The 144,179-nt window shown below is 38.9% G+C and overlaps 2 protein-coding genes across 4 annotated transcripts; one reads left to right on the forward strand and one right to left on the reverse strand.

The window, feature by feature from the left end:
• Positions 1-5,595: 5,595 nt before the first annotated feature.
• On the forward strand, positions 5,596-48,055 carry GOPC (golgi associated PDZ and coiled-coil motif containing). 2 transcript variants are annotated; one of them, XM_058566390.1, is made up of 8 exons: positions 5,600-6,093; positions 27,725-27,889; positions 32,579-32,754; positions 33,799-33,964; positions 36,358-36,453; positions 37,754-37,918; positions 40,056-40,236; positions 43,713-45,952. In XM_058566390.1, exons 1-8 carry the CDS (start codon positions 5,806-5,808, stop codon positions 43,841-43,843), a joined length of 1,368 nt encoding a protein of 455 aa, XP_058422373.1. In that variant the 5' UTR covers positions 5,600-5,805; the 3' UTR covers positions 43,844-45,952. The 2 variants fall into 2 exon arrangements, with proteins under 2 accessions (XP_058422374.1, XP_058422373.1); XM_058566391.1 differs by lacking the exons at positions 40,056-40,236; positions 43,713-45,952 and adding an exon at positions 47,925-48,055 and having other exon boundaries at positions 5,596-6,093.
• Positions 48,056-56,976: 8,921 nt separating this feature from the next.
• DCBLD1 (discoidin, CUB and LCCL domain containing 1) lies at positions 56,977-118,225 on the reverse strand. Of its 2 annotated transcripts, XM_058566392.1 has the most exons (15): positions 117,975-118,225; positions 97,905-98,117; positions 83,367-83,501; positions 81,972-82,023; positions 78,189-78,261; positions 71,985-72,118; positions 67,008-67,048; positions 65,577-65,792; positions 65,047-65,171; positions 64,636-64,783; positions 64,428-64,535; positions 61,831-61,915; positions 61,548-61,597; positions 60,549-60,668; positions 56,977-59,022 (listed from the first exon to the last, which is right to left on the reverse strand). In XM_058566392.1, exons 1-15 carry the CDS (start codon positions 118,084-118,086, stop codon positions 58,493-58,495), a joined length of 2,142 nt encoding a protein of 713 aa, XP_058422375.1. In that variant the 5' UTR covers positions 118,087-118,225; the 3' UTR covers positions 56,977-58,492. The 2 variants fall into 2 exon arrangements, with proteins under 2 accessions (XP_058422375.1, XP_058422376.1); XM_058566393.1 differs by lacking the exon at positions 61,831-61,915 and having other exon boundaries at positions 58,942-59,022; positions 117,975-118,224.
• Between the last annotated feature and the right edge of the window lie 25,954 nt (positions 118,226-144,179).

Raw genomic sequence — 144,179 nt, forward strand, 5'->3', positions numbered from 1 at the left:
TCTTTTTTAACTTGTTTGCTTCTTCTGGAGAATGTTGCAAAAAGAGCATAAGTTTAAAGTAAAACAAAAAAATAAATTTTTCTACTCCTCAACCTCTCCTAATCTCAATTTTTTCTTCTATAGAATGAAGATAAAATGGGGGAAATAATTTCCATGTTACAGACGGAAACAGATGAAACGAACTAAGGCATGTCAAGTCCATGGGCAAAAAGAGGATTTCTATAAATGATAATCGTATCAGTTTAGGTTATTGCTTGCAAGCAATGGAAACAAACTCTGGCTGATTTAAGCAGAAAAGGAATTATTGAAAGAAAATCGGGTAGCACACAGAATTGTAGGAAAGCCTGGAGAACCAGATTTGGAAATGGACAAGAATAAAGGAAGGCTATATAACCAGAATCACAGGCAAAATCACACTTCAGTCTAGTGTCACTGCAGAGCACAGATGCCCTGGCCTCCACCACTGAACCAGAAATTGGATACCATTGCTGGCACTGCTGCTACTGGAAAAGGATGCTGCTACCCCACTCCTATCTCTACTCCTACCAAGAAGAATTCTCACAATTCCTGCCTCACTATCTCCATGTTAAAAATTTCAGGTGGAGGGGCCGGCCCGGTGGCGCGGGCGGTTGAGTGCGCGCGTTCCGCTGCGGCGGCCCGGGGTTCGCTGGTTCGGATCCCGGGCGCGCACTGACGCACTGCTTGGTGGGCCATGCTGTGGCGGCGTCCCATATAAAGTGGAGGAAGATGGGCACCGATGTTGGCCCAGGGCCGTCTTCCTCAGCAAAAAAAAAAAAAAAAAAAAAGGAGGAGGATTGGCGGATGTTAGCTCAGGGCTGATCTCCTCACAAAAAAAAAAAAAAAAAAAAAAAAAAAAAAAAAATTTCAGGTGGATGATTTTGGTTAGCCAAGCCTAGGTCACATGCCTAGGCAGAGCTGGGAAAGCGATTATTTGAACTTTTTAGTTCAATACGGGAGAAGGACTCAATATTCAAGTCACATAAGGTAAGGAATTCCTTAAGCAGGGGAAGGGGGTTCAAATATGGACAGTCTCTCATTTGCAGCGACAAATGTCCACTATAGAAATCTTTTCACTCTCAGTCTTTCTGTTCATCATGACCACAAAAGCCAAATGAGCTTTGAGTGAGTTACAATGAACTGGGGACAAAACAAATTCTATTTCCAACAACTGTTATGACATGGCTTTTGTTTGTTTCACCCTACTTTTCTGATTTGTTCATTTGGAAGACTATAAGAATTCTAAGGAGATCATTTAAAGTATTATACTTTTTAATATAAGTTCAAAGAAAAGATAATTAATGTTAAAGGGTGTTCGGAATGCAATTGTTTTGGGCCCCTTATAAAACTCATCTATAAGAAATATAAATAACAGAGGCTGATGTGGGGGAGTCTACGTTTGATCTGTAAAGTCTGACAATCTGAGAAATAAACAGTGACTTGACAGTGGATGAAAGAGGAAGAATCGATGATTAGTAAACTCGGATACCACTGTTGATAAATGGTGGTTTTAGATAATGCTGACCCAAACCTGGAGCTGTGGGAAAGAGTAAATGAAGAATGCAGATCAGGTGACAGTGGAAAAGCAGTTATAGTCAGTCTTAGAGAGTGTCAGGGAATAAAAATATAGTATTAGGAATTTCTAAAATTGTTTTTTATTATGTTTTGTTTTTAGGTTTGGGTACATGATACAAAACATAGTTATCTCATAAATTTTAACTATGGACTAGGTAAAATAATTCTCAAAGCCTAAATTATATTGGAGTTATTAGTGAAATCAACCAGATTATTGTTAAATGAACCTTTCTTTTTAAGTTGGGAAAAATATTCTTTGGAATTTAAAGGAATAAGTATTTTATAGATATTCCTAACCCCTGAGCCAATATAAAAATATGTTCAGCTATGCTCTCTAGCAGGTATCAAAGGCATACCTTGGAAAGTGACTGCTTTTAGAATCTCTTACATAGAGTGTTGTAACATCTTAATTATTGAACTGACCACACAAATATTTTCAGCATTCCTACTATAGCCCAGGTCTTGTGTTAGGACTTGGTATTCAAAGATAGCAAGATACAGTTATTGCTGCCAAGGAGCTCACAGTTTAAGGGGCTCCAAAAAACATATGATAAGTGCTATAGCAGGTATTTGCAGGAAACTAAACAGCAATGGAGTCCATAGCTCCACATGAGGAGAAAAAAGGAAGGCTTCCTGGAAGAGGTGTCTGAGCTAAACCTAAATCACTGCAACAAAATTCTCAAGTTTTAAGAACAAGAGAGCAAACAGTTGTTCCGTAAGGGTATATAAAAGGAATAATCAGGAGAATGAGGCTAATAAATCTCTTTGGAATGCCCAAACTTACTTCTTTAGCATGTCTATCACAAAATTTCAAATTGTTAGTAAATATCAATAAATATAAATAATACACATGCATATGATATTCCAAGACTTTTCCCACATTGCTCCAGTAAAATGGTAGTGGGTTTTCCTTGGCTTTCTTTATTCATCATACAACTGTTCATAGCGACCAACAGCAATTACTACCTTTTCCTTTTCCTGGTTGGATTACTGGAGAGTAAATGAAATGTGTGAAGCTTAGTACAGGACCTGGTACACAGTAGAGTACAATAAATGGCAGTATCGTTCTCCATTCCAAGGTAGATCTTCTATGGCCATTCACCTCGGTGTCTTTGCAATTAATGTTTGAACTCTACACTAACCTCACAGCTAAATACCAGTACCTACCAGAGAAATCTTTAGCATGTTCCCTTTTTCCCCAGTTTCCTCAGTCTCTCCCCTATTTATTCTTAGTAATACCTTGTGGTAAAACTCTAGGGATAAGTTCCTAAAACAGGACTGTCACATTTAAGTTATAGTAGAAATGTTTAATCATGTAAGCATGATTCATGAAACAGCAACATTGCACTTATGCCAATGCAATTGCAAATAGAAGTATCATGATTTTATTATCTCTAGAAAAATAAACTCCACAAGTATTGAGATTACATACAATTCCAAATTCCAGAGTAAGTCAAGATAAGGCAGTAAATGTAATAGAGCTTGCTGACAGCAGATGGCAGCACTTGAACATCAAACTCGGCTCTTCACTTCCGTGTTGGTCTGTGACTTGCAGAAATGCAAAACCCCAATCAAAGTGGGCAAATGAGAATGTCCACATAGAGGGCACCTCATGAGTATTTGAAATAGTCACATAGAACCAAGATAGCAAGCACATAGGGATGTGGCAGCTGGTACATGGTGTGATAACGAGAAGAGACAATATGAGATGAAAGTATTTAGAGGCACAGAGGGTGTGATTTGTTGGAGTTGTAAAGATCACAAACAGAAATGGAGGTGGGTTCTACAATCCTGGAAATGGAGATCTTCAAAAAGGATCAGAGCACTCAAAACATATAAATACTTAAAATGCATTTCAGTTGAACCCACACAATACAGCAAGAAGTGGAATGACATTTTTTTAAAGAAACGAAATTTATTTTCAAGTGTAGTATAAACTAAAGAGAGTGATAAGTAATAGTGAGTATTACAATTACTTTTTTTTAAGGAACATTTCTTATATATTAATAGATTTGCATACGGCTTATAATTAGGAAGAAATTACTTTTTTGAAAAAACTTTTGGCCTGATTTGCCAATTTATTATACTGGTAATTTATACAAGAAGAAATGGATTCCCTCCTCCTTATATAACCCATGGTTAACAGCTAAGACTTTGGAGAAAAAGACATCTAAATTGAAATCTCACCTCAGTCGATTTTTAGCTGTGTGACCTTACCAAGATACTTAAGCTCTCTGTGGCTCATCTATAAAAAAGTGATAATAGCTTCCTCACAGGATTTTGTGAGGGTCAAAGAACTGAAGCAAATAGCACAATGCTTAATACACAGTATGTACTCAACAACTGAAAGCTATTCCTATTATTGTGATTCCATGTATGTGCCCTCCCTCCAATTTTACATTATTTACTTCAAATTCCTGAAAACGCATTGCTAACTATATTATGTATAGAGAAAGTGGCTGGCAACTTGGTAGCTGTACTGATGTTCTTGCAAATACTGAAATATTGAAATATAAAGTTAATTTGAAAAGGAATGGGGAAAGATGCAAATTTTAGTTTTACATTATTTTTTTGTGTATTAAAACCTGTATGAAGGTGCCTATTTAAGCTCAAGGCCAGGATCTCACCCTTAGTTTTGCTTAGCTAAGTCTGCTTAAGTCAAAGGACTTTATTGACCCATGTTAACCAGTCGGCCCTGCAGTCTCCAGACAGCAAACCAAACCTATGATTTCTTATTCCTCACTGGCCTTGCGTTGGCGAGGGGCACAAAGTGCTGGCTTTGGTGGTGATTAACTGGAAGAGTCTGTCCTATGAACAGATCATAAAAGAGTCTGTAGTCGGCCAGGAAAATATTCCCCTAGGCAATGCAGGAGAGACAGTTTCTACCAGCCTTCTCTAATCAGACTGGTTTCTCCGTCCTTTTCCAAGACCGGGCTACTCTTGAGTAGAAGAGGGTTAAAAGTGAGTAGGTGGAATGGTAAAGAGCAGTTGCTAAACACTCCCAAGGGTACTGCAAAATTCAAATTAAGTTGTAGCTATGCAGGTTAGACTCACTAGCCTGTGAGCTCTGCTTGACTAAGGGTCATGTCTCATTTATTTTTGTGTCCCCAATGCCTCAACAGGGCTCTGCATTCAATATATTTATGAATATGTGAGTCTTCATAATTGTGTTTTTCTGAAATGTCACATGTGGGTACACTGTACCAGTTTTTGAAATAAGTACACCTTTTGAAGTAGTTGCTTTGGAAATGCATGACCTGCGGTGTAATAAGGAATAGCAAGTGCCAAGCACTGAAGCTAAGCATTTGACCTCATTACTGAGCGTAGCAAATTTTGGAAACTGAGGCTTCGAGATTAAAGACTACAATGAAGACGGCACAGCTAATATGTGGCAGGGTTTAATACTTGAACCCAAGCCTGCCTCTTAATTACAAGACAAAATGTATTGTATTAATTCAGCAAAACCTGGGCAGCCGCTGTCCTTCAACGTGCAGCTCTAGGCAGTTTCCACCCAGAATTTAGGGCCTGGTTTACCAAGAAGAGCCAGTTTGTCCATCCACCCCACCCACCTTACCCGCCTCACCCTGAACAGGAAGTGGAATGGAAAAGGTAAAACGTGGCCATTGCGCATGCTCAGACCGCCCTTCCTCACTTTCCCTTCCCTGCCCCTGGACGACACCGCAGAAACTTTCCCGGACGACTTATAACGTCCTCTGCCCACTGTGAAGTCAGACGGGCGGAAGTCGTTCCTCTCTGCGACGTGGATGCCCTTCTCTTCCTCGAGCCGTTTCAACTTGGAAGCCGATATCAAGCGCCTCTGTTTCTCGAGTATTCAAACTGCAGTTTGCCAGTAGTCAATATGGCCGCTGACGGGCGGGTCCCAAGCAGAGGCTTTTCATAGGCCAAGGTCGCATCCTAGCCCCGCCCATTTCGCCCCACCAGGCTGCGTCCGTCTGGGTCTTCGCTACGCATGCGCAGCGGGGGCGGGTCGTGAGGTGGGACGGCCCGCGTCTTCCGTGTGCCGCCGCCGCCGCCTCAGTGTGGCTGCTGCTGCCGCTCTGGGGCTGCCTTGCCAGCCTTAGCCGCGCGAGGGGAAGGGAGGGGACCCAGGGAACGTGCGTGCGCGGGGGTCCCCGCAGTCCCATCAGTTCCTCTCGCGCGGGGTGGGCGGGGGGGGGTCAGCAGCAGTTGGGGGAGGCCCTGGACAGCGCCATGTCGGCGGGCGGCCCGTGCCCGGCAGGAGCCGGAGGGGGCCCCGGGGGCGCCTCCTGCGCCGTGGGGGTCACCCCCGGCGGGGTATCCATGTTCCGATGGCTGGAGGTGCTGGAGAAGGAGTTCGACAAGGCCTTCGTGGATGTGGATCTGCTCCTGGGCGAGATCGATCCGGACCAGGCGGACATCACTTATGAGGGGCGACAGAAGATGACCAGCCTGAGCTCCTGCTTTGCGCAGCTTTGCCACAAAGCCCAGACTGTGTCCCAAATCAACCACAAGCTAGAGGTGAGCTGCGGGCGCTGGAGGGGGTGGCATTCAACCCCGGTCGTCAGATTCTATTTAACGCACCAGGGAAGCGACCCTAGAAAACTGCCCACTAGGGCACCTGGGCTTCAAATGTGACGGGGGAGTGTGTGTGTATATGTGTGAAGGAAAGGAGTGAGGTGAAGTTGGAATAGAAAAAGGGGTGTAGATCGACGTGTGGGTCTCCCCGTGTCATCCACCTTCCTAGTATCTCTATGAGGAGGAAACAGGAACTAATTACACCAGCCTACTTGTACATATTACATTAACAAACCTAAGATTAAGCTCAAAGCTTCTCTGTCATAAGAATACCTTAGCCCACTCTTTAACATTTGGGTTTTTAGATCTCACATTGATAAACGAGGTATTTATGTCACCAGACAGATACACTCCTGATTATTTTTAACCATTTCAGGTCAAGGTCTGTTGTTGCACACAGACATACTCTTACCAGCATGCATGAACTAGTTAGGGGAATTTGATCAATGCTGTTAGGAAGATTTAGTGGGATAAACACTAAATAGTATCAGTATCCTTCTTGGTTTACAGTTGGTCTTTAAATTACAGGCGTATACCTCCAGAGCTCCCTACAATTATTTAAATGACTTCTAACATTGAGGTTTTGTTTATGCTTTACTATATTTCCCAAAATCTGAATTTATTTTTTAGAGTATGTGAAGAATGGTCATTTGCTTAAGTCTCTAATCTTGGTTGTGGGTGTGGGTGGATGGTGATGGTTCCAAAAAAGCAAAAAAACTTACCATATTGTGCACCAAATTAAATTAGTACATTATTACAGTATTTAGAAATCATGATAGATTAACATTATTACATAAAGAGCATTTTCTAACTAGATAATTTAAATAAGAGAATGGGTCTTCATTTTAAATAGATATAAATAGGATAATCAGTGATGTACAAAGTCCTTTGAACGTTAGATTTACTAAGAAATCATCATTGCTATCAGTTGTAATGCTTGAAAGTGCCCATTGGATCCAAATCAATATGAGTATCAGATATGCATCGTCTCCTTGCTTGTGGTTAGCATTCTTTCTCTTTCCTGTCAGTTAGCCATGAAAAAGGTGGGATAATTCATCTTTGATTAGCATAGAATTGCGTATCAGAGATTTTGTGACTCTTCTCCCCTGAAAGGACTGTTCATTTCTTCCATCCTTTTTGAAAAGGTTGAAGTGGGAGTGCCAGTAGGAAGCTAAACACTTCTTATGAAAATGTCTCTTGATTTCTTGATTAGGGGTAATTTCTAAAAGATATTTATTTTTCTCAGTTAGTGAAATTGCATTTGTTGGTTTTTAGAAATAGTACTTTAGGTTTAAGTAACAGAGCAAGAGTGGCTTTTACCACATGAGAACTTCCGTATCATTTACAACTGCAAGTATCTACTGAGAATAAACAGCTTTTAAAAAGTGAAACAATATCTAATTCATTTCTTTAATGACTTAAGGAAACTTGAAAGAGTGATATTTTGATGTCAGATATAAAATCTAATTTTGGAGAAAGGATCATTCTGTGAGTAGGAGGTGGTGCTCAATTTTTTTCATCTTTAAATATTTTAGATAAATATTCAGAGCTATAATAAATTATGCATGTTCTTTTTTTTCAGAAATTATAGTTACATATTCTGGCTCCATGCCTGGCTTAGGAGGTGGTGTTATTTCTCAAAATAAGAAATGCTAACCTATCACAATGTGAGCATATTTTTTCAACATGCCTGAAACCCTTGATTTAAAGATCTTAGAAAATGGGGAGGGGAGAGACTAATGTGATTTTTTTGTTGTTGTTTGTGTATTTTTTCAGTTACAGTTGACTTATCAAGTCTGTGGGGTTAATCCTTCTACATGTAGCAATTTCCACAGTTTTCATGGAATCAGTTGTGTATTGCTAAAGAGTGAGGTTCATTGTCAGTAGTGCCTTTGAAAGTAGATCTGCTGCTGTATCATCTACAGAATTTCAGAGGTTGCTCCGTATACTGTTATCAGTCGTCTGAGATCTTGAAATCTTTGAAAAAATTTCCATACTTTTTGCCCTATTTTATTTTATTTCTTGAATTCTATTTTTTTAAGGATATGGAAATTAAAACATAATATTTGAGACCACTTATGGTTTGGTATAACAAATGTGCACCAAAGTTTAGTGGTTTTAGAGACTAATACCTTAAGCCATATTACCATAATAAAATATCTTTATAATCAAGACACAGATACCTCCAGTATGGGTAGCTTATATTTAAATTGGTCTTAAATATCCTTCCAGATTACTCCTTCTTCTCTCCAGTTATTGTGTCTTTAGGTAACACCACATTTAATATTAATATAGTAGTTAGGAAAACAATTTTGATGCAAAAAAGTCATAGGTTACATTTTAAAATTAAATATGAATGACATCTATGTGACTGCTTCTTGCTGTAAGTTATATTTGGGGAGAGGGCTATCTATAAGGGAATGGGGAGGGCAGAGAATATCAGAATATTTTGAGAGAGTGCCATTGCAGTTTACTCACATCTCTCTTATGCTTCCCACTTGCTTGAGAATTCCTGCTGTGGTGAGCCACTGGGTGACGGCTGTGCTGGAGTCCCACGTACTGATGGGGGATAGTAGTAGTAGTCCTGGTAGTAGTAGCAGTAGTAGGTGTGTTGGAGTAGAACAAAGTTTGAGAACCAATACTTTAGAACAACTCACCTCTCTGCCTTGAAATACAGTTTTCTGCCTGTTTACCTTTTTAAAAAAATAATAGCAAAACAATGCATCTTCTATCACATCCTCTTTTCCCTCAGCAATGCTGAATCAGTATCTCTTTTTAAAGTGATTTTAGGGCCGGCCCCGTGGCTTAGCGGTTTAGTGCGTGCGCGCCGCTGCTGGCGGCCCGGGTTCGGATCCCGGGTGGGCACCGACGCACCGCTTCTCCGGCCATGCTGAGGCCGTGTCCCACATACAGCAACTAGAAGGATGTGCAGCTATGACGTACAACCATCTACCGGGGCTTTGGGGGAAAAAAAAAAAAAATAAAGTGATTTTACTATTCACAACCATCAGTGGAGAAACTTTTAACTTTGGTTTAGAGCCATGTTGATAATGAACTAATGATGTGCTATCCTTTTACTACTTTAAAGCTGTCCTATTTTTAAACAAGCAGTGAGGCTGTTTTGCATTGAACTTGAAATTTAACATTGATCCAGTATGTATCTACCGAGCACTAATTATGTGCCAGATGCTGTATTGGGCAATCGGGATACAACAGAGAGCAAAAACAGATATAGTCATTGCTGTTATGGAGCTTGGATCCTATTAGGGGAATTTGTTGGGATAATTATCACATAAATGTGAAATTCCAACTTTGATAAATGCTATGAAAGGTACATAAGAGTAATGAGAGCCTATTGTAGGGTATCAAAGAAGGCTTCCTTGAGGAAGTGACTATTGAGGTAAGACATAAAAGATGAGTAGGAATTAGGCCAAGAGAAATAGGACTATCGTTCAACATTCCAGTAGAGAGAACAGGAAGTGGAAAGCACCTGTGGTGGGCAAGCACATAATGCATTCGAAGAATTGAAAAAGGGTTGGTAGGGCCGGCCCCTTGGCTTAGCGGTTGGGTGCGCGCGCTCCGCTGCTGGCGACCCGGGTTCGGATCCCGGGCGCGCACCGACGCACTGCTTCTCCGGCCATGCTGAGGCCACGTCCCACATACAGCAACTAGAAGGATGTGCAACTGTGACGTACAACTATCTACTGGGGCTTTGGGGAAGAAGAAGGAGGAGGATCGGCAATAGATGTTAGCTCAGAGCTGGTCTTCCTCAGCAAAAAGAGGAGGATTAGCATGGATGTTAGCTCAGGGCTGATCTTCCTCACAAAAAAAAAAAAAGAAAGAAAAAGAGTGGTATGTGTTATTAGAGCAGAGAGCAAAAGTGAGATGCAAGATAAGTTTGAACAGCTAGGTAGGGACCGTATCTACATGATTTTATAGGTCATGCAGTCGATTTGGGGGCTTTATCATCACAATGGGAAATGTTTTAACTAGGTGGTAACCTCAGATACGAGGTTAGAATAGCTCACTTGGGCCATGGTAAAGAGAGAGTTTGGGAGAATGACAAGAATGAATGCAGGAAATCATTTAGGAGGTTCTTATTCTGATCCATGTGAGATGATGATAGTGCAGAGTAGGATAGTGGAGACGGAGGAAAGTGTTCAGAACAAGAGAGACTTGAGAGGTAACAATAAATAATATCTAGGGATGGATTAGAATGGAGGGATGAAGGAATTCAGGATGACTTCAGGATGTCAGTTGGCTAGATAGATGGATGTGAGATATTATTAGCAATAGCTGTATTGCTGACCTTATTGATCAGTTAGTATGGGCCAGGCTCTGTCCTAAGGTTTTACATATATTGATTCATCTGCTTCTCACAGCAGTCCTGTGGGGTAGCTTTAGTATTGTTATTCCTATTTCACAGGGATTGATAAGTAAGGGGCCCACGGCTACAGAACTAGAGAAACCAATCTCTCCAAAAACATGCATTTTTGCCTGGGAACAGGAGGAGAGGAGGAGGTGGAGAGAAAAGTACGCAGAAAGAGTGAGTGTAATTAGATAGATAGCTGGAGGGGTAGTGTGAGGTGCAAAGGAGGTATTGTTTTCAAATGAAAAAATAACTTAGAACATGTTTATAAGGCAATGAAAAGCATCTAGTTGAGGGGAAAGCTGAATTCTAGAGAAAGAGAGGGATAATTAGTATTTGTAAGGTTTCTGAATGAAGATGAGATCCAAAATACATGTAGAGAGAATGGCCTTATATTGAAAGGACAGCTATTATATTTAGAAGAAAGAAGAGGTGATGAGAGCAGAAAGTGGGAGGTTGAGGGAGTTTTTGTGGGATGTCTTCTTTATTCTCTATAAAATAGGAGCCCAGGACAACTGCTGAAAGTGGGTGAAAGTAAGAGCTCGAGGAGAGTGAAGAGATTTGAAAGACTTATGAAAGAGTGGGAAAGCCAGTTGGCCAGGGAAATAGAAGGACTGCCAGGCAATGTTGAGGACTTATTTGGAGTTAGTTATCATAAATTCATGGTACAACCAGTGTGTCCTGTTGTGTGGCTTCCTCCAGCAGTACTTGTTTAGTAACAGGCACAGTAATGAGAGTAATAATTGAGTTCGTCTTGTGCTGTAGCAAGGAGTTTGCTATGTAGACAAGTGTGTTACTGAAATGAAAATGGTAATGGAGATGAAGAAAAGGAGATAATTTTTAGTAAAGAAGTAGAAATAGGATTTGATAATTATGTAGATACAGAGGATGAGGAGGAGGAAGGGTTAAAGATGACACCACATTTCTGTTTGGAAAATGTATTGGTTGATACCTGTAGTGGGTTGAATAGTGTCCCCCCAAAATTCATGTCTACCCAGAACCTCAGAATGTGACCTCATTTGGAAATAGGGTCTTTGTAGATGTAATTAATGTGAGGATGGATGTAAGATCCTAGCAAATTAGAATGGGCCCTAAATCCAATGAGAGAGTCCTCAGAGGACACACAGAGACACAGAGAAACTATGTGAAGATGGAATGAGTGGTTGGAGTGACATGGCTACAAGCCAAGAAATGCTAAGGATTGCTGGCAACCACCAAAAGCTAGGAGACAGGCATGGGACAGTTTGTCCTTCAAGGTTTCCAGAAGGAACCAACATTGCCAACACCTTGATTTTGGCCTCCTGACCTGTGAGAATAAATTTTTATTCTTTTAAGCCACTAAGTTTGTGGTAATTTGTTATGACAGCCCTAGGAGACTTATACCATTCACTGAAGTTAGGAATCCAGAAGGAGCAGTTCTGGCAGGAAAGATAATGAGTTGAGTTTAAGATTGTGCATAGTTCAGATCCTTATCCTTTGTTGCGTATTCCTAACAGAGTCTCCTAATTGCTTCTTACCTCCTCCAAACTATCCTTTCGTTGAAATCATTCTAAAATGTTTTATTTTAATGGTTCATATCAAAAAAGGCAACTCTGATTCTGTCACTCTTGTTTTTATACCCTCCTATTACTTATTGGCTAAAATTCAAACTGTAGCATGGTGATCAGTGCCCAGTCTCTGTGTCCTTATCTCTTGTCACCCCTTCTTTCTGCTTTTGCCTCAATAAAACTGGTCAATTTGTAGTTCTCTAAATAGGCCTTGCTCTTTCATGGCATCTCTACTTTGTCATAGGGTTTTGTGTATAATGCCTTCTCTGTCCTCTTTGTCTACAGTATCAAACACGCACTCATCTTTCAAGATAACAGTTACATCACCATCTCTGGGAAGGCTCTCCTCACCCCATTCCTCTCTGCTTTCTATAGGCAGAGGCTGTCATCACACCTTGAACTCACTTGGACTGTTAGATTTGTTAGTTTGTACTGTAATTAGTGGTTGCCACATCTCTCTACTTCTAGAAGGTCAGCTCTTTGAGGGTCAGGACTATGTCTTAGGTGAAATAATCTGAACTATCAAATGCTTTGGGAATGCTGACTTTAGGGGGTGACATTATCTCTTTGTGAACCCATTTTGGTTTCTAGAATTGGTTGGTGGTTTTTTCTCTGTAGAGCTCCCAAACTTTATTGAGTAGTGAGTATGAATATCAAGTTGACTTATATGTGGATTACAGAATTGGTGTTTGGCCCCTTTTTCAAAGTGGAAATTTGGAACTCACACGTTAGACACCAACCTTTGTGACCTACTTACATCCCTATCTCAGCTGCTAGGGGTTTTTATGTCTCAGACTTTTCCCTTTCTCTACTCCGTGTATTAGCTGATCTCCATTCAACCCTCGGGTAAACTTTTCCTCCTTTCAGACTGACCCCCTTCACTTCTTTTTGAATTGGTACATCCCACATGCCCCAGTAGTAGTGCTTATGACACTCTGCATCATAACGGGAAATGTATTTTTATCTCTTTCTACCAGGCAATGAAATTCTTAAGGGCAGAATTCATGTCTTGTTCATCTTTTTGTCCCCAGATCCTGGCACACAGTGTAAACTCAATAAATGTTTATTTGAATTCATAAATTATTTGAAACACCTCTAGTGTTCTGCTGTGAATCCTCAAAGATTACCAATAATCATTCTGTAATACAAGTTTCATGAGAGCTGGGATGGTGTCTGTCTTGTTGACTCTGTATTCATAGTGTCTAACATAGTGCCTGCCACATTATTGAATGACTGAATCTTCAGGTTTATTTTTCCCCTTGTATGTAATTCACAAGAATATGATTTGTGAGGTAACGTTTCATGATATTCCATTTTAAGACGAATTTGAAACTATAACTAAAAATAACTAAACATCATTATATGAGTATTGAGTATGGATTTAGTGTACTTGTAACATTTCTAAAATATTGGGTAGGTTGATTCTCCTCACCCCCACCTCCAGTTTGATCAGAGAGCAACTGAGTTCTTTAACATTAACATGGAAACAGGAAATATTTTGTATATCTTTTGGAACTTCATTTTGAGGTTTACATCAAAGTACTTTAACTTTCAAAAATACATCACAGATTTATCTACTTGTCTCCATTTCAGATCCCCCAACCCTAGTTTATTCACGTTGTCTCCCGTATTACACACAACTGTCTTTTTTAAGACATAAATTTGATCATGTCATTCTGCTTAAAATTCCTCACTTGTACTTTGAATAACATTCGAAGTTCTTATTATGGCTGACAAGCTCTGTATCATCAGACCTCTGGCTGTCTCTCCAATGGCATATCTTACCATTGTTATTCTATATAGTCCAGCCACATGGGCCTCCTTTCAGAAACTCTTAAGACAACAGTTCTCAAACTTTTTGGTCTCAGGACCCCTTCACACTCTACAAATTATGAGATCCCCAAAGAGCTCTTCTTTTGTGTGGGTTATATCTACTGGTATTTACTGTATTAGAAATTAAAACTGAGAAAACTTTAGATATTTATTACATCAGTTAAAAATAGCAGCAATAAGCCTTACATGTTAATATAAATATTTTTAATGAAAAAATAACTATTTGCAAAAAAAATTAAAGGTAGCATTGTTTTACATTAAAAATTTTTTTTTAAATATCTGGCTTAATGGAAGACAGCTGGATTCTCACGTCTGCTTCTGCATTCAGCCAGTTGTGATTTATGGTTTTGGTTATAGTAGAGGAAGAAAATTTGACTCTACAGAGATATGTAGTTGGATAAGGGAGGAGTATTTTAATAGCCTTTTCAGATAATGGTGAATATTCTTTTTTGATAGTAAAAAGGTAGTTTCTTAAAGATTAGTTACCATGTGGAATCTGAAACTCTATCAATGAACTTTTTGTACGTCGTTACGTTAAAATACATTGGTCTATCCGTGTAGTCTTTGAATGGGTCTTTTTACCGAGGCAAGATTTTAACATTACGCATTGGTCATTTTGAAAATATTAGTTTGTTGAGTTATACAGATCTTCCAAATGTGGGCACATCTCATTATACAATATCAAAAAATCACATTTATTAATATTACCAATCTCATCAGAAAAATCTTGAAGTGTTGGGAAGCTGTCAAGCTCGTGGTGATGGATTCAAGTTTTCTAAAATTCTAATTTTCACTTGAAAGCACAAATTTTTATCATTGGCAACAAATGCTGTCAGTTGTTTTCCTTGAAATAACAGATTCACTTGATTTATTCTCAAGAACATGTCTGTCTGCCAAATATATTAATCTTAATAACCACAGTTTGTCCTTTGAAATAAAAATGGTGTTCCATGAAAAAAAATGTTCAGTTTTGCAATGCAAGCAATTGCCTAAGTGCTTTTCCTTGAGACGACATGGTTTGATGTGCAGCAGACTTCCTATTTCATCACAAAGAATGTTAAAAAGGCATGAACTCAAGGGTCTAGATTTTTAAACATTAATAATTTTTACTGCTTCATCAAGGACATTCTTAAATGAACTTTTTTTTTAGCTATGCAAGTGGCATAGTAGTGAAGAGTACAGAGACTACTGGTACAGTTTGGTGCCACTGCGTTGACTTGTACTAAAATGCCAGCATTTTACTCACCGTTGCTTTTCTACCTTCAATACAAATGTCAACAGGGTGAAAAAGGCAAATAATGTTTTATTGTTATAAAAATAGTTTTGGCCTTGTTAATGTCCTGAAAAGTTCCCACAGACCTGTGAGAACTCTCCTCTGATAGTAACTGAACCACTTCCCAGGATAGCCATACACTCCCACCCCACTAATTCTCTTCTTTTGGTTTCTTTCATACAGCTTATTATAGTTTATAATTACACATATTACTAGCTTTGTAATGACCTTGGACAAGTTACCTAACTTGTGCTTCAATTTCCTTCTCTGTACAAAAAATATGTCTCTCAAAGGATTATTGTGAGGGTTAAGACAAAATATGAATAGGTTCAAAACAGTGCCCGGCACATAGTTGATGCTATTATTATACATGCCATTCATTTTCTTTACGAGCTGCCTCCTGCACAAGGCCACTCTCAGCTTTGCAGGGCAGGACCCACAGTTGTTTTGTCTACCAATGTATCCCCAGAACCCAGCCCAGTGCTTGGCATACAGTTGGTGTTTAATAAATACTTTTTGAATGAATGTGTGATGGTGTGGAAGACTAAAAGAGAATATGTTTGCTTGTCTTAAACTGCAGTACAGTTTGGGGAGAAATAACGACAGATGAAGTTAGTGGTCGTTATGCTTGGATAGGGGAAGTTGGAGTGAATTGGTGGAGTTTTTTCACAGAACTTTCATGAGCCAAATGAGCAGACTGTTTCAAGAGCTGACTTGTAATAATTATAGAGGAATATTATTTCCTATCTTGAGGGATGGCAGAGGTATTCATATTTGACCTTTGAATGTATTTTCTGTTTGGTCACAGTCTTTGTTTTAGAATAGGACTCACTGCCTTCTATAATCTTGGATAGTAGGAGCAACGCTAACCACCTCAGGCCCAGGTTGGAAAGAGAAAATAGAGGAAGATTCTTTCTAAAAGGAGTGGGTTCAATTAAATGAGCTCTCAGACTTTGTTCTGCTATTTTGAAGGAGTAGAAGGAAACAAAGTGATGGATCAAAATGCTTTCATATGTTACATTATTTCTTTGACTTTTGTCACAGGAGAAAAGGCCGTGTGAAGAATGGTTCTGCCTCTGCTGTCGGTCAGGTAGTTTTGGATCCTTTATCTAAGAATCTCTATGATACATTCTTTTTTTTTTTTTAGTAAAACCTATTTTTTTTTAATATCAATTTTGAACCAGATTCTAGGTAATAAGACATGGACAAAACTTGAAGAAATAGAGAATACTTGGTTTTTGAGTACTATTCCCCTAAAATTGCTAAGTTCTGCTTATCAATGCCATTTAATTTGCACTCGTATATAAATGTGTGAAGGTACCGGGATAAAAATGAATTTGGCATGGCTGTAGGTTTAGAAGTTTGAAGTGTCTGTTTACTCCAGCATTTCCTAAGAAAGTATGATTTTATTATGCAAAAAGCCATGTTTTACACTTGACTCTTGCTGCCTTAATGACTGACATCCCTGCAGTAATTTGGACTGTTAAAGAAGAGGGGCTGGTTCATAAAGATAACGTAAAACGATATAGACTTGGATTTCCCTTTTTTTTTTTCTTTTTGTGAGGAAGATCAGCCCTGAACTAACATCCACGCCAATCCTCCTCCTTTTTGCTGAGGAAGACCGGCTCTGAGCTAACATCCACTGTCAATCCTCCTCCCTTTTTTTCCCCCCAAAGCCCCAGTAGACAGTTATATGTCATAGCTGCACATCCTTCTAGTTGCTGTATGTGAGATGCGGCCTCAGCATGGCCGGAGAAGCGGTGTGTCGGTGCACGCCCGGGATCCGAACCCAGGCCGCCAGGGGCGGAGCGCGCGCACTTAACCGCTAAGCCATGGGGCCAGACTTGGATTTCTTTTCTTCCTCCAGGACAATATATGATACAGTGTTTTAAAAGTTTAGTTCCAGGAAAAAAAGACAGTCTCACCAGATAAAATGGCACTGCTTCTCTTAATGAGAAAAGGAGAATTATATAATCTGTAAAGTTTTCCTATTAATAGGAAACTCAGTATTAAATTTAATACTCAATAAACTGTAAAATGATGATATTTTTTATAGTGATATCCTGCCATCTCTGATTTTTATTTTTTGCATTTGTTTTATTGACCTTATGAGCTTTAAAGCCTTGGAAGTAGGTGCGTGTAGATGATAAATTTTAGATATTGGCATTAAATGGTATAATTGCTAGAGATTTAAATTCCAGTCTGTACTTTTCATCCTAAATTGCATTTTTAAGCATAAAAAACATCCAGACATTTAAAGGCATAATTGTTTCTTTTTAGTGAAGTGATTACCTTTTATATGTACTTTAAAACAAAAGGTGTAGAAGCATTTATAGGTAAATGTGAGATAATATTTACATCTTTATCAGCAGCTTTCTATACTATGGTTCATTACAGTTAAACTGCTATTGAGAGTCAACTGTTTTCTTTGTAATTCTTAAACAGCTTGAGGAATGTGTGCTTTTGTGTGCAGGTGTGTTGATGCCTGCATGTGTGTCTGTGTATGTTCATGCTTCTGCATGCACACAAATTCCGGTGTGTGTGTGTGTGCCTGTGTGTGGGTAGGGGGGCTGGCCAGATGGGGGGTGTTCAAAGTTTCTTGGTTAGAGCCCTATTCCTGAGATTTGGGGATGTGATCTCATTTGGGGCTTATGAACTCCTTCCTCACCAGTTTTCCTATTACTGCCAGAAATTACAAGGGATGTCAGGAGGTCTGAGTTTTAATCTCATGCAATTTGTGATTTGGGACAACTGACCTAATCTCTTTGGGCCTCAGTTTCTTCATGTGCAAAATAAAGATGTTTAACCAGATTTTTTTAGGTTCTTAGCTTGGACCTTCTCAAATGTTGTCAAAAGAACTGTATGATGTGCTAAAACTAATGCGCTGGATCCAAGTTCCTTGCTGGACAATTTGATATTTGCAAATTGCTTGTCTTAGTTTGATCTTCCCCCAAAACAAGTTTTTGAGGAGTGCTTAAGGTAAGGTAATTGGCATTTTTATTTGTAAGACAGTTAAAGAAATAAAAACTAGACTACATTTAGAAAGAAGAAAGTGCAGCTGTTGTGAATTTTTAGAAGATTATTATATAGACAGAGGATTAAGGTCTAGACAAAGTGGAATAATAGGAAACTGAATAAAAAAATTACTTTGATTTTGGTGCCAGGGTGGTATCTAGTAGTTAAGAATTATGTTAGAAAGGAATTATCTTGATGGAAAAGTTTGGATGTTTTGAAAAGAGTATGAGATGAGAAATAGAATAGTAATGACTACATTACATATAAATAAATGGTGATGATAATCCTATCATGTTATTTTGATAAACTGCCTTGCTGTCTGTCTTTTTCATTCCTGGGAATATTTCATTCCTACTTTGCACAATATGCCCTGAATTTTCATCTGTCTCCTGACTCTATTCCAGCTGATAGTGGTGATCCGAGGACCACGTTTTGAGCATCACTGCTTTAGAAAATCTCACCAGTGGTTGATTTAATGGCTTGGTTGAAGCGAAGGCCATGGTCTTAAAACCCGGAGACCTTCCTAGAATGAGATCATTTTATCCTGAATGAGTTTTCTAGGGAAAGAATGTCTTGATGGTCAGTTTTATTTTATTTTTTTTGTAAATGAATCTTCAAGATCAAATGTAGGAAGGTGAAAAGATTGTATCCCAAATAAAGTCTGTATCTAATATAGTCTTTAACCATTTTTGGTTTTGCTTTTTAAGACATTTTTTGTATATCACTTGAAAATTTAAGTAAGAGTTGAAGGTTGAAATCAGCTGTTTCTTTTTAACATTCACTCTTTACTTTGTTGCAGTGTGGCCAAGGTAAGACAGTGAGGTGAAAGATGTTCAGGCTCTTTCTATGGTCAAGCTGGTTTTGAGTCTATTACTAGCTGTGTGATCTTGGGAAAATTCCTTAAACGCTGACTTCCAGTTTTCTTAACTATTAAAAAAAGTTGAGGAATATGATAAGAATTACAATGATGTTTGGTGTGTATGTCTGCCATATGGTAGGTAGATGCTTGCCTTGTAGCTGTGAATATTGTTAGTAAGTTAAACATATATGTGTATTGTCGCTAGAGACACCCATTTTTCCTTATGGTTAACTGCTTGATAACACTTCCACTACCTTGCCCTGGGAGTAAGAATTGGGTTTAAAGTGCTGTTTTGCCACTGACCAGTTGGGTAGCCTTAGAAATAAAAACAACCTTGATGGGTCTCAGTTTCATTATCTAAATATTGTCATAATCATAGTCTTTATGTTCTCTAAGATCTCTTTGAATTCTAAAGTTCTGTGATATTAGGAGGGTGACCTTTAAGTAAAATACGGAAATCTCTAATCTTAACATAAAATTTACCAATGACTAACTTTTCATAGCAGCTAAAGTGCTTATATCATAGACAAAAAAAGTTAATTAAATATTACTAAATTTAGAGTAAATTTGAAACACTTGTTCCAAAAAAATAAAATTGGGCTTTGAATTTTGATACTTGCATCCTCTCATTGTAAAAATTCTTTTATTTATTTTTTTTTAAAGTTGAGCAACTTTTTGAGAAATTATTTCACTTAATGAAGTGTCCATGTTTATAATAGGCCATTTTCAAAAGACCTGCGTACTACCCTGATTTCCTTGCCCTTTTAGAATACAGTCATTTCTAATTTGAATGTTAGCCTGCCAAATTAATTAATGAATACCACTTATGCCTCTTTAACTTGTTTCTTAAATCCAGAAGTTTTACTCAGTTATTAATAAACCGTGAGATTTTTTGTTTGAAAGATAAATCATAGTAGGACAACCAGACAATATATGCCGGTTGAAATATTCAGTATACTTCTTGCCACAAAGATTTGAGTAAATCTAATTAAACCTTTAGATTTAACTTCCAGTTTATAGGAAATATAAGGAATAGAGAAATATATTAGACATCACCACAAAGAAACAAGACTGATATAGAATCAAAGTCAATGTAATGAAAAAAGAGGTAAGGGTTGTTATAGATTAAATGGCTTATTTTAAACTATTTCTGGGTAGGTTCACTTTAGCATAAGCTACATATTGCTCGGAAAGAGTACATATTATTCAAATATTTATTTTCCTTTTGTGATTATTTTGTTTCAATGACCATAAAACCCTATAGGTGTTTTTCTTGATCAAGAAGGACTTTCTAGACCTATTTGTACTTTAAAGGAGCAAGGTGAACTGACCATTGTCTAGTAATAGGTGATTTTAAATGTTTATAATTTTTTTTTTTTGGTGGGCAATTTGGTAGTTAAATGGATGAAAGTCTGTAAGACATTGTTATACATGTAAGTTTTTTTCTCTCTCAATTTTTTTGGTAAGGAGTATTTGTAAAAGATTGTGTAAAAACTGTTAACTTATATACTCTTTTAGAGGGCAATGAAAATGATTTTCTGCTTTAAGTCTCTTGTACTTGTTTATTATACTTAAAGAACAGAGTCAACTACTAGTATTACTATTTCTTTTAGCATTTAATCCTAATGAAATTTGTTACTGCTTCAGATTCATAATAAAAGGGCTAGATGTTTACTGTCCAGAATAGTAGCTACTAGCCTGATGTGGCTTTTGAGTACTCGAAATGTGGCTGGTCCAAATTGAGATGTGCTGTAAGTGTAATATACACGACAGGTTTTGAAGACTTACTATGAAAAAAAGAATGTAATATTTTAATAATTGTTTTATATTATTATATGTTGAATGATATTTTAGATATTTTGAGTAAAGTAGAATATATTATAAAAATTTATTTCACCTGTTTATTTTTACTTTTTTTAATGTGACTACTAGACAATTTTAAATTACCTATGTAGCTCATATTATATTCTATTGGGTAGTGCTGGGCTAGAATATCACAGCTTTCCTACTACAATGAAAACGTGTGAGGTGAGGATTTCAGATCTTTGAAAGATCACAATGAATGCGTAGTTTTAAATTAAAAAGAAATCTTTTTGTAAAAATAAAACTAGAATCTCAAAAGAAAAAAGCCAATGGCAGCCTCTTCAGCAAACCTAGATGAGGAGGTATCCTCACAAACCCCAGAATATGGGTAGGTTGGAGTAGCAGGACCCACACACATTGCATGTGGAAGAACACTTGTGTGGCAGAAGGAATAGAAGGGGGAGCCCAGACACACAGAAATCACCAACGGATCCCAAAAGGAAAAGATATCACTTTGGTTGGGAAACTTGAGCAAGTGTCTGAGAACAACTGGCAAAACTGCCTCCAGTTGCAGGGGAATGCAGAACAGACCATGGGGACACACTGAGAAGCTGCGGGAAGATTAGAAGATACTGGGATGAATTTTAAGAATCTCAGAAATTTCTAACAAAAACTGCTTTTGAGAGAGTCGAGTTCTGAAGAAATGCTACCAGAAATAGAATCCAAATTGAGCAGGGCAGAAACATGAAGTTTGAAGGGAAGAGAAAGTTATATTCAAGCTAGGGGAGGGCTACATAGCAGCTCGATTTCAAAACGGTGGGTATGGCTGCACAGAGAGACCATGGCTTTAAATAGTTCACTTTAAGGCCAGGGCAGGGAGCTTGCAAGCCATGAAGCTCGGAAAGCTACCTGTGCTCACTTCAGCGCCTATATGGAAGTCTCCTCCTGACTGCGTGTGAAAACCCATTTCATTTAGACACGAGTGACAGAAAACGATTTCATTTAAACCCCCTAAAATGTACTGTAATAAAAAAAGATATAAATTAATAGAATTAATATAACAACAGAAAGCAAAAGCATATCAGAAAAATATGGCCACAAAGCAGATGAAAACTATAAACTATGTTATAAAATAAACACAGTAATACTATTATTCAATAGAAATACTATTATAGTAATACTATTATTCAACTATGAATAAAAGCATAATTCAGAAATAGGAAAACTCAAAGTAATAAATAAAAAGAATACTTACACAGCTCTGGAAAAAATTATTTCACAATAGAGACTAAATTAGAAGGAACATGAAAAATAGACAATACAGTAAGTACAGCAAGAAAAAGAGAATATATAAGAGAAAAACAACAAATTTGAGAGGAAGTTACAAATGTAAAAAGATAGGAAGAGAGCAAATATAAAAAGATAGGAAGAGAGTAATTAATATTAGTATAATTGGAGTCCGTGAAGAAGCATGAAACAAAAGAAATATTTGAAACAGATATCAACAAACCCTCTTTTATTGCTGGTAGGAATGTAAAGTGGTTCAGCCACTGTGGAAAACAGTTTGACAGTTCTTTAAAAAGTTAAATATAGAATTATCATATGACCCAGCAATTCCACTCCTAGACATATACCCAAAAGAATTGAAAATAGGTACTGAAACAAATATATGTACACGCATGTTCATAGCAGCACTGTGCATAATCACCCAAAGGTGGAAACAGCCCATGTGTCCATCAACAGATGAATGGATAAACAAGTGGTATATACATACAGTGGAATATTATTCAGCTATAAAAAGGAATGAAGTGCTGATACATGCTGTAACATGGATGAATCTTTGAAAACATGCCAAATGAAAGAAGCCAGACACAAAAGATCACACATTGTATGCTTCCATTTGTATGAAGTATCTGGAATAAATGAATACAGAGACAAAATGCAGATTAGTGGTCCCCGGAAGCTGGGGACAGGGAGAATGGAGAGCAACTGCTTAACAGGCATGACTCTTTCTTTTGAGGTGATGAAAATGTTTTGAAACTAGATACAGGTGGTGGTTGTACAACATTATGATTATAATAAATGCCACTGAATTGTTCACTTAAAATGGTTAATTTGATGTTATATGAATTTTCCCTTAATAAAAAACAAATTACCAACCAATTCACTCTTAACAAAAAAACTATCAACAAAATTTTCCTGAAATAACACAGGATTGAATCTGCATATTGAAAGGGTACACATGGACCTAGAATGATTAATACCAAGCTATGTTTTAGTAAGGTACTGGGCTTTAAAAATAGGTCAAACAATGGGGGCCGGCCCAATGCCATAGTGGTTAAGTTTGTGTGCTCTGCTTCGGCAGCCCGGGGTTCCTGGGTTTGGATCCCTGGTGTGGACCCCCACACGGCTTGTCAAGCCATGCTGTGGCGGCATCCCACATACAAAATAGAGGAAGATTGGCAATTTTCCTCAAGCAAAAAGAGGAAGATTGGCAACAGATGTTAGCTCAGGCCAATCTTCCTCACCAAAAAAAAATAATAATAAATAAATAAAAGCTATTAGAAAAAACAAAATAAAGCAGACAAAAGACCAAATCGCTTATAAGAGAAAGAAAAGATTAGGATTAGATATCTCAATGGCAGCATTTTATACCAGAAGGTATATTTAAAATACTCAAGGAAAGAAAATATGAGCCAGAGATTTTATATCCAGCCAAAGTGACTTCAAGTGTAAAGACTACAAATAAATAGTCATGAACATACCAGAAATCTGGGAATATTGTTGTGAGACCTTTCTGAGAAATCTATTAGACTAGAGAATGAGCTGAAGTCATAGGAGCAGCTTTGGTAAAAAGTCTGGTGGTGAGCATAGAATATGTTTACTAGTAGAACTAAGACGACTGGAGTTACAGATGATAAAATAATATTTAAATGTTATATGCTGTATGCTCTGCAATATAAATACAGTGCAACTATCAAAAATGGGAGAAAAAGAGTATTTTGAAAGTAGTGTAAGCTTGATGATTGTTCATAGTTATTAGCTGGAAATAGAGAGATAACACATTATTAAATGCTGGAGAAGAGTAAGGGAAGGGGGGAGAAAATGTTACTAGTTAATTTCATGACTGTTCATAGTAGGGACAATATCGTAAATACAATCTAAAGAGGAAATTAAGGATATTATCTAAAAGTAATTACTAGAACAAAGATACAAAGCTTCCAGAATAGTAAAATATATATATTTTAAAATCTAGCAAAGAGCAGTGAAGATTTTACATGTGTATGTGCTATATACAACTGTAACTTGAAAAATATGATGAAAGGTTAAAAATAAACAGACAAAATTATACCAGGTAAATGCAAATAAAATGAAAGCAGAGGTTGCAAACTTAATAACAGATAAGATAGAATTCAGGCCAAAAAGTATTTAATATGAGGTAGGAAACTATTGATGTACTGAGCTACATTAAAATTAAGCACTCTGTTCATCAAAAGACACTGTTAAGAAAGTTCTCCCATCAAATGGGAGAAAGTATTTGTAATCATACCCACTAAAGGAGTTCATAATAATATGTGTGTATGTCTGTGTGTGTGTGTGGAGAGAGACAACTCCTATAAATCAATAGGAAAAAAATAGACAACCCTGTAGAAAAATAGCCAAGAGACTTGAACAGACACTTCACAAGAGAATATCCAAATGGTCGATAAACATATGAAAAAGTGGTCAATCTTATTAGTGATCAAGAGGTTTAATTAAAACAACAACAAAATGCCACTACAGACAATACTCAACTTACGGCGGTTTGAATATATACTTAACAGAACTGTATTCAATATGTACCAAAAGACAGGTTCATAGCAACATCAGTTGAATAGTCAAAAACTGGAAACAGCACAAATGTCCATCAAAAGTAGAATGAAACTGATAAATTGTAGTATATTAACTTAGTGAATACTACATAGCAGTGAAAATGCATGAACTGCAGCTACACAAAACAACACAAATGAATTTCATAAACATAATCTTGAGGTAAAAGCCGGACACAAATGATTGCATACTCTATGATTCCATTTATATAACGTTCAAAAACAGGCAAAACTCTCTATGGTATTAGAATTGACTGTATGACTGAAGGTTTCCTTTGTGGATGGAAGTAGTGATTTTGTGGATAGAGGTAGTGATTGGGAGGAGGTCACAAGGAGAGTCCTGGGGGGCTAGTAGGGCCCTATTTCTTTTTTGGGGTGTTAGTTGAATGGATATGTTTATTTTCTGTAATTCGTTATATGTCTTCTTCTCTGATGTAAGTTATACATGAATAAAAAAGTTATGAAAAAGGAATGAAGAAGTTCTTTTGATATGGAGTGATCTCCAGGAAGTAAAAAAAGCAAGATGCAGGGCAGTGTTTGTATTATGAAACATTTAAGTTTGGTTTATAGCACGCCACTTCATTTCTTGTCCCTCTCAGGCCATGCCTGACTGGTTATTATACCCAACCCACAGTCCTTGGCCATCTGTTCTCCCTTAAACTAGGTCTTGGGATATTCACGTCTCTGTGCTCCTAGTCCCAACCCTAGTCCCAGTTTATCACTTGTTTATTTCCAACATTCTATGGGATAGTTTCTGTTGAATATATCATAGTTGACACAAAAATCAGCATGTCTAAAACTTAAACTCATCTTCTCTCTTGCTCGTGTCTAAATTAGCTACCATTCTAATCTTACTATTTCCCTCCATGGCTTTACTGTTCTCCAAACTTGAAATGTGAGTTATTGTTGACCTAATCTTCTGCTGGACATCCAGTCTGTAAGTGTTGCTGACAGTTTCCTTTCAGCATTGTAAAATGCTTTATTTCCATTTACAAAGTTACCATGGATAACGTGTCATTTATAAAGCTACAATAGGGTGTTGCTGGTGTCCCTGTCTTCACCTCCTTACCTGTAAATACTGTGTTGCTAAAATGTCATTGAGAGAATATGTTGCAAAGTTATACAGGGATGATGCTTGCACAACTCTATAAATATGCTAAAAACCACTAAATTGTACACTTTAAAAGAGTGAATTTTAGGGCCTGCCGGCGCGGTGGTTAAGAGCGTGCACTCCGTTTCAGCGGCCTGGGGTTCACAGGTTCGGATCCCGGGCGCGCACCGACGCACTGCTTGTCTAAGCCATGCTGTGGTGGCATCCCATATAAAGTAGAGGAAGATGGGCACAGATGTTAGCCCAGGGCCAATCTTCTTCGGCAAAAAGAGGAGAATTGGCATTGGATGTTAGCTCAGGGCTGATCTTCCTCACCAAAAAACAAAAAAAGGGGGTGAATTTTATGGTATGTGAATTATATCTCAATAAAGCTGTTATTAAAAACAAAAACGTCATTGAGAGCATGTGGTGATTTCCTGTCAGATTAAGTCTCAGTTTTGGTTTATGATCCAAAACCATTCATTGTATCCATTCTCTTTCCTACCCAGTCTTGTCCAGTCTATCAATGTACAGTTCCTCTAGGTAGTCTAATCTCCTTGATAATAACATCTGCATGTTCTAGTAAGTGTTTCATATGTAAGATTAATAATCTTAGAATAGTCAAAGCCATGGATATTATCCCTATTTTAAAAGTGGGGAAACTTGAGTGGAGACAGAATGATTTATCTGGAATCACAGGGTTAGTATTAGAATTCATTTCATCTTTAAGATATCTATTGAGCATCTTTTATGTTACAGGCACTGGTTGGTGCAGTCGGAATATATATATTCCAATCATCTGATCCCTATATTCAAAGAATTTACCTAAGATGCTTCTAGTCTCTCTCTGTTTCTGCTAGTCTTCTTCCCATGTCTAGACTGCTTTACTGCTTCTGTTTTGTCCTTGTTGTCATTTAATTTTAAAGCCCTTCTAAACTCTGTTTTCCTCACTAACCCTCTTTAAACCTTCCTTTACTTCGAATTCCTTGGGACCATGCGAATTCTATATATATCTGTAACTTGCCACGTTTGTCTTTAGTTGGTTCACATGCATATTTATCACCTCAGTTGATATGCAAGTTCTCAAGGGCATATATAATTATCATCCATAATTTTAAATGTATTTTCCACAATTTTTTTCTCATTGTGCTGGCATAGGTCTGGGCCTCTAGATGGTTAGTAAAATTATGTTGAATTAAATAGAACACTAAGGCCTTGTCTTGATCTGTAATCTACTGGCTGGTTGGGAAGACCAAACACACACAAGGGACACATCCTGTGCACAATTGTAAAACAGTGTATCAATTGTGAAAAATGAAAAACTTCAAATTAAATGGTTAAGTGGCTCTGATCTGTTGTTCTGCTACACTGTAACTGTTAACTGTATCTTAAAGTTAACTCCCATCTTTAGGCCCATTGTAGCCTCAGTAGCTCATACCTTAGCGCCTAAAATAACTTTACTAGATAGTGGTTAGGCTGATTTGGGCTAGTATTCTCTGGCATGAAAACAGAGCACCACTTATTGGCCTCTCCTCTAATATACTGTTAATGTTAGTGGACCACTATAGCACATATTGTCTCTACAAGATGATGAACTATCCCATACTTGTGTATTTTCATGAACTTTCTAGATAAAGGTGAAACAGAAAAGTCTTAAAGTAAGCAAAGTAAAATGGAAGTAGCATTCTGTGTTATTAGATGTTTATCGTCGAGTTCTCTTGCCACTCAAATATCTTACTCATACTCTTGATTTTGTGTCGGTTTGGATGGATATCCTATAACTCAGATAGTGGTCCTCTAGTGTTCATCTGTTCATTTCAAAGATAGTCTCCCTATGTCATGCTTGAATAATAATTATTAGAGTCAAAATAAAGAAAATTAAGCATAGTAACTGTATTTTATTGTTGTTTTATAAGGCACAGTTAGTGGATCTGAAATCTGAACTGACAGAGACCCAAGCAGAGAAAGTCGTACTGGAGAAAGAAGTTCACAATCAGCTTTTGCAGTTGCACTCCATTCAGCTTCAGCTTCATGCTAAAACGGGTCAGAGTGTTGACTCTGGTACCATTAAGGCAAAATTGGTAAGTGATTTAGAGGGTGACATATACTTACACGTATTTTAGAAGATGAAGAGGACAATTTTTAATGACGCTTTTTAATTATAAAAGGTAATATGTGCGCATTGGGGGAAATTTAGAAAATACAAGAAATGTAAAGATTAACGTGACCATCCACAGTCTCATCCCCTAGAGGTGATCAGTGATAATATCAATAAACAACTGATACTTAGAATAGGATTTTTCCTATTTAAAAGTATAGGTATAAATATATTTAAAAGATATGTATAACAACATATAAACAGTCTTTTCCCTACTGTGTAGTTAGGATTAAGTTCAGCTGCATTTAACAGAAATCCCAACTAACATTGGGATTATTTTTGAATAGTACAAATTATTTTCTCTCATTTTTCTTTCTTCTCTTAAAGAAGCCCTGAGACAGGCAGTCCAGAGCTGATATGGCAGCTCCACAGGTATCAGGGATCCAGGTTCCTTTTGTTGTGCTCTACCATTTTTAGCCCATGGTTTCTATCCTCAGGGTTTCTTCATGTCTGCATTCTAGGCAGGAAGAAGGAAAAATCTAAGGGAAGGGCAAAATGATGCTTCCCAGCTGCATTAGCCTTCTTTAAATAACTTTTCGTAAAATCCTCCTTAACAATTTTTGCCAACCAATTTAGCCATCTCATTGGCTATCCCAGCTGCATGTCAATCTCTTAGTTGGTCACATGGCCTCCTCCAGTAAAATTGGAGTTCTCTTAATAAGGAAGAAGGGGAAAATGGAATTGGGTGCCAACCAGTGGCACATTTTTTCTTTTGCTCTTAATATACTATAAGCATTTTCCCTGCCACTGAACACTTTGTAATGTTGGCATAATGTTTCATGATCTAAATTTTCCATAATTAACCAATGCCCTCTTAATCAATATGGGTTGTTTAAATAGAAATGTTTTTGTAAGTCTCATTTCAGTTTAACCTCATATGTATTAAGTGTGTACTATGTGCCAGACACTTTGTTAGCTATCAGGGACACAGCAATAAATAGGACAGATATAGCTTGGGAGAGGCAGGAGATGGAATGATGCTGATGTTGAGAGTAATACATTTTTTAAGTTTTACCTGTTTTCAGTTAACTCCATTTGATTGGTTAATTAGTTTCTAACACTGGTATGTTAAAATTGATTTAAATTAATATTTACATTCTCCTAAAGTCCTTTTAAATTCTGAAATTTTATGAATCTAAGTGTTTTTTTTTAATTGAAATGAGTCAAATTCATAAATGCTTCTTTGGAATATTTGATGTTAACATTGAGAAACAATGTACATTTTCACTAGAGAAGAATTTATCTGAAGTTTTAATATTAAATTTGAAACAGGCTGCTACAGTGGAAAGACATTGAATCAGGTGTGTTGAATAATTCTGATAAAACAAAAAATTTTAATCTAGTACTATATAGTTAATACTGTTGCTAATGGATTTGTGAATATATTTGTTCTAACAAACTTTACCCAAATGATAATTCAACATATGGGAATTTTCCTTGTAATGATTATACCACTAGATAAATTCATTTGTTTGATATTTTTCTAATTATAAAACTTTTTTCTTATATCTTAAGTCTGTCCCCTCTGTGGAGGAGCTGGTAAGTATGCCATTTCTGTTTTGCTTTAATATGTCATGCTGACGTCTTCTTAATGTTTTATTTGCATATTACGTGTTGTCACTTTGTATTTGAAAATGATGTTAATGATGTGCCAATACCTGAGAAGTTCAGTGGGTGGCCCATTGCTCTTTTCTCACTACACATTGTTAAAAGATTTTTCTTTTGTTTGTGATTTGTAGCCATTATTTATAGAACCCATCAATTTTTGACAACTTCTGAGCCTTGTAACTTGCTCAAACCTCTACTTAGGAAAAGCAATTGGTTTTCCCACTTGAGTGTCGTGAAGATATATTAAACAGGCCTGGTTTTTTGCTCCTTTTCTATTTGAATTTATTCCCAGAGAAAGAATGTGCATGTTGGTTTTTTATTCATCCACTGCATGTGTTAATAACTTCTCAGCAGTCTTGAGAATTGTGTGGACTTTGAAACAACTAAATTTTGAAACCCTTTACCAGAAATTGTTTTAGAAAATAACAATATATAAATTCTTAATTTTACCACCACCCCAACCTAATCAGGTTCCAATTTGTCATATGGCTTTACTTCTTTTGAAAACATACTATTTGGATATCTAAATTCAAAATGAACTTCTTGGTTGTTACCTAATAATCAACAGGTTAACTAAAAAAAAAAAAAGTTTTTTCTTTAAATCTAAAAGTGTTTAACTTCAGCTTTCTTAGTCCTGCTCTGGCTAGTGTCTGTTAATTTCAGGCCTGAGAGTTTATGAGATTCATTAGGGGTTTGAATCATTAAAGCAAAGTGATGGCTTAATATGTTTCTTATATTTCATAAGTATTATATAAATAGCTCATTCAAGTAATTATAAGTACATAATCTTCAACATAAAGTTTATTTAGCCCATAAACCAAAGAATTCTTGGTCTTCTAGGAACTCTTTTTCTGAAACAAACAGCATTAACCATAATAAATGTTATAAAAAAGAATTTTGTTCATGTTATCCAGACTGTGATTCTTCTGGAACTGATACCTGCCCTTTCAGGAAATAGGTTCTGCAATAAATTGAGATTTTAATAATTCCAGAGTTGTAAAAGAGGGATTCTAGATTATTAGTTCTTCAAATTCCTTAAAAACAATATCTAGAAATTATGTTCTAGTGGTTATATTTTTTTACAGAAGTTGAAGAAGCCTGCTAATTAATCTTCCTTCTGTTTATCACATACATATCACATTTTTGATCAAAGAAGTGATAAATATAGACAACATTTGGTATTTGTCATTCATTTTAGCTTGTTAATTATTTCTTTATTTTTAAGATTGTGATACTCACTGCCCTGTATTTGAATATATTACATATTGATGTTTAAATATGTCACATATTGATATATGGTTGTCCAAGCAGTAGACCAAAGCAGTTAATTTAGTACCAAATATAGTTAAATTACCAAAACAGTGAAATTAGTACCAAAATATATTCCATGAATTGCTAAAAGTTTGCTTGTTGTTTCTCAGCTTCTTAATATCCAGAATAAAAAGAAAAATAATTATATTTTAGTAATAATTATTATAGTAATAATTTAGTAATAATTATATTATAGTAATCAACACCCATACAGTAGAAGCAATATCATTTGCCATTTGCTCAAGAGAAACAATTTTTCCTGGTGCTAAGGTAGATCTTTAAGTCTCATAAAGGGGACATGGCGTATAGTGAACAGTGTCTTCCACATCTTGTCAACAAATATAACCATATTTTCACAGGATTTATAGATTCTGTAAATTAGTGAGTCAGTCAGAGCAGTTGTAAGTCAGTAGAAGCAGTTTTACTCAGGATAAATGCAAGTTTGCAGTATTTGGATGGTTTTCTTGATCCAAAAATAACACTTTAAGTATCTTTTAAGTGTTATTTTTGGATCAAGGGGCCCTTATTCAACTCTCAGAAGGGTTTTGTTTGGCCATACAGTTTGTGTGTGTGTAAACTCGAATTTGATTGACCTTAGGCAGGATTTTATACCTTCTGTTTTTCACTCTACTTTGTCTTGTACCCGCCTCTCTGTCCTGTGCTTATCCTGAAGGCATTTACATTTGTAACCGTTATGATAAAAATTTGATGGCAAAGATCTTCAGGTTATATTCTCTGGCTAACACCTATAAATTCACATATATGGACTATCTACCAAGTGGAGCATAGGATGGCATCCTTATATGAGAGCTAAAATGGATGTGCATCCTACCTCATAGTAGGCAATTGAGGTCAGTATTTTCCTCAGAAAAGAGTTCTTCATTCATTTTAACATATGGACAAATAGATGAGCCAGATCCCAAAATTCAGTGATAATCTACACCATAGATATGCTTATCTATAGACATTTATAATGTGTAAATGTTTTAATGCAGTTGTTACCAGCATTTCTCCATGACCATAAAGTGTTTTTTTTTAAACTAGAATATCTGTTCTAATTTAAGCTTTGTAAGTTTCTTGTAGTCTTCTAAAATAAATTAACTATAGAATGTATCTCTATGTAACTGAATGATTTTGACTTACTTTATAGAGTTGTTTCATTAAAGCTTAGCTTTAATAATAATAAATAATAATATTTATATATTATATTATTTATATTATATTTATGTATTATATATTTATATATTATATTATTATTATAATAATAATAATAATAAATGTTTGGGCACAACCACCAGAGTGATTATTTATTTTATTTTAGTTTCTTGAGTCCTTTTTAGAAAATAAATACAGAGCAGATTCAATTATTCATTGAAGGCACTCCTATTAGTATGTGATAACATGAGTTTAGACAAGACCACTTCTCTTAGTATTTTCAGTATCAAGATACTCCAGAGCATGCAGTTATCTTATCTAGAAGTGGTTCCAACACCTTCAGGTACTAGTTAAAAAAGAACTGGATCCAAATCTGTGTGTTCCATTTTATAGAAGTGAAATGGTAGTTTTTATCATATGCTTTCATTGTTGGTATCATAGACTGTGTGCTTTTGTGTATTTTAAGGAACATGGTCTATTGCTAAAGAGTCTTAAAAGTATTTTCATTACGTTATTTTTTTTTTTTTAATTACAATAGGAAAGAGAGCTTGAAGCAAACAAAAAAGAGAAAATGAAAGAAGCTCAACTTGAAGCTGAAGTGAAGTTGTTGAGAAAAGAGAATGAAGCCCTTCGTAGACATATAGCTGTTCTGCAGGCTGAAGTTTATGGCGCAAGATTGGCTGCCAAGTACTTGGATAAGGAACTGGCGGGAAGGTGTGTAAAAAACAGTGCCCTTGTCCTCTTAGTTGACAAATTGGATATTTAATGAAGTTGACTCTTATCTCACGTGCTAAATTAATCTTTACAATAAGAATTATTTTACAGTTGGGTATAGCTTACTGTTGTTAACTTAATATTGATAGCGTTATGTATTGCAGATTTATTTAGCCATACTAAATAAGTATTTCTGGTTTACACACACACACACACACACACACACACACACACACACACTGATAGTAACTTACTGTGAAATGCTAACAACTCTAGAGCTGCATTTTTCAGTCATTTCCAGCCTTGACACCATAACAGATGATGCTCACAAGTACAGCTCGACTTCCATAAGGAATTCTTTCTGTGATCACTGAAACCCAATCTTTCTTGCCCCTCAAAAACATGTTGGAATGACAGTCATTTTATCATAATAATAGAGTTCTGCTTGTGTTAATTTTTTACAGTGAATTGTTCACAAACTTTGGTGATTTATTATTAGTACTAAATAAATTTATGCTCCTTATTTTAATGTCACATTAAGAACTGATGTGGAGCAAATAAAAGTAATTTATATCATGTTGAAGTGCACATTTTCTAATAACTTTTACCACATTTAAATAATTGTTTTGTAAAAAGAAACTGTCATTAGAAGAAATGTTTTTGTACAGTTAGACTCATGTAAAGGCTAGCATTCAATAATATCTGAGTTTGATGACCTACCTTGATTGCCTGCAAGACATGAAAGACGTTAATTGACCTTAGTCTCATAAATTGTTTTTTAGATGTATTTGCATTAAGTACATGATTAAAGGTCTCATTTATTCTTTTTTTTTAAACTAGTTATCCCTTGAAGCCATCTGTCCTTTTCAGAGTTTTCATGTCTTTAGAAATCTGGGAGATATCAGGAAGTTCCTGAGTACTAGTTTTATTATTAACTTAGATTTATGCAAAAGCTACTTGTGTTTAGTAATTCTTCTGAATTCTCCCTATAGTACACATAATGAAAAACTAACTCTTGAATTAACTCTTTTTCCCAATATGAAGGGTCCAGCAAATACAATTACTAGGACGAGATATGAAGGGACCTGCTCACGATAAGCTTTGGAACCAGTTGGAAGCTGAAATACATTTGCATCGTCACAAAACTGTCATCAGAGCCTGTCGAGGCCGTAATGACCTGAAACGACCTCTGCAAGCACCCCCAGGCCATGTACGCTTGCTTTCTTCCTCTTTCTCACTCAACGTCTTCCTTCTGTCTTTACTCAGAAGTCTCTTCTATTTTTTTATTCTAGTAGTATTAAAACCTTTATTTAAAAAGTGAAAGTGGGATTAAACTTATTTAAAACAGGTGCATATTTAAAGTTTTGACAACCCATTGCTCTTTTCAGACTTACTAAGGCCCTGAAAGTGATATTTCTGAACACAGTGAACTATTGCTAGCAAATGCACGTTGCAGTACCTTGGCTTGTATTTCAAAATTTTCCTGGATCATGATTAGACATGTTTAAATTTATTTTAAGTTTAGCGGAGAGTGTGTGGTCATATTGATAAATTGGCAAATATTTTGGGGTAGTTCTTTAAGGGAATTTTTGGTAACTAAATTCAAATATAGTTTCTGAACTAACATTTACACCTGTTTGGTCTTGAATTAAGATAGAATTTGAGATCTGTATCCAGTTGTCTGCTTCTGTAGCCACCATTGTACGGGAGCTTTCCTTTCTATCTAGATAAATCTTTATTAAATTTCGTTACAACAGCTGCTTGATAATACAGACCTTGATATAATAAAAGCGTGTCTAACTCCTAACCAGTGGCTTACATATCTTAGTACCAGATAAAGCATGGCCTTAAATAGTAAAATTATTTGTTGCCTCTGTAAAGATTATTGTAGGAAGAATTGATATATACATGGAGTTGGTGAGAGAGGAGTGGGAATTGCAATAAACACTTACGCCATTGTCTTCTCTGGAGCATTGGTGGTCCCCATTAACTTCCAGGCAATGGCCAGATGACAAAAGTTATTTTATGCTAAATAGTTAGAGTATGAACTTTAACCTGATAATCATGGGGTTTTTAAATAAAATGGTGGACTTAATTAAGATTTAACATTATTTTGACAATTACTTTGGTATAGTGAAGAAGATATATTGGAAGAGGGCCTAACTGGAGATACATTCGAAAGATACTGTAGAAATCCAAGGACAAAGTGAGGAGAGCAGGGAAAGTGCACTTGAGAGGAAGGACAGGTTTGAGAGAATTAGAATCAATAGGACTTGGCATCTAACTGCTCTTGGTTAAATAGGTGAGTGAGAAAGAAGAGTCTAGGTTTTTGGTTTGGGCAGCTGGGTGAAGTGATGGCATTCATTGATAAAGAAAAGAGAGGAAAAAGTAGATTTTGGGGAAAAGATGATATCAGTTTTAGACATGTAGTGTTTGAGGTGCCAGTGGGACAGCCAAGATATATCCAGTTGGATATATGACTCTGGAATTCAGGAGAGAAGTCTGAGTTGAAGAAATATTAGGGAAGTCATTCTTCTGTTATAACTGAAACCATGGAATTGATTGTCACACAGGGAAAGTATATAGAAAATAAAAAGAACAGGAGCCCAAGGATGGAAAGAAACATTTATGGAGTGAGGGAAAGAAGTGGATCACCAAAGGAAGGAGCCTGAGTTGGAGCTGTAAGATACAGGCCATCTAGGAAAGTAGTATAATAGAAACCAAGGAAAAGAGAGTTTCAGTGAGGGAGTGGCAAATAGTATCAACTTTCTGCAAGGTTCAAGTAGGGTAGTGACTAAATAAAATAGTCATTGGATGTAGCCATATTGGTTATCAGTGACTGTAGAGAAGACAATTTCAGTGGAGCAAGTCGGGGCAAAACCCTAATTATGGTGATTGGAGAAATGAGTGTGGGAGGCAAGAAGGAGATATAGTTAGGATAACTGTGAAGGTTAAGGAAATATGGAGGGAGGATTGTAGCTAAAGAAGACAGTGGGCAACGGAAGGGTTTTTATTTTGTTTTGTTTTGTGTTTGTACATAGTCAGTGTTTTAAAGCTGGAAGAGGCTTAGAATTTGCTTATATGCTACACAGGGAAAGAGTAAAGGTACCAGAGAAAGAATTATTGATGGAGCAAGGTCCTTTATTTAAGAGGTAGACACCAGGGCTCAAAGGAATGAAAAAGTAATTAATGATCCAATTGGCAATTTTTCAACCATACAAATCAGTTAAAATCGATGTAGATCTTTAAGATATTTTTCTAGTGAAGATAAACAGTTACCCATTTTTATTTCTTGAAGATATTTGTTCATCAATTAATTCTGGCAAGAATTTTTTTTGTAATGTCCTACAATTTAAAAAGAGATGTATCAGTATTAAAGAAATGAACAAAAGGGTGAGAAAATCATCTATACATTTCACTATATTAACAGAACAACTATTTTTGCTTTTCCATTTTATCTATTACTTTCTTAACACTATTGTGTGTATCAATTCCAGGAAATTAATAAAGATTTCTAAAAGCAAATTATATAGCAGGAGTTTATTCTATTTGGTATATTATTTAAATAGTACTAATTTTTCTTCTTTTTTTCCCCCCAATAAGGATCAAGACTCTTTAAAGAAAAGCCAAGGTGTTGGTCCAATTAGAAAAGTTCTCCTCCTTAAGGAAGATCATGAAGGCCTTGGCATCTCAATTACAGTAAGAAGTAGTGCTTCCAGTCTCCTTTTCTGCAGTTACCTAGTATAATCACGCTGCTTTGTAGGACATCATTGCGAAACAAAGTATTCTGGATGTATTTTCTAAATAACTAAATTTATCCCCATGGGCACCAACACTTTCGTGTAAACTTTTTTTTTGTATGTACTGTTATGTATTACTGTAGTAATAGTATTAGCTTAGTAAAAGTACTACTTTAGTAAGCACAGTTTAACATTTTCATCATGACTCAGGTCGTGGTTCTGTACCATATCCTGTGATGCCTCTAGAAGCCTTCAGGAATGGATCTGACTGTTTTTTTTCTGTTAAATGGCTCCAGATTGTAGTGTTCTTTTCTCTAGAGTATGTGTTATCTTCCTGTCTCATTTCTTTGCTGTCAGATTTCATTGGCTCTTGAGTCCAAATATACTTCCTTTTTAAATTGGTTGCCTTCGCAAACAGTTGTCTTGGGTAACATTCCTGAGAGAAATCTATTATATAGTACATAGATTTGGAGTGATTTTGCTGTTGTTCAGAGCTTTGTTCCAGATGAATGAATAAGGTGGCTTTACTCTAATTTTCATTTGGTAATGCTTAGGCACTACATAAGTTCATTTGCTTTCTGGTATTGCTTAATGTAGGAATGTTTCTTATAATAAAAAGTTTATCCGATGGATATTTATTGAACACCAACCTTTTGGAATGCATTGCCCTCAAAGAGCATAAATTTTAGTAGGAGAAATTATATATACACACACACACAAATAACTATGGTACAAGCTAGAAAGTGAAAGGTACCAAATACTGCATTTCATCAATTCTGCTTTGCATGTTTTTTCACATTTTAGCATTTCTGAAGTTGAAATTCATCTTACAATCTTACAGTTATTTCTGTGCTACATAAAATAATGGTATGTCTTATCATTCATAGTGATTTAGAATTGATAAAAATATGTTAGTGCTATGGACTACTGATACATAAAATATTTTTATTTGTGTTTAAAAGAGTTTAGCTGGTGGTAGTTTTCTGGTTTTTCAGGGTTCCTTTTTTTTTTTGGCTCTAGAATGTGTTTTAGAAAAGCACATGTATGTGATTAATCATTTACTCAGAAGTAACTCTTTGATAATCATAATAATTAATTTACCATTACCTAAGTAACAAATAAGATTTCATTCAGCATAGACAGTATAGTATAGGTGCTTATTGAAATATATTTTTAAGAAAATATTTTGTTAGAATAGTGTGTGACTATACAAAGAGTAAACTAATTTACTGCTTTTTTTTGTTTGTTTTTCTGGTTAGGGTGGGAAAGAACATGGTGTTCCCATTCTGATTTCTGAGATCCACCCAGGGCAACCTGCTGATAGATGTGGAGGGCTACATGTGGGAGATGCTATTCTGGCTGTTAATGGAGTGAACCTAAGGGACACAAAGCATAAAGAAGCTGTAACCATTCTTTCCCAGCAGGTAAGTTCCCTTTATGTAATTAAAACTGGATTTGTCAGTTGGTTCTTTTTGAAGCTATTGAATATTTTATACTTTCCTATAAGATTTCTCTTATATAAAGATACTAGTTTCCTTTGATTTGGGGCTTCTATCGAAGATTCAGCCAGATTTACTGAAAAAGGAGATTTTATTTGCTCTCTTCCACAGCTGTATAACTGAACAACTTACTTAAGTCCTCTGTGCTGCGGTGTCCTTATCTGAGAGCAGTAAGGATTAAGCATGTTAATACATATAAAGTGCTCAGAATAAGACCTGGCACTTAGAAAGCAAAACATCATTAATGACTAAAACACTGTACAAATATATTATAGAAAAGACAAAGCTAGAAGTGTATTGATTTTCAAGTCATTAATGTTAGAACCGAAAGGTCCTTAGAAATCATTTAGCCCAACCCTCTTATTTAAAATGAGTAAACAGAGGTTCTTAGAGATTAAATGATTTGCTCAGGATTGCAGAGCAAATAAACTAGAGTTGGGATTCATATCCAGGAGTCATATTTGTTATCCAGTGTAGTTAAGATTTTTTTTGTTTTATTTTGTTTTTTCTTTCAAGAATAGGGTTGAGGGAATTGGAGAGATGTTGGTAGTACGCTGAGATGTTTGTTGGATCATCAGTGTAGTATGCCAGTGTGGAATTGAATCTCAGTGTTGGAAGTGAATTTATAGCTCATTTGGTTCAACTCTACATGATGCATAAATCTCTACAGTATCACTAAATAAATAATTGCATTAAAAGGAAGGTTTGTTGATGATAAAGCTGTTCATTCCATTGTACATTGCTGATTTTTAGAAAGCTCTTCCTCTTATTAAGCCTAAAATCTGTGTCTCCGTGACAGCTACCCACAGATCAAATTCTGTCATTTAGAACTTTACTGAAGACCACAGCCTTGTTCATCTGTCTCCCCAAAATGATATTTTTAAAGCATTATCTGATAAGAGAGATCTATGAATGCAACCCTAGCCTCAAGTTAGTGTTTTCTTAACCCAGCTTGGCTGTCATCCAGTGGCATAAGAGTGGGATGAATGTAGCTGTGGTAGGCAGTCATAACGTTTTAAGGAAATGCTAACCACGTGTTAAAATTCTGAAGCATAACCTTAAACTGCTGGGAAAGAGGAGCACCAAAGAGACTTAGTGAGGAGCAGTAAAAAATGGCTTGCTTTCTTTTGAGCAAAGGCAGGCCATCATTTTCAGAGTTGTAAATACCAGACTTGTGTATAGTGATTATAGTCTCTTATTAAATGACAATTATAGCTTGGAATTTTTTTAACATAAAATCTGTAATCTTTACTTGAACATAAAGTTGTTAAAGAATAACAGTACAAATATTGCACATTTAGTCTAGTGTGGTAGAAAGAGCAAAGAGCAAGGACTTTGGATTCAAATGTCTGTTTTTCTGTTTTACTTGTTCATAATGTTGGAAGAGTTATCTGCTCTCTCCAGGACTCACTCAGGTTTCTCATTCATGTAAAAGAGACTACAATAGAGTTATTCTGAGGATTGAAGGATATAATTTTGCACAATAAATATAGTAATTTCTATAGAATATTACTGAACATAATACCTTGATTAACACTATGTCTGGTACTCACTGGAAGTTAAGGCTCAAGACCTATTCAGTAAGGAACAAGAAATCATTGTACAGAGGTTTCTTGAATTAGTGAAGGAACAGTTTGTGCAATGCCCTTAGGTGCAACTTTAATATCTATTTAGATGGATTTGCTGATTTGCTGAATTGCTATGTAAAGTACAAAATGGCAAAATGACTTTTAAACTGAACATTTGTTCCAAAATTCTGTAAATTGAATAGTTAACATCCTTTTTTATTTTAGGTCTATTAGCAAAAATATCGTGATCAGTAGAAAGAGCTACTGTAATATTAAAAAGAAATTACTCATAGAGAGGATTCATGGAGTTGGTCTGGACACAATGGCTTCTAAGTTCTCCTCTATCTCTTGAGATTCTAGAATTTCATTATTTATTGTCTTGAAAGGAACGACATCTGAGGTCTGACTACTTCTCCCCACCCCAAAGAATTTGGAAATCCTTTTTTAATTACAATTAGAATAACTTGACTTCCTCATTTTCTTTCCTCTTTTAGAGGGGAGAGATTGAATTTGAAGTAGTTTATGTGGCTCCTGAAGTGGATTCTGATGATGAAAATGTGGAATATGAAGATGAGAGTGGGCATCGTTACCGTCTGTACCTTGATGAGTTAGAGGGAGGTAGTAATCCTGGTGCTAGTTGCAAAGACACAAGCGGGGAACTCAAAGTGTTACAAGGTAAAAATCACTCTAAATTTATTATTATTTATTATTAATAAACTTTTAAAAAGAAAGCTTCAGATATTCTCAGTAACACTATTTTAATGATTCATTAACAGAATGCATAACTTTCCCTTGCTTATGGTTTTATTGCACACAGGTAACTATACCAAAATTTTATTTACATAAAAGTTTTTCCAGATTCATCTTGGAATTTAAGACAGGTATATTACTTGAACTACAAATGATCCTTGAAAAATAAATAAAATTCAAGTTTTCTAGACTCTGAAACAAAAACCAACATGTCTTTTAGAGTAGATATATCTTAATGTCATCTTGCTGTCTTAATGCAAATTCTTCTGTCATAATACAATGATTTATAGACTAAATATGAGTAAGTGATTCGACTGTTGTCTGTGATTGTTATTAGAGTCAGGATATGTGATCTTAAGGATTTTTGGTTTGGGTCCTTTGCTATCATTTATGCATATTTTAAAGAAAAATTGTAGCACTTTCTTTTACATAGAGCATTGGTTCTTAAATTGTGATCCATGGATCCCTGGGGGTCCCTGAGACCTGTCAGGGGGGTCATGAGATCAAAACTTTTCATAATAATACTAAGACATTGTCTTTTTTTGCTGTGTTGATATTTGCACTGATGCTGCAAAAGCAATGGGGGTAAAACTACTGGTGCCTTAGTATGAATCAAGGCAGTGACACCACTGCACTTAGTGATGCCACTGTACTAGTGACACCACTGTACCAGTGCTCATTGTTTTCTTCCTTGCCATCCACTCAGAGTAAAAGAAGAAGAAGAAGAAGAAAATGTCAGTTTCACTTAAGACTATCCTTGATGAAATAGTAAAAACTGTTCATTTTATTAAATCTTGACCCTTGAGGACATGTCCTTAATAGTCTGTGTGATGAGAGGGGAAGTAGGTGTAAAGCACTCAGTCTGCATGCTGAACTAAGATGCTGGTCTTGAGGAAAAGTACTTAAGTGATTAAGTTGCTAGCTGAACTAGCCATGTCTTTCATGGAAGACAATTTTTACTTGAAAGAATGACTGACAAATTATGGGTTGTTCAGACTGTTTGGCAGCCATTTTCTTTAAAATGAACAAAGCGAGTCCATTGCCTCAAGGAGAACAAGTGACAGTACAGTCATGTGCTGCATAACAATGTTTCAGACAACAATGGACCGCATATGTGACAGTGGTCCCATAAGATTAGTACCATATAGCCTAGGTGTGTAGTAGGCTACACCATCTAGGTTTGTGTAAGTACCCTCTATGATGTTCGCAAAACGAAAGAATCGCCAGTGCATTTCTCAGAGTGTATCCTTGTTGCTAAGTAATGCATAACTATGTATTGCCAGTGATAAAATATGAGCTTTCAAGTGAAAATTTGAATTTTCTAAGATGCATCAGCCACATGAGCTTGACAGCTTCCCAACACTTAAAGAACTTTTCTAATAAGATTGGTGGTAGTATTAATGAATGTGATTTTTTGATATAGTAAAACAAAATGTGTCAGTTTTTAGAATTGCTACATAACTCGGTATATACATATATATATTTTTTTTTTCAAATGACCAGTGTATAATGTTATAAAATCCTGCATGGTTAAAATAGCCATTCAGAGTGCAAGGTAAACAAATGGATTTTAATGTACCAGAGTGCAAAAAGTTCATAGATGTGGTTTCAAATGCTATATTGTCAAATTTTGGTATAATATCAAAGAACAATATTGACAGTTATCTGAAAAGGCTATTAAACTACTCTTCCCTCTTCCAACTACATATCTGTGTAAAGGTGAACTTCTTTCATATGCTTGTAACAGATTGAGCAGAAGCATGTATGAGAATCCAGCTATCTTCTATAAAGCCATACATAAGGATATTTGCAAAATTGTAAAATAATGCTACTCTTCTTTTTTTTTTTTTTCTTGTGAGGAAGATCAGCCCTGAGCTAACATCCATGCCAATCCTCCTCTTTTTTTTTTGGCTAAGACCGGCTCTGAGCTAACATCTATTGCCAATCCTCCTCCTTTTTTTTTTTCTCCCCAAAGCCCCAGTAGACAGTTGTATGTCATAGTTGCACATCCTTCTAGTTGCTGTATGTGGGACGCGGCCTCAGCAGGGCCAGAGAAGCCGTGCGTCGGTGCGCGCCTGGGATCTGAACCCGGGCCACCAGTAGCGGAGCACGCGCACTTAACCGCTAAGCCATGGGGCCGGCCCGTACTCTTCTAAGTTTTTTGGAAAAGAGAGTTATTTTCACTAACAAATATGTTATTTATGTTAACATTTATTGGGTTTATTGTCATTTTTAACAAAGTAATAAATTTTTTTAGATTTCTCAGTTTCAATTATTAATATGGTAAACATCAGTAACCCACATAACATTAATAATCCACACGAACAGAAGCTCTTTGGAGTCCTCAATACTTATTAAGAGAGTAAAGGCATTCGGGACCAAAAAATTTGACAACTTCTGGGGTAGAGTTTATAGTGAATGGATGAATTGTTGCCTTTTTGGTAAGCCTGTATGTTGAATTACCTACACAAAGACATTATTATTAAAGCAATTATTGTTCTCTGCTGTATCTTTTTGTTTTTGTTTTTGTTGTTTTTTTTTTATTTTTTATTGGTGATCCCCATGCATCTTGAACAAAACTATTGTGGCAGTATGTCAAAGCCTCACACTGTTGGGCTCTTCTCCCTTCGATTTCATTGTCTTGCACGCTTTCTGCTATTTTCTGTCAGGATTACAAAGCTTGTCCCTTTGTTTTTTTGCAGCTGAGGCTAAAAGACATCTCTATCACCTATGTAAATTGCAGACCACCTAAAATGTGACTCAAATAACCAAAAATGTGTACTCTTATGATATATTACTATTAACTGACTCAGATTACAAAAAATATATCCATTGGTTATTGTTTAGCACATGTCCATACTTTATAGCTCCCTAAATAGATGACATAGTCAACTCTCATTTATTTGTAAGCCTATTATCTATTTTGTAGATTAACCAAAATTACTTTTAAATTTTATCTGGACATTGTCTTGCCAAACTAGATTTTTAGCGATAAACTAGTATGTGCCTCAGTGAAATGAAGTTAAATATTCTGAAAGCAATATGTAAAAGAAAATCAATTTACAGTTCAATAGAAATTTCTATAAGAAGAATTGATTGAATTTTGCAATTGTGTGTATCAATTCTAAATTTCATGGAAAATTTGGTAGGAAATTTTATACAATTTTTAGATAGTTCCAATAGATAATGTTAAAAAATTTGTACATTTGATATCTGCTATAAGAAGGAAGAATTCCTTTGTCAGAAATTGCTATCCTGATTATTTAATCCAGGGCCCTGTTATTTGCCTCATATTATCATCATTAATTATAGTGGGTCTTCCTTTGTTTTTGCTCAATAAAATTATGATTTTTTTTTTTTTTTAGACTAGAGAGTATCTGCTTTTTTTCTCTTTCTTTCAGGATTTAATAAGAAGGCAGTAACCGATGGACATGAAAATGGAGACCTAGGAACTTCAAGTGAAACTTCGCTAGAAGACAGTGCTTCTAAATTAGATGATCTGCACAGTCTGTATCATAAAAAATCTTATTAAATTGACTGTATCCCCCTGCAAGATTGTTAATCAGACTGTTCTGAATTTGGGGCGCTAGGGAAGAGAGTAACAAAGACTATACAAGATCGAGGGAGGCTGTTTGTTGCCTAAATGAAAAGTGGGTACCTCAGGGCTTCATGTGAACAATTCTAAACACGTAAAACTCCCTGTTTTCTGTGGTATACCGTAATTAACTATTGCATGTAAAGCAATTTTGATTTTCTTAAAATTGTAAAGCACCAAAGCATGTGTTTCCCAAAGGGATATTACTAGGCTCTTAAGTACCCAATGAAGCAGTTTTGTTTGGTTCCTTTCCATGAGTAGGACACTGCTAACTGGAATATAAGAAATAGCCTTTAAATACAAGAGAATAAATGAATTCATATTATATATTGCAGAATGTTAAGTGCAGTGTTTCAAAGGACAGAACTTGACTCAATGAATTGCAGAAATGTAGGCTTGACTTAATTTTTTTGAAACTGAAAGAATGGTTTTGTTTTTTTTTAATTTATTGTGCATACTGATATCTAAATCAGTTCTTAATGATCATTTATTGTAATAAGTTTGCCTTTCAGCTTTATTCGATGCAGTACAAAGTAGTTTTCTTTAAGCAATCCTTTATCAATCAATGCTGCACTAGAAATAGTTTTTGAAAAGTTATTGTACATTGTACTTTTCTGGTTTGTAAAAAACGCAGATGAGTGTAAAATATCTGTTTGCAATTATGTTGATCTGTGTGCATGGTTAGTGGAGCATTACATTATTACTGTTTAGTCTGAAACGCTTTTTTTCTGGGAGCCACGAAAGACAGTTTTATACATTTTGAGTTGTTCATAAAGTTTATCTTGTGATAGTCCTGGCACTTAAAGATACATTTTTCTGGCAGTGAAAGCTCAAGTTGATTACTATGTCAACAAAATATGTTGCATTCAAACAGCAGTTTTTTTCTCAGAGTAACTGACTTGCCAATCATCTAAAGAGCTGAGGTGCTGGTGGGCAAGATAGGGAAAGACGCTTTGATCCAGTAATTGTTTTGTTTGGCTTTTTTTGTCAGTGTGATGTGTGACTGAAGGGCTTTTCATATGCAAACGACAGATTTGCTAGCTCTCTTATCCCAGGATGCAGCATAGAGCGCTTGCCCTCTTATTTACAGGCCCCTGAACCCAGCTGGGGAAAGGAAAACATTGCATTGAAAGAAGTGATAGTCTTGCCAATATCACTGTTTTATTATAGGATATAGGTTTAAGGGGATATTAAGTGGGGAAAACCTACAAGGCTTTTAGAGTATTATCAGTATCTTCATTTCTAATATTCAGATGTTATGTGATATAAAACACATTTTCTTGTCTTTCCTAGATGCACTATATATTTGTTCATAGGTAAATCTATAAAATGTATATTTTTTTTGGTGGTTTTGCTATTTATAAATTTTATGTTTTAACTGTTGCTCATTTATGGCTCGTTTGGGGTGGGGTTTTGTTCATCTGTATATCACCATGTTAGTTTGTAATAGAAATGCACTTCATAGTATGTTGTTATTGATATTAAAATACCTTAGCATAATGTTGCCTCTAAGCAAAAGCTAGTATTTAATTGTCCCACTGAATAAGCAAGCTACATGTTACTGTTTGCTCCTGACAGGCTAGGCCCCTTAAAAGAAAAAAAAATGTTTTTTCCTCTCTATTCTCCCTACTCCAAACACATAATCTCTATGCATGACATGAGATCTGCAGACTGGATTTTAGCCAGTGTATTCATTTTCTCAGAAAAATTTCCATTGTAACATATCTGAAAACTTTGTTGTTGTGACTTAAAACCATGTTTTTCTTATCTTTTTAAAACACAGCCTTTGGGATGGGATGACCATAGCATTTTTTCAGAGAATATCCTTTATTTACTATGACTGAATCCTTAGGAAATACTAGCTAAACCTTTTGATTTTCAAGAACTATCTAGTAAGTCTATAAAGAGTTTCTTAGAGCCTTGAATTGGCATTTCTTTGAGGATGCTGTGTACGAAGGATTGTATGAGATGGGTGTGATATAAACTCCTGTCAAGGGCTGATAAGCAGAATGAAAAATTTTCCGGGTAGTTTAAAATTGTACGAGTCAGTTCCCTTTCATGCCTGCTTCACCTGGGTTTGCAAGGCTACGTGAGAGCAACTGTTGCTCAGATGCTGCTGTGAGCTTCCTGTCAGGTGTTCAGAAAGGACCCAGTTAAGAGTTCATTTTAGAATATATGGTTTTGAGGGGATAAACTAAGAGTTATAGACTTTTTCCAAAGGACTAAAGGAGAGGCAGTTGTTATATTTTCACATTTATAGGAAAGAAACTCATAACACTCAGGTTTCTAGGACAAAACCAAACAGATAAGGAGAGAACTGTTGCAAAGCCATTACAGTTAAAAAGTAAAAAGAAAAATACACACATGCACACACAAACACAATAGCTGAGGAAAAACTTTCAATAGAGTGTGAGGGTTGTGTGTATGTGTGTATATATTTACATTTTAACCTCTAAAATTCTCTTCTACAATATCTGTTGTGAATGAGATGGAAAAACAACATTTGGGTTATGAGACTTGTTAAAATAAACATAAGATAAATGAAAATTTTTGAGTCTTGGTAATTATAACTGAACAGTTGCCAAAAGTTAGCACAGCTTGTCGTTGGTGCTGGTTTTATTCCCCCCACAGTGGGCTTATTTTATTTTCATATTTAGAAACAAAATATATTGCTTCCTGTGTGAGTTGCACATTATTTGACATCCTTATTATGTAATCCACTATTCCACCTATCCAGTCTTCCACTTAGGGTCGGCCTCAAATCTATAGGATTTATGACAAATGTATTAGATCTAGTTGAGTTTCATATTTTTTTATTAGCCTGTAAATAAAGATGGCATTACATTAAAATGGTATTGATCTCCTTTTTTAAAAAAATAAACATTTTACATTTCTTTCACATTAAATATTTTAGTTCATTATTTATTTCTATTAGCTTCTATTATTTGTACCAACATGTCATAAAGTCCATGCAAAGGCTGAACCTAGTTTTTTTTTTGGTAGGAATTAACTGTTTGGTCTTAGGAACTGTTTAATATGAGTGAGCTAAACACTTCGGTTGGAAGGAGCTGCCTGAGCAACTGTGGGAGCAATTTTGTGCCGCGACTTAGCAGACGGCAGAAACTCGAGTCTCCTTAGGGTAGTTTTGGGTTACAAATGTTGATAGCTAATGTTACCTATGAGCATAATATTGATACGCATTAGCAAACCAAACCTATTAGATACCATCTGAGAGGATATTCTTCCATTTTATCATCTAAGCATATATAATTTAGAAGTTCCCAAATTATGTGTAAATAAGTTTTAGAAACACCTGTAAACATTGTTCAGCTTCTTTGCCTCAGAAGTTTAATATATGGTCATTTATAGTCAACCCAAGAACGAGGTGTGAAATGTGTAGGAAAGCCTTTTCTTTGTTAAAGGTATCTGAGGTCAATCAGAAAGATAAATGGTATTTTATTCTGAGTATTTATTAATATAAATCAATTTTAGAAAATTACATGTTATGAACATTTAGAAATTCTTATTTTTTGTCATGGACTAACCTTGATTTAGCCCTAATACAATATGCTGTCAGTTTGTTTATTTATTTTTAATAATTTTATTTATTTTTCCCCCAAAGCCCCAGTAGATAGTTGTATGTCATAGTTGCACCTCCTTCTAGTTGCTGTATGTGGGATGCGGCCTCAGCATGGCCAGAGAAGTGGTGCGTCAGTGCGTGCCTGGGATCTGAACCCGGGCCGCCAACATCGGAGTGCGCGCACTTAACCGCTAAGCCACGGGGCCGGCCCTGTGTGTCAGTTTAAAGCTCCCAAGCCATCAAGCAATTTGGAAAAGTCTTGTTCCAGAATTCGTCTGCACAGGATATTGTTCGATTTATGAAATGTAAAAGATTATTTGATTTTCATTGTTAATCAGTGTTCTAGTTTAGGTGGTTTTATATTTTTAACCAAAAGGTTTTGCAAATTACCATGTGCTGTTGGTGCTACATATTTATTTGATAACAAATCTTTTTCAGGTGTACTTTGAGAGCTGTAACCACTGTTGTGTCTCAGCTCTCCAATAGGAGGGTGCATAACTGAGTGAGGGAAGGCACAGCTGCTGCCCTCTGAACTCCACCCACGTGTTAACACAGAGGCTCCGCTTCTCACCTGCTGCTGCCAGCCAAAGACTGATCGTGACAGGGATGTTATGACTCCTTGACTTTGGCTTGAGGACCCCTGACAATCTTGCCAGACTCTGTTAGGATTACATTATAGTCTCTAAGTTGCTTTCACTGAACCTTCGTCCCTCCTTTTGTTCACCTGGGGTCATACCTTAATGAGGATCTGGTTGCCTCCCAGCCTCCCACCAACGCTAGCTTCCTCCCAGTTTTTCCTCACCAGTGCTGCCCTAATAAATGGATTACACCGCTGATCCCTTCTTGGTCTTAGTGTCTGCTTCTTGGAGAACCTAGACTAACACAAGTGGACCAGGAGTAAGATCTGAGGAAACAGGTTAATAGGAGATTAGGAAGTGGCTCATCTCCCACGCAAAGGGTGAAGAGGATGACATCCTGGTCGGTAAGTGAGGTACATATAGTCCTTAGCACAAGGTCATGGCTCAGTTACTAAATATTTCACAGATGGTGTGCAGAAAAGAATTAACATAGCAGGCCTGACCGTTACCCTCAGAAAGGCCTGCTTGCGAGGTTCGCCTTTGGCTAGTGTCCAGCAATTTGGAATTTGGGAGTGTTCCCCCCATTCCCTGATTAGGGTGGTTTACTGTGCCTGAAATGTTTGTACAAACAATAGGGTTTACGTTGATCATCTGCTTTCCTTCTGGGAATCTGAATTTTGGTACATGGCAGGCAGAGAGTGCCTACGTGACTGAGCCCAGTGAACAGCCTAGTGACTACCACGCCCAGGCTTGGGCAAGCCTCCCTGGTGGAAGTACTTGGCTCGTGATAAACATGATTGCTGGAGGAAAGAAGCTCATCCTGCGTGACTCCATTGGGGGATGACTCCTGGAGCTTGTGCCTGGTCTCTCTCAACTTTGTTCATGGGCCTTTTCCCGTCGCTGAGTTTGCTTGGTGTTCTTTCTCTGTAATAAATCATAGTTGTGAGTACAGCGCAATGTTAGTCCTGTGGGTCCTAGCAAATCACTTAAACTGGGAGTGGTCTTGGAGACCCCAGACACAGGTGGTAACTTGGGCAAATGTCCTCAGGGAGGGGAATTCTCTGTAAGTTCAACAATGCAGGCATTTGATAACTATGGGGAGAACAATGTCTACAAGAACAGCCGAGGTGGCTGGTTACTGCCAGGTTGTATTGAGGACGTTCAGAAGGATAATGCAAGACTGAGGGCTGCTATCAAGCTGAGGCCTTTTCTCCTGCAATGGAAGGGTTGAAACAGCTGAGCTTCAGGCTGAACATCTAATTGTTATAGTAGCAGAGGTTCAGAGACTTGAATGTTCAGCCAAGTTCTGTCTCTTTTATGAAAGTCAAGGCCCTGGTGGGGAAAGACTAGAACTGTGAAACATGCCATGGAGACATCTGGATGGATGCCCCAGAGGATGTTGACTGTGCAGTCCCTACTGCACCCTCTGGTCTTGCAGAAGTAGCCTACCCTTCCTTAGCAAGTCACCTGTGCTATGCTAGGAGATGCTGCAGAGGCTGCCACCACACCCCCCGCCCCCTTCAGACAATAACTGCCTCCATCTCCGCTCTTGGCTGCCAGGCTCATAACTAGGGTTGAGTCACAGCAAAGCCCCGCTGTGGATGTGCTGAGCCTTGTAAGGGAGAGAAGAGATTAGACACCAAAAATGTAAGAATTAGCTAGATATACTGGCAGGAGCCAAGGAAGTTCTACTGGGATTAGATTTTGAGAGTGCTTGATCAAGGACTAAACTCTCCAGTTAAAAGAAGGAATTCAAAGTGCAAAAACTAAGTGCAACAACTAATCCAGCAACAAGTTGTTTACAAGGAACACACCTAAAACAAGGACACGGAAAGATTGAAAGTGAAAGGATAAAGATACAGTGGCTGTACGTTCTCCAAAGGCAAGCTGAGTTAGTTATATTCATATCAAACAGACTTGAAGGAAAAAAGCATTATCAGGGAGAGAGAAAGCTACTTAAATTCTTTTGTTTTGTGAGGAATATCAGCCCTGACCTAACATCCGATGCCAATCCTCTTTTTTTTTTGGTGAGGAAGACTGGCCCTGGGCTAACATCCGTGCCCATCTTCCTCTACTTTATATGGGACGCCACCACAGCATGGCTTGACAAGCAGTGCGTCGTGTGTGCCTGGGATCCAAACAAGCGAACCCTGGGCAGCTGAAGCGGAGCACGCGCACTTAACCGCTGCGCCACTGGGCCAGCCCCAAGCTACTTAAATTCTTAATCAACTCACCACAAAGTTAAAATAATTCTTATCTTGTATATACCAATTTAAAGTAGCCTCAAAATGTATAAAGCAAAAATTAATAGAACCACAAGAACATTATAAAAATCCATCACAATAGTGGGAGGTTACGACAACTTTCAAAGAAATAGGAAAGAAGGAAGATTTGAACAGCAAAAGTAACAAGATTGTTTTAAAGTTCAAGTTAAGAGGGTATTTGGTTGTAAAAGAAAGACCTCTGGCTTATAAGTAGGAAGATAGATGATAAGAAGGAAAACTGCATACACAAAATGTAAAACAGACACTAACATTTGGATTCTCTGCTTTGAAAAGGTAAAATTTGCAATTTGCTAACATGCCAGCAGGGGGCAGCAGGTTCCAAATGTGATATTAATTCTACTTAACGTTTGTTAGAGCCAGAAGGCTTTATGAAGATTATCAAATAAAATACTCTTTATTATGAGGAAGAATAAACTGAGGACTAGAAAAGTTCTATTACTTGTCTGGGGTCACACAGCTAGTGTTAGAGCCAGGACTCAGATCCCTCTCTTGAGTCTAGTTTAATAGGCTGCATTCAAAGAGGGAAAGGGGAAACACAGATGAAATCGTCAGCTTTTCAGTCTCCACCCTCCCAATAATTATTTTTATTTTTCTTAAGTGGTGCCAGGTTTGCTGGAGCCTAGGATTGATTCAGTTTTTATTTCTTAAAATGATGGTTGAGCTGGACTTGAATTTCACTAGAAATAGTTTTTCTGTAGTTGCGAGACTGTTAGAATGCAGGAACTCCTCAAGTTACATAGTAGACTCCTGGATCCTTGAGACTACAGCATTTCCCCCTCCCCCACACACAAATGACCTCTTCCTGTGCGCGCAGGTCCCCACGTTCTTTAGGAAGCAAGGCTGCAACAGGGATATTTGTGACATTCAGGAGGGCGTCATTCTCACTCAGTGCCTCCCTACCCTCATCCTCTCCACCATTAAGGGTATTTTACCTCTGCCAAGGGTTGTAACAAATGGTTTGCCGGCTTCTGAAAGCAGAAAAATAGAACTCAAAAAAAAAAAAAAATCAAAAACTGATTTTTCAGAGTAAAAAGGCAATAAAACAGAAACTGCTGGCTACACTAATCATGAAAAAAGAGAGTAAAGGCAAATGTAAAAAAGAAGAAATAAGGGAGAAATAGCCACAAAAGCAGAGGAAACTAAAAGGATGATAAAAGACCATTTTGTTCAATTCTATATGAATAAATTTGAAAGCTTTTCTAAGAGAATGTAATTTATCAAAACTTCAGTTTTGATATATTATAAAATCTAAACAGATTTCCATAGAAAAACTTGTCAGAGTGCTTGTCAATTTTGTCAAAATTGTCAAATTACCACAATATATGATTTCACAGGGCAATGCCACCAAACCTTTAAAGGGCAGATAATTCCAACGCCTAGCAAGAGAAAAACTCTAAAAAGAGAAGAAAACTTCTAAATTGTTTTTCTCAAGCTAATAAAACCTGATAAAGATGGACATAAAGAAAGAAAACAAAAAGCCTGTCTCACAAGACTGTTAATGCAAAAATCCTAAAAAAATGTTATCAGTGCGAATTCAGCAGCACTTTAATGCACTCATACACCATAACCAAATGTTTACTATTAGGACATCTAGCGATGTAATTAATCAAATGGCTGGGTCTAGAGAGGGGTCCTAGGGAAGAAAATCATTTGCTTCTAATTCTGTAGATGCTAAAAAGGCATTGGTCAAAATTCAACACCCATTCTTGGTGAGGGAAAAGGAATAAAGGGATGCTTTCTTAACACAATATCATATTCCTTAACATAATCTATCTCTGCCCCAAAGCCAGCATCATGCTTAGCAGGGAGATACTAGAAGCATTTAATATGGCACTGGAGATATTGCCAATGGAATTAAGTGTACATATAAATATTGTAAAAGCTGCACAAGCATTATTTGCAAACATTATGATCACATTCCCAAAAAACCTAAGAGAATCAACAAAACTACTAGACACAAACATAAAATTTAGTAAAGGAGCAGCATATAAACCAAAATCAAACAGGAAGAAAAAAAATATATATATAATACAAAGAAGAAATTGAAAGCCAGAAGCCCTGGAGCTGGGGCTCTGGGCATCCTGGAGTGGGGAGAGTTGCAGTTACTTAGATGCTGGAGATTTAACCTCCATGAAGGGATAGGAGACAAGATTTGGGGTTAGGCATGGCAGGGAGTTGGAACAGTGAAAAGGTGAACCTAAAAAATCTGCCCAATAAGACAGTGAGGCAACAAAGGATGAATGGCCCTGGAAGACACGGGAAGTCTCCCTGAGAAATTAAGACCCTGGGCCTGTGCCTCACACAGGTTTGGGTCTAAATTTTCAGTCTAGGAACCACCATCCAAAAGTTAAAATAAAAACTGATGCAGGGCTGGCAACATCCCTGGTGTTAGGGCTGCCAGATTTAGCAAATAAAAATACAGGACATGAATAATTTTTTAGTATAAATAAGCCCCCAATACTGCACAGAATGTACACTAAAAAATTATTTGTTCTTTATCTGAACTTCAAATTTAACTGGGTATCCTGTACTTTATCTGGCAATCCTACCTGGTGTATCTGACAGATGTAAATGCAAAACCACTGGGAAAGGACGTTATTAGCATTTTTCACAAGGAGGGAAAAACCCTGCTAAGGAAGGACTCACAGTCAAAAATTTGAAACCACACAAAGAAACAAACCATCATGAACAAGGGTCGGTAAAAACAACAAACGGGACGGAGTCTCAAGAACTTCTGACCATTCATTCATTGAATAAATATTTAGTGAACCCTGTTCTAAGTGCTGGGGATACGCAAGCAACAAAACAGACAAAAATCCATTCCCTAGAGTTGGAGAGACAGATAATAAGCAAGATAATAAATAAAAATGTGTGGTGTATTAATGACAAACGTTAAGGAGAAAAGTGAAGCAGAAAAGGAGACAGAAAATGTGTTAGGGGAGAAATCTGCAGGTTTTAGAAAGGGAGAGGAAGGAAGACCTCCTGGAGTTTATGTTTGAGTGCAGACTTGAAGAAGGCGAAAGAACAAGCTGTGCAGATATCTGGGGAAGAGCTTTCCAGGAAGAAGGAACAGCAAGTGCAAAGGTTTCTAGATGGGTGTGTCCCTGGCATGTTACAGCCAGGAGGCCCATGTGGGTGGAAGGGGGTGAACAAGGTGGGGAGACGTAGGAGATGGGGTCAGAGAGGTGACAACATGATGGGGGTACAGATCACAGAGCTGTCCTTTCCAACACAGAAGCCATCAGCCACATGCGGCTATTTACATTTAAATAAAATAAAATTCAATAAAATTAAAAATTTATCCCTCAGTCACTCTAGCCACATTTCGAGTGCTCAATAGGCACATGTGGCTAGTGGCTACCATATTGAGAAACTGGAACATTTCCATCATTGCAAAAGTGCTACTGGACAGCATTGACAGAGCCTTAGAAATCATTGTATCGACTTTGACTCTTACCCTAAATGAGATGAAAATAACAGAACAATCACAAAGAGAATATAAAATTACTATGTTGCAAATGATTAAAAGAAGGAATCAAAGCCCAAGAAAATACCATGACAGTGTAGAAAAGGGCAGATTTGAAAAAGAATCAATAGGGGGCCAGCTCCGTGGCTTAGCGGTTAAGTGCGCTCGCTCCGCTGCTGGCGGCCCGGGGTTCGGATCCCAGGCGTGCACCAATGCACAGCTTGTTGGGCCATGCTGACGCTGCGTCCCACATACAGCAACTAGAAGGATGTGCAACTATGACATAAAACTATCCACTGGGGCTTTGGGGAAAAAAAGGAGGAGGATTGGCAATAGATGTTAGCTCAGAGCCGGTCTTCCTCAGCTAAAAGAGGAGGATTAGCATGGATGTTAGCTCAGGGCTCATCTTCCTCACAAAAAAAAAAAAAAAAGAAAGAAAAAGCATCAATAGACCTTCTAGAAATTAAAAAAAAAACCCTGAAATCAAAACCTCAATGGCTAAATTAAACAGCAGATTAGATAGTGGAAGAAGGAATTAGTAAACCAGAATATAATATATAATCTTAGACAGTGCTTCCTGTGGGCCAGACAGTGCTCTAAAACCTTCATTTAATCTTCACAACAGCCATAGGCAAGTGGATAGTATTGTTTTTCCCTGAGTAACAAGCAAGGAAACAGGCACCGAGAGATTACAGCTTCGCGTCCAGACAATCTGAAGCCTGTGCACTCAACCACCAGGCCATATTCTTTCACGAGTTTACCCAGACGCAGCACAGAAAGATAAAGAGATGGAAAAGAAGAGGGATTAAGAGATATGGAGGGATAGAATGAGAAGGTCCAATGAGCATCCAACAGAATTCCAGGAGTGAATAAACAGCAAAGAGGTAAGTTGTATTGGAACAAAAGGATGGCTGAGAATTTTTTATAGTTGATCAAGATGAATCCTCAGATTCAAGAAGCACAATTTCCAAGTAGTAAGAATACAAATGAATTCACGGCTGAACACATGGTAGTAAAATTGCAGAATACCAAAGGCAGAGTGACAATCTTTAAAGCCTCTAGGAGAATTTATTCCCAGAACAGGAGAGGCTGCGAGAGAGACCAGTAGGGAGACAGATCTGCAGCGGGCGCTGAACACGGTGATGTGGGTACAAGGAGAGTGCTGGGTGACTGAATGGGCTGTGTGGGGCAGGGACCACTAGCAGGACTGTATTCAACCTTAGCTTCCCATTAGCAGGACTCAACTGCTCCCAGGCCCTGGTGGAGCCAGGCATGCTCTCTCGAAACTCAAGTACAGGGTGAACACTGCTCTCAGAACCTTAACGACTATCTGGTGCCTGAATGAATGCAAGAGAAGCATTCTCAGAATAGTGAGGCCAACCAGTGGCGACACTTGGACTGCTGAACAGATGTATTGGTGAAAGGCTCTTGTGGGGCTACAGTTGTACCCATAATATAAACGTGATTTCACTTTCCGCTAAGAATCCAAAGCAAGTGTAATAAACACAGAACAATCTCTGACATCCTTTCTAGATGTTTTCTGGGCTGATTATAAATATTCAGTGAAAGTTTACATAATAGTAATAAAATCCAGAGCAAAACTTTCAGCCACCTCTGTGGTCAGTGTAGTCTTGCTTATCAGAGTAGATGTTTCAGCCACAATTATAAGTGACAGAATGCAATCTTTGCCTCCCAATAGGATTTGGTAACACAGAAGAAACCAGACAGAATGATCTTTCTCGCCTTATCATATGCAAAACAGTGACAAAGAAAGACCTAGTCTTTTTCTTTTTTTTTTTTAAAGATTTTATTTATTTATTTTTCCCCCCAAAGCCCCAGTAGATAGTTGTATGTCATAGCTGCACATCCCTCCAGTTGCTGTATGTGGGACGCGGCCCCAGCATGGCCAGAGAAGCGGTGCGCACCCGGGATCCGAACCCGGGCCGCCAGTAGCAGAGCGCGTGCACTTAACCGCTAAGCCACGGGGCCGACCCAGACCTAGTCTTTTTCTGCTCGTATCCTCTAGTGTAGGCTTGGCGGTGGGTAGCACGTGTCAGACCTATGCACTCACCCAGCCTGGTCTACAGTGAGGCCATCCCGAGGAAATGCTGTTCCAGAACAAAGCCCTGTTTCCCCCTTTCTGTCATGATTAGGTCATGAGTTCAGGTCAGGGAAGAGATGTGATGGATGAACACAGCTCCGCTGTAAAGAAGGCGACTCTTACGGGCTACCCAAGTCTGTTCTTATGGACTAACATTTTAATGTTAAAATGCTATACACAGCCCACCAAGGCCAGAAAAAAGGCCTATTATAGAACAAACACTTTGATACATGTTGTCCCAATTAATTCTTATCTGTAAACCTTGAAGGAAGGCACATTAACATCATTTTTACACATGAGGAAACTGAGGCTCGGGGTTATATAATGACTGAGTATACAAATGGACAGTGGCCAGACCATAAATAAAAACAGAACTCTGACCCACAACCCACAGCAATAAGCACAGGAAGCCAACCCATTATTCACAGTTGGCAGCCCAGAAAGCCAGCCCACTATAAGTCAGACTTTTAGAAAGCCAAACCACTATTTCTGGTAACAATCCAGGAATTGGTAGCAATCTAAACCATAAAGCCTGTAACAACAGACCCCAAGTCACTAACATTTGATTAATAACTAACAGCTTCCCTAATTTTTGTCCCTGCTTCCAACTTCTAACCAAGCAGAGGAAGCCAAAAATGCACTCCTAACCAATTATACAGGCCACCCCACTTCTGGTTAATTGGTCCTACAGCTTCCCCAGGCCAAATGGCCTCCAAAGAGGACACACCTGAAGTGTTCTTTTTTCCATGATAAAGCTTTCCCACTCCTCTGATGCCTTCAAGTCTCTCTCTCTGCCGAAATGCAGGTGAGAGTGGCTGAATCCCCTGCTCTAGCAAGCTCGCAAGAGCCTTTGTTCTCATTTGGTTTGTCTTCATTTATTTCCACAATAAGTGGCCCAAGATCCCTCAGCTATTGTGTGGCAGATCAGGGTCTGGAAGCAAGACCCACCCGACTCGAAGCCCGTGCTCTTTCCTCTGTCTCACTTGCCGTTTTATGAAGCCTGAGCCTCAAATGCCTTCAACAGCCCAGCAAGCAGGGCCCCAGTGAGAGACAGGGGAACTGGAATTTGGCATAGTTTATTACAATTAGTAGGCATATAAAACTGTAAACGCCACAAAGTAAACGGTTTACCCTCCACAATAACCAGGAGTCTCCGTGACCTTCCAGCACCCTCACTATTTTAACATTTATACGTTTCACACAAAGTCATAATCATACAAATAGGATTATAATACATTTTTTAGGGAAAGGATTTTTTGGTCCACATTTTCTATTAAAACAAACACACATTTTCCTCTTTGGCAAAAGAGGTTAAATCCCCCCCCTAGTGAAGAGACAAAGCAAACTCAGATAAAAATCACTTAACATGAGGTACAGCTGAGGTCTGGGCTCATCGGGAATTAGAGACACATACTTAAGGGGAAAATCGTTTCTTACAAAATCATTTCAGCTCCCACCCACCTCAGCAGAAAAGCTCCACGTAGATTTGGCCTGGGTCACTTTTGTAAGAACACACTTCAAATCACTGTTCTGTTTCAGAGTATAATGTGCTATTTCTGAAGAAAGTCATGAAAAGCGTGGGCATCTGACCTCAGCAATATTTGTAATCTGAGGTACAAAAGCATCTGACACAGTAATTCAAACTGTTATTGCTGTGCCACCTTCATTCAGTTTGTTGGGAGAGCGGTTTCGGCTGCTCTCAAGTCTCAGCCTGGCAGGCAGTTTGAAAGGGCGGGTTTGCAGGTGAAAGCCCCGCAGCATCTGCCAGGCCTGAGGTGAGGAGGAAGCCAGGGGGAGGAAGGCTGGCTCCTCAGAGAGAGGGGTGTCTTAGGCCAGGGCAGCAGGGCCCCAGCAGGCCACAGAGACCTCCTGCTCTGTCGTGCCCTACGGCCCGCACGTCCCCATCTGAAGTGGAGTCTCAGGGACAGGCAGCTGCCGAGGTGGTGGTTTTTTTTTTTTTAAATCTACAATCACAATTGCTAACAACCGCCCTGGTGGGCTTTTCACGCTTCAAGTAATTTCATTCCTTCCAGGAGAATGTGAACAACGCTTTTAGCTCTAGTTATCAAAGGAAAGGAAATGAGCCACACGAACAACAAGCTTAAGCTTAAACAGACCTGCTGCTGACACAGTATCAGATCAATTATATTTCAAAAGTGAGCACACTATTATATACGTTTTTGCGACAGCTGCATTCTCCCACTTAACCTCTGTGCAGAACGAAAATCTGATAAAGCAAACTTAAGTTACTTTAATTCTTGTTAAATACAACTCTGTACAGATTGCACATTTTACACCAAAGCAGCTCAATATCACAGTTAGAGAAATGAAAAGGCCATCTGAAAATTTTCATTTTTCCAGCCCAACAAAACACCAAGGGACTCTTGCCCTAAGGGTCAGAACAAAACCAGCTGCACAACGTTGTAAACAGCAGGAGAGGTGGTCTCAGGGACTCCACCGCAGGATCCGATTCAATTGCACGCACGCACACCCGCACACACTTGAACCCATCTCCCCTCTTCCAGTGCCACACGGCGCGACGCTCAGTACCACAGCAGGCTTCTTTCACATTGTGTTCACAAAAGGGCAGTCATGGCCGTCTGGTGGAGGGGTCTGAGGCAGTCCCGGGGCGCGGAGTAGGCGTCGCCGGTGGCGGGACGCGGCTGCGGCTTCTGATAGTCGGGATCGGCGCGCTCCGCGGTCACGCAGCCGCCGGCCTTGGGCTCATCGTAGCCCGGGTCCGGGGGCGCGGGGCTCTGCGGCATCCGGTAGCCCGCGCTCGCGGCGCCGGCCCCGCCTGCCGGGGAGAAGCTGCCAGAAGACAGGGAGTGTTTGTGCGCCGGCCTGGGCCCCGGGACGCGGTAGCCGCCGTGCGCCGAGAAGGTGTGCGCGCGGGCCAGGTGCCGCTCCACGATGGGCGTGGCGTACTCGGGCTCGGCGTGCGTCAAGGGCAGCGCGTACTCGTGGCGGCCCGGCAGGGGGCGGTCGTAGTGACTGCCCGCCTCGGCGCTCGGCCCCGCCTCGTCCGCCTCGGTGTCCATCGGCCGGAAGGTGGAGCCCTTCCTCGTGACTGTCTCGGTGCCGATCATGAGAGGCTGCTGGTAATCTGCAAAGGGAAGAGCAGACGCGTTTGTGCACCGCACTGACACCAGTGATGTGGGGTGTGAGGCAAGAGGGGAGCCAAGGGCCCTTCCCAGATGTTAAACCCAGAAGACTGGGGTGCGCACTGGGGAAGCTGCTTAGAAAAGAACGCATGGAGCATATGTGGGGAGGGTTGGGAACAATGGGTTCAGTTTTGGAGCCCCTGAGGAACTGGTGACACTTGCAGCTAGAGACATCCAGCAGGTGAAGATTACTGACTTATGGGGGGCAGGGAGGGAAGTGTGGGTGTGAGCAGCAGAGCAGACAAATACTCAAGGAAGGGCTCTTCTGGAAGCTCTGGAGTGGTACGCGGGAGACTGTTTAGGAGAGACTGCAGATGAGTGGGCGCAAGAGGGGAACCTGCGGCCTCGCACATTTAAGGAGCCCAAGAAAGACCATGCAGTGAGGAAGGAGAATGAAAGGAAGAAGAGGACAGAAAAGGGGTTCTCCCCTCTTCTTGCGTTACCCCCAAGGTAGAAGGTGAATTGTCAGAGGAAAGGACCAGGGGATGGATTTGGATTGTAGAGATGCTCTCTTTGTCCCTGAAACGGCTCAGGCAACTTCTACACTGCTACCTCTCAGACTTTGGTATCTACACGCCTCACCCGGGAACTTCTGGTTTGGTAGCCCCAGGGCCTGGCCTGAAAGCCTGCATCTAACAGGCTCTCAAATGATGCTGATGCTGGTGGTCCTCAGACCCCACTTTGAGGAGCGAGAAACTAGGGCAGTGCTACTCAGAGGGCAGTCCGTGGACACCTACATATCTGAGAACTGTCTGTGACAGGTCTGCAAAGAGATAATACACACATTGAGAGCAAGTGTTTAGAAACAGCAATTTGAGAGAGTAATTTTATGTCCATTGAATGTAATAAAAAAAAATCAGAGCTTTGTAAAAAAGTTTTTAAAATTTTTTAAAATTTCATGATTATTACTAATTTATACTGTATTTTACAAAAGTATTCGTCCTTGATGGATTAGAAATTTAAAAAAAAAAGCAGAAAACGGATCCTTCCCCACAAATAGCTTGGGAAGCTCAGCTCTCAACAATGGCTTCTCAGGGACATTGAGGCCATTATAACACTGGACAGGTTCCTTCATCTCCTGTCTCCTCTTCCTCAAGGGCAGGTGCTGTGCTTAGTTCATCTTTCTAGTCCCTCTTTCCTAATGCCTTAATCAAAACGTAGGTAACAAAAGTAGATTAATTAAGGGCTTCCAGATTTAGTGGTACTTCAGTGCCGTTGTTCTGGATGTCACATAGCCGCCGCAGGTGTAAGAGCCTCGGCTGAGTGGGGCTTTTGAGAAATACCTCAGTGTCAGTTTGTAACTGTGCAGAGTGCACAAAGAAAACTTCACACATTACTGATTTATTGGACCCCATCTAAACAAAAAGATTTTAGTCTTACGACCCTCCTGGTCTCCCCTGCCCCACAAGCAAGCCCCTCCGATCTAGAAAGCGATCTAATAGCGCTGTCACAGAGGCGTCACACTTACCTGCCATGTCACTTGTGATGAGATCTAACTTCTGTGTCTTCTCCTTTTCATGATCGTAGCTGATGGTAAACTCAGCTGACTGATGTCTGGCAAAGGGATATTTAATCTGCTTCCAGCAGTCTGGAATAAAGATAACATGAAACAGACTAGTATCTCAGAAGTGGAATGCACATACTCATCATGTGTTCCTCGATGAGACAGAGGTCAGGCTGCCTTTTGCCGGCTGACCATGATAAATGCACGGCCACGGCCCTTCAGGTGTGTGTGGTGGAACCAGCATGCTGAGGTTGTTATAACAACAGCAAACACTATCCCAGCCATGCTGTCCGCTGTGCCGTTAGATGTATTTGTGTGCTCATCAGGTCCCAGCCTATCCCTGTGTTAGCCCATCTGGGCATGGTTTTCATAGTCTGCACTGACTCGGCATTTGTGACCCAGAAGAGTCAACACAGCTGGCTGTTTAGACCCTGTGGAGGTGGAGTCCCAAGTGGTCCCTGAGGTTCTCAGGGGTCCTGCCCCACTGCCCTCCCTCTAGACCACAGCTGACTTGTTGCTTGGGCATCCTGTGTCCTAAAGATTCTTTGGAACCTGAATGTGAGCCCTGCCTAGTCCTTCCCCCACTTTCCCAGAGTGGAGAACACAGTGGAGCCTGAAGATGCTGAGAGAGCTAGACCATGTTCAGTTCACAGATGGGGCTTTTATACCTTCTCCTGGATGACAGGCCATGTGGTGGCCTAAACTCCAGTGCCCACCCCCCAAAACTGAATGCTGATAAATGATGGGATGGTGTTGAAAAAAAGTAAACTGGCCATGAAAACTCTGAATTTAAATAACGAGATAGGATACAATACATTCCTTCTTTGTAGATTTGGTGACTTAAAGGCTATAGATCTTATTTGTTTAATCCTACAAGTATGGGCCACAGACCTGATTTTAATCAGCAGATCCTGTCCCCTCCTCAAAGACAGAATAAAACTGTAGATAGAGTTTTCAACCCACCTGTTTTCTGAGCCTTAGCTGATCCATAAGGATTTCCTTTCTTCTTCCTCCTATTGAGACAAAAAATCCTACTGAAAAGGTTTCTAAATGATAAGTGCTGTTTATAAAATAATACTTGATACTTTCTACCTCTTCCCAACTTGTTTTTAAGATAGAAGTGAACATTGTATCTTCGAAGAAGTGATGCTGCTTTTCTACACATGAACATCTAAAGAGTCAATATGTTGGTTTTGTGATTATTTACACAATTAGAAAAGAAATTAAAAAATGTAAAGTCACATACTTTCTAAGGGCTGCAAAGAGTCCCATTCCAGCAACCAGCAGGGCAAGGAGCGCCAGCGGAAGAGCGATGGTTGTGATGTTTATTCCTAAGAAGGGGGAAGCCACCACATTACAAGAGAAATGAACTGCAACTGATTTCATGATCCAAAACTGAACATTGATGAAAGGTCTTCAACGGTTTAATATATGGTCAAAATAAATACATGTTAGGCCTTTACTGATATTACAGAAAGCAAAAAGAGAGGATTCAGAATCCTGGCTAAGGTTTAGGAAAATAAAATTTAGTTTTTTTTTCCCCCCTGAAGGCAGTTTCCAATTTTCCTTGAGGATTAACATTTACTCTGAGCTTGTTGCTTGGACCATATTAGACAGCAAAAGTCAGAATTGAGGGGGAAGGGTTAACGCTGGCCCCCTAGCTGGGAGCTGTTCAGACAGGGAAATGATTTAAGCACAGTGTGGAGCTCTCAGCAGGGCTCAAGCAACCAGTTCCCCAGATGGTGGGCGGGTTCAAACCTGTACAATAACAGAGGCGCAGGAACCCCTGGTGCCTCATTTCCAGAACTGTAGAGCTGCGGACTGAAAGGAAGTGCAGCCTGCTGATTTCAGACAGCATTTCCACTTTGCTACATGCAACACCAGACTGTGTCTGCCTACAACCTTTCTGCTTTAAAAAAGGAGGTGACTTTATTTAACAGCCACTAAAGCAGGCCCCAAGCTTGTGAAACTATGCAAACTAAAGGAGAAATATTTGTTCTCACCCTTCTTTCTCTGTGATCCCTGGGGAGAAAGGGATAAGCAGGAGTGGAAATGTGTGGTTCATGAAAGGCAGGGTAAGGAACTTAGAAAGGAACAAAATTTACGTAAATAACAGCAGTGTTATTTATAAGAGTGGAAATTTGGGAAAAATCTAACAACTTAAACATCCAACCGTAGGGGAATGGTTAACTAAATAATGGGATATCCATATGAAAAAATACTATAAAGATATTAATAATTGTGTTTTCCGACTATTTAATAACATTGAAAAATGTTCAGAATACAGTGTTAAGTGAAAAATACATGCTACAGAACAGAATATATGGTATGCTATCATTTTGTCTCAAAGTTATAAATATAAATATATTTGACTGGATACAGTGGGATATGGTGATCTATGGATCTACGGATGCTGATTTTTATTTTCATTTTTTTAATAATTTTATTTTTTTATTTATTTTTCCCCCAAAGCCCCAGTAGATAGTTGTATGTCATAGCTGCACATCCTTCTAGTTGCTGTATGTGGGATGCGGCCTCAGCATGGCTGGAGAAGCAGTGCGTCAGTGCGCGCCTGGGATCCAAACCCCGGGCCGCCAGCAGCAGAGCGCGTGCACTCAACGGCTAAGCCACGGGGCCGGCCCCTGATTTTTATTTTCTGATTTATATTTCCCTCATCTTTCTAAATTTTATAAAATATGCAAATTATTTTATATTCTTCAAAAATAAATGTACTTTTTTTTTTTCTGAGGAAGATCAGCCCTGAGCTAACATCTGCCAATCCTCCTTTTTTTTTTTTTTTGCTGAGGAAGACTGGCCCTGGGCTAACATCTGTGCCCATCTTCCTCCACTTTATATGGGATGCCGCCACAGCATGGCTTGACAAGCAGTGCGTCGGTGCGCACCCAGGATCTGAACTGGTGAACCCCGGGCCGCCACAGCGGAGCATGTGCACCTAACCACTCGTGCCACCGGGCTGGCCCCCAAAAATAAATGTACTTTTAATGTTCATTACTTGAATAGATGTACATTTACATGTTTAAAATTCAGAAAGTATAAGGTACGGCAGGTAATGTCTCCTTCCTACCTCTGTTCCTCCTCCACAAGAAGCAAAATTATGTTTCTTGACATTCTTCCAGATAATGGATGAATATATATACTCATTCTTTATTCCCCCCTTTTCACACGCACATGATAGAGTGCTACATAGATACCACGCTTATTTCTTTAAGTTGTCAATATATCTCAGAGAGCTTTCTATATTACTAACACGTTCTTTTTTTTTTCTTTTTTTGTGAGGAAGATTGGCCCTGAGCTAACATCTGCCAATCCTCTTCTTTTTCTTTCTTCTTCTTCTTTTTTTTTTTTTTTGCTGAGGAAGACTGGCCCTGAGCTAACACCCATGCCCATCTTCCTCCACTTTATATGGGATGGCGCCACAGCATGGCTTGACAAGCGGTGCATCGGTGCATGCCCGGGATCCGAACTGGCGAACCCGGGGCCGCCGCAGTGGAGCACATGCACTTAACCGCTTGCACCACCCTAACACATTCTTTTTTATGGCTGCAGAGAGTATTCCATGGTATGGATGTGCTATTTTATTTTTCCATAAAATATTTACCTAGTGTTTCAAAGGCACAGAAGTTTGTTTCCAGTCTTTTTCTGCTTACAATATTGCAATGACTAATGTGCATATACATCATTTTACATATGGACCGATACCTCTAGACCATCTGCCTCTAGACATTCATATGACAGAGAAAAAAATGTTGTTCAAGCTACTGTAATATCGGGTGGAGTACCAGTTATATTCCTTAGGAAACCACAAAACAATAACTGCTCTACCTTTGGGCATTTCTTCAGAGGGGACAGCGTTTGTGATTATCTCATCTTCTCTTTTAGTTGAACCAACAGTATTTGGACTTATTTTGCGCCACACCAAAGAATCGTTACCTGAAAGAGAAGAGATGTTGGAAAGACCACATTAGCAACGACAGTTTATGAAAGGAGATGACCAGAATCCAATAACTCACTGACTCACCCCGAGTCCTACCTTGTGTAATCTGACAACCAATGAGCTCCACTTTCAAGGCTATCCTCTGGTGCCACGTCTGGGGGACAACCCGCACATATCTGGCCACAATGGGAGGGATGAAATTATTCCGCACTGGATCTCGAAAATTAGAGTTGCCCTGAAACACCTGTAGAAACAGGTAACTTTTACCTAAAGATTCTATTAGTTAGTTTTTAGGTCTTTATCAAGCCACTCATATCTGGTTATATGAAACCAATGTCTGTTGCATTTTTATAGACATTTTTGATATTGAAGATACAAGGCCTTGCAAACAAAGGCCAAGTTATCTAACTACAGTGGTGCTGCGAATCTGTTTTCTGGAAACACACTGATGAAAATATTTGGAGGCCTGCTCTCTTACTCAGCTCATGCCTCCAGAGTTTCTCTTACCTTTTCTCCATTATTCACAATTCCTTTATAGGTCCTCCACTTGGAGTTGTTGTTTTTGAAGCTCATCACAAAACTCTTAACATAAAAGTTGAAATTTGATTGTGTGGATCCAGTGGTCTTAATTCCTTGTAAGAAAATATTATTTATAGGTTAGTTTTAAAAATACTTTATATACATATAATGTATTATAATTTCAGGTTTCTTTTCTTTTTATTTTCTTGTTTGAAATCTCAAATCATTTTATAGGCCAACTTTTCTTATCTGCATTAGAAACCTGATCACAGAGGAGTGTTTTCACACTGACAACATGCCAGAAAAAGGTTTCACCAATGAGGTATCGGCTATGTAATCCATACATCCATATTTATAACCGCACACAGGTTCTTCCCACAGAGACAATGTGAAGATCTGTTACTTTACAAAAAGACATAGAGTACTCTGAGGTAGAGAGAGACGCACCTCTCTAAATCAAAAACATAATTTCAACAGCGAGTCATTTTTCATTCGTGCAATTGCACTTCTGTCTGTACCTGTTATTTTCTTTTTCTCTCCCAAATCGATCTCCAGCCACTCTCGTTGCCTGTGGTTCTTGTTGCTGTCCCCCGAAGCCCATGATGGGCCTTGGTCCTGAAGTCGGGCTTGGCCAGGAGACCAATGAACTTGTTCTCCAGTCTCATTGACCCACTGCCAAGAAGAAGAAGCTCTGATTTGCCTGTCAGGTTCCAAATTCAAGGATCTGCTGCAACCTAGATGAAAAGAGCAGGAAAATATTTCAGATATAGACACAAAATGAAAGGGAAAAAAAATGTACCCCCATCTCACCTAGAATTATTCAGTTGATTTACCTCCATTGTGATACTGAATTAACTGTTTAATTACTAGTTTTTTAATGATCCAGACGTGCATTTGACTCATGTGTACTTAAGTGTATTGAAATTGTTGCTGCTTTTCTTTTTAATAGACCTCGCCGAAGTCACATCTCCTATAAGGGACAAATTTTTGTCTCCACTATAGATTTTCCTTTCTAATCTTCTAAATTCACCCCGATTTCAACAAAGTGCAGGGTGTCTTAAAGGTTTAAAATGCTGAGGCTCTTCTCACTTGATCAGAGTGGGACTCCACTCTCTGAACCCTTGAAGAGTGGGTGCTTCAGGTGATCTGAAGATCAGTAAACTGTACCCAACATAATCCTTATGAGGTTAACTCTACCGTGTCCAAGGCAATATGGAAGTCATAAATAAAGGCCAAAGAAGACACACTCCTATTTTCTCCTTGAAATACTTTAAGTGAGGGAGAATATTTACATAGAATATATTCCATGACAGAGGGGCTAAAAGGCCTTTATTTTATAAACTCATTTTCAGTTACTTAATTCAATATAACCATCAAATCAAATTGCACTATTTAAAAGCTTTCTCTGTTAAAATCTAACATAAAGGAATTTATCTTAAAATAAATGTCGTTTCAAGTTTTCATTCTTTTTGGCAAAACTTTGAGCGAGCTTAGATTATAAAGAAAAAATATTATAATATATTATATGTAAAAATATTATGTTATTGGGGCCAGCCCCGTGGCCTAGTGGTTAAGCTCGGCGTGCTCTGCTTCAGCGGCCCATGTTCAGTTCCCGAGCGTGGACCTACACCACTTCTCAGCAGCCACACTGTGGTGGCAACCCACACACAAAATAGAGGAAGACTGGCACAGATGTTAGCTCATGGTGAATCTTCCTCAACAACAACAAAAACATTATGGTATTAAATTATAAAGAAAAATATTTTCTCCTTAATGCCAACTGGGCTTCTTGCCTTGTGTATTTTTAAGTCACAGCATACTTGGTGCTATGTGACCTGAGGAAAAAAGAAAAAAAGTCCTTTAAACTAAACCATCTGAGGGATATGGAAGAATAAACTACCACTGAGGATTTTAAAATATCAAATTCTTAAGGAAAGCATGGTCCTTACCATTGGAGGTAAACAGAAATCGCTTGTCTGACAGGGAACCACTGGAATAATAAACACAGACATGAGGAGGTGAGTTGCTTAACTGGATCTTAATGACTGATACAGCCCTATGGCAGAGGGCTCCCAGAGCCTTCCCACACCTTATGGGACCCTCCCAGCACCCCGGCAAGGCCACTGTTAACTGTCTTCATCATTGGTATTTTACAGATCGAGAAACCCAGGCCCATGAAGGGTAAGTAACTTTCCTAAATTCAAGTGACAAATGGCCAGGGCTCTGAGACACTGCTTTTGAATCAAAATCCTGTGCTGTTCCATCATTCCACATTGTATTGGGAAGGAATGTGCACATATACTGTCTAAGGAACAATCTTAAATCCCAATTGATTAATATATGGTGATGGAGGCAGAAAGGATCACTGCCCTGAATACTCTTTGCTTCAGCAGTCACCTTAAAGCATCGCATTCATCAACAGTCAAGGACCATCGAGAGAAATGAAGAAGCCTGGCCACTTTTAGAAGAATGAGCATGTCATTTGCTAGCTACCTTCTCTACAGACTTCTCTACTCCTTCCCTGGGGGTCATGCCCCAGCAGTGTGGCTCTGGGGACAGCCTCAGCCCAGTCTCTCTCTCCAGTCACACTCCTACCTGCTGTAGCAATGGGCACCAAGCCATGACCCAGCTCTTGCTTCTGGATGACAAGGGACAGCTGGAGAAAACTCATAGCTTCTCACTGACCTGGCCTGAACTGGCCCTCAGTGCTGCAAGACCGTCCTCCTGCTCATCTGGCCTTGACTGTCAGACCTCTGGACCCTTGCAGTCCCAGAGCTTGTATTACTCTCAAGGGCAAAATTATCAAATCAGCCTTCTTTTGCAATTGTCTTTGGTGGAGTAGAGATTCCTATGGCCCAAGACTGTATTTACCTTTTTGTAAAGCCCTCACCAATTCACCGGTGTAAAAATATGCAAAACAAATAGAAAATTTGGAAGTCTCAAGACTAATCTTACGTGCATAGTACTTACTATATTAGATACTAAGGTAAACACACAAAAATGTAGATGTCACTGTTAGGTTCAATTGTTTTACACGCTGGGAGTACTGCTTATTATTTTAAATGTTGGCTCTGAACTATATGTGGAAATCAGGACAGAGTACAGAACTGTGAAATCCACAGAGAACCCAAAAATAGTCTGGACAAAAGTACAAGCCCCTTGCCATCAAAAATTTTTTTTAGAAGTAACAAGTAGTCAAACTCTCCGGAATGGATTTTTCTCTTTCATATTCTTTGTCCACTCTCAGACAGACACTCCACAAGCCCCGGTATTCCACATAAAGGTTCTATTATAATCTCTGTGCTGAATAGAATGCAGGCACCAATCCCTTCTCACATGAGAAAATGCAGACCCCCTTGGGTCATGAGACTTGCCTAAGCAAAGCTGGAGTGAGGGCCCAGCTCTCCTAACCTTTAAAGAAAGGTGCATATTGTTGCAATTCATATTTAAATTTTTAATAAGATTTATTTAGAGCCTCTCTTTTGATTTTTCCATTTTCTCGAATGTTCCTGCACTAAGTATTACACTTGAAATTTGCCCAAATAAGCCCAAATAATACTGCTGCAACCCTGAGAGCCTAAACGGGGTCTCACGGCTATGAAACATTAAAATACTTATTTTGTTGTGGTTGTTGAAAAAAAGAAGTTATGGAAAGGAGAACTTAGGAGTTAACACTGAGAAGACAACGCCAGCCAGGGAGGGCTCTGCGTCTGACAGCTCTCAGCCTGGCTTTCCTCCATTATCAGCTGGAATGTTTTTCCATCTCATTCTATTAAACTAATTAAATACAACCACTCAGAGAATTCTATAGGTAAATGAGCCTCCTCTTTTAAAAATGAAAATGCCCTAGGGAGGGTGGGGTTGTGAGGCATTCACACATTAGGGGGAATGAATTCAATCAGATTTACAGGAATTGCCAGCCTTCCCAGAGGGCTACAGAAGTCATCAAGAATAGTCTGATGTAAACAAAAAGGAAAGCCTTCCTTGCTGATGGTTGGAGCCACCATCCTCTGTATGAGGTCAGCCCTCTTCCTGATTCCATTCTGGTCTCTTCAAACCAAGGAAGTGACCTGACCCAGGATGAATCCCAGAAGAACCCTCGATATTTACTTTAGGGACTCCTCCTTCCTCAGCTGCAATGCTTCCTTCTGTGTTTTTTCCTGAATGCCAAACAATCGTGTGTGGGAACAGAAGTTCAATGACCGCACGTACAGTGGTTCCCCAACAGCAAAACAGCACAGATAAAAACAACTGCTCCCTGAAGATTTGGGAATTGAAATGAGTGGAAGAGACTGTGTTTGCATACAGTTTACTCTTCTCTGCTCAGTACAAAAAGTCAGTGCAAAACACAGCTAGAAGTAAGAAGGGACCTTTCTATCTCCTGCCACCAGAACAAAAATCAGACAAATTGTTCAGATAACTATATGGAACGTGGAGCCAAGCTTTTCCTAATTCATGAATGGTTTCGGTTTTTGTACTCTTATTTTTGCATCAAAGTTTAATTTCAAATTATATAAAGTGACTTCGTATGTATGAAGCCCAGTTGATGTAGCAGAAGTAATTGAGAACATAACATCTACTTTTACTCAATAATTTTAATAATTTTTCTTCAAAAGTAAAATAAAATCCAAGTTAAACTTTTTACTATCCTATTTTTCTACAAAAGAAGCATTCAAATGAATACGAACATAGGCAAGAGATTCCAAAAAACAGATTTAAAGCTAAAGGACAATTCTTTGTTCCTATTTGGAGATAGCACCCCCAACAAATCTAGGCCACAGCCTAGTATCTTCCTGAAATAGTGCCTAGTATCAATAGAACAAACCAGAAAAAACACAAAAAGAAACAGATCCTCAAAAGTCAGGGTCAAGCTGACATTTAAAGCTTACTGTGCATAAGCAATATAAATTTTAATGTTCCGAAGGGTTTCAGGCAAATATACAAGTGAAAAAATATATATACATATGTATGTGCATATATGTATATATATAATACCTGTGTGCATATGTATATAAAATTTTATGTGTAGTACATATGTGTCTATATATATTTGTGTGTGTATAGTGTGTATATATATATTACACAACAAACACACACACGTATATATAAATTTTATTTATCCGAGTAAGGATTTTAGTTTCCAAAGGCATCCTGTTACTAAGCTTTTAGATGTTAAACTTTGGCACAAATTTGGGACTAATTTATCTTTGAATGTCCGGATAATACAAAAAGAACACTTAGAGGCCTCTCATAGCTAAAAATCCTATCCAAGGGGAAAAGTAAACGGGAAGGTCATGGCAGGCAGAGAACACAAAAATAGAGAGATGAGTCTGCATGTCCAAGCGTGCAGCATGCACCCTCTCCTTAGCGGATGACTGCCTTTTATAGATTGCTTGTGTTGCTTGTGAAAAGGTTGGACTGGAATACCCTCTCCAGTCACCCCCACCCGCACCCCCGAACTCGGAAGTGCCTTGGGAGCTCTGCCTTGACTCTACCCGTGTTCCCTGAAGCCTTGTTCCTGCCTTCCATCAAACCTAAGGCTTGCCTCTTTCATGAAGGTGACCCAACCAACTTCTCCCCCAACGTCAGTCACTGCTTCCAAACACCTTCTCCTGTGAGCCTAGGCCAACACCCCCAATCCACAAATCCCAAAGTTCACTTGTGAGTTCTTAAGTTGGTTCTTTGGAACTTAAAATTCATTTTCCTAGAAAAACAACGTTATAACTTGGGGTCAGAATCCCTATTTGACCCACAATATTGCTAAACTAAACTACGATACATTTAAATAAAAAGTAGAAGGAGAAGGAAAAAAATTATTGTATAACTTTCTCAAAATGACACCAGAATCACTCTATGTTAACTAACTTGGGAACCTATCTAGCCCACATAATATGATTTTTTTACCAGATAAGATGGTCCACAGCCCACTGTGAGAATGGAACAGTAAAATATGATCATGCTCTGTCTGCATGCAAGAGTGGACCAGGGCAAAATGGCAGGGGCAGGGAGTCTATACACACAGACTAGTGAGTGGTAGCAAAAATGAAATGCCTATAGCCTCTGGCTTGTGCCATATTCTTGGAACCAAGACCACGTGGCAACTTGTCTAAAAGAACATAGAGTGGCAATAGCAGGAAGACATTTTGGAGCAGATAGAGAGGGAGGGAGCAAGAGAGAAACACAGTGGCTCGAGGAGCCCTTTTCCCTCACTAGGCGTCCACCCAAGAGGAGCGTCCCTCTGGACCATTCTAAGCTGCCTGTTTATATGGCGGACATCTGGACCACAAAGCGGGCCTATATTTAGTTCTAACAGCTCTAGTTTCCCACTCTGAAAGCTGAGGAAACCTGAAAGCATTAAAAGCTGAGGTTGAAATGTTTAAAGCAACTGACATAGTTTTTTCTCATGAAGTTGAAAGAGCAGGGGATAACATACCAGAGAAATTACCAACAATATTAACAAAAGCTATCTTTTTTTCACCTCCCAAACTATTATTCATCATTAAGAGATTGTCTCTAGGGATCTTCTGGGGAGCTCAGGGTTCTGTCTGAGTTTATTTCAGTCCCCTATCTCCTTCAGTATCTTCGGTAATATTGGAGACAGCCAGTAATTTACTGAAAGTGGAAAAACTAAAAAGAAATAAGTTTTATTCTCTCCCACTAAAGCACCTGAGAGTAGGGATAGTCCTCTGCCCTGGGACTCCACATCTGTGCCATTTTAATTTATTTGTCAGCATAAACAGTGAGCTCTTTTATTGCCACATTTATCTTCATGTAGACACCATAAATGCCGCTCTAAGCACTCACGCATATTTTTCTCAGTTGACAAACCCTTGCTATCACATGCCCGCTGTCCTTTCAAAATTGTGCGCTGTTTAATTATGCCTTCGGGGTTACCTTCCACTCAGAACAAAAGGCAAAGTACTCACTCCCTTGAGAGCACACCATTGGCCAGGATTCCTTCATATCGACTTATCCCTTTGCGCTGAAGCACGCTGATCTGCCCACCCAGTTCATCTGCGATTATTCCTGCATGGATGGCAGCTTTGCACAATAAAGAGGTCTGAAACACAGCAACATCATCAATCATAGCTTACTCAAGAACACATTTAAAATACAATGGGAGTTTTCCATTTTTTTATAACTTGTGGTCAGGATCCCTATTTGACCCATGACATTACTAAACTATAATTTACTTAAATAAAAAGTAGAAGGGGAGGGAAAAAATGATTGTCTAAGTATCTCAAAATGACATCAGAGTGTCCACATTTATGCTGACTAACTTGGGAACCTATCCACTAGGAAGGTAAGCAGGTAATTTACAGTAGTGGTGGCCCCCCCAGTGAATAGCACCGCCCAGTGGCCATACCCTGAAGTCGGCCACAGAGCTTGCTGCTAACGTGGCCCAGCCAACTGCCACAAATGCCAGTGAGGCCACCTTAGACCCTCCAGCCCCAGAGGAGCCACCATGACTACAGCCACAGGAGTGATTCCAGGCAAGGGGAGCTTCAGAACTGACCAGCTCAAATTGCTGACCACAAATCATCAGCAAATAAAATGGCTGTCAGTTTAAGTCACTAAGTTTTAGAGTGGAAGCAGAAATAGATAACTCATTAGTTTCTTGCATTTGGTTTACCAGATACACATACTAAGGATCATTTGAGAAGGCGAACCTTCCATACCACAGCTTCATTGTACAATTAATTTAGAGATTTAACAAGGCATCAAAACCAAAATGGTAATGTTAGCCACAGAACACTACATGGAACAGCCAACTTCATGAATTTCTTAGAGCGATGATGAGCCACCCAGGGCCCACAACCTACACCTCATTTCCTGAATCTCTGCTGACAGGGTCAAACAGCTGGCACCTGCTTAGCCCTCCAAGGCTACCGGCTGGTGTGACAAGCCAAGCGGGAGCACCTGACTGGCTCTGATTAGCAGGTATCCGTGTGATTGGAAGTGGCCCATCGGAAAGTGGGGCTAGAAGAAGGACTAGAACTTTTCCATGGGGTGCCCAGGCTTGGAGGTCTCCATGAGCACAATACCTGTGTGGGAGGGTGATTAGGCAGTCAGCCCAGGACTGAGGAGTGAGAAGCATCATTTTCTAAACAATGCCCCACTTCACAATGGTTAATGCCAAAAAGAGAAAACCAGCTCACGAAATTGTGTCTCAATAACCGGACTTGGGAGTTTCTCGTTGTGTTAATGACAATTACCTTATTTGCAATGGAAAATTCTCTTAGATTTAAGCTACAATCTTAGGAGGACCAATGAGACAAACCATATTTTGTAATGAACGTTGCTGTAATAAAATTGAGAACTTTTGTGATCTTCAATTTAGAGTTCACATTTCCCAAACTAGATTAGATTTGGCAAAGTGAGTTAGTTTTGCAATGACTACTATCATAGCCAAAAAAAGAGGATGATTTCCTGACAGAGAAGAAATATGAGAATGCTGAAACACAGATGCAGGTAGTACTCTTCTTGATTTTGGGGGAAAAAAGAAGAATTTGAAGAGAAAAAGAATGTACTCTAAACAAACAGCTTGCGTTTTTATTTTTCCTGAATTTTCTTCAAAAGGTTTCTTATCTCTGTTTTAGACTCTTGGGGTGCAAAATGGTGGAGCCAGTTGTAACGGAAAAGTCTGGAATGTAAATTCAGCAATTTAGCTCATCATCCTGGCTCTGCATCTACCTCCAACAGGTGTGCTGAGTCATTTCATTGGTCTGGACCCAGCTTCCCAATTCATCTGTACAATGAAAAGGCTGGACTGGATGATGTCTAGTATCTTTTCTAATGAGTCTGTCACCTGTGACTGTAAAGGGTACTCTGTGTACCTATTACAAGGTCCAGGAGTGCCTGCCTCTCTCTTAGCCCCAGAACGAAAAGCAAACTGGTCCAGTGGTCTTCTGGGCAGCTATTCCTACTGTCCTGGGATCATCTGTCTTCCTTGGAATTGGTCTGGGAATGGGATGGCCTTCATCCCAGGAGCCCTGCCCTGTGGAGAGCTCTCAATGGACTCGGCATGTTCCAGGGCCTCCTTGGTTACAAGAGGACAAGTTCACAAGTCAACAAGCAATAGAACCTACCAGCCAGCAATATTCTCATATCCTACAGAACACAGTATTGAGGGAACTCAATAGTATATATACCCTTTTTATGGAATTTATTTAATTAGAGCTCACATTTTTCCATAATATTAAATGCAGGCCATAAGATACATCTCCAAGAGAATAACCACCAAATCTGGCTATCATATTATTATGAAAAAATTATCAGCCCTTTCTAGGATTATTTCCTTAAAAAAAAAAAAAATCACTCCCCCACCACCAACTTGAATAAAATTGATGTTTATTTAAGTTGGGGCTTTTTTGGTATCAATTTAAAAAATTTGCATTCATTGAAGCTAATTTTTAAAAAATTCTCTTTTGAACAGTGAATTTATACCTTGATTTTCTAGCTATTTTTAAGGTCTAAACCTCACTGAAATGTTAATATAGGAAAGCCACATCACTGGCCTATGTAAATTAGTGAACTGCCTTAAACAAACTCAAACAAAATAATTTAAATGTAAATGTAATTATTCAGGAAAAAGAATGCAACAGACAGCTGAGGAGAACACGTGCATGGCTCATGAAATTGCAGGTTGATGGCATTAAACATTTCTGAATTCACTGAGCCACAAAAGATGGCCAAACAGATCAGCCTGAGGTAAGACTAAAACAACTTCAAAGCAATTATCAAATCATCCCAGAATTGGAGCATTTTTCTTAAATCTTTTTTTAGGAAAAATCAACTTATACTAAAAAGTATTGACATAGTATTAAAAGGAAATTTTAATATAAAAGAACAGCCATGCATCGCTTAACGACGAGGATACGTTCTGAGAAATGCATTGTTAGGTGATTTCATCATTGTGTGAACATCATAGAGTGTACTTACACAAACCTAGATGGTGTAGCCTACTACACACCTAGACTATATGGTACTAATCTTATGGGACCACCACCGTATATGCGATCCGTCATTGACGGAAAAGTCAGTATGCGACGCATGACTGTAAACGTTTTAGACTGCATTTAATAAAACCTGAATAAAGCACATGTTTAAAATGTTAGCGGTGAATGACGGTGAAATGTTAAATTATAAAACTATATTCCTCAATCTATCGTAGGAATTGTTTTTATGTCGCTACAGTCTTCATAACTCCCATATTGATAACATTTTCTTTACAAAAGTAACATGCATTCATTATAGAAATGTTGCAAAATATGAAAAAAAAAATCACTCATATTGCCATTGCCCAGAGACAATCGCTCACCGTTATAACATACTTCCCTATGGCTTTTTGTGGGTGTGTATAATAGGCCTGGTTTCTCCCCTTCTCCTCCTAAACTGGAAGCACTCTATATGTACGGTCTTTTTTTATTTTACAATACTTAAACATTTTTTGGGAATGGAGAATTGCTGAAACGAGTTAATTAAGTCTTTCTCTTAAAAGCAGATGGTAGAGTCAGCAGGCTTGGGAGAGGGTACCAAGAGAAAAACTGTTCTGGGGGTTTTTTATTTCTGGTTTCCAGGTGAGGCAGATCTTCAAGAGAAGCCCATACTGCTTCACTGGCATGGTAAGCATATGCAAATACGGATGCCTTAATACATCAGTCATGGAGATAGAATCACAGAATCCTAAGGATTCAAAAAGATCTTTAAAGGTCTCCACCAACACGTCCTGAGAGACCGTCCCTTTCCCCACCCCCACAGTACCTTCCCACACATGCACAGGCCATCTCTGACAAATGGTTGTAACATCTACACTGGACACTTCCAGTGACCAGGGCTGTTTCTTGAGACATCGTATCCCACTGTGCTCTGTTTAATATTCCTTATATGCAGCTAAAACTGGCCTCCCTACAACTTTCATCTAGTGATCCTAGTTCTGCCTTTTGGAACAACATAGAGAACCAATTTCTTTTCTGTAATTGCTCTTTAAAACAACATATTTCTTCCCTGAGACAGCGCACCTTCTTCTGCAGCTTCTCTGGTAACTTGTTTTTACAGATTCTGTCATCCTGATGTACAAGATATGCTTTGGTTTTGCAAAGACGCTTCCAGAAAAGACTTGCTAAAACTGAACACATTTTCTACGATGAAGGTACCATGGAGGACAGACTTTAAGATAACCCCCATGCTATCTGCCTCCTGGTATTCCTCCATTGTGTAATCCCTGTGGGTGTGGGTAGGAGCTATGACTTTCTTCTAACTAATAGAATATGGCAAAGGTGATGGGACACCATGCCCACGATACTATTAGATAAGATTGTAACATGTCTTGCTAGGAGACTCCCCTGTTGGGAAACTCTCCCTTGCTGGCTTGGAAGAAGCAAGCAGACATGGAGAAGATCCACATGGCAAGGAGCTGAGGGCAGCCTCCAGCCAAAATCCAGGAAAAACTGAGGTCCTCAGTCCAACAATCCATAAGTAACTGAATGCTGACAACATCATGTGAGCTTAGAAGTAAATTCTTCCCCAGTTGAGCCTCAGATGAGACTGCAACTCCAGCTGACACCTTGGATACACCCTTGTGAGACCCTGAAGCAGAGAACTTAGCTAAACCATCCTCAAACTCCTGGCCCACAGAACATGAGAGATAACATATGTGCTGTTTTAAGCCTCTACATTTGTGGTAATATTGTTATGTAACAATAGATACCTAATACACCCCCAATATCAACATATACAAAAAAGGCACTAATCAGACTTCTTGGAAGGGATTAGTTTTCAAAGTACAAATTTTCCCTCCAGATAAAATCATTCTAAAAGCAAACGGTGTAAAACCAGTTAGTGAGTCAAATAGGAAACCTGTTTGCTGGCACTTGCAGATCAAGTGCTCAGATCTACCACACAGGAAACCATTTACCTGCTACACTGAAAAAGACAGCTCTTCAAGAGGAGCCAAGATAAACAATTAATGTAAGAAAAAACAATGCTATTTCTCTTATTGTACATAATTATTAAGTTTCTTGCATGGGACAGGAAAATAATAAAAACATTTTATTGCTAGGGGGAAAAACTATACTTCAACCTTTTATTTCTCTTAGTTAGTTTCCTGAAGTCATTTAGGAATAGGCTGTGCCAAGTATATTTTCAAAGTGAGCTAGTATAAATCATTTTAAGATTCAAACAATTTATAGGCCAAATGGATATCCTGTGTCAATCTTCTAAATAAAGACAACACATGAAAAAGGAACCAAAGAGCAAAATAACAAAATCTGCTGCTTTCAGAATCAAGATGCACTAAAAGCAAAAATTAAAGCCAAGTTTTTTCCCCCTGCTGGAGATGAATTATCAGTCTCCTAGAACATGTATAGTTTTCCCCATGCATGAAGACATGTCAATAACTCTTAGAAAAGTTCTATCACTATACAGATTTTCACATTTCTAATAACTCAAGCCAATTCTCATAAGCTGGAAACCCAACTGTTTTAAATAGCAATGTAAATTTTAAAAAATCAGATATCAGATTTCCAGGATAGAAATCTATAAATAGTAAAAAATGAAGGATTGTGTATCTGCAGACAGGACATACACTTTAGAAAAATGACTTCTTGTGAATTTATTTTTCTCTGAGAACAATATATATAACCCAGAGAGTCTCATTAAACTTAAGAAATTGAGGTGCAAGGAAGGAGGGGAATAACACATAAGAGTAGGCTAGATGGCTTCACTGGTCCCAGACACAATGTCACTGTTCTGTGAGGTGACTATTCATGGCCTTAGCTATATTACATGAACCAACTGGAGCATTAAAATAAAAACATAAATTATAACAAAAAGGATGACCTCTTATACAAAATGGATGGAACTATACTCTCAGATGTTGAAAAGGATTTTGTTTACTGTTTTATTTACAGTATGCTTAACTAGAAATGCTAAAAATAGGAATGGATGCATGAATAACCTTGATTTTTATACTTATTATTTCATATCTCTATTCCCAGAGAAGAATCGTGCATCTATCTACATAGTTTTAAACCTTATTTGACTATACTTTGTAATGAATTTAGGCAGAGCAATAAGTACTTACTCTTTTTAATTTCCTCCCTGCCATAAAATTACCCTCAATTACTTACATCTCTATATCCATCCACCACATTCCCAGAAATGTCTCCTGCTATGTCTCTACAACCAGCTGGGCAGAATTTGCTGGAAAAAGAAAATAGAGAATTTATATTTTATTAAATTATACTTAAGTTAAAAAGTATTAAATTATACTTAAAAGTATTTTCTCTCCTCCACAGAACATGCAGGAGGGCATATCTTACTTTAATGACAAATCAGAAACCTGATTTGTGAAAACACAGATTAATCTAAAATATAGTAATCTGAAGGCAAGTCTTACACAATAATTATTTGTTTTATATAAGGATTCATTATAAACTCTATTAAACAATGAGCTTCCCTAATGCATCTTAATTGATTCTAAGATGTCCAAGAAATATATATATATTTTTCTTTTTTGGTGAGGAAGATTGGCCCTGAGCTAACATCTGTGCCTATCTTCCTCAATTTTGTATGTGGGACACCACCACAGCATGGCTTGACAAGCGGTGTGTAGGTCCAGGCCCGGGATCTGAACTTGCAAACCCTGGTCCGCCAAAGCAGAGCACGCAAACTTAACCACTACGCCACCGGACCAGCACCCAAGAAATATTTTTAAGAAAGTATCTAAACACCATATATAGCATGATCTTGTTTTTATTAAAAGATATATTTAAAATATATAAAATAACAACATATGTTTTCTATGGATAAAAACAAGACAAGGAAGAATAGTTCTGGATTCTCTCTGAGAGTAGAATTTTGAGGAACTTTCACTTTCTGTGTCGTTTCACTGTAATATCTCGATTCACTCTACTAGTACTATCCAATAGGAACATAATGGAAGCCACAAACGTAAATTTAAATATTCTAGTAGCCATATTAAAAAAGTAAAAAGAAACAGGAAAAACTAATATTAATAATATATTCTATTTAACCCAATATATTCAAACCTTATCATTTCCACATGTAATGAACAGAAAAAATTATCAATGAGACGTTTCCAGTCTTTTTTCTTTTGTACTAAGTCTTCAAAATGTGCAGTATATTTTATACTTACAGTACATCTCAATTTGGACTAGCCACATTTTAATTACTTGATAGCCACACGTGTGGCTAATAACAAACAGTGATGGCCTACATTAGTTATAAATTACTTTTGTAATCAGAAAAAAAGGTGTATGTATATTTTTCAGTTTTATTGAGGTATAATGGACAAATAAAATTGTAAGATATTTAAAGTGTTCATCATGATGATTTAATATACGTTATCCATCTAGTTAATTACCACATCACCCCACATATTTTTACATATAAATATATATTTGTATCTATACATTTATATAAATGTATATATTTTTTGGTGAGAACATTTAAATTCTACTCTCTTAGCAAATTTCAGTAGAGTGTTATCTGCTATAGTCATCACATTACACATTAGATCCTCAGACCTTATTCATCTTATAGTTGAAAGTTTGTACCCTTTTACCAACCTCTCCTTATTTCCCCTATTTCCCATCCTCTGGCAACTACTTTTCTACATTCTGTTTCTATGAGTTTGACTAAAAAAGGTATATTTTTAAATTAGGATTCCATGTACCTAACAGTCATTTTTCATATTGCATATAATCCCCCTTAAATTTAGTTTCTTCATTTGTAGTTCCTTTAAGCATCAACATATCAAAAAACTTTGAGGGACAGCTCTACGTCTATGAAAAATGTGCAAAAGGAAAGTCAAAATATCATAAGAACTTTGACAACTTTGAAGATGAATGCCATATGCCTTTGTTTCTATATATACCACATTTCAGTCATGTTTACTTGGGTTGTTTTAAAAAAATGTACCATCCCAAACAGATTCCAAAACAGCTGTTGCTTTTATTTCATTTCCTCTCAGTTTCCTCTTGCTGACTTAGCAAATTAGATATGTAACAACCTCTAATTATCAAAACTACCCAAATAAATGCTTCATAATTCTTTCCCGTTGACCTTACAGAGTCCAGCATTGCAGCAATAACCAAGGAATTAAGAAATAAAAATAATGGGGAATCCTGTTACAGATATTTACAATTCCTTATCCTAACCCTTAGAGCCAGATGTATGTTAGAATTCAGAATGTTTTGGATTTTAGAAAAGTAAAACAGTGCCAATGATGTATATGATGTAAGATCCCAGTGAGGTCTGCACATATTAATCAAAACCATTAATATCTCTGAATCAAATACATGAATAATCACATTAAGTCAAATACATAAAGACTAAATAGACTCAGTAATTCAGTCCAATTTTGCTGTCAAATGAATCTAAGGTCACACTAATCAGTTACTGCTACCAAATGAGTTACAAAAACCTTTTGACTTTCAAAGCTTTCTGCATTTCACAATCACAGATGAGGGATTGTAGACCTGTACCTCATCTTTAACTAAATCCTACAGAACAGCTGGGCTACAGCTTAGATGATTTGGCACACCATAATGTCACCCTGTAGGCCTGAGTATATCCCTTTCTTTAGGAGGACAGGAAGTGACCACTGATGCCCAGAGGCCCTATTACCATCAGGCCTGTATCTATAGCTGGAGAGATCTCAGAGAATGTTGGTACTTGTCTACATTGGATGAACGACAACTTTACAGGGCAATACTTAATTATCGATCATTTAAATTTTGTTTTTCTCTAGTAGACTTAATAGTAGTTAACACTAGAGTTGATTGCATATGAAATAATCTCATTTATTAGAATGTCTGAGATGGTTAGGACCATGGACACTTGAGCCTGATTCTCTGGGTATACTTATTAAGTGTGTAGCTCTGGGCAAGTTACTTGCACCTCTGTTTCAAGGTATAACAGAACCTACCTTGCAGGTATGTTGGAACATTCACATGAGTTACTCACATGCTAAGTCCAGAGAGCGCTACCTGTCACTAAGAAAGCACTCTAAGGAGTGATAGTTGTCGCTAGTGTTGTTGTTGACAATGATCTCTAGACCAGTGGTTCTCAACTGGGGGTGAATTTTGCCCATCGGGAGACATTTGGCAATGTCTGGAGACATTTTTGGTTATCACAACTGGCACACAGTGGGTAGAGGCCAAGGATACTGCTGAACATCCAACGACGTATAGAATAGCTCTTCACAACAAAGAATCATCCAGCCCCAAATCTTGATAGTGCCAAGGTTGAGAAATCCTGTGCTAGACTCTTTTACTTTACAGATGAGAGAACGTACAGCAAAGCGATTAAGTAATTTTTCCAGTTAAAGTAAAGCTGGGATGAGAAATTTCATTTCTCAAAAGGTTTCTCTTTTGTAGGAAAGACAAAATGAATCTCCTCCAAAGTGAAAGGATTAGAAAAGCTGCTCCGGAATGCTGGCCAGGTAAAAAATGCACTCTAGACCCCATCATGGCTCATTGGTATTAGAGTAGAACACAGGGGTCAACCAACTGGGGCTCAAGGGCCAAATTCAGCCTGCTGCTTATTTTTGTCAATAAAGTTTTATCGGAACACAGCCACGCTCATTTGTTTACATATTGTCTACGGCTGCTTTTGCGTTACAGCAGCAACAGAAGCTGTATGAATAGATGTAAAAGAGGCTGCATGGCCTACAAAACCTAAAATATTTACTATCTGGCCCTTGACAGAAAAAGTTTGCTGACCTCTGCTATATAAGAAACCATTTCAAATATTCCTCATTAGTTACAATATAGATTATTTTTTTAAAAAATTAAGTACAAATAAAGTACTTTATCTGATTTAATGCCAAGGAAAGCAAAAAGTTCAGCAACATATGACTGCAGCATGGCTAGGACACCTATATTTACCTGTATTCTGTCTTCAAATAATGGTTAGCTCGTTCCAAACACGTTATTAAATCTGTCATAAATAAAGATAATTGCAATTAGCAGACTGAAGGGAAGTTAGGATACTCATGCTCAAAAGATTTCTTTTTAAATAAAAAAGACAATTCTTAAAAAGCATTTATTCGTTATCTAGTTATCTGAATTTTCCTACTTAAAAATAAATCAAAACTGAGAACATTGTCCCCAGGATTTAATCAGTGCCCTTCATTTCTCTTTTCTACCATCAATGATGGTTTTTCACTGGTTGTCCAGTGAATGATAATAGAATCTATTTCCAAGAGAAAAGCCCACACTGGTTAGTTACTATCCACTACATAGCTACAAAGATCATGCATACAACGTCCCTTGGCAGGAGGTAAACAATTTCAAAAGCCCAATGTGGTTCATAGAGAAGGTTCAAGAACATTTTAATTTAACAATTTAACTAGTGGCATCCGAGTGACCACAGAACCAAGTGTTTACTGAGAACAAAAAAATCCTGTCAACTTTGATCAATCAGAACTAAGGACTTTGAAAGAAGGTGCTCTTTGGAGTACAGAACCAAACTAATACTCAGCAGTGGAGACACTGAGATGCTGTGAATTTTGATGCATTTAGATCAACACAGTATGGTTTCCAAATATTCCATACTTGCTGCCATCATTCTTTCTTTCCTTAATCTTTTCAATAGTTCTTAGGGAGCAATATATGGTGAACACTAGCCATGCACGGGCCTGCTGAGACTTGTCAGATCTGATTGGCTCAGAGGGAAATGAATGGTGCTCCCCCTTCCCAGCATATTTCTGCCAGAGGGGACTGAGAGCAGAAACTTGGGGCACCTCTGTGCCCCTGAGCAGACACGTAGTGGGCTGCATGGTAATTACTCTGGAGCACAAGAGGCCTGGAGGCCGTCCTTCCTCTCTCATCAGTGTTCACGTTCCCCTTCTCTCTCACTCATGTGTCAGCTCAGTGGTTAGGGTACTCTGTGATACTGAGAGTGGTGCACTGGTGTGTATACGGGGGGTGGGGGGGTGTCACTGGTTAAAAGGCTTGTTCCCCGAGCTAAGAAAAGAGTTGGCGGAGGGCTCCAGAGAATAGCCAGATCTTAGAAGGGTCAGGAGGGTAGCCCCAAAGATATGCCATGCAAGGATTCTAGGAAAGTGAGGTCAACCCTCTCCCACATGAGCCGGCTGATCAATCTCATGTGTGCTATGAAAGTATTCAGTTCAGACCTAACTGCTTACAAAGACATTGCTCTCTTCCCTTACATCTTAATTCCGTATGTGAGGTCACAATTCTATCCAGAGATGGTGAGTAGCAAGAGCAATTCTATGACAGACAATGGTTTACAGATTTATGTTGATTCTTCTGCTATACCTGGATGGTCGCTGCTGGCGTAGGTCAGCAAAAAACCCCGCCCCGAAATGTGGGATCCACTCTCAAAGCGAACAGTTACTTCACTTGTGTTCAGCAAGAGTTCTTTGGGGACAGTCATACTTCCACAATAGGGACCTAAAAACAAAGCATACTTGTGGCACATGTCAAAATTTTGACCAGCACAAAGAATTGGTATATGGCATTATTTTCCTTAAAGGTCAAATTTACCAGACAACACATATGTAAGATTCTAATCTTTACCCACCTGAAATTTTGCTTAATACTGAGACTGATACTTAGTAACTGATTGTGAACTTAATTATACAGAAAAGCCAAGGGGGGAAGTGGCTAACTCTAGATAAGCAATGGGCTCGAACTAGTTAAGTGTGAACAACCCAAGAGATAGGTTTTGGTTTTTGTAAAAAGAAGACTAACAAACAAAAGTCAAATACATTAGACAGTAAAGAAAATGTTGTCACAAAAGTGATATTCTAAGAGCCTCCTAAATTTGCTTAAAGTATGGTCTAAGTATTTGTGTCCCCCCAAAATTCGTATGTAGAAATCCTAATGCCCAATGTGATGGTATTAGTAGGTGGGGCCTTTGGGAAGTGATTAGGTCATGACGGTGGAGCCCTCATGAATGGGACTAGTGCCCTTATAAAGGAGGGCCCAGAGAGCTTGCTTGCACCTTCCACCAGGTGAAGACACAGTGAGAAGGCTATGAACCAGGAAGTGGGCTCTCACCAAAGGCTACATGGAATCTGCCAGCGCCATGATGTTGGACTTTCTAGACTCCAGACTGTGAGAAATAAATGTCTCTTGTTTATAAGCTATCCAGTCCGTGGTATTTTGTTATAACAGCCTGAATAGACTAAGACAGGTAGTAAAGAAAGTGTTATCATAAAAGTGATATTCTAGGGGCCTCCTTAATTTGCTCAAAGAAACTCAAAAATTCCATTTTTTCAAAGAGGTTCCAGAATTAAAAGACTGTCCAAGGTATGGTAAAAATCTTATTCCCATGCAGTTTACCTATTTTTCTCTCTCTCTTACAGTAACTTCTGGTTAACCCATATAATTTATTTTGACTTGTAAAATGAGGTTTATAAAAAAGCAAAACAATTTCTAAAGGCTTTTAGAATACCATAGTATAAATTATGCTATTAAGGGTATAACATATTGTTTCTAGAATAAGTTGCTTGAAAAGCAATAGGAAGCTCAATGAACTTTCAAAGGACAAAATTAGATTTGGAGCTAAAAAAAAAAAAGGCCGTTCTAAGATTACTCAAATTAAAGTTTAGTTTATAAATTGTCATCCTCAAAGTCACGTACTTGAGACATGATAATTTCTACGAAAATAGGGATTAGCAAGCAAATTTTGAAAAGAGGTATTCTTCATCAACTTCTCTTAAAATAAAACAATATGGAAAGAGTCAACAGCATCAACAATGACATCAGGTTAAGGAAGGAGGAGGAAGGGAAGAAAAAGACCACTCCAACTCAATGTTCATAGAACTAGGCTACATTAGCCAAAACCAACATAGACACCAAACTGCTGAAAGATTCAGGAGAAGATCATGAACCCATCTAAGCATTCCTTTCCTGACATAAGGGATCGGATTTTCCTTTTGTCCTGTCCAGGTCTCACATTTTGAATATGTAATAGAATAAAAGAGAAATGCTGTGGGTCTACCTTCATGCCTCAAATCTCTGTTGTTTCCTATTATTAAGTTATAGTGAAATCCAAATAAAAAAGATCACTCTTTGGAAACACTGATCGTATATAATTACTTACATCAGTTAATACTTGCAAATTACTTAGAATAGTAGCTAGCGTATAATGAGTTATATAACTACTTGTTAAATAAATAAATGAATACATTAAAAAACAAACAAATAAACAATGTCTGTTTTCCTTTAGGACTATGTTCCATGGGGTCAGGAACTTTTCTATCCATCTCTTTATCTCCAGCAGCTTGTACAATACCTGGCACGTGGCGGCCTTCCAAATATTGTTTGAATTGAAATGAAGTTAAATGTTCTTCTTTTGTAAAAGTCAGTTTTTAAAAGCCAGACCTGATTATAAAGATACATAAAATATTTAATCCTGTCATTTAAAAATATCATGAAGTCAGGAAGAGAAGTATGGATAAACAAGAAAGGAAAGAAAAGAACTGGTGTAACGGATATATGGATTTTTACGAACTTTAATAGTGCTCCACAAGCACGGTATAGGCAATTTATACTAAATTCATTTTTGTATACTAAAGTAGAATGAGAAGCATTTTTTCAAAATTAAAGTGAGTCAGATTACTGTGCTTGACTTTCGAAACTTATTCTCAGTTTGCTTTATGTATGTTTGAAATTCCTTTGTTCTTTGCACAGACAAGAAGTGAAGATACTTGCTTTGCAAATCTAAGAATAAAAATGAAATAACTAGTACCTTGTTGCTATTAATAAATTAGAATATTTTTCTACCTACATTTATCTGTTTTGAGTGGAAATAATGACATATATACTCCTCTCCAAATGATGATGGTAATACTAATCTCTCTTTAAATTTCTACAGCATTCCAACGAGTTCTAATAAAAACGGTTGAAGTAAGTCAGTCTAAATTGATTATCAGTGAGAACTTGTTTGCAATTTTTTTTTTTAAGATTTTAGGGAACAGTTGAAAGGAAAGGTTGCAAAATTGTATATTTTTTACACAAATAGATAAGAGTGCATACCATCACACTAAGTTCTTGTGCAATACATATGACCTCCTAGACCCAAAACACATAAATATAGTAAAACTCTAATTTGGTTGCATCCTCCGAACGTCATGATAGGTATGTCAATTTCCGGAAAAATTTCAAAGAAAGAAAAGTAAACACACACTCCTTTAATCCCCCTTACCCCACAGGTACCAATCTCTTTCATATCCTTATTGATGTGCTTTAGAAATGTAACTAAACCCAACAGGGGATAGAATATACCATCTCTGTATAAATGCCATCATTAAAACTTATTTTGATAGGTTCATCACGGGGCAACCATCACAAGAGCAGGAGGGAGTTTCTGTCCAGGGTGGGGGATGGAAGTGGGGGACTGACTGCTGTCTTGCCTGGGGCCAAACATCCAAATTACAGCCTGTCTGAAGGTCTGACAGATAAACATGCCTTTTCACAGACTTCAAGTTAATAACTGCATTCCTAGAGTTAAAAGGGAAAATAGATGAAAATTAAAAAATGTGACTGGCAGTGAGATGGAAAAATAATTAATGGGAAACCACTGAAGGATCCTACAAGTCTGTGTGTCCAAAGCAATGTTCTCAGTTTACAACCAGACTCCCTTGAAAATGATATTGTTTGTTAAGAAAGCCTTTCTCCACCCACGTCTACCCAAATGATAAATTTCACTGTTAGTACTCTCCATCCTGACTTTTAAATGGTATCTAAACATTCACAAAGACAATTTCATCGGAAACTCAGATGAGAGCTTGCTGACTTCTAACTTGACCACGGTTATATTCTCCATCCTGGGCAGTGTCCTGGATTGGTAAACCTGCCTCAATTCACAGTCAGATTGGACCCCCAACTCTTCTTGAGTGAGTCTGAAGAACTTGAGCAGACCTAAAAAGAGGACTCACAGTTCTGCATGGACGTGAAGCCAGGTACCTGAGGGTTACTGTAGACATTCAATAAGTTTTCTGGTTTAACCTGAGGGGTGACTCAGGGGTTGAGAGGATTTGTGAGCTTATTCTGCAGAAGAAGAGAATGCCTTCGGGGCCATTGCAGTCACCAGATGACCAGCCCCGAGCTGCTGTTCAACTTCCCCTTAGCTCTATAAAACACCCTGCTTTCTTCTTTTGTTAAGACAGATTTGAGAGAATCCATCCTCCCACCTTCTCATTTCGGCCAATTCAAATAAAATCTTTCTCCATCACCAAGCACTAATGGCTCAGTGACTGGTTTACTGCACATCGGGCACAAAAACTTGCGATTAAGAGGTTCAGTATCAGATGTGTGCTTCACAAGTGGCAGCGCTGTGTGTTTTACAGCACTTCGACTTGCCATCTAACTCCCACCTTCCCTCACCTCTATCCTCATCTGCGAGGCAGGTCCCATCTTACTTTGCAGTCCGAAATTCCCATCAGACTGAGGCACAGCAGAAAGGCTGTTCATCAAGTAGGCAGAAAAACCAGGAAAAATAAATACTTCTACCTTCTGTGGAATGTAATTGGTAGCCCTGGATTGTGGGAAAGGCTATCAGTGATATTAAATGGAATGGCATTGTGGCATTTGGCACCAGACATGAGACCAAGCCTGAGCAGACAATGGACTGATTCCTTGGATCATCAGGAACCATAGGAGCTGCCTTCTTTGAGCACAGTAGGCCAGTCCCTCTCAACACATCCCCTGTTTGGGGTTACAGTTCCATGAGCAGTTGAGAGGGGAAACCCTTTATGTTTCTATGTGTGAATGAAAGAAAACTGTCCTCCAAGGAAGAATGAATTGTCTGCCCGGAGCCAAGCCCAGAATCCTCTTAATTCTCTGGCAGTCTGACAATTCATGCAGCAATTTATAGTCCTGCTCCATTCTCCATGGACTGTCTGCCTAAGTCTCTGGGCAATGACAGAGAGGCAATGATAGTTTGGTTAATAACTGTTCCAAGTCATTTCAGGTGGTTCTATGCTTTTGATCTTGAAACTGATGAAACTAAGTTATTGTTTCATCTGTGAAAGGGCCGTGTTTAGAAAATGATATGCGTGCTGTTAAAAACACAAAGAAACCCCTTCCTCTCCACAGCCACACTCTCAGTGGTGAAAAACACAGAGACCAAATAAAAATCTAACTCTGGAGAGATTTGTCATAAATCAAATCGAACAGCAACAAAAATCTCCTAAAAACCTTCATTAACCTTATGAGCACCTTCATACACATTTCATTTCGCATGACAGATAAGAAAATGCCGGTCAGCCTAAGTGACCCTCCCTGGGAGCGCCACTGGCAGAACCAGCCACACAGCACACGACCAGCTGCCAAGAAAGTGGTACCCAGCGTGGCTCACATCTGTGTTCAGAGACACGCTGATGAAACAGTCTCCAGAAATGCTGAAGCTGCAAAGGCCATTTGCCTTGTGTCCGTTTCCATTTGTTGTTCCAGTGCAGTCAAATGGCAGGGTTTGTCCTTGCTTGCTAATTGCAATAGGGTCACTGTACAAAACTACAGACTTTTCAGGGCCATTTTCTTTGAAAAGGAGATAAATTAGCATAAAAAAGGGATATTCCTGGACTGTGCCATTAAAACCATAGTCACGTAAGAATGTAAGTGGTATCCCTGGAGAGTTTTGGTCTCTGGTTCCCAGACAAAAATCAGTGACAGATGATAAATGAACCAGGCGGATTCCTAGACAAAGGTGCTGCTTTCCTTGGGGCTGTGGGACCAGGTCAAGAAGCGCCTTAACACGGGAGCTCACAGCCCACCTAGGCCATTACTTTTCACCCAACAAAAGATGGCAATTACTGACAATAAATCAAAGCATGTCTCCAGGGAACTATTTAGGGGAAGGGAGAAGGAGGAGGTCAATGGCCTTTTCTCCTTGAAGCTTATGGTTATGTTAACAAGATATCTAGTGTGGAACATTCTGGCTGATAAAAACTTTATAAGTTTAAGATTCTTTCTAAATTCTATTTGGCATAAAAGGCAAAACAAAACAAAACAAACAAAAAGCAGTCCTTCTCAAGAATTTCCACAAAAGTAGCCCCAATCATAGAGGAGAATGCACTTCTAGGGTGTTTGAAGCCCAAAACAACTCTCCACAAACTGGAAATGTCTTTGAAGGCTTTCGTTTTATTTTTAAAAGTCATAAGAATTTTGCATTCTCCATAATATGTCTGTGAGACATAAATCATTTGCAAAATAGAGACTGCCAATCTTGTGTTTTTCTCTATTTGAGATTTAAAAAAAAAAATCAACAGACAAGGCATAATGATTAGATCTTATTGCAGTACGCCAGATATGTATCATTCTAAAGAATTATCACAGAAATCTTGTTGCAGTTATGAGTCAAACACTTAGTATTATTTCCTACTTTTCCCATTTCTCTTGTTCCAAGTGTAATATAAATATTAACAGTTGACTTCACATCGTTGTACTTCTAAGCCACTGACAATGGTTAAAAAAATATTGGGGGTGGAGATGGAAGCACAGGAAACGTAAGCCAACAATTCTTGAGCTTCCTGGTTTTTCTATTGTGCAAATCACTTAGCAGAATACAACTAATTTTTTTTTGTGTGTGTGAGGAAGATTAGCCCTGAGCTAACATCCGTTGCCAATCCTCCTCTTTTGTCTGAGGAAGACTGGCCCTGGGCTAACATCTGTGTCCGTCTTCCTTTACTTTATATGTGGGATGCCTGCCACAGCATGGCTTGACAAGCAGTGCGTGGGTCTGCACCTGGGATCCGAATCCACGAACCCCAGGCCACCGAAGCGGAGCATGTGAACTTAACCACTATGCCACAGGGCCAGCTCCAGAACACAACTAATTTAACTAACTACAATTATATTCCTGTAGTAAACCAGTTTCTTTCTATCACTGACCACAATGCCTCCTTAAGAAGCTTGACTAAGAAGCATTTTTTAAATCTTAAATTGATACTAGTCCTCTGTACATGAGTGATTTTGCAGAACTCCATTTTATTCTCAGGATACCCCTATGGGGAGGCCTGGAGAGGCTTCCATTCCTTCCAGCAAACAACAAACAAAAACTACAGCTCAGGTGTTCTTATGCACAAGCCATGGGATCCGATGGCTTTTGTCACACTGAATTGGGATGGCACAGTGCTTATGAGTGGGGTCTCTGGAGTCAAATGTCCAGCCTTGGATCCCAAATCTAATTAAGTGATTGTAAGCAAGTTACTTGAGCTCTTTAAGCTTCAGTTTCCTTACATGTGAATGTTAATAATAGGCCCTCTCTCCCAGGGCCATTGTGAGGGTTACATGAGTTAGAAGCTCTAAAGTACTAAGCCCAGTGTACAGCAGAGTTAAATGCTCAATCACAGGCCCCTTCTTTTCTATTTCACACTCTTTTCTATACAATAAGTAGAGTCCTAAAATTATATGTGAATCAAGTCTTTAAATTCTTTAAATGAAGAGAGGATGTTCATAGATAAAGCAATCTTACTGTGAATCTTTCTACAGTGTGAATAAAGACATTCTAATTTATCTTTTGTAAAAGTCCAGATTTTTAAATATATAATGTTTGCCAAAATCAAGCTGCATGCAATCAGATTCATTAAATGTTGATTGAGCATCTTCAATTGCAAGACTATGCTAAGCAATGGGATATACCGAAAAGATAAATAAAATGCAATTCCTTGCTCAGGGAACCTCATATCTGGTAGCAAAGCTAAAATAATTATCTCAACCTGAGATTGGTGCTCTACTGAAGGCTTAGAAAAACAACATGAGCCCAAAAGAGGCAGTGACTGGGGCTGCAGACATCAGAGAAGGTTCTAGTGTAGGTAGTATTGGATTTGGTTTGCCTTTACGCTGTGTGTGTGTTAGAAGGGGCAGGAAAGCAGGGGAAGGAAAAGAGGGAGGGATACATGGAGGTAAAACATCAACAAATGCACTGGGGTTATGTGTTTAGGAAAAGGCATGGAGATAAAGCTGGAAATGCAGGTGGGGTAGACAGCAAGCAAGCCCTGAATGCCATGCCAACAAGTTTCTGTAGACACTGGGGCACAATTAACAATTTTTGAAATAAGAAAAGAAAGAAATTATTACCACAATATTTAACAAGATAACCTCCGACGGCCTGGAGGGAATGGAGACAGGCAAAAGGAGAGAGGGAAAAATCAAGAGGCTCTTTTTAATAAGAAATAGATGCAAAGAGGTAGACTGACAGTGGCAGTGAAAATAAATTAAAAAGCCAAACTGAATATACTATGGGCTTAGAGAATATGTGTTCTCTGCTCATCTCACGAGGCTAGAGGGAGAATCTGTACGTGGAACTAGTTCTGGCTCATGGAACCCCTACCACGTGCTTGGAATGATTTGGGCAAACTTAGGTCACCAGGAATGTACCAGGAGGGGTAGGGGAGGACGTGCTGCTGCAGCTCAGCCTCTGCTTTGTGGAAGAGGAGGATGTGGGGAGGAGGGAGAGGAGTGACGATGATGACTAATACATGTTATGTGCCAGGCATCATTCTTTTTATATAAATATATAAAATATATATATATATAAAAATATATAAAAAAAAAAAATATATATATATATATGCCTCAATCACCCAGATGTAGTAGATACCATCATTTTGCCCATTTTAAAGACGAAGAAATGGAGATACAGAAAGATTAGGTAATTTGCTTTAAGAAATTTAAAAATAAGCACTAAGGCGGGGATTTGGAGCCAGGTAGTCTCATTACAGAGTCTACACTCTTCAGCACACGTGAAAAATCTAGGCAGAAACAGAAGCGTTAATCTCAATCCATTTTGAAGGCCAGCCTTGTTTCACTGGTCCACAGTGACCCAGGTGGGGAAGTCTAGGAGACTCCATCAGAACAAGGTCCTTCGAGATCCTGAGGAGCCAGTACCTGGTTCCCACCAAGACTCCTCCAGCAGGTCTTGACGGGGTCCAGGAACAACCCTAAACTCCATGCACTGGGGGAAGATCAACTTTCAGGGGAAATCTGGGACCCCATCAATCTTCTTAAAATATCAGAAAAAGAGAAATGACAGTTCCTCTGGGAACCCAGTGAGCAGTGGTGGCAGAAACAAACCTCTGAGTGAATTCAAATCTCTAGGTCCTTTGTGGTCAGCAAGACTGGAAATGGAACTTAAGCAGAGAGTGAGTAAAGGCTACAGGTCACTAAAGAGTTTTGAAGTTGAAAACAGTGATCTTCAGTATGAATTCACAGCCTTCCCTCTTCATGTCATAAATAAAACAATGTTAGATATTTCATAGTTTAAATATACATATATCTGGGCCGGCCCCGTGGCTTAGTGGTTAAGTACGCACGCTCCGCTGCTGGCGGCCCGGGTTCGGATCCCGGGCACGCACCGATACCGCTTCTCCGGCCGTGCTGAGGCCGTGTCCCACATACAGTAACTAGAAGGATGTGCAGCTATGACATACAACTATCTACTGGGGCTTTGGGGGGAAAAATAAATAAATAAAATTATAAATAAATAAATAAATATACATATATCGGTATGACACAATGCTTGAATCAGCACCTGCTTTTCCTCCAAGTTCAAGATATTTTAATGTTTTAAATAACTAACCCCTTATTATTTTACATCATGAATCCAAAAGGGAGGAGACTGAGAATCAGTACCAAAGCAGCAACCTGAACCGCACTATACAGCAATTTTAAATTTAAAGATGTTATTTAAATAGATTCCTTGTTTGAATCTTTAAATTCCAGGTTTAAAAGTGAATTTGTTCAACCCTAGAATAGCTTTGGCTTCCTTAGTCAAGTTTCTATGGTCTTATGTGCCCAAATATAAGACAAGCTTCTTTTCCAAAATCGTCCTCTGAAAGGAAGGTGTCATCTTATATTTGAGTCCTTTCAAAGTCTCACATTACGTTGACCTCTTCAAAAAACAAAGAACTGTTTGGGGAAGACACTGGAAATAACCCAAATGAATGTAGGTCTGAATGCAAAAAAGAGTCCACCTGACAAAGGCAGTCGAAAGGGAAGCCAAGAAACTTTACGTAGATTTATTTCTTATTCCTGGAGGATATATGACCTCATAGTTTCTAATGCTGGAAATTGTTGTAAACAAGCCTTTTAAAGATCACTTTAAAAAGTAATAATGTTACGTTTGCCAAAAATGCACAATCTGAATTTAATCATGAGGGCACATCAAACCAACCCAAATCAACAGACGTTCTACAAAATAACTGGGCAGTACTCTTCAAAACTGTGCAAGAGACAAAGAAAGACTAAGCAATGATCCCAAATTAGACACTAAGGAGTCATGACAACTCAATGCTTCGTGATCCTGGATTGGATCCTAGACCAGAAAAGGGACATTAGTGTTTCTTTTAAAGGGAGTCTCAGTTACTTTGGTGTCTTAAACAAGAACTCAGAATTCCCTTAGTTAGAGCGAAAACAATCTCTACTAAGCAAAGTATGATACTTCTTAAAGATGTTTTTGGCCAAGACATTAGCACATATGATCTTGAAAGTCAGTATATATATTTTATACCCTAAAATTTTTATAAGTTTAAAGTGAAATTTGTGTTTAAAAATATCTTTAAAAGCTTATTTTGTACTTTAAAGAAAACATATTTTCTAAAGTAAGGTTGATATACTTTACTTTACCAATTTGCTGCTTCCAGGCTATTTCAATGGTATTCTGAAAGGGAGAATGAGTGTCTGAATTCAGCCAGAGATATACAAGTACATTCTTCTAATTGATGCTTGAATCTGAAATATCAGCCATAATTAAATATATGACAAACAGAAGAACAATAACCCATCTTGTCTGTATCAAGCCTTTTAACATCAATGAGATCAAGTGCATGTTTTGCTTGATTACTGGGAAAGCTGGTGTAGGTCACACTTGTTTACGTGGTGTACTTTGCTACCACGAATGTGGATTATAAAAGCGTCCAAAGTATGTGAACCAAACATTTAAAACAAAATTGGCATGGGGGTGAACCATTAAAAATGAACTGCCTAGAGATTAAAACTGTAAAGCTTGAGCATATTCACGATGGTTAATGCAATCACATTCCAAGTGTGTCCACTCCTGGCAGAGCTTACAAACACTAATGCCAGAAAACATTATTCTTTTTCAAAACATTAACTCCATATTCAAGAGTCTGATTGTGTTTAGTCTTAAAATCTCTTGGCAGTGGGTTTTATAGCAATTAATTGGTTAATGAAAAAATCGAGCTGGATAAGCTAAAACTATTCAGCTGTGTCAGCCAGACATATAATCGTTCGAGCCGTCACATACTGGAATTTCAGGAGGTATTCCAGAACATACATTCCCCTCTGCTGCCCCTCAGCAGACGCTCCCCTCCACTGTTGGCCCTGGCAATAGTGCTGTGGGTCCCTGGGGCCCTGTGCTGACACTAGGGCCCTCCGTTGGCAGTCATGCCAGGTCCTGTGGCCACATTGGCTGCTGAGGGGCCTCCCACCATTCCAGGGAGCTGGGCAACAGTCCCATAGGAATGCCCACTCCCTGGGCTCAGATGCAGGAAGACAAAGCACTTCTGCCTCCTCTTCCTCCCTCTCTGCAGATGCCTGTACTCCTCGGAGAGGTTCCAACTGACCGGGGGACTATTTTAACTAAGTTACAATATAGTCTAGTTAGTGTTTTTGGTCAAAGGAAATCTATTTGTTTTTCACTAAGAAACATATGTTGATTAAAGAAAAAATAGCAAGTAGCGAGAAAACATAACAATACCCATAGTGGAACTTTCTAAAGTTCTACTTCAACATTTTACTACAGTTATGTCTTATTGTATCAAAGATTTTTTTATATCATTATAACATTTCTGTATAGTCATATTTTACCTAACACTATATCATAAGCAGCTTTCCATGTGAACAGTCTTTTAAACAAATCACTGTTTAATATTCCAAGTAACTATAACATGTTTTACTTAACTAGTTCCTTGTCATTGACCTTGTCAATTCACTTTTAAAATTCACTGAGTATCTACTACGTTCTAGTCACTGGATTAAATATTCTAAGTACACATATCTGAATAAGTGGCTCCTTCCAGAACATTCTTCAAAACTACAAAAGACACAAAAATATACATACAAAAAATATGGCAGATGCATGTGCACACTTGTATATGTGGCCCCAAGCCATTTAACTCTTTTAAAATATGCTTATAGGGTTGAAATATTCTAATTTCCTTTCCATGTGTTCCTTTTATTGCTAATTTCTCTTACCCTTGGCTGCTGGATTTGCCTTAATATGCCTGATCAGAAAATTTTTAAAGTAGCCAAAAAAGAAAGAAATTCTGAGCATCATTAAATATTTTATCTTATAATTATCTCCAACCAAAAGTATTAACGACACCTGCATTCTAGACAAAATTGCTGTATGATGTAATACTGGGCTGGTCGACCTGGGAAGGGTAATAAGACATTGTGGTTTTCTTTGGGTGGTGGGACTGGGAGAAAAGAGCAGACATCTGGAGCAGATGTCTTGTAGTCACAAAGACATAGATATAAATTTTCCATTCAGTCCTTAACTAGGTGCATGATCTTCTGCATGTTACTTAAAAATCTCACTGTGCCTCAGTTTCCCTACTTGTAGAAAGGAGTTAATAATATTTACCTTGCAGGGTGGATATAAGGATTCCAGAAAATCTATATAAAGGCCAAGCATGTGCCTGGCATACAATAGACATGGAATATGTTTATTTCTATAATGAGCATACTGTTTTTAAAAGACAAATATAACTGTATATAAAAATATTTCAAGAGAAAAATTAATTTACTGGGCTTTATTGCTACAAGTGAGTTGCAATTCATTACTCGTTTCCTAACGAAGAGTCTAAATCTTGAAAACTCAAGAATCTAGAAATGTGGAATACAGCGTCCTGAGGTCAACCATGATCATCTTGTAACCTAGCTCCTAATATGAAGTTAATCCCATATTTTTCATCCTTTTTGTATATTTGTGCATATACATCAAAGATGATGGGGTAAAATCCCCAGTGCGGGAAACCCACTTCCATTCTCTAATCCTGCTTCAGGACCATTTGCTTCCCCTTCTAGTTCTCACATCAGCCTCTGATTTGAGAGAGCCCCAAAGCAACAGAATTGATTACCCTGCTGCTCTGTGAGCAGGTGGAATTAACTGCTCATCTTCAGGAAAGTAGATGTTTCCCCAGAGAGACTAGTGCAGACAAGCGGTTTCTGGCCCTGCAGCACTTGGCCTCACATTTTACACTGGAGCTCTGACACTTAATGTCCTCTGAGTCTGAACAGAGTCTCCTGGCTAATGAAGGATGCCCTGAAGAGGGCCTTCATTAGTCAATATACATTCGATTACCAGAGGTAACTGAACAGCAAGAGTTCCCAGGGGCCTTAAGCATTCCTGGAATTCTCATTTTCCCACTTGAGTCCAGCTAGAGCTAAAAAGCTGCAACCAATTCTATGAAATCAACCATCTCTACTCTGGCAGAGTAATTCAACTATCATTAAAATAGAGATAAGGGGCCGGCCGGTGGCCTAGCGGTTAAGTGCGAGTGTTCCACTGCAGCGGCCAGGGGTTCACAAGTTTGGATCCCAGGTGCACACCCGACGCAGAGCTTGTCAAGCCATGCTGTGGCGGTGTCCCATAAAAAGTAGAGGAAGATGGGCACAGTTGTTAGCCCAGGGCCAATCTTCCTCAGCAAAAAGAGGAGCATTGGCATTGAATGTTAGCTCAGGGCTAACCTTCCTCACACACACACACGAAAAATAGAGATAATATTTCTAGGGATAAAAAATCTTAGATTTTTTTTTTCCCCCATGGGGCCTAGATAAGTTTAGACCTCTGAATAGTCTCAGGACTAGTCTGGCTTCCATGCTAGGAGGCACAGAAGTGAGGAGACAGCTCTGGGTGCAGAGGCAAAGACAGCCTCAAAAGCTGGGTGTGTTTGAGAAATTGCCTATAGAACCAGCAGGTGGACAGGGTTTAGCCTAAAACCTCTATCATTTTTGGAGTTGTATGCATAGAAAATTTCAGATAATCTCTAATCTCAAAAGAACCTGTATATAAGATTTTATCTTTGTTTTCAAATTGTCTAAATGCAAGCTGTTTAATTGGGAAAGGATCATGGGGTCACCATTACGATGATTTCAGACTCCAACGTGCTGACAGCACACCCCAGAGCACAAAAAGCTTAATTTCAAAAGGATATTTTGGAAACTGTCCTTTGCACTCCCTTACCCAGAAAACTCTGACCCCAGACATATGTGCACGGTCCATTCTCTCACTTCAATTGGGTCTCTGCTCAAATGCCCCCTAACTGGAGAAGACTTCCTGACTATCAAATTTGAAGTAGCACAAACACACTCAAAAACAGGCTCTAGATCACCTTAGGATGACTTATTTTTCTTTCTCACTACCTCTCATATTAGAGATGCATTTGTTTGTTTATTTTCCATCCTCCCCTCCCCCCACCTAAGCTCCATGAAAGAGGGAATTTTGCTTTTTCACTGCTATAATCCACCCAGTTCTTCACAGAGTACTTGAAAGCATGATCACTGTTCAAGAAATATTTGTCACGTGAATAAATGAACTGTAGATGTTTCAGTCAAATGCCATACGTCTCCAGTTCTTTTCCCAGCAAAATATACACTCAAAGCTTCTGAGACACACACAAGGAAGGCTAAGAGGATCTCCTTAGGTCTCTTTGTGGCATTTTATGAAGCAAACGTATCCATGTGAACTACCCTGAGAGTTTACAAAAAGCAAGGTTCTCTTTTAATCTTCCCAGGCTATAATACTAATTAACACACCACTTGCCCCCCTCCCCAAATCTCAAATTTTTTCATGCTCCCAGAAACCTCGATCTCTTTTCTCACCATACTGATCAGAAGAGCTGGTGAAGAGAAGGTAGTCAGAAGCACAGGTCTGGGATTCAATATCCAGATCTCCCAACCTCAGAATCAATCTCTTCCCCTTCGGGACAGTGATAGTCTTCTCACAAACTGTGTGATTGGGGTAAGTGCCTGGATAGTTCTTAGATGTCATTGTGCCACTGTCCTGATAGGTCACTATGTGCCCACAGCCGTCACCTGTTAAAGGAAAAAGGATAAAAGAAGTAAGTGAAATTAATTCTTACTGAGGACTGCGAAAGTCCAGTATAATCTCCATCTTATGTATTTTATTCCTTCTTTGGAGGGAGGGAAAAGCTTACAAAAAATGAAAATGGAATTATTAAATAGTGTCTATTGTTTCCATTTATTTCATCTTGTTTCCCAGTTTAATCTTCTGAACATTGTTGATCAAAATGTTTCATACGTGTAGAATGGAAAGCCCTTAGTAAACATATCATATAATTATATTACTTTATTACTTTTTCTAACCATCTATCCATCTACTCATCCACATTTGCACAATAGACCCTTGGCATTCACAGATTTGCCATTTGTGGTTTTGTCTATTAGCAAGCCAAAGTCATGAAATAATTTGCAATGGAGAAAATAATATTACTCACTTCAGAAGTTTATTGTCTTGATTAAATGAGATAATGCATACCAAATGCTCCTGGTAGAATCTGAGGCTCATGCTGAGAGGACTTTGTTTAAGAGCATGTCATTCAGCTGGGAACTAACAATCTTTCAACATTCACATCTTAGTTAATGACAGTCACAGATCTGAAGGTTCCTGATAGACTCAGAATGTATCATAGAAGAGCATCAAGAATCTACTGTATTAAGTGCTTGCCACATACCAGACACAGTACCATTGGAGACACATAAAAGCAGCAGTCGTTGCTTCATAGAACTCAGAGTAAAATGGGAGATAGCCACATGTTCGAATAATTATAATATTAGTGCTATGTGCCATATCAGGAGCTTAAACAAAGTGCTGAGGAATGCACAGAAAATCTATTTCAGCGAATTATCAACACTTCACTAAAACAAAAAATTTCCTTAAGATTTTTCTGAATAGGGAAGTTCATCAATTGACCAACAAGTTGCTCCAGTAGCTTAAAAAGACCAAGTTAACCACACAAATATCCGATGGCATGCACAGTTGGGTGGGCTGCAGGGTAAATAAGCATATGCTGCATCAAGATCATAAAATGCCTGTGGTTAGTATGGCTTCACATAAACAAAGCAAGAATTTTGGGCCTTAGCTGGAAGGAGATAAAGCAGAAATCAGTTGGAGAAGAACTCTCTGAGGTAGTAAAAGAAGGTCTCTCCATCCCAAAGTCTTCCATGGAGAAGCCCCAACTTGGGCATACTGGGAATCTGAAGCCCAAGGCAGCCAGCCTTCTTCCTCCTCCGGCCTCTTCCAAAGTTAGAGGAGGATTCACCTGGAGATTCGTTCATTCTTCTTTCTTCTTGCCCTGAAGTTTGCAGCCCAAATGATAATGGAGACCTAGTCAACAAAAAGAACTCCAGAATCTACCCCATCTCAGCAGACAAGGTCTAGGGAAAGGATGCACCCATTATCCAGAAACTCCCACAAGGTTTCGGCAGCCCGGGCCAGGAGGTGGGATTGGAGGAGGAGAGTTGACTTAAGAAGCAATGGGTTAGAGATGGTTCAGATAAAACTACCATGAAACCTTGAGATCTGCAGAAGAACTTGTGGAATTTATATGACAGGCCATAGGGACCCATAGAAGTTTTTGAAAAGGAAGATAATGAAAGAAGTAAAAGATGATTGAAAAAGATGATCAACCTGGTTGGGTAATGCTCCAGGAACTACACTGTGGGGAGAACCTGGATCAGAAGAGCAGTAGGAGGGCTAGGACTGGGGTAGGTGGAATGGGAGGAATGGGAAAGAAAAACAGGGAAATTCACAAGAAGAATATCAACAGACTCAGGTTTTGGCTAATTATAGCAGGAAAGACAAGAGGAGGAAAAAAACTGAGATTTTGAGTCCAGAAATGATTGGAACACTGAGGCTAATATAGATAGAAAGAGAAGCCCAGACAGTGAGCAGGTTTGAGGGCAAAGGTTGTTTGGTTAAGTTTTAGGTGACAGCTCTATTCCTTGGGCTGTCTGGCAGCAGGTACAAAACTGTTGAGAAGTAAATGAAAATTATACTAGAGTGAAGCATGTGGTGCAGAAGCACATAGTGCCCAGGGTTTTTATTTAAAATTTGAATTATTTGCCTGCTTTTAAAGGGTTTAATTTAAAAAATCCAATTTACAATTTCTCTTGAAAACTGGTAGATATGGCAACTATACCAGCAGGCATTCTCACAGGGCTAGCATATGGTGGCTGCCCCTTTAAGGGAGACAAACGCCCTAGCTCCCCACCAGGTCCTTGTCACTCATTTCTATGACCTACCCCACCTTTGGAGGCATTGATTTTGAGGACTCCGATACAGCAATCCTAGGGTACCTCGTGTACAAACAATTACGCATATAAATATACATATAACTAACCCCCTTTAAGCCACCAAGACATCGCCTGGTCAAACATTTAAATGCCCCTTTTCTTAGTACTAAGAAATTCTCCTTCAGTAAGAGAAGAGAAAGTGAAAACTTTTTCCAGAAAACACAGCTAAATAAAATGAGGAGCAATTATATGTGAATCAACCTACACACGATTATTGTATTCTAAATTTTATTTCAGTGATATATCATGACAAAGGAAAATTCCAGGGTGTCCCTTTTATTCAACCCTGTAATTATGCTTCTTTCCAATCACTTCTACTCTGAAGCCCAAGAGGAAACTCATTTCACCCAGCAATACTGGCAGAATGTGAGCAGGTTTAAGTCTTGAACACTCCCATCACTACTTTGCATGAGGGATCTGCCTCCTGAGAAAAATTTCCCTTTTCCATTAACTATCAGAATGAAACTCCATGAGTCTTTGTTCTGCCAAAGAACCTGAAAGGAACTGCTGAGTCCTAATTTGTTAAAAAGTGAACTGTCATCAGATGTTGCAATTCCACTCTTGCCTATGGAAGTAGACTATTTGTGGAGTTTTCTGTGGCAAGCACTCATATACTGTTTATTCCATGGGTATTAACGACATTGGAATTTTCACCCTATTGTTCTTCCACAGTTTTGATGACTTCAAAGGACTGGATATAGTTAACAATTGTGTATTATATACTTAAAAGTTGCTAAGAGAGTAGATCTTAAATGTTCTCACCACAAAAAAGAAATGGTAATTATGTGAGGTGATGGAGGTGTTGAGCTAACACTGCGGTGGTAATAATTTTGCAATCTATAAGTGTATAAAATCAACACGTTGTAGACTTAAACTTACACAATGTCATACGTCAATTTTATTTCAATAAATCTGGAAAAAAAAAGGACTAGGAATATGCCCAAGGGGAAAGTGGAAAACTGCACTGCTAGGGAGAGAAAATGCCTACGAAATCATGTAGTGAATAAGGCAGATGCATGCAACTGACAAATAGAAGCACTATTCCCATGACCTCATTCTAACACCGGGGTAGCTTAATTCTCACAGCCTAACTCTAATTAAGAAGTCTATACAGAAACTGAAATATGATGATGTACACTTGAAATTTACACATTGTTATAAACCAATATGACCTCAATTAAAAAAAAAAGGATCATTGACAAGGAAGAAGACAAAAGATATTTAAAACTCTATCAGTTCATGTTCCATATCTCGTGTACCAATGTCAATATCCTGGTTGTGATATTATACGATAGTTCTGCAATGTGTTATCATTGAGGGAAACTAGGTAAAGGGTACATCTCTCTGTACTGTTTGTGACAACTGCAGGTGACCTACAGTTATCTCAGAATAAAAAGCTTAATTAAAAAATGGAAAAAAAAATTTGTCAATCTGGGTAACTTTGGCCGGCAGGGGGTGAAAAGGAAGGGGCTTTTATTTTCTATTTTGTACTTTTCTACACTATTTGGATTATTCTGTATGCTTCTTCTATTTAAATTATTTTTAATTAAAGTATTTATACAAATTTGCATTGAAGAAATCTATATAAAATGATAATGAATAAAGGAGGCCACTTTTATTCTGAAATCTCTGTGTACCAAACCCATTATCCAAGTTTTTCACATTTGTCTAAGGAGCATGGGGTGTTGAATCTGAGAGAGGTTCATGATATATGCCCCAGTTTACAGAGGAGAAAACAAAATATATATGACTTGCCTTAAGGCTACTCAACCCATAGTGGATCCCAGACTACAATTCCCAGATGATCCAGCAATGGCTCTAGGATTTTGTCTCACCTCTTTATTTGATTTTGTAACACATGTGTATTTTTGTTTAATCTTGGAAAATCACCTGAACTGCTGTCCTATCTGACCTCTCTTTAGATACTTTCACAACATTCTTCTACTAAAATGAACAGCTCACATAAGATGTAACCGACTCCAGCAATGGTTACAAATAGATGGAAAGTCATTGGGTAGAAGGTTGATGAAGAACTTTAAAATAGAAGTATCAGGTGTGTCACCTTTTAAATTCGCTGATGGATCTCAGCATGACTACAAATGAGACAACCAGACATTACGTGTCTCCTGAGAAGATAAAAATGTGCTCTACGCACCAACACCTATAAAATACTGTTGCCAAAAAGCGAAATATGTGAGTCAATAATGACTCTGAATCTCATCAAGCCTTTGGTTCTAACTTCAGTCTACATTAAACGCAGGGGTAGAGGCACAAGTTTACTGACACCACAAGGAAGCCATTGGCTGAATCCAGGCTGTGACATTATAGGTGCAACTGACCCAGTCTCTTCAACAATGAATTGTATAAATAGGCATAAAAGAAGTATTTATTTTAGATTAAAGGAAACTGAAGAGCCACAACAACCAAGTGAATCTTGTTTGGATCCTGATTTAAAAAAACATCCTTACAAAACCATTTTAAAAAGATAACTGGCAGGGCCGCCCCGTGGTGTAGGGGTTAAGTTCAGTGCACTCCACTTAGGTGGCTGGGGTTCACAGGTTCAGATCCTGGGCACGGACCTACACGACTCGTCAGCCACGCTATGGTGGCAACCCACATACAAATTAAAGGAAGACTGGCACAGATGTTAGCTCAGGGCAAATCTTCCTCAGCAGAAAAAAAAAAAAAAAGGCTAATTGGGAATTAAATGATATTAGGAAAGTATTATTGATTTTATTAGGTATGATAATGGTATTGAGGTTAGGCAAGAAAACATCTTTTTTTAGGAATGCCTACTGACATATGTAGGGCTGAAATGACATGATGACGTGAGGTCTCGGATTTGCCTTAAAATTCTTCAGCAAAAAATGGAGAGAACAGGACAAATGAAAAAAGATGGGGAAATGTTGATGGTTGTTGTAGCTGGATGAGGAGGGTTCCTCATCCAGGTTTTTTAAAAAATTAAAATGAAAAGAAATAAAGGTCAATCTTTAAGGGGAAAAAATACAACCTTGGTTTTACGATTAAGCTCCACATGGGGCTGGGAGGTCTGGTGGGCAGTAAGCCACGGTGGTGCAGTAGTGTGAGGTGACAGCTACATTAAACTGCCACCTACCTAACATCAAAGTGGAGGTGGATGGGGGGACGGACGGATGGACGGACGGACGGACGTGGAAAGAAGGGGGAAGGAGGAAGCTTCGCCACGGGGAATTTGTCTATTCTTCAAAAGTGGCTACCACACAATGTTTATCTTTTTCTTCCTTTCAACTGTAATTTAATTGCCAAAGCACATGATGACTAAACTATGTATCATTTCCTCCTTTCTGTAGTCTGAAAGCTCCTTTGAATATTTGAAGGGTGGTCCCTCCATGATGGGCCTAAATCCTGGGGTTTGCTCAGAACCATAGCTGGTTTGTGAGACTGACCAACTGACCAACCACCTCCTCAAAACAACTTACAAAAATAAAACTTGACAGATGAAGTTGAGATTTTGGAAAAGCTGCAAGTACTCAATATTTTATAACTCCCCAAGTGATCTTTACACAAAATTGAAGTATTTTAATTCTGGACATTTGGAAATGATCTAAATTAGAAAAGAATATTCAAACTATGGTATCTCCAAGCAATGTGATATTGAGGAAAAGCTAAGGTCATATTTTAGAAGACTATTTAATTTTAAAACAGAATATAGAGTACACACATAGATATGAAGGAAAAAATGTTTAGTGTTTATTTCTATGGCGTGAGATTACAAGCAATTTTCATTATATTTATACATTTATTTTCTAAATTTTCTACAATATGAATACATTATATGTAAATCAGAAAAATAGTATAATTAAAAATACCAAATTCACCTAATGTTCTTTGTAACATTAAAGGCTACTTTCAGCATTAGCCTTAAGGTATAGACTGGAAGAAGTCTCTGTAAACTAATACACCCAAACTGTCATTAACACCTCACTCAACAAACAAGTAGGAACTTTGTATAACGTAGTTCCCACTTGAAGGAGCTCACAGGCAAGGAGAGAGAGAGGTATGTTAACAAGTAACCACTCGGAGTAAACTGACAGGTTCAAAAACAGAGATATGGTCTCAATATCTGTTTTCCAAACACCTGAAATAAATGGATATGCCTCTGCCTTTCACCCTTTAACATCAGCTATTCCAGAAGTAGGGATATACAAGGTATTTTCTAAATAAGCTTAAAACAAATCTTTAGATGCTTGTCTACACGAGTCAACCATTTATTTAGTCTACTGTAATTCCACCCACTAAGAAAGAAAAACAATAACTTCCTTAAAAGACTATTTCCCTTTGATAAGAAATCCTGTTCCACTAACAGAAAAGTGAAATTAAGATATACCTGATATGGACTTAGTTCTGCAATACGACAAAGCACAATTCAGGCTTTAGCAGAAAACTTTTAACTGAATTGCACTTGCTGGAAAATTGTTTGGATGAAGTAAAATGAATATGGCAAAAATACCTTTAAGATGAATTATTATCTAGTCCCTAAAATAAGACAGCAGCCTTCAAACTTTTTTTATTATGACCCGTAGTTATAGATTTTTCATCATACCCTAAGGAAGCACACATGCATACACACGCATAAATAACACACAAAAGTCTAATGTTATAATTTTTTTTATTATACGTACTGCACTGTGGTATTTCCTATTCTATTTCATTCCATTTTTTAATTAAAAGTATGCTGGTTGTGCCAAGTGAATTGATTTTATTGCCTACTAATGGGTCAAACGAGCAATTTGGGAAACATGGCTCTAAAATATTACAAGAGTGAAACCATTTCTAGAAACACGATTCCTTTACAGTTGTATCCTTGCTCTTCCTAATATTCAAGTTACAACAGGTTTCACCCATACACAATCATCCATCTGTGGGTGTGAGAAAACTTCTTCCCATGTCTAAGACCAAGTGAGTTCTTGATGATTACAATCTTTTCAACCAGAAAGGGGAGCTGGCAATTATTACAGAGCTCTTTGTCTAGTGGTGAGACAAACAGATTTCCCAAGGTATTACTAATTTCATTGTCAGCCATCCTCTCTTATAAACTTTGCTCTTCTCCAATTGTGCTTAACTTTTTTACTTTGTGTGTTGCCTGGAAAGGAATGGAAAAACAAGGGACGAGGGGCCTTTTTATTCTATGTGACAATACAAAGAGTAAAACATACGATGTTTTGATGATAAAACTTCAGTTATTCAAAATCTTTAGTTTTCCTGAAAGGACAGGGGATAATACCATGCTGAAAAAAGTCACAGCTATAGACTAGAAACGCATGATGAAGTTTTGCAAAACTGTTTAGAATCTCTTATTCTCACCACAGATAAAATAGATGCTAATGATATGACTAATGATGTAATGAAGATGATATTTTTGCCTCAGTAGATGAAAGACATTTGAAAGTAAAATAAAAGGAAACACAATGGTCTTATTGTCAAAAGTCTCTCCATGTAAACACTCAACACAATGTTTCCTATCAGCTAAAAGAATCACTTAAAATAAGTCAATTTGCATACGTGGAAATGAAACAAACCATTTCAAGCAGTCCTATCTGAGACTCCCTCCATAACGTGAGACTATTTCCATCAGTGTGCAAAAACATCAATAATTTTAATGTTAACATATTAAAAAGCATCACTTATGCCCAATGGGAAAAAATCTCAAAACCTAGCTTAACGTTATTCTTTAATGTGCAATTAGTGAAACCAGCGAAAACTCTATAATTCTTGGTCACTCTCCAGTCTTGTGATTCCTAAGAAAAAGTAAAAGACCACTGAAAGTGTTGTGGGTGTGGGAGAAGAGGGTTTGCACACCTATCGTTTTTCTAATTTCATAAATTATTTCCACATACTTGGGAGGTGACAGAGTACAATGGTTACAACACTGGGTTTCTCCCCAGTATTGGCTGTGTGGCCTTGAGTAAATCCCTTTACCTCTCCAAGCTTTAATTAATCATCTGTAAAAAAGAGACAAGGATACTGCCCAACTCACAGGGTCATCATGAGCATGAAATGAGATAATGCTAAAGTATTGAGCACAGAGGCTAGCATATAGCAATAATTCAATATATTTTAATTGCTATATTTTTATTTAAAAATACTACACATATTAAAGTATCAAGAATATTGCTTTGAATTAGCTGACTTCATCCAAATTCCATCACACATTGGCTCTATCATCTTAAGAAGTTACCATTTCGTGTGCATCAATTATCCTCATTTTTAAAATGACCAACCATAACTGAGTCTGGTGAAGATGAATGAGGCTGTGTGTGTCAAGTGCTCTAAATTGCTGGAAAGTCTAATTGGAATGCATCCCCCAATATTTATCCAGGGCCCACTAACTGCTAGGTTAGCATCTCCCAAAGTGGGCACTGTGGATTTCTAAGTCCTTAGGAGGTTTTTAAGGACTCAAGCCTTCATCTCCAAAAAAGAGTTGCATGGGAAATAAGCTTGCATAATCCCAGCTTTTTCTTCACCACAGGACACATCAAAGCCCTTGCAATGCACAGTGAAGCTCTAACAGGGGACGCAGTCTGTAACATTGCCAGGGAACTCTTTCCTCAATGGGCATCTCCTGGGAGTATTGTTCCATGGGACACACTGGCCGACTCCTGGGGTAGGCTCTCAAAAGTGGGACACACGGAGAGATCCCATAACGGGGCTTCTGGGATTAAAGATCAGATGTGGAGAAGTGGATTTTGGCCTTTAGAGTTCTAAAAATGATACTGAAATTGTAATATGTGACTCTGATACTCAAAAGCAAGACTTTTCCCATGGTTGTTATTAAGTTACAGGTTCTTTGGGAGAACTGGCAACAAACTGGACACATTGTTTGAGAGAAGTTTCTTAATTTCACAGATGAAAATGTGAAGAAAAATCTTGTTTCTGCAGCAAAAACATCTAAGACAATTGTTTTATCTCTGGTGAATAGATGGTCGGGATAAGGAAGTTGGAGAAAAGTTGCTGTCGACCTTTACTAATAATGTCAGGATGTTGATGTGATGTGAGAGCTGTAAACGCTGAAGTGGGGAAGAAACATGAGAAATCTTTCCTGTCTCTACAACGTGCTAGATTTTCTAACCTTGGTTCCATGTTAAACATGCCTATTGCCAATATTCAGATAAGGTGTAACTGGATACTAACTTTTCTCTCTGGGGTCCAAAAATTCCAATATTACCAAGTACAGACAAAGTTCATCTGAGTTTTAGAAGTTAAAACTGTAAACACTGCTCTCTCTCACACACACATATGTTTTTACTTTCACAGACATAGTTTTCAAAAAATCAATAGGAACCAAAAAGTTATTGGAACAGGAAAAAAAATCATAAAATTAATTGTGAAAGGGCTCTTACTAATACTTAGCCTTTACCAAGCATTTATCATAAAAGGTGACAGATACAGAGTGTTCTAAGGGACTCTATATTATCTTATTTTATCTTCACGAGTCATATTTGATAGATAATATTATTAGTTCCCTTCTTAAAAATTATGAAACATTTCATAAAACACACACATACAGACAGACATATATACAGAGGAATATCTGAAACATCCAAGAATGTACCCCATAGCTTATGTTAGGATATTTCCAATACAGCGCAATCGAAGCCCACGACACCCCTCCTTCCTCACATGTTCCTCCTATTATTCCTGCTGTGTGTGAAGAAGTTGAGGCTCTGAGATGCTGAGTAACTTAGCCCCGGTGGCTGAGTTGGCATCTGAACCTTGCCTTTCTGACTCCAGAGACCATGGAACTCAATCACTGCACTCTAAGGCTGCGATTGCTGAGGTCACCCATCTTAGGGGAGAGGAAACGGAGGCAGAGAGATTTAAGACATTGTCCAAGCTCACACTACAGATGAGCAGCACAATGGATATTAAAACTCACATTACAGTTATTTATTTATAGTCCTCCTCCTTTTGTCTGAAAATTAACATGAGGAAAATAGCCATGTTTAATTCATGGTTTCTTATAAAACTTATGATTTGAGAAACTCCATCACTCTTTTTAATTATTTAAGTAGCACTTTTTACTAGACTATTAAGGGAATAGTCTAATGAGAGGGGACTCTTTTACCTCCAACATAGGTTGTTCACTTGGCTTAGTGCCATTGTGGCTCCTAAAAGGTGCTTTGTAAATGGAGGTTTCAGTGGATTAAAATGCTGCTTCTCAAACCTTAGTGGGCACACCAGTCGCCTGGGGATCTTGTTAATATACAGGGCCTGGAAATCCTGCATGTCCAAAACACTCTTGATAATGACTATTCTGCTGGTCCCTGTGAGATATATATACCCTGAGTAGCAAGAGACTTAAAGAGCCCTCGTTATTAATAGGGATCTTGCAGTGAATCTTTTAAAAAATGAAAAATTCTTGAGATATTAGTTTTGCATGGTTTTATTTTATTATCTATTCCTACAATTGGAACACATCTATATTTTCAATTCGCAGACATTTATTTTCACTCAAGATTTCATTTATAAGTCCAAGACAGGCAATAATAAATTTCAGGATCTATATTTGAGGCAGGGTGACATTTCTGACACCTGGACAAGAGTTTCAATTTAGGAATTATTTGAGCGTACGGTAGAAGATACACAAAGAAATAAGACAAGAAGGTTTGTGAGAACATACGTGTGTGCACCATAAATAAGGAAAAGGCAATCAATGTTTACTGACCAGAAAATAGCAAATCTCAATTGGGAGAGAGATGGCATCTTATCATACATCTACTGAGGTATAAAACATAAAAGCTGAGAGAGAGAAAATAAACCTAATAAAAGTCAAATCACATTGCACAGTCCTGAAAATTGTACTGCCTTTGCGCATTCCGCATCCTGCACAGCTAAATTTATCACAATGAGATAAAAGCACATCGATAGCTATTAATTGGGATTTGAAAAAGTCTTAATATTTCTGTGGGAAATGTGATCACCTCTAAGAGAAACCGAAGACTATTAACTTAAAACTTTATTGCATAAATAACCCCCTGAAATTGTGTTCCTCCAAGACTTCTTTTCTTTAACTTGCTCTCCCCTGGACATGAGCTTCCCTTGAAGACGACGGGCAGGAGACTATCCTAAGGCATCTGGAATGTAGGACATGCGCCTGCATCCCACTTTGGACACAGAAAGTGAATGTGCCTGGGGTAAAGGATTCAATCTCTCTGAATCTCAGTTCCCTCAATAGCTCTCAGAACTGTTGGGATTAAATTAGATGCAAAAAGCCACTTGATAAATCAAAATATATATGAAGAGAAGGTTTTTAAAATTTTATTTACATAAAAACACCTGACTGGACAAGCAACAATGATCAATGGATATTTAAACCATTGAGGGAAATGTTGATGGGGAAGCGTAGTTTTACGGAGTGAGAGGCTATAATCCCACAGATTATTTGCAGGTCATAAGGGGAAAAGGCAACTTTATAATGCAGGGATCAAGTTGTCATTCCATGAAGTCACTGATCATTCTTAGCATTATCAAAAGTGGGGCAATAATAACAATAATAGCATATGCATCTTGTGATACAATTAGCAGTACATGGCACCTTTAAGGTACTTTTCACCAAAAACACTTAGCCTGACTCTAATCAAGTCTTTAGGTCTAACTTCAGGTTTATACAGAAATACAGGGGACAGTGCCCCAAGTAAAAGACACACCACTCAGAAGCAGTCAGTCCAATTTAGCATGTCAGCTGTGTCACAGGACAACTGAACTGATTTTCATGTAGGAAAATAAAACTTACTTGGGCAGGGGTCAGGGGTAGAGTAAAAGTAACTTAAGAGACATAATAACTAACTATAACGTGTAACAGACTTTGGATCCTTGTTCGAACAAAGCAATGGTAAAAAGACATGTTTAGGTTAACTGGGGAAATTTGACTAGGAATTGAGTATTAGAGGATATTAATATATTATATTACTATTAATAATTTTAGGTGTGCTCACGGCATTTTGGTTATGTACAAAAACGTCTAGAGATACAAACGAAATATTGAGGGGAGAAATGTCATGAAATCTTTAATATATTTTAAATACCTCAGGGGAAAAACAATGTGTCTGTTAAGATGTTAATAATTTAGCACAGCAACTGTAGCAAAGAGGATGAAAAGGAAAAAGAAGAAGAAAGAGGATAAAAAAAAAAAAGAATTTCCTACCCAAAATGCAAGAGGGTCTCAAAGATTTTTAGACCCTTTTGAGCTAGCAGTGACAATAAGTACAGGGCCATTTCTCTTTCTGTAGAGTTAGGCTATCTTCAATTTTAATCTCTTGGGAAAGCAGTGGCTTTCTGGAGGCAGGAAAAAAAAAGGCAAATCTTGGTCCGTGTAATTCTCAAAATAAGCATCCTCCATTCTAAACTCGTTGGAGTGGGAGCAATTCAATAAACAGATCTCATGTCCAGTGGTCTCAAGGGCTATTAAGCCTTAAAATTTCCTCCTTTGGGCTGAAATTAACCACTATTCAATCTGAGGTGAACTTGCTTTTGTGAAAAGCAATAAAAAGGCTGTATTAAATCCACTCAGCCATTTAAAAATTGAGACCAATGGAGATGTTTACATATGTTCCCTACAGAAAATTTTATGCACTAGTAATTCAAATTTAACTGGACTTTATGACTTTTAATATTGGTTGGCCTTGTTTTTTCTCAGAAACAATAGTTTATTTTCTTTACCTTTTTTCAAGAATAGAGTGCGCCACAAAAATCATTTACACACAACCTTTAGGCACATCCATGAAACACACTCCATCATGAAATAGAGCCACATAATACTAGTTTCCAAGGATTTTAATTTTGAGATGAAAGAAAAGAAAGACCGTATTCTTTTCTCATCTAGTAAAATGTAAATATGTTGGACACTGAATAAAAAAGCTACAATAGTGGTTGTAATCTGAGTTGGAAAATGCTGAATATCAAAACAAATGTGGTTCTCACTAAAGATAAACTCTAAATAGTCTAAGCATTGACAAGGTTGACCCCTTTAAGTGTAAATTAAGAATCTCATCCAGGAAGGACCAGGGAATACTACACCTTACCACTCTGATACTTAGTATATTTAAAGTTAAACTTAGATACTTTTCCCAAATAAAGTATGGACAAGCAAATCACTTCTGACTTCATAAGCAAGGAAGAGTTATTTGAATCACACAAAAGAATCTTAACAAGACTCACAGCTGATCGGCCAAGACAGAAACCCCACTTTCCCACCAGATATTCCTCAGTAGCAATAAATGACTTGAAAATGAGTTCTTGGTTTACCTGAAGGCTAAGTCTAAAAATAAATATAAACGTGGAACTTTTTTCCAAATAGTATGGTAAAAAGCTTTTAAGAAAATGTTAAGTTAAAAAAAAGCAGGATATAAAGCCTGTAGCGGCTAGGTAGCAGCTAGGTAGCAGAGTATGCAGGTATTAGTTTTATTGTTCTACTTTATAACTTACACAATTTTTTTTTTTGTTTTTTTTTTGGCTGAGGAAGATTCGCCCTGAGCTAACACCCGCTGCCAGTCTTCCTCTATTTTGTATCTAGGTCACCGCCACAGCGTGACTGACGGGTGGTGTAGGTCTGTGCCCGGGATACAAACCCGCAAACCTGGGCTGCCGAAGCAGAGCGCGCTGAACTCAACCATTACGCCACAGGGCAGGCCCCCACGTATTTTATATATATAATTTTGTTTATCTAATATTTAGTAAAAACAAATAGTATACAGTATATAAGTTTCTGTGTGTGCGTGTACATGTGTATTTGTTGTGGGGATATATATTTCTGTGTGTGTGCATGCACACACCAAAAACATGTCCTTAGTGGTTCTGTGTAACACCTTCCTTGCAGGATTATGATATATCGGTACAATATTAGTTATCAATACCCTGCTTCATTCCACAACTATTCTGCCTTATTCTGCCTTGTAGGCATTAGGGAAGATCTTTGGGAAGGTAGTCAGGAGAGAAAGCCCCATCCTAAGAGAAATTTATTCTTTTTTTAAAAAAGGCTCCAGGTAGCTTTATAAAAAGGGAGGGATTGGGTAACACGGAACCACTTAGCTGTTACCTAGTTTCAATGTTATTCTTTGCACCTTTGCCTACAAAAAAAATCCACCTAACCTAAAATTACCATATGCAAGCATATACAAGACAAAGACACTTCTGCAAATGTCGGGTACACTTTCACATAGCATATAGCTCCCAAGGAGATAGTTCATAAAAACTAGATTAATAGATTGAGTAGAAATGGCAATAAACAGTCAAGGCATACATGACAACATGGCTTTAACACAGTGCTAATGTCACAAATGCCGAAACACTGTTCCCAAATGATCTTCGAGGTGAAATAGGCCCCTGATGCCCTCAATGTTCAAGCATCTGCAGATCATAGGGGCCACTGATGCACCTGGTGCAAACTGGTACCCCACCTGCTCCTCTATTCTTAAGACTGCCGGCACCTAGCTCATGGCAGCTTTCCTGGAGTTGCCTATAAAGGAGTCTCAGAGATCTCCAACTCCTTTTCAGAGTTGAATTTACCTGTTTTCTTGAACATATGCATAGTGTTTCTTAAGACGTCACAGTAGTCATGTATGCAATTCTTGTTTAAAACAATTTAGTGAATATTACCCTGCACCACGTTCTGTCAAACTCAGCCATAGCATTCTCAGGGAACAGTTATCTGGAGCCGGTGATCAGCCAGGCCCCATACCGGGTGCTGGTGGTGAATATAAAGGTTCCATTTCATCCCTGCTCTCGTGGATCTTAAACTCTCCCCTCACTTTTCTCCCTCCTTTCCCCCCCAAAAAACTCTCCTCTTCAATTCCCACTGAAAGGCAAGTTTGGCAGTTGGTTCTGGATTCAGCACACTGAGGCTCACAGAATTTATTTCCACATTGGGTTAGCAATTGCCATGTGGTTTTTTTCTCATCAGTTAAGTCTCTCCCACTCCCCCACCCCCAAGGCAAACAACTATTTTTTCATATACAGAGAATGAACATCTGGAGGATGACATCAACATGACTCTCCAGTTGCAAAAAGGCAAAATTACTCCATCGTCTAATGAAAAAAAATCTGAAAGTCTGGCAATATTTTTCCTTTCATCCTCAATGCCAGACTTCGAATGTACCGGAAAGTGTTCTTCTACTTTAAATTCATGAAATTTTCAGACTTTTTATTTACAAACAACAGTTGGATTAGACATACAGTTCCATTACTCTGATTCTCAACTAGAGTCAGCTCTGAGTCTTTCACAGCAGAGCAGGAACTGTATTTTCACTGCTTCTCCCTCCATCCTCGCAGAGCACCCATCCCCTCTTGAGCACCCATCATGTGCTGACCACTGTTCGAGGCACAAAGCTCCTCATGGACCTTATATTTTCATAGGGGGAAGACAGATAAATTAAAGTGTAAATTATATACTCTGTAGGAAGATTGTAAATGCTCTAGAGAAAACTGACAGCAGGGAAGGCAAATGTGGAGTTCTAGGGACGGTAAGAGGGTTACAAGCGGTTAGAGCAATTCTCCCAGAGAAGGCAACATCTGAACAAAGACTGAAGGAGGAGGAAGTCCCGTGGCTATTGGGGCAAGACTATTCCAGGCAGAGGGAACAGCACATGCAAAGGCTCTGAGGTAGAAGACTGCCTGATACCTTTGAGAAATAGCAACAAAGCCAGTATGGCAGGCAGTATGAGCAAGCATGGTAGGAAAAGAGGTCCAAGAGGCAGTGGGGGGGGGGGACGGGACAAAGGGGACCCCATATTTGTCAAATTAACAGTAATAAACAGTAATGAATAATAAGAGGGCTGGCAATTATTGATCTCTTACTATGTGCAAAGTGCAATTCCAGATAGGTTATGTGTATTATCTCCTTAAAAATGTAAAACAACCGGCTGCTCTAATATGTATAGAGTTGACTTTATGCTTTAGGACACACAGAGCAATAAGTCCAAAACTATAGGAAATAGTTCCCTGAACAAATTTTTTTTTCTTTTTTTTCTGTCTTAACATAACTAAAACCTTTGCTAAATGTTGCAATGAATTTAATTTCCCCATGCATCTTAAAAATAAAAACATAATTCCTTATAAATGTCAGATGTCTTGCTTATTTCCAAGTTGTGGTTTTTTTAATATGATTTTCAAGTCTGTTTCAGTACCACAGGGTCTAAAGGGTTCAACTTTTGAAAAGTTAATAAATACCATTTGGGACACTATTCAGAGTTCAAATCCTGCTTTAATAACATCCTTCGATTTGTTTAATGAATCCTTTAACATAACTTCTTTCTTTTCTGATATATATAGTATATCTTAGTGTTTCAGAGTGTTACAAGCTACATCTACTACAGCCAAAAGATATGGTACATACTGTTCTGCTGGCATGTTCCCTCCTTCCTGCTGTCCTTTCATTTAAAAGGCATCCTTACATATAGAAAATACGCACGCCAAGAGAGCTGGGCTTGCTACACAAAATTAATTAGTGAAAGCACCAGGTGTACCTTCATAAAGAACTTCCGTAGACTCTTTATTACTCGGTTTCCACTAATTAGGAAATAATTTGAAAACATCTCCTAAACCCAAAGAGATTGTTCAGTCCAGCTCAAAAAACATTAATTGAGCACCTTGGTCAGGTGCTGTGATGATCAAGACAACCCCAGTTGCTGTCTTCAGGAACTCACGGTCTCCAGGGCTGACTGAATTCCAGACCTTCGAGATGAGGGCAAGTTGGGGACGAGCGCATACACTGATGTAGAAGGTGCCAGAATACACTTGTGCTTACTTTTTAAAAGGCCTCTCACCCAAAACATCAGATATCAGCTGTCCTATGTCCAACCAAATATACAGGAGTGATGACTTAAGAAGAGACCTTCCAATAGCAACAAATTAGAATTGGGCAGAGTTTTTAAAGCAATTTTTCAGTATCCAATTCTATGCTTAGAAGTTTCCTCAGGAATTAACTGTTTATTTTTATTCTTCACTAACACTTAAATCACAAAGAGGAAATCTTTAATATCCATTTCCGAGTATTTAGGTGAAGAGAGAATCAGGGATATGTAGTCAGCACAAATTCATCACAAGAATTAAGGGTATTTTATGCTACAAAATATGATCAAGGTAATAAGACCTAAGTCCAAGCTTATGGATGTATACAAATTGAATCAATACTAATCATCAAATTACATGTGAAATTATGTAAGGTCAAAAGTCATGTGAAACAATCTGTGTGAATATCTAACTTTAGTTAAGCGGGTCCAGAGAAGCACAGCATAAGAAGGGATAGAAAACAACCGAAACTCTGCTCATTAAGCCCTAGTGCCTGCCAGGCTATGAACACTAGGAGGGGTAGACACCTTTTTCTTATAAGTGCAAAACACCAGATAGGCAAGCAGCAGCCCTACAAAGGAACCGGTATAGCTTCGTGGGGTCACCAGAATCTGACATAAAAAATTTGAATAATTTAATTGACTTGGCTTATAAATATTCAGATTATCACATTTATTTCCTGAAACATAACACAACAAATAAAAGTCTAATATTAAATTGTCTATGACACCGATGGTAGCACTTTATTATGACCCTAACATTATAAAATGTTTCCACCATTTCAAAACTGATTTGAATCAGCATTACCTGGGGAAACCTTTCAAAAGTGCATATTCCCAGGCCCCACCCATTGGAAATTCTGATTCACAATATGGGGCTGGGGCTTTATAAAAGTTCCGGAAAGAGCAGTGATCAGGCAAGTTAGGGAGAAGCATCAGACTAAGGTGACTCCAAGAACAATGAAGGTAAAATGTAATAAATGGTGTCTTCTCACCAAAAACAGACTATTGTGCTAAGGCTGCCCTCTTATCTTCTAAACATTGAGAGCACTAATATCACTGAGGACCACCATCAAACTACATAGCCAGTAGCATATCTCAAGACCTAAAACGGGTGTGCATGCTTAAATTTATGGAAACTTGAAAAAAAAGTGTCAAAGAGCTAATTGTGAGAAATACTCAAAAATCACTGATTATGCCTCTTCACTCAAGAGGTATCAGAACTGGAGTTCCTAGGAGATTTTTTTCCAGTAAATGTCCCAAATCTAAGTTTTACTTTTTTGTGTGATTGAATACCTTTATCAGTTCTTTTAACATCCTAAATATATAGGATGTTTCATGGAAACTCAAATGACATCTTCTTCCAATAGTCAACTGCAATAAAGTCTTAATTGTGAAGCTTAATAAGAATCGAAGAAACCACACTTGTTCCCAGAGAACTGCTCTACAGAGCACCCAGTTAATATCCTGACTGACCACATAACATCTGAAACTTCATTTGGAAAGATGGGGGACAGCTTTGGCCAGATTAGTACAGGGACATATTGTTGGACCGAGTCACAGATGTGCAGTATTAAAGGTGTATCTTCAAACAGTGACTTCAGAAACATTTTTCAATGCTTAACACATAAACAAAATCTTACTTAGTCAACAAAAGCGTGCACATTTATTAAAATTTTACAATATGCCTAGTATTCTGCTACAGTGCCAAGACATATTTTGTCTAAACTTTGGCTTTTTTTTTTTTTTTTTGAACAAATTGGTAACTTAAGAACCACTACCAACATCTTGAGTATCACTGTTTGACTGGGAATGGATACGCGGTTCAGCGAAAAAAAAAAAAAAAATACCAGCATTTGGTTTAGTTTGTCTCATTAGAAAACACAGAGTGAGGGTGGGTGTGGGGGAGCTGTCAAACTATACTGGATAGATTCGCTGCCACTAAATAATCTCAGTTGTACAAGGGCAGAAGTAGGGGAGGAGAGAAACAAGAACCGAAGAAGTGCGCAGAAAGCTGCCCCTTGCTATCAATAAAGACCTAATTAACAAGGATTTCTTAGGCTGGTCAAACAGTTTTCTGCTTTAATGCCGTGGATATGCAGAGGTAAACTCGGTTGCGGGTTCATTAGCTCCAACCTGAAGCCAAGGACTAGGTGCAGAGAAAGACCAGCCTCGTCGGGAGTCGACTCGCTCAAACACCCGAGAAGGAGCCGAGCACAGGATTCCAACTTGGAGCGCAGGCAGCACGCTGGTAAGGTCTGCCCGCCGGCTTCCCAGGCCAACCCGGGAAACATTGCCAACCACGCCGCACAAGCCGCACACGCACACGCTGGGATCCCGGCCGCGCGGGGAGCAGAGGCGACAGGGAGGGCCCGGCCGCCCAACTGCCGGGCAGCTGCAAAAGGAGGACTGAGAGAAGCGTCCCCGCACACGACTCCGCTAAGGCGGCCGGGGTCGTCAGCGCGCGACCCCTGGGCCATGTCACTTCTCTGGGGCCGGAGAGTCGGGAAGTCTGGAAACTGAGTGGGGCTGCGCGGCAGCGAAGAGAGCAAGTGGGGAGGCGCCAAGTTGATTCTCTCGTTTAGGGGGGAAGGAAGGAGTGTGGCGGGGGGGTGATCCAAATGCAGTAACTTATTTTACGCTCCAGCCGCCGTCGGCCAGATAGAGCGGGACTCCGCCGGCTGCGGGCGGCGACCCAGACTTCCTCCCGCGCTCGGTCCCTCCAGGCCCCGCCCGCCGGACGCGCTCCACTCACCCGGCTCCTCCGCCTGCAGCCCGAGCGGGGCGGACACCACCAGCAGCAGGGCCAGCAGGCCGCGGCCGGCCGCCCCCGCCAGCGCGCGTCCGCCGCGGGCGCCGGCCACCATGGCCCCGCCGCGCGCCAGCTTGGCAGGCTCGGCCTCCCCTTGGCGGGCGCAGCGCCGCCGCTGCCCGGGCCCGGCCGCCTCCTCCGCGGCCGAGCGCGGCGCGGGGACTGGGCGCAGCCGCGGCCCGGCACCGAATCCCATTGGGGCGGCCCCGGGCCCAGCCCGGCGGGGGCGTCTCCCGCCCCGCCCCGCCTTGTCCCGCGCGCCGGCCCCCAAAGGAGGAAGTCGCGCTCCCGGGCGGCGGCGCGAGGCCGGAGGCGTACCGGGCGCCGCCCGCGGTCCCTGCTAGGTACCCGGCGCTCGCTGATTCACTCTGTCCTCTTCCTCCGCCCCTCCTCCCCCAGTGCACGTGAACCTGGGAGCCAGGAGGACACCTGGCCGTGAGACCTGCCTGGAGCCGCGCTGTTCCCGGATCCTCTCCGGAGTGCCTGAGCGCGCGCTGGGCGCGCCAGAAAGGCTCCTCTCCTCCCGGGCTTTGCCAGCCCTACAGGGGTGGGCATGCCCGTGATAGCAGCACTGGGGAACTCGAAATCTTGTGATGATAAGATGATGATGGTGACAATTAAGATCCAATTCAAGTCCCTCCATGCATTCATTCAAAAGTTATTAAGTTCCAGCAGTGTGCCTGCCCGGCACAGTGCTAAACCCTTGTGGCGCTTGCAGACGTTAAAAATATTCCGGCAAGTATATAACGCAAATTGCAATCGGTAATATGAAGAATACTCGTGGAGCACATTTAGGAGATCTATTTAGATAGCGAGGGAGGAGACCGCGGGGTGGGGGGTGGGGGTGCGGAATCAGCCAGGAAAGGCCTCACTTTAAAAGTGGCATCTAAGCTGAGCCTCGGCGAGTGAGTGGGACTTGGGAGAGGAGAAGGCGAGGGTCAGGAGAACAGACACGGTGTGTAAAGGAGCTGGGGGAGGAAAGGGCCAGGGTGGCTGGAGCACGGTGAACAGCTGAGCGCGTGGCCAGAGGTGAAAGCCCAAGCACCGAGCAGGAGCCGGAACGTGGAGGGTCTGGAAGGCCACGTGAGGGATGTTTAACTTGATCCTCGGAGCAATGAGCAGCACCGAAGGTTCCAGGCGGAGGAGCGACACAATCTGATTCTCTGGGGGGTGTGGAGAAGGGCTTGGCGGAGGGCAAGTTGAAAGATGGAGAATTGCAAGGCTATTACGGAGTAGTTGAAGCGGGAATGGCAGTGGAAACGAACGAGGACACATTAATTACGTATTTTAAAGACTCTCTGAGGTCTCTGGTCCGCGTGCAGTTCTCCCGGGCTTCCTCCGCGTGCTGCCGTAACCTTCGCACTACCAGCCGGCGCCCCGCAGGTTTGCTGGGGACCGCGCAGCCACAGTTACACCTGCAGGTGCGGAGACGGGGAAGTATTGCAGGCGGCGAGGAAACGGGGAGGTCCAACATTGGCCCATTACGTGCTCTTTGGATACCCAGACTCCGTTCACACATGCATTCCTTTTTTCCTCTCTACTTTTTAGCTAAATAAAAACGCTGTTAAAATTTCAAATAGATTTTTCTTTGGGGCTTTGCTTTCTCGAAGGCAGCAGAGCTTAGAGGAAAGAACTAGAGCTTTAGAAATGAGGCTGATCCACGTCTGAATCTCGGAGCAGCCACTGACTGGGATTGATTCTCTCCGGGCCTCAGTTTCCTTGGGGAGTATAATACCTAACTTTCCTGGCTGTCACAGAGACAAAATAAAATAGGTATGTGAAGTTCTAGCATGTAAGAGGTATTCGATAAATAGTAGGTTTATCATATTTGTATTGTAAGTAAATTCACATCCATGGAAATATTAAATATTCTCACACACAAAATGTAAAAAGATACTTTGATACGTTGAATTACTTCCTAACTCCAGCTTTCTGTCTGTTCTTTCTCATTATTCTTTCTAAGAAGGTAAGTCTGGGCAGCTGCTGCTGGCTTCTGGCAGGTGTGGCTCTGAGAACTATGAATGAAGCAAGACAATAGGAACATTGTTTACCAGTGAGGAATTCACAGGGCTCATGAGGCAGGTGGGCTCCCAGGGGTGATCTTTCCCATCTCAGGTAATACCTTGACTGGAATGGAATCATCTATTCCACACCAGAATCCTGAGCCAGATCAGGGGAGAGATTTAGGATCTGGTAACAGTGAGAAAACAAAAAAGCCAGCTGGATCCTACTGCTTTCATTATGCCATTCCTTCCTCGAAAAATAGAAGAAAATCTCTAGGTAAGAGAAGCCTAGTGAAAGAAAAATGTGAAAAAACAACAGAATATCAATTATATTTTTGTATATAATAAAATAACTAGGCCTCATTGAATTGATATACTTCAACCACATAGACTTTTATGTTAAGCATGCATACCCGTTTTATTCTACAGAAGATTCCATGTTGATTTTTTATAATGCATATGGAAGCTCAGAACTTAATGTAAAGTTCTGAGATTTTTGTTTAAAACAATTATAATTGTTAGGATCCGTCTGCAGATCACACATGCTGAGATTAAAGAACTGCTTATCCTGTGAAACATCTCTCTGGAAGGGTCTCTCACAAGGCTACTTCGCATTTAACCCCTCCCCCCACTTACTATCCTGTCTTTCCTTATTTTGCATATCTTACTGCAGTTTATGCTTATATTTGCTAGTGCTTCTGTAAAAATAGAGAGCAGCTGGTCAGGGCTGCCGCGTTTATATATAAAATATGTATTCTGTATTGCTTAGGAGAGATGAAATTCAAACAGAAATGCAAGCCTTGTATTATTCTAAAGTTGTTAGAAGCTTTAGATTATGGTTCAATGTGACAGCCTCATCTATTTTATCCTTAACATTTAGTGACCCTGATTGTGACTCTATGAAGAAGACCCAATGAGATATAAGCCTTCCAGGCTTCTACTTCCTGAATGCTCTCCCTTTTCCAGTTCCATTTAATAAATACATTTTATTTATTTATTTATTTTTAATATCAACTTTTTTTTTTTTCCTCGAGGAAGATCAGCCCTGAGCTAACATCCATGCCAATCCTCCTCTTTTTGCTAAGGAAGATGGGCTCTGAGCTAACATCTATTGCCAATCCTCCTCCTGCTTTTTTTTTTCCCCAAAGCCCCAGTAAATAGTTGTATGTCATAGCTGCACATCCTTCTAGTTGCTGTATGTGGGACGCGGCCTCAGCATGGCCGGAGAAGCGGTGTGTTGGTGCACGCCCGGGATCTGAACCCGGGCCACCAGTAGCGGAGCGCGAGCACTTACCCGCTAAGCCATGGGGCCAGCCCTAATAAATACATTTTAAACATTTTCTATATGCGAAACAATGTGATGGAGATAAGCACAGGTACCTCTCAATCTCCTTCATCTATGATCTAATGATAGAAATTTGAGAAAAGTCATTACATAGGTTGATAAGTACAATGAGAGAAGAGGTTCAGAGTGTTATAGAACTGCAAAAGAAGAGTGTATGATTGGATTTCAAAAACCTGGGAGGATGTGATGGCGTAAAAGTGGGAATTAGAAGGAAAATTAATGTTTGTCAGTTGAGGAGAACTTGTGAGAAAGCTCAGAAATAGAGATGACAGGGTGATCATAGGAATTGAGCCTAATTCATCGGGGCTGGACCAATCAGCTTGAGGTGGAGTGGGAGCTTGAGGTGGAGTGGGAGGCAGGAGCAGGATCTGAGGGCTGTATGAGCAATGGGAAGAAGGGAAAGTGGAGGAACTTGTTCACATTTGCATTTTAGAAGGACCCCAATGGCTGCAGGGTGGGAAATGGATTGGAAAGATAGGAGTTCGTGGCAATACTCCAAGACTAGAGATGATGGAACCTTGCATCTTGTGCTCAAAGGAGGGGTCTCCGGGCCAGTAGCATCTGCAACACCTGGGAGCTTTGTAGACATGCAGACTCTTGTGTCTACCCTCTTAGGACCTCTGAACCAGAATCTGCATCTTAATAAGATCCCCAGGTCAGGATAAAGCCATGGGTAGATCTGAGAGATAGCTAGAAGATAGAAACACAAGACATAATTGAGTCTTAGGATGTAGGCAGTGAGAGAGAAGAAAAATTAGATTTTGAATGCAACAGCCAAAATGATTTATATCACCCACATTATTTTCTCACCTCTAACTCCCTATTGACTTTTCAAAAACTTTGGTTGCTGATGTTCATTAGGTAGCTATGTCATCTAAGCTCCAGCTGGGATTCTTAAATTCTGTAGCTTCCTGTGGCTAGATCTTACCTTCTGGTCCTTTCTTTTGTGGGCCCAGAAACTTGATTTTTGTCAATGTGTTTTGCCTTGGGGATACTGCTCCAGGATTAACTTAATCACAGATGTATATAAACCAGCATCAATGCCAATTTACTAATTAACAGTGAGAACTATAAAATGGTGAAGGACATTCTCTTCAGTCTGAAAACAAGTTTGGAAGCTAGAATCCATCCGAGGTTGTTAGGTGACCATGAAAGAAAAGAAAGGCTGATTATTTGAGTGGTTCTGATGTTCGAAGGCAACAAAGAGTGCTGGATCTTTCCTGCCCCTCACTGCTGTAGGTAAAAAATTATTCTGACACTTATTAAAATGGTAAGGAAGACTTTATTTAGGACTATTGCAATAGGGTCTAGACTATGGCAATAGGGGAGAGAGATCAGGCTTAGCTCTGAATATGGCAAAGACAGCTGGGGATTTGCAGCCAATGAGCAAAGTGAGGGGGAGGGGGATGGAGAATTACTAAGAGGAGACATCAAGGATGGAGGAATCTTGCTAAATCTACTTAAGAGGGTTCTTGCTGAAGACAGGTCAAGGTCTTATACATAAAGGGTGGAGGATGAGGAATTTGATCAGATATCAAGGTGGGGGGGATTCTCTCTAAACTGACTTAGCAGGATTCCTGTTATAACTGGGCTAAGCAGGCCGAAGAGGGGGCCCAAGGATGAGGCCTCGTTGAAAAGGGGGCTCCAAGGAGCCTGGCTTTAGTTTGGTCAAAGAGATAGTCTTTGTCACCTCCATGTGGGTGTTTCTGCTACCAGCACTAAACAGCTACAGTAAGCAGGCCAAACCCTCTCCTCCTAATCTGGCCTGTCTCTAATTTCTATTTCTTCTTTAGATATGTTAATGTGATAATTAGACTTTCTTCTGCCTAGGTTTCCTCCCATGTTCTCTCATTCTGTTTCCAATTCATTATTTATTGATTTATGGCATAACTTTCAAGGCGTAGCTCTATTTTCAAGTTCTAGTTGCCTGCAATACATTTGTGTAGTTTTAAAAATAGTTTTTGAAGACGTTCGTCTACTTGATCTGGATTGGTTCTTAAGACCAATTCTAGGACAGCTGTTTCCTAATTGTGTCCCCAGGAAACATGTTTATTCCCACTGGGAGATTCACAGAACACCCAAAGCTATAAAGAAAAGAAACTTATTTATTGAACCCATTGTTTCCCAAATGTATTTGAAATTTAATTTTTGTTTTCTATGGTGTAGGAGGGGAGGAGGCAGGTAACTGCATAGTTTTTATTTTGTTTTGTTTTTTCCAAATACATTCAGTGGAAAGAGAAGAGGTATGGTGGGGCGACTTCATCCCCCTAGGCTTAAAAGAGTCCGTCACTGACCAATGGCTCGTTTCCACGCTCTCTAATTTCATGTGAGGTTGAGATGGAGGGGACAGACAAGTGTGGATTGTGGAGGAGAGTTCCGGGCTTTGCTGACATCACAGTTCCTACCTTCAGCCCAGAGACCTGGAGCATTTGCTGGTGAGGAGGGGAAGGAGGGGAACTTGGAGGCTCACTTCCACCTGGCTGACTGAGCCAGGGTCCTTGTACAGTGAGAAAATCCTCTTGGAATTACCATGTCTATAACAGCAGTCATTCAGAAACCCCCAAGGTAAAAGAGGAGAGCCCCTACCTGACTCATAACAGCCACCAACTATTGACCTGAGGGTTGGAATCAGACCCGGGAGCTGAGTCTCAGGTTCAGCTAAAAGGCTCCAGTGCCTCCTTCTTTCCCCTCTGGCACCTCCGTCTGAGCCTAGACCCCAGGGGGGAAGAGCTGGAGAGGGAAATTGGGAAACAAGGGGTTAACAAGGAGGGGACAGTAGGAAGCAGAGGGTACCATGGTGTAGGGAGAGAGCCCTAGGGTGCAGGGTCTCCCAATATTGAGGCTGAAACCGACCTTTAGACCTTTGGACTATGACTATGATGTAGTGAGAGCTGGGGAAACTGAGAGGAAGGGCTAGGGGAACTGAGCAGCCCTCAGCACAGCCCCACCTCTGCCCTCAACTCTTATGCTCTTGTGATGTGTGGGACATGGGGAGGCTCTGGATGAGGAGTCAGGGAGAATGGGGTCTAGTCCTGGCTCCACAAACTCTGTGACCTGGTGCAAGTTGCTCCCCCTCTTTGGGCCTTAGTTTACTCATCTCTACAAGGAGGAGGCTGGCCTGGAAAGTCTGTGATACTTCCTGCTTGGACATCTGGGATGCTGTTCTGATGCTAATGTGAGCCACTGGGGTAGTGGAAGTGATCCTTGGGATCTCTGGAAAGCATTATTGGAAGCTTAAAACATTAAACAAACAAACAAAAACTTTCAAGAAGTGCCTCCCATCCTCTGGCCTCCCCATGTGACTCTCAGGTAGTCAGACCTGAGGGCTAAGGATTTCAAAGAGCAGGAATCTGATGTGGATGAGGTGAGAGTAGAACATCCGTGAAAACACACATGAACACCTCACAGCACCCACAGTGAGGGAAATCGTAAAGCTTGGGACACATGAGGGCTCTCCATTCCAAAGCCTGGGCTGTTTCTCTCAGCTTCTGCTAAGAGAATTAGGTCCTGATTTTTATCTTCCTTCCTTCTCCCTACGTCCCTACATGTGATTTGACTTTACTGTAGTTTGAAGAAAACAGAGACCATGGTAGCCACGGGTCCATTTAAACAGGAGATGCATTTTATTTAAGCAAAAGGATAAACGTTACAGCAGAAAGACCTCAGCAGAGGTGTCTGGCCTTTCCTAAGATCCCTTTAGCCCTGTCTCCACACTGCAGTTTGTAAATTCCCTGCAAATTTACCAATTCTTATCCTGATAAGCATCTTGAATGTGGCAACTCAATGAAGCTTAAAATAAAAAGTCCTGATGATGAGTAGGAAATGGGACTACTCCTATTAAAAACTATTATCCACTTTTTTTTACTAAAGCCTTTTATCTCCTATCTTCACAAGCTTTATCTCAAGAAAAGGTCCTCATTTAGTTAAATATGTAAAGGATTGAATTTCTCCTTGTTTGCAAGTCAGGCTTAGCCTTTTCAAAGAGGATGTTTTCCATTTTCTCTAAAAATCTTACTGTTTGTGTCATATTACTTAAAGAAAGAAATCATGACTCCAGATCACGTGGAGATGATCACAGGTTGGAAGAAAGATAAAAATCTTGAAATCAAGAAGTTGACTAGTCTTTCTTAGACAGAGGTTTCTAAGTAAACAGAGAACCCTTTATGGGTTTGATTCAGAAGTCTTTATTTAGACAACAATTCTCTTAGTTAATGGAATTTGTATTTGAATAGAGAACATAGAATTAGGAGATGGAGAGGCAGGTTATAAGGAATCAGAAGACTTGATATTTTGTTAGCAGAACTTCTATTGGAAGCCGAGCTCTCTCCTCTTCCCCTGGCTCCCCGCTCCCTGCTCTTAGCCACTCTTTGCTGCTCTCCACTTTACCAAATGAGATCTTTAAGGCTATAGGTTTGGTAGACTGTGGTTAAAATATGAGCTAAACTGTTTCTCTACCCTGTCTCTCTTTAAAAGTTCCTCCAGGCTTCTATGAATCATTTTTTAAAAGCTTTGCTCTCTTCTTCTAGCCCAGAGAAGTCTTTGGGATGTTAAATGATCATATTTTAACAGAGATTTATTTTTTAAGATGATATCTTAGTCAGCTTGGGCTGCTATAACAAGTACAATAGACTGATGGTTTAAACACTAGAAATATATTTCTCACAGTTCTGGAAGCTGAGAATTCCAAGATCAAGGTGCTGACAGATTCATTTCCTGGCAAGAACCCTCTTCCTGGTTTGTAGATAGATGGCTTCTTGCTATATCCTCACACGACAGAGAGAGATTGTCTCTCTCACGTCTCTCTCTCTTTTTTTTTGGTGAGGAATATTGGCCCTGAGCTAACAGCTGTTGCCAATCTTCCTCTGTTTTGTATGTGGGTCGCCGTCACAGCATGGCTTGATGTGTGGTGTAGGTCTGCGCCTGGTATCTGAACCCGCAAACCCTGGGCCACCAAAGTGGAGCACGCCGAACTTAACCACCATGCCACTGGGCTGGCCCCGTGTCTCTTCTTATAAGGACATTAATACCATTCATTAGGGCTTCATCCTCGTGACCTAATTACCTCCCAAAGGCCCCACCTCCAAACACCATCACAATGGAGATTAAGGCTTCAACATATGAATTTCAGAGAGGGACACAAACATTCAGGCCATAGCAGAGGGGCTATTGAAAAAGAACAACATCAATTCAGCTTTCCCGGGCCAATGTTTTCTGTCCCTCCTTGAAGGTGAACCCAGTTGGCTTTATTCCCAGTTGGCTTTATCCCCTGGGAACTAGAACTAGAATACACTTAACTCTCTTCTTCACTAACAATGGGACTTGCAATTACATACCATTGCTCAGATTTGGGGCCTGGTGACCCATCACATATTTATACCCATATTCTAAAGTCTTCTCTTCTATTGACTATAAGTGGGATTCAGAGCACCAGCTGAGGGTGTCTAGAGCCACCATACCCTCCCTGGGAGGGCAAGCTGGTTCTGCTTTTTATTGGAAGGAGGCCAGTCCACCTGATTTCCAGCAGGAGACATACAGGGTACCATCAAAGCCAAAAAGGGACAACATTGGGCGTCACTGAGACCAAGCAAAAGGTCAAGACTAGGCCAGAAGTAGGATCAGGATGGGGGTCTCAGAGCCAAGTGAACAAAACAGCCTGGTTTGAGGACAAGGTCTACTTGTAAGAGATGGCAAAGTTCCCATCCTGCCTCTCATGCCTGTCTGAGGTATGAAAAACAGCTTTAGTGCTCAAAGAATCAAGTACAAAAGTGGAAATGACAGGCTGAGGAACTGAAGGTTTTGTTGGGGTCTCAGCCAGGTGCTCTTGCACAGTGTGTTAGTTCAGTGGCTCACTTCTGCTAACATACAAGATTGACCAGATTATTACCTTAGAGAAAACTGTCTCCTTACTACTTGTCTGGCTCTTGTGACTGTAAGGTTTGTTTCTCCGTTGTTCTTTTGCATGTTTGAATATCACGGAAATTCCACAAGCCTCTTAACTCACTCTGCAGAAAATCAGTTCTAGAAATGTACAATGTGCTGTGTTATCAAAACGTGTTATTTAAAAAGAAGCAATTGAACTTCTGCTTCTGGGAAGATGAATTGGACATACTTTTCCTTATTCCTCTCACTAAGTATAACTAAAAACCCTGGAAATTATATATAATACGAACATAAGAAGACCCTGGAAGAGGGAGAGAAAGCACACTGCCTAGAGACATTGGCAGCCAAGGAACAGCATGGTGGTGAGTTCCTTGGGTTTTCTTTTTGTCTTATATATCACAGACTTGGAGCTGAAGAAGGCTGCAACCAAGAAACACCAATGGGCATAGACCAAAAAAACAATAAGGAAAATAAAAAAAGCCTGTGTTCTGTAGTCAAAGGAACAGAAAAGGGGCAGCATGGCAAGACAGAAACTTTTAGACAATCACTTCTCTACTCTAGCCAAACACTACAGATGAAACTGTGATCTCATCCACACCCACACCAGCAAAGGCGGAGTGGGGAGCTTAGACTTTCACCCTCATGACCCTGTAATGATGCATCCCAATACTGCCTCTGCAGTAGTGTTAGAAGACCAAGTAGGGAGCTGGGAACTTTGTCCCCACTGGCCATTAACAAGGTTTACTTCCTGCCCCTGCAGTTTCAGTGGATATCATGTGGGGAGTCAGAATTCCCATCATCATCCAGGAGTAATGAGGCCCCCCACACACACCTTGGGTGTCATTGGAGGTCGAGTGGGGAACCTGGACTTCTACCTCCACCTGGAAGTAATGAGGCAGCACACCACTCTTCCCCTACTGGAGACATGTCAGAGAAAGCCAGCCAAGACAGAAAGTTTGTCAGATCCAGACTCTCATAATACAACGTGAAAACATCCAGGTTTCAATCAAAAATCACTTATCATACCAAGAACCAAGAAGATCTCAAAGTGAATGGAGAAAACAGTAAGTAGATGCTGATACCAAGATGACAGGGATTACCAAAGAAAGATTTTAAAGCAGCCATAATGAAAATGCTTCAAGGAGCAAATATGAACACGCTTGAAACAACAACCACAACAAAATAGAAAGCCTCAGCAATGAAATAAAACACATAAAGAAGAATCGAATGGGGCCGGCCCCATGGCTTAGCGGTTAAGTGAGCGCGCTCCGCTACTGGCGGCCCAGGTTCGGATCCCGGGTGCACACCGACACACCGCTTCTCCGGCCATGCTGAGGCCGCGTCCCACATGCATCAACTGGAAGGATGTGCAGCTATGACATACAACTATCTACTGGGGCTTTGGGGAAAAAAAAAAGAAATAAAAAGGAGGAGGATTGGCAATAGATGTTAGCTCAGAGCCGGTCTTCCTCAGTGAAAAGAGGAGGATTAACATGGATGTTAGCTCAGGGCTGATCTTTCTCACAAAAAAAAAAAAAAAAGAAAAAAAAAGAAATGTATTAAAAAAAATACAATAACAGAAATTAAAAGTTCAGTGGACGGGCTGAACAGCAGAAAGAAGGGGAAAGAGGAAAGAATCAGAAACTGGGAGATAGAACAATAGAATTACTTTATATGAATAATAGAGAGAAAATAGACTGAAAAAACGTGAACAGGATCTCAGGGACCTGTGGGGCTATAACAAAAGATCTGATAATATTGTCATTGGAGTCTCAGAAGGAGAGGAGAGAGAGACCAGGACTGAAAAAGAACTTGAAATAACATATGAAAACTTCCCAAATTTGGTAAGAGGTATAAAGCTGCAGATTCAAGAAAGTGAATGAATCCCAAATGGTATAAACCCAAAGAAATTCATGGAAAGATACATCATAATGAAACTTCTAAAAACTAAAGACAAAAAGCAAAAAACCCTCAACTTGAAAACAGCCAGAGAAAATGACACCTTACCTATCGGGAGTGGGGGGAACCAATTAGATGAAAGCAGATTTCTCATCAGAAATTATGGAGACCAGAAGGAAGTTGCACAATATTTTCAAGTACTGAAAGAAGTCAACCAGAATTCTATACCCAGAGAAAATGTTTTTCAAGAATGAACAGGAAATCACCACATTCTCAGAAAAAGCAAAAATAAGAGATTATGTTTCCAGCAGATGCACCTAAGAGAATGACTAAATAAGTTCTCTAAACAGGAAGGAAACAATAAAAGAAGAAACCATGGAACATCAGGATGGAAGAAAGAATATAGCAACCAAAAGTATGGGTAAATACCATCGACTTTCCTTCTCATCTTGAGTGTTCTAAATTATGTTTGGTGGTTGAAGCCAAGATTATAACACTGTCTGCTGTGGTTAAGAAAGTGACTTGAGAGCTAAGAAAATTACCGGAGACAGAAAGAGACATTATATAACGATAAAACTTCAATCCATCAAGAATACATAGCAATTCTAATTGTATATGTACCAGGAACATATGTAAAATGTTTTAAGCAAAAACTAATAGATGTGAAAGAAGAAATAGACAAATCCATAATTATAGTTGGAGACTTCAACACACCTCTTTGAACAATTGAAAGAACAACTATACAGAAAATCAGAAATTACATAGACATCAACAACAACATCAATCAACAGGATCTGTGTGACATTGAAATAACACTCCCCCCAACAACAGCAAAGCGCACATTCTTTTCAAGTGCCCACAAAACACGTACCAAGTTAAACCGTATCTGTGACTATAAAACAAACCTCAATAAATTTAAAATGATTGAAATCATATAGAGTGTGATCTCTGACAAACTAGAAATCAATAACAGAAACACTTTGAGAACTTAGGAAAGGAAATACAAATTAAACCCAAAGCAAGAAGAAAGAAGGAAATAATAAAAATGAGAACAGAAATCAATGAAATTAAAAATAGAAAAACAATAGATAAAACCAATGAAATAAAGTGCTGGATCTTTGAAAAGATCAACAAAATTGACAGACCTCTAGCAAAAGTGACAAAACAGAGAGAAGATACAAATTACCAATGTTAGGAATGAAAATAAGGGTAACTCTATAGACATCAAAAGGATCATAGGGGAACACTGATACTACAAACAATTCTACACATATAAATTTGACAACTTAGACGAAATAGACCACTTCTTTGAAAAACACAAACTACTACAATTCATTTAATATGAAATAGACCATTTGAATAGCCCTATAAGGATTAAAGAAATTGAGTTCATAATTTAAAAACTTCCAAAAAAGTGCAGGCCTGGATGCTTTCACTGGAGAATTCTACCAAACATTAAAAAAATTAATATCAATTATATACAACATTTTCAGAAAATATAAAAGGAGGGAACACTTTCTAATTCATTTTATAAAGCTAATTTTACCCTGACACCAAAACAGTAAACAAACAAACAAAAAACAAAAAGCATACAGACCAATATTGCTCAGGACCATATGTTCAAAAATCCCTAACAAAATACTAGAAAATAGAATTCAGCAATATATAAAAAGAGTTATATGCCATTACTAAGTGGGGTTTATGCCAGAGACGCAAGGCTGGTTCAACATTTGAAAATCTATCAGTGTAATCCAACATATTAGCAGGCTAAAGAAGAAAACTTTCACACTCATTTCAACAGATGCAGGGAAAGCGTTTGACAAAATTCAGCAGTCACTCATGAAGAAAACTCAGAAAAAGTAGAAATAGAAAGGAAATTTCTCAACTTCATAAAGAACATCTACCAAAAACCCTACGGCTAACGTCATACTTACTGTGAATGCTGATGCTTTCCCACTAAGATTGGGAGCCAGGTATGGATGTCTTCTCCCACTGCTCTTATTCACCATAGTGCTGGAAGCTCTAGGCAGTTCAATAAGGCCAAAAAAGGAGGACGGGGGGCAGAATAAAGGGCATACAGATCAGAATGGAAGAAATAAAACTATCCTTGTTTGCAGATAACATGATTGTCTATATAGAAAATCCCAAGGCATCCACCAAAAATTTCCTAGAACACATAAGTGAGCTTGACGAGGTTGCAGGATACAATATAAACATACAAAAATCAATTGTAGAGGCTGGCATGGTGGGGCAGCGATTAAGTTTGCACACTCTGCTTTGCTGGCCCGGGATTCACAGGTTCAGATCCCGGGTGTGGACCTATGCACCGCTTATCAAGTCATGCTGTGGCAGGTGTCCCACATATAAAGTAGAGGAAGATGGGCATGGGCGTTAGCCCAGGGCCAATCTTCCTCAGCAAAAAGAGGAGGATTGGCAACAGATGTTAGCTCAGGGCTAATCTTCCTCACCAAAAAAGAAAAAAATCAGTTGTATTTCTATATACTAGCAGTAAATGTGGATGTCAAAATTAAAAATACAATACCATTTACAATCACTCAAAAGATAAAACACGGTGTAAATCTTGTATCAAAACATGTACAAGACTTGTATGCTGAAAACTACAAAATGCTGATGAAATAAATCAAAGAAGATCTAAATAAGTGAAGAGTTATATCGTGTTCATGGATTGGAAGTCTCAACATAGTAAAGAGGTCAATTCTCCCCAAACTGATATACAAGTATAATGCAATTCCTATCAAAATCTCAACAAGATTTTTTTACAGACATAGACAACATTATCTTAAATTTGTATGAAAGGCAAAGGAACTAGAATATCAATTTTGAAAAAGATCAATAAAGTGGGAAGAATACATCTACCCAATATCAAGACTTAGTGTATAGCTACAGTAATCAAGATTGTATAGTACTGGTGGAAGGATAGATAGACACACAGATCAATGGAACAGAACAGAGAACCCAGAAATAGATCCATACAAATATGCCCAACCGATTTGTGAAAAAAAGGGTAATTCAACAGAAGAAAGATAACCTTTCCAAGAAATGGTGTGCTGGGGCAACTGAACAGCCAGCCACAGGCAAAAAAAAAAAAAAAAAGAACTCAATCCAAGTTTTACAAGTTATACAAAAATTAACTCAAATGGATCATGGTCTTAAATGTCAAACATAAAACTATAAAATTTTAGGAAAAAATCTTAAGAGAAAATCTTTGGAACCTAGGGCTAGGTAGAAAGTTTCTATACTTGGCACCAAAATCACAATCTATAAAAGGAAAAATCGATAAGTTGAACTACATTAAAATTAAAAATGTCTGTTCTGCAAAAAAAGCCAGTTAAGAGGATGAAGAGAGGTGTTATAGAATGAGAGAAAATATTTGCAAACCACATATCTGACAAAGGACTATTATCTAGGATGTATAAAGAACTCTCAATACTCAACAGTATTTTATTTTGGGGGTGCTCAATCAAATTAGGTACCCACAGCTGTATGACTCAGCCAGGACCATAATGGGACATGCACAAGGATGTAGAGGAATTAAGATGCCCATCATTTGGGGGAATGAGCAAATGAAATGTGGTGGTTGCACACCTTGGAGCACTATGCGGCATTTAGAAGCAATGAAGATGTACATATAACAGCACAGACAGATCTTAAAAATGTGGTGTGGAGTAAGAAAAGTAAGACACAGACTGGAACCTTATGTATATAAATTTATGTAAAGTTTTAAAATACACATTTAAACAATAACACTTTTCATAGGGTTGCATACAAACTCAAGAAAACATATAAACAACATCAGTGTTGTCTCCTGAGTGGGGAAGACAACAGGGGTAGTGTATAAGTAAATAAGCAGAAAGGGGCTTCATATGGACTCTTAACATTGATGAATAAAGTGCCTTGGAATGAGTAGGATTAGCTGAATCCTTTGCACCTGAGCTAATTAAACAAGGAAGAGATGAAATAATGGAAGGCCGGTTGTAGATGAAACTGCAAGCTGAGATGATTTGATGTAAATATCAGCTAAGTTGAATTGGTAAATTAGGAAAGACACATTAGGAGTGCACAGCTCAGCTCTTTCCTTTTTCCTTGGAAGGGAGCCTCCATCACATAGGCCTGCTTAGGTCCAGGGCTGTCTAGGATTAGGTGGGCAATTCTGTAGTTTAATCAGCAGGCCCAATTGGGTCTCACCCTTCCAAGCAAGGTGTATTGGCAATGGCTTCCATTTTTACTTTATTAAATGATTTATAACTGGATGGGGGAGAGGGGTACTATTTGTTGGGAGCACTCTCAGAGACTGCAGCTGTCCTAGGCACCCAAATAACCTGAACTGTGTTGTTTTTATTATTTGGCAACCAATTTTCCTACCCAGGAAAATTTTTACCACTTGATCTTACCACCTGGATCAGAGTACAGCCTGGACTTGGCAAAAAGCGGTGTACTGGGTTGCGCAGTAAAGGTAATGTTCTCACCACCAGAGAGGAGTGAGGCCGATATCAGAGCTTCATATCAGAGCCTGTTGACTCAGGTTTGTGTGTAAAATTAAGTTTAAGGTTTAAACAAGCCTGCTTATCTGGCTTTCCCTGGCTACTTTCAATTATGACTACGTTCCCAGGGCGTGGTATATTAGAAGGAAAAATGAAAACGGGGCTACAGGCGTGCTGGGAACAACAGACAGCGAAGGAGGGAACAGGGGAGGAAAGCAGTGTATAGATACCTTAGTAATCATGGAGGGCCTCATGCAGTACAATGACTGATGGCCCTGAACCTCAGGACAAAGGTGATTTCTGCTCAATACATTCTGTTCAATTAGGTGAGAAAATATCTGATACAATTTTAATAGATTGCCATTAAAAAAAAAGACATTTGAAATGGTTAACTTCAGCTATATGAAAAATCACTAATGTGCCACACCTAATTCCCTAATCTTGTTCATAAATGAATTATGATTTGATACTACTATTTTAAAATAATTAGTACATTTACAAAATCTACTTTTGTACTCTTTTAAAAATGTGCACCTTATTCTTCTCTGAAGCTATCTAAGCAATAAAACCAAGTTCATTATTATGGGTTCCAAGTTCTGTTCTAAAACCAGTTAAACATGTAAGTGCTTTAAACAAAGAAGTGTCTTCAGTTTAAGCCATTATTTTGAATGCTCTGTTGCTTCCAGAATGCTGTGAATTTGCAATATGTGTATTTTGTGTTATGCAATTGTAGACTTTGATCAGAAACACATAGTTAAATAGTAATCTGTAATAAATTTATATTACACATATAGTTGGGTTTGCAAAATTTCTTTCCAATTTAGAATGATAATAATGACTTTTAACTTTTAATTTCTTCAGTTCCAGTTTGAGGAAACTGTGACTATGTTTGAAAACTTTGCTGGCAATTATGTTTCTCATATGGTTAGAAACATATCTCCCAGTGTCTGTACTTTGATCTTTGTAGTTGTCATATTTACTCAGATGCTTCAATCCTCATGTGCACAGAGTTAGAAGGAATCACTATAAATATGAGTAGACATCTTTATAATAGAGAGTAGAAATATGCTGGGAATTGCTTGTCTTTCACATAAACTCCAGAAACCGAACATAAATAAAATTTTAAATTATTTTTCTATTTAAAATGTAAGATGTGATTATTGTAAAAAGGTAAAATCTTTTGGAAGTATAGGACAGAATTAAGTACTTCTGTTTTCTTAATTCCTTTCCCTCACCCTCCCCGGAAAACCATTGTTACCCTTTTGTGTGAATTTCTCAAGAACTTCCAAAATTGAGCCTTGATTTTGCCACAGGAGCACTGCTATATAATTATTATTTTGTAACTATATGACTATCATTTAAATAAAATTTTGAAATGCAGATAAAATTCTGTTTACTATATGTAAAGTTATGATGAAGACTTGGAGGAATCATTTTACAGTGTTAGACCTGACTCATTTTATTTTATTTATTTATTTATTTATTTTATTATTTATTTTTTTATTTATTTCTTATTATTTATTTATTTATTTAAAATTTTTTGTTTATTGCAGTAATGTTGGTTTATAACATTGTAAAAATTTCAGGTGTACATCATTATACTTCTATTTCTGCATAGATTACATCCTGTTCACCAACAAAATACTAATTACAACCCATCACCACACACATGTACTGAATTATCCCTTTCACCCTCCTCCCTCCCCCCTCCCCCTCTGGTAACCACCAATCCAATCTCTGTCCCTATGTGTTTGTTTATTGTTGTTATTATTTACTACTTAATGAAGGAAATCATACGGTATTTGACCTTCTCCCTCTGACTTATTTCACTTTGCATTATACCCTCAATGTCCATCCATGTTGTCACAAATGGCTAGATTTCATCGTTTCTTACGGCTGAGTAGTATTCCATTGTGTATATATACCACATCTTCTTTATCCATTCGTCCCTTGATGGGCACTTAGGTTGCTTCCAAGTCTTGGCTATTGTGAATAACGCTGCAATGAACACAGGGGTGCACGAACCTTTACAAATTGGTGTTTTCAAGTTCTTTGGATAAATACCCAACAGTGGAATAGCTGGATCATATGGTATTTCTATCCTTGATTTTTTGAGGAATCTCCATACTGTTTTCCATGGTGGCTGCACCAGTTTGCACTCCCACCAGCAGTGTATGAGAGTTCTCTTCTCTCCACATCCTCTCCAACACATGTTGTTTCCTGTCTTGTTAATTATAGCCATTCTGCCGGGCGTGAGGTGATATCTCATTGTAGTTTTGATTTGCATTTCCCTGATAGTTAGTGATTTTGAACATCTTTTCGTGTGTCTGTTGGCCATCTGTATATCTTCTTTGGAGAAATGTCTGTTAGACCTGACTCATTGTAGATTCCAGTCTTTACTACAAGAAGAGCTGGTTAGGCCTGTTTTTCTTGGTTCCCACAATCTTTTCCTGGCTCAGATCAGCTTTACCTCAAATTATACATCCAGTAAAAACTTGAGCTTGTACTATCTATATATTTTTACCTTTAATAATTCTAGGATAGATTTGTTTTCTACTTTTTTTGTAGGAAAAATTTCAGATGGTATAGGCACCAGCAGCTTAAACTTGGATGAAAGCAATAGCTGCCTCTGTCAAAGCAAGAACAGCTTTCGGGAAGGGTAGTACCAAGTTCTTTGGGCCCTGGAGAGATACAAAAGCTTAACAATTTGTCATTTTAAACTTTCCAGATCATTAAAGAGGTAGATAATTGATCTCTGTTGATTTGCAACCGAAATTCTTGGCATATTAAATGAAGCTGGGTGAACAGAAGTAGGAGAGTGATTCTCAAGTTTATATTTCCAATTATCAACGCTTAATTAAAGTGAAAAATGCTTACTAAATAAATGGATAAAAGTGCTTAATAAATAAATGGATAAATAAGTGGCTCTGACAAAGATGTTGTAATATTTTCTCATCAATAATTGAAAAGCCAAATGGTTCTAAGTCCATTCATTAATTCATTCACTCGTTTGTTGCTTGGTTAGTGTATCCATCTATCTTTCCATCTATCCATCTTCTATTCACTCATCTTCTCAAAAAGTACTTTTTTGAACACCTTCTCTGGAGGTGGCACTATGAGATAATAAGAAAACAAAAGAAACATAAACATCAATGGCATCCCCAAGAAGTTAAACATCAACATCCTAGTTACAATTCTCAGAGTGGATTTTTTTGTGTGTGTGTGAGGAAGATCAGCCCTGAGCTAACATCCGATACCAATCCTCCTCTTTTTTTTTTCTTTTTGCTGAGGAAGATTGGCCCTGGGCTAACATCTGTGCTCATCTTCCTCTACTTTATATGGGACGCTGCCACAGCATGGCTTGACAAGCCATGCATTGGTGCGCTTCCAGGATCCGAACCCATGAACCCCGGGCCACCAAAGTGGAGTGCGTCCACTTAACCACTTGCGCCACCAGGCCAGCCCCTCAGAGTGGATTTTTTGAGTAATGTTTCTAAAAAAAAGTCATAAAATTGATTTATATAGGCCTGAAGAGAAGTGCCTTAGAAATTAAAATTAGAGGTAAAAAGTTATGCTTAAAATCCTCACCCTGGAAGATCTTGATTTAGTAGGTGAACTTTGAGTTCTTGATCAAATCATTTTATTTTTCAGTGCTGGCTTCCTCATCTATAATAGAGAGATAATGAAACCTACCTCTCAAGCTTATCAGGAACATTGAGATACTATACATGAGAACCTTTGCAATTCCAAAGTGTTATACAGTTCCAAGGTATTAGTCACTTTTCAGGTAGCTCAATGAAGTAAAAACATATTTTCTGAGGCACAGAGCCTTTTTCTTAGTTTTTGCAAACACTGTTAATGGCTAATGGCATTCTGTTCTAAGGTAATCAGTTAATTTTTGCTAGTCAAGGTACATCTGTATCTAAATATTCTTTCTAGTTGATTCAAGTGTGGGATGGGGGAGGGCTGGGATTGGGGAAGGATGGGCAGAGGAGAGAGAAGGTGCTGGAATGTGGGGTGAGACAACAGGAGTGGGCAGTAAGAGATGGTATGTGAAGTGGTAGCTGTACAGAGTTGGCCTTACCATGGGTCGTCTTGAGCTAGTGGCCCTTCTGGGCTGATCCTCTCTGTCATCCTAAGAGCCTATGGAAATTTTGAAAGTACACCTTAAAATCCTAGAATGTTAGCACCAGAAGAGAATGCACAGTTATCCATTTCAGTCTTCCCACTGTGGAAGAGGAAAGAGTATCAGAGAGGTTAAGTGACTTGGTCAACGTCACACAGCTAGTTAGCAGCAGGGGCGTATGATAATTTGACATAAGCTGATTTGACATGGGGCCATTTAGAATTCTAAAACATAAATTATGGAACTTTTATCTGTTCTTATTTTTAAATAATGTGTACAGCAGACTTGGGGTTCATCCTTTGCCCGAGTCACCCTGGTGTCGGGATCAGTGAGGGGCTGGGATAGGCGCGGCTCAAGCACACACTACCAGGACACGTGTGAGCAGCACTAGTACGTTGAACACACTTTCTCCTCCCAGAAAGACCCTCCCTCTACGGGAGCTCTCTTATCTCTCCATTGGGTTACATCTAACATTCTATGATTTCACTTTTGATGTTACAATGTTTATTTATATTTACTTTAAATTAATAAATATATTTGTCTTCTTAACAAGGGAAACCACTGTAATTTTCACTTAACATTCTAATGCATGCCTTAGTTGACTATAGGTTTCCTAACAACGCTTACCTTATTTGATTGGGTATAGATAAGAGATGTGATAGTGAGAAGGATATTTGGCCCACAATGTGATCCCCTAATCTCAGTTGCAGACTGCTCAGAAAATCCACAGTTCAATTTCATCATTTCTCTCAGTGCTCAGTAACATATGTTATATGCAAAGCTATCAAATGCCACTATCATGTTGGTTTTGGCCAAACTTTTTTGCAACAGATTTTTAAAATATGTATCTTCACTGCCTTAAAAATTAAAAAAGTAATGGGTTGGGCCGGCCCCATGGCTTAGCGGTTAAGTGCGCACGCTCCACTGCTGGCGGCCTGGGTTCGGATCCCGGCCGCGCACCGACGCACCGCTTCTCCGCCATGCTGAGGCCGCGTCCCACGTACAGCAACTAGAAGGATGTGCAGCTATGACATACAACTATCTACTGGGGCTTTGGGGGGAAAAAAATAAATAAAATCTTAAAAAAAAAAAAGTAATGGGTTTATTAAAAAATTCAAGCAATGTAGAAATGAATAGAACAGAAAGAGCTTTGAAATAGGGCAGGGTTACAGAAGGATAAGAGTCAGGGATATCTATAATAAAAAATAATGTGGCCACTATCAAAAAACCAGAAAATAACAAGTTTTGGTGAGGATGTGGAGAAATTGGAACCCTTGTGCACTGTCAATAGGAATGCAAAATGGTGTAGCCACTATGGAAAGCAGTATGGAGGTTCTTCAAAAAACAAAAAACAGAATTACCATATTATCCAGCAACCTTACTTCTGGGTATACATCCAGAAGAATTGAAAACAGGATCTTGAAGAGAGATTTATACATCCATGTTCACTGCAGCATTATTCACAGTAGCCAGGAGGTGGAAGCAACCTAAATGTCCATAGACAGATGAATAGATAAAGAAAATGTGACATGATAGAGGTGTTAGCTAACCCTATGGTGGAAATCATATTGCAATATGTAAATGTATCAAATCAACATGTTGCATACCTTAAACTTATACAATGTTATATGTCAATTATATCTCAATTTAAAAAATGTGGTATATACACATACAAAGGAATATTATTCAGACTTTAAAAAAGAGGAAATTCTGTCATATGCTATAAAATGGATGACCCTTGGGGACATTATGCTAAGTGAAATAAGCCAGTTACAAAAAAGCAAATACTGCATGATTCCAGTTAAATGAGGTATCTAAAGTAGTCAAATGCTAAGAATCAGAAAGTAGAATGGTAGTTGCCAGAGGTTGAGAGGAAGAGGACGAGCGGAGCTGTTGTTTTATGGAGTTTCAATTTTCCAAGACAAAAATTTCTAGAGATCTGTTGCATAACAATGTGCATAGAGTTAACACTTAAAAATGGTTAAGATGGTGGATTTTGTGTTACAATAAAAAAAAAAAGCCAGATACCTTAAAACAAACAAACAAAGCCCAGTGATTGTATTTGGATGGAGGGCAAGTGTTCTGTCTTAGTTGTTCTAGAGCTGGGGCCAGAGCTCTCCAGCTTTCCACCTTATGAGATAGGACCCGTGTCACTCTGCTGTGGGCCTCTTGGGGTGGGGAAACAGATATTTCCCAGACAAGCCCCTGTCACCCCCAGGTGAGGAGCCCCAGGACAGCAGGAGACATGTACTGCAGGAGAATTAGGCCCGGGTTCAAACCATGCTCTGCACTGGGTAGGTTATGAGTCCCCTAGCCTCGGTTTCCTCCTCTGCACCTGTGGATAACATCCACTTTGCAGTGTTGTGAGGATTAGACGGCTAGTCTTGTCAGTAAAGCACTCAATAAGTGGTAGCTATTTTGACTGTCACCCTCAGGCAGCTCTGGTTTGACTTTCAGGGCCTCTATTAGCAACTCAGACTCTCAGTGGTCCCAACAGGCAACTCTGGGGGAAGTTTCTGGGGACAAAACTTAATGAACTCACAAGGCTGGCATTGCATTCCAGAGCAACCAAAAACAGGCCAGTTATCTGAATGGGCCTTTGAAATCTATTATAAAGGTGAGCAATCATCCCTAAAAGAAACATCAGAGAAAGAGCTCTGGAAAGCATCATTCATATCAGAAGGGCGCTTGTACTGCCTATTCTATCCAACAGAAAGTTATTATATACACTTCAGGGTCTATTGAGAAATCCTGTGAGTGGGAAGTCCCTGGCCTCTTGTAAAAGAGAGAGAAATTGTAGTAACTAATTAGTGACTGATCACTTTACACATATCAGGCAATATGATTTAGAGAACATATTATTTAACCCAGACAATACATTAATTTTTTGAGGAAAGCAGCTTTCACAGTCTGAAATATATATTTTATGCCTCAAAGATCCTCTGCAGCAAGTGGATTGCAGTCCTGGACGGCACTGCTAATATTAAAAACAAACAAAAATGACTCCATTCAATCTAATTGTAATTATTCAGTGGTTGTGTTTAGAAGAGTCAGAGAAGTGGGCATTTAGAATCTCAAAACAAAAGTTCATAGACAAGGGTTCATAACATAGAACAAGATAAGGATTGAAACATATGCTATCTTATTCTCTCTTAGATTAGATATTCACTGTCTACATGTTTGAATTTCAGCAGTGCCATGATAAACGTCTGAGTCAACATGGGCAAACAAAAGACAAACTAAGAACAGGATGGAAGACTCCTAGAAGAAAACAGATTCCAGCATGAAGAGCCCTTAGAGATCAGATTGCTTTTTCTTCCGTAGACATTGTGACCTGACATAAAAAAGGAAGAGACTGTGAATATGTCACTAGTTTCATATTTAGTCTGTGGGTTTTTTTCCTCCTCCTTTGCTAATTTATCCTTACACAGCTGATCTATAGTGCCTCATTATTATTATTATTTTTTAAAGCTTCTTCTTTTTTTGGGGGGGGGGGGAGAGGGGTGGAGATTAGCCCTGAGCTAACATCCAATGCCAATCTTCCTCTTTTTGCTGAGGAAGATTGACCCTGGGCTAACATCCATGCCCATCTTCCTCCACTTTATATGGGACACCGCCACAGCATGGCTTGATAAGCAGTGCATTGGTACATGCCCAGGATCCGAACCTGTGAACCCTGGCCGCCTGCAGCAGAGCTCGAGAACTTAACTGCTAGACCACCGGGCTCGCCCCCTCTAGTGCCTCATTATTAACCTGGCCTGGTGTACCAGTTAGAACCTATAACGGGAAAGCTGCTTTTCTTAGGAATTTCAGTGTTGTCTTTTTGTCATGCAGAAGAAAGTAGCCCATACTTCCCTTTAGCTTTACCTTTACCTTTAATGACATGAACAAACAATAACACAGTTTCCAATTTCCAAGTCTGTTGCTGTTTGCAGAAAAAAGTATACATTTTCTTCTAGATTCTTTTCTTTAATGTGAATAAGGAAAAAAGCCAATGCAAATTAAAGGCAATTATCTTTGTGCCCATTTCCCAGATAGATAACTGTTAAGAATATTCTAGAAGGAGGTTTAGCATTCAATGAGAGGTTATATTAGAATTATGTTTTCTCAGTTTAAGAATTTTAACACACTCGTGTCCAGATTGGGTGTAAAGCATGTAAAAGTAATTTATTTCTAAAAATCAGGTATTGAAGGTAATGAATGATTAACTTAAAAATAGAGAAGATTTGAGGTTATCCTTATAATATCCCTGTCACACATTGGAATTTCTATATCTTTTAAGTGGAGGAAAAGGGGTAAAGTTACAGTCCATGAAATGTCATGTGCAAGTATAATACTGAAAATGTGACCTGTTCTGTGTTCTTTGGTGGAAAAAAGGCAGAAAACATTGTATTTTGTGATTTCTAAGGCTCCTAAGGTTGTATAATTCTGTTAGAAGCAATAAAAAAAGCTTTAAAGAAGGCTTGAATCAATAGCCTTTGAACTGTTTGATTACATTTGTATTTCTTGTCTTAAACCTGTGATTTGGAGACATCAATAGTTAACCATATTTGGCTGTTTACCAGTATAAAACAAAGCCATTGATCTCACAAATGGTTGATTGGCCTTATCCATTTCCTTGTAAAACTACATAGTTCAAACGAAAGATCAGGTTTTATCAATATGGCTTTTACTTTAATTCTATTTGGGTTTATGGGGTGTCACACTGCCACCCTGTGGAGATGAGGCTTTTCAGCTCTTTGAGAGGTCTTTTAATTATTAACTAGTACTCCACCTAAAAAATATGCAGGGCCATCAATTGTAACAAATGTCCCAATCCAGCGGGGGTTTTTGATAATGGGGGAGGCTATGCATGAGTGGAGGCAGAGGGTGTATGGGAAATCTCTGTACCTTCCACTTAATTTTGCTGTGAATCTAAAACTGCTCCAAAAAATAAATAAATTTTTAAAAACTGTCACACACAGAAAAAGCGGGCCAAATTGTGTGTGTGTGTGTGTGTGTGTGTGTGTATGTAGTAATTTTGAAATTAGTATACATGAAATTTCTAGGCCTTGTTCACCATGTAGGAATTAAAAGAATCATTGTTTCCTACTAAAATGAAAGTATGTAAAATGATAGTTACTGCATAAGCCAATTTTTGAAAATATAACTGTACCTTCACCAGAAAGCACAAAACTCATCCCAGGAAGTGGGCTTTTCTAGAATTGCCTTCTGAGCTAAGTCTCAGTCTAGGATGACCAACTCTCCCGGTTTGCCTGGAACTAAAACTTTTCCCAGGACCAAGGACTTTCAGTGGTAAAAGTGGAGAAGTTCTGGGCAAACCAGGAAAAGTTGATCACCCTAAGAATGACATACGTATTGCTCTCTCGCCCAGGGATTTTAGTTTTCGTTGTTTCTAGTAATTTGTCACAGACTTACGGGAGATCACAGTAACCTCTTTAGGGGAAAAGGAAAGTCTGATGACTTGCAAGTAAATGGACCCAATGTTATTAGCAGCATTATTCATAATAGCCCCAGAATGGAAGCAGTCCAAAAGTCTGTCAGCTGTTGAGTAGATAAATCAAATGTGGTATATTCATATAATGAAATATTATTCAGCAATAAAAAGGAATGTAGTGCTGACATGCTACAATGTAAGTAAACTTGAAGACATTATCCTAAGTGATAGAAGCCAGGCACAAAAGGCCACATGTATGACTCCATTTATATAAAATGTCCGGAATAGGCAAATCCATAGAGAAAGAAAGAAGATTAGTGGTTTCCAGGGGCTGGACTGAGGGGGAATGAGGAATGACTGTTAATGGGCAGGGGTTTCTTTTTTGGATGTTGAAAATGTTCTCAGATTAGATAGTGGTAATGATTGCACAACTCTGTAAATATACTAGAAGCCATTGAGTAGCACACTTTAAGTGGGTGAATTGTGTGATATGTGAATCATATTTCAGTAAAGCTGTTTAAAAAAAAAGTTAGGGGGCCGGCCCGGTGGTGTAGTGGTTAAGTTTGCGTGCTCTGCTTCATTGGCCTGGGGTTCACGGGTTCAGATCCTGGGTATGGACCTACACTCTGTGTATCAAGCCGTGCTGTGGCAGGCGTCCCACATATAAAGTAGAGGAAGATGGGCATGGATGTTAGCCCAGGGCCAATCTTCCTCAGCAAAAAGAGGAGGATTCGCAACAGATGTTAGCTCAGGGCTGATCTTCCTCAAAAGTAAACAGATACTCGGTGTCATGCTTCCACTGCAGCAGATGTCAGCAAAAAGGACAGAGTAGAGTGGAAATATGTGAAAAACTAATTTATGTGTAAGTTTCCATGATTAACTCCTTTCAGGTCTGTCAATTGTGGGATCAATTAACTTGAAAATGATTTAAGAGGGTAAGGAAGCCATCAATTTCA

This window comes from Diceros bicornis, chromosome 23 (genome assembly GCF_020826845.1).
Source record: "Diceros bicornis minor isolate mBicDic1 chromosome 23, mDicBic1.mat.cur, whole genome shotgun sequence".
NCBI lineage: Eukaryota > Metazoa > Chordata > Mammalia > Perissodactyla > Rhinocerotidae > Diceros > Diceros bicornis.

Coding starts and splice junctions, on each gene's coding strand:
- GOPC (XM_058566390.1), top strand. CDS start 5,806: ATGTCGGCGGGCGGCCCGTGCCCGGCAGGAGCCGGAGGGGGCCCCGGG. Junction 6,094..27,724: donor AAATCAACCACAAGCTAGAG/GTGAGCTGCGGG, acceptor TTGTTTTATAAG/GCACAGTTAGTGGATCTGAA. Junction 37,919..40,055: donor TAACCATTCTTTCCCAGCAG/GTAAGTTCCCTT, acceptor TTCCTCTTTTAG/AGGGGAGAGATTGAATTTGA.
- DCBLD1 (XM_058566392.1), bottom strand. CDS start 118,086: ATGGTGGCCGGCGCCCGCGGCGGACGCGCGCTGGCGGGGGCGGCCGGC. Junction 98,118..117,974: donor GCTGCAGGCGGAGGAGCCGG/GTGAGTGGAGCG, acceptor TTCCTTTAACAG/GTGACGGCTGTGGGCACATA. Junction 61,916..64,427: donor CTCTGAAGAAATGCCCAAAG/GTAGAGCAGTTA, acceptor CCCCCTTCTTAG/GAATAAACATCACAACCATC.